Below are 141,392 nucleotides of genomic sequence, written 5' to 3'. Positions count from 1 at the left end.
CATTAGGTCAACGAGCTAAAGAGCGACATCCGACCCGGAAGGCGGGTGTTGGAACGGGTCAGAAAGTAGAACGGAATGTATTAGGCAAGTCGGAAAGCAGCCAAAATTGGAGCTATGGCATTATGATTGAGTTATGCTACGAAGCTCCTGTACAAGGAGAAATTTTCGTGGTTAATCAGTTGATTTGTGATAAAAAGATTCTGTCATTTGTTGATTACCAAACATGCCCGTATCGCAATTCCGCTATTTAATAGCCTATTTTAACCTCACAATACATACGACCTTGGCCGCTGTGGCGTGTTGCAATATTAGTTGTAGCGTCGCATCTAGTGCGAATGTTTCCTATCAAAATAGAAATCTACAGCAAACGTGTTCCAGTTTCTTTGTGCTCGCTAAACATACGTTAGTCAGCATCAGCAAGTATTGTTTCATCACTATTCCTGGTACTATCTCTTTCATTCCCCGTCGAATGTTTACTATCATCAACCCTCAACACACTGGCTTCCCTCAGCTGTTTGTGAGCGTCTGTTTAATGTGCCGTCTAAATGCAGCGATGCTATCACCAATTTACGCGATTGGCATACCATTCCCAATGACATTGAGAACATGTTACTTTCATCTTGCAACATTCGGGTGGTGTTTGCGGCCGCGGGTGGTGGAAACACCAGGAATGGTTTGGCAAGGGAACAGACGTTGATGGTACTTTGTTGTGCTGGTAGCAAAGTCGGCGGTACCATCTTGCACACATATGGTTCTCTTGGGGTTTAGAACGCCACTGCGCGAGGGCCAGTGCGCGCACACATCGCGATCGTGGTACGATCGACAAACAGTGCCATTTTGTAATTTATATCTACCGCCTTCTGTCTCTCTTTTTCTTTTTCTTACGTTCTTTCGTTGTGGGGCAATTTTTTAACCCCTTACGGTGTTGTGTAGTCGCCACGTAGATGAAGAGGCCGTTCTTCATTCCAAGGACTCACGAAACGGCCTGCTGTTTACTGCATGACTCACATTTACCATACCACGAGTTGTGCATCAAGAGTTTGTTTTTCGCTTCGTTCGCCGGTTATTGTCGCTCTATCCGTTCATCACGCCCGTACCATCAGGATGCTTTCTGCACCTAGGGAGAATGAAACAGATCATTAGCCACACATGTTTCCACTAGCAGTTCATAATTCACTATTCCGGGCTAGAGCGAGAGAAAAAGAGAGGGCGGGGGTGAACAAACCGCTCCTCATTCAGGAATGATGAAACTACCGGTCACACTGGGGCAGAGTTCGAAGTCACTCCACGCCACGCCGCGGTGACCAATAAAGTGATTCACTTCTTCACGGCAGCTTTCGGGATTACACTGTGCCTACGGTTAGGTTGCGTGTGAGCTACTACCCTCTGGGGAGAGTGCTACCTCTTTTACGCCCAGATAGTCCGATTAATAATTGCAAGGATTATTAACACTGTCGGATGACGGGTCACGCGTCTTTTCAGTATGATGTGTGCGCGCGTGGAGCTGTGTTGGGCAGCCAACCGTAGCGGAAAGCGAGCTAAGAAAATCAATGCTTTTAATCGAACGATAAGCTCCCCTCGCCCGTTGCGCACTCAAATTTACTGCCATCGTCCATCTACTACGGCTCTGTTACTTGCCTGATTTCTGCAAACGCACGATGCACGTACCACGCTTACAGGCCTGAAACAATCCGTCACGGACAATCGGCGTAAATGATGCTTTTAGTATAGCGTTTGATTGTTGGATGTATGTGTGTGTGTGTTTTTGTTTTGTTTTTTCACCAGCTACCGTCGAGTGGCTCCTTCCGGCTGTACTGTGTTCCATTTATTAGTCAAAGCATTTCATCTCGTTCCGGCATGCATGGGGTCCTCCTATGCTCGCTCTCGCTTTGTCCAATTGCTCGCTTGACGTGTGCCTTATCAGTGGAAGAATCTGTAGGCTGTATGCGTATGGTGAAGCAGGTTTCGGCTGACACCGCGGTGTGTGTACCTGGCATACATGCAGTTACGAAAACGATAAATCCTAAGAATGTGGAGGTGACCATCACACACCTTCTATCGTGTGTATAACAACTAAAATTTGAAAGTACTTGAGTCAGTATGATAAGAATTCTGATCATTTCGAATATCTCACACCAATGAAAGGTGCTAGTATTGCATAAGATTTAGCGACCAGACGTCGGTTGCAATTGTACACCACGCGTCATTTGCTTGCGTAAGCGGCCAATTTGATAACGACTGGTCTCTTCAACACGAGCATTTGTGTGTACACGCTGACCACTAGTCGTCACGATTAGCTCAAGATGGCCGCACGGATGGTTATCGCACTTGATGTACGAATTTCGTTTTGCCAATTATCAACAGAGCTGGACAGTTATTGCGCAAAGATATGCCCACAGGTACGGTGTAGAAGATGTTCGGATACAGTTTTGACGTTCCAAAAATGAGAATAATTTTTGCTTTGGGTTTTTTTTAATGTAAGCAATGTGTGGCAAATCGACATGCACGAACTGGGCATTTCGGTCGAGACTTTGAGAATTGGCGTCATGAACTCTGTTAGAAGGTCGGCCTTGTATTTTGTATTCGTTGAAAATCAACATCATATAGGACCAAACAAAGATCTGGAAATTATTTGAATGTTGCGGAGTTGGGTTTTTTTTTGGCAGATGAAGTCCCTTGAGGTCTTCAGGGGGGGTTGAGTTGAAAGATATTATATTAAAATCATCTTTGATACAGAGAGATTGAGATTAATTTATCCAGTTCGTGAATTCGTGAGTGAGTTATTAACTATACAGAATGAGTACGTGACGCAATACTTACTTCATGGTGAAAATTTATGAGCTACTGAGTATCTGGCCGGACAGATAGAATCGGCTTATATTTTCCCACCCAATTTGTTGGTACTGTGACGTTTCTTTTGCCCATCACCAATATCTGTGCGTGTGGAACGTTTGCGGGCTGTTTTTTTTGCATCGTCTGGTGGGGTTTCAGTTAAACGGATCCCCGCCTAACCTCCATGTCACCGTGGCGCGCTCGGTAAAACACAGGAAACCACGCGTGTGGTTTATGTAAAGCTGTTTATTGTCAAGCAGTGCGCCCAGTCCAAAAATATGGCGAGGAAGAAAACATGTGGTATGGAAAGATTGATAGAAGAACGACGGCGAGTGCAGCAAGAATGGCGAAAGCAAAACCTGATAGGCGAAGAAAAAGGTGTGTTTTTGGGAGTAACAGATTGTTAGACTTCGTTTCATTCGGATTTGAGAAAAACACACACATGTATGCGGTTAGGGGCGTTCCGTCAGAGTGCGTTGTTGTCGTTTGAATCTCAACTCTTACCAAAACAACCTGCTTGAGAATGATCGGTGTTTGTGTCCCCGCGGCAATGATATGGCTAAACATGTTGAGAACTTAAAGAATTCATTTCAAACATCATTAATGGAAGAGGGTGAAAGGTCAAAGCACGAGAAAAACCATGTCGCCGGTGGTATTGGCAATGCGACGGGAAGTGGTGAACCACACTTTATTAATCTTAATTGAGTCCTTGTTGTCCGTTTGTCTTTCTCCTCCATATTTCGTACAGCGCTTTGTCGGCTTTTGCAACCATATTTGTAGAAATCGGCCTTCCAACGGTAATGGGACCGGACACCCTCTCCTAGAGGGGGGAGGGGGGTGTGAGACCCAATTAATCTCTGCCCGAAATGACTCACTCGGTCGCGTCGCGGTACTCGCGGGTACGGACAACGCATCCTACAAAACTACCGGCCTCCGGCAGGTGGCCGGGGAAGGAAACAGATGGAAGAGGCAAAGAAAAAGCGAACAGACGGGCGTATGCGTCTGTGAATAATGGAACGTGTACTCCTAACGCGCGTGGTGAGGCCAACGACACGATGTACCGCTATCAGTCCGATAATGGCACTGTGTATTGCAATTGCGTTCTTTAATAGGTGCTGCCCATATGCAGGGGTCTGTACGCCGCTACCTCACCTTTTACGTGTGTGCGACGGGAAGAGATGCGATCCGTCGCGGCTCGGTCGGGTAACGATTCTGTGTGTGAACGCGGGTGCGAGAATTGCTCCGCCAAGTGGATAAATATTAGTGAACGTTTCCTTGTGCCTTGTGGTGTCTGTGATAAAGGAGAGTGAAGACGTAGACGTATTCTCCACCAAAGTTCTATGTCCGATCGTAGCCACGCGGTCTATACCGTTGTGTGCGCTATCCTCCTATCGCTATCCCATTGTGTAGATGTAGATTGAAACGTGGCTGTGCGTCTGTGTGTGGTGATGTGTGCGTATGTGTAGATGAGTTCCAGTCTAGTCATTATTGTCTCATGGTCTCATCAAACCCGTCGTATCGTAATATACGGCGACCTTCTAAACCGTTTTGTCGTGCGTGTCTTGGCAGCTGCCACACAGTGTGTCTGTGATCTCTGTACGTACGTGCAACTACATCACGTTTGTGATAAATCATTGCATGCTCACACACTCAACCACCAATTCGGCATTCGACAATCAACAGCGAAGCTCGCTCAATCGACGCTGATTGACTGTTAACGACCAGGAAATCGTTCAATAATATTGCTGTTTTTGCCCGTGTAAGGACGGTTTCCATCTCCTCGCGCCGCTCCTCACCTCTTCTCGTCTGGTGCGCCCAGCAATTGATCTGCCATCATGTCCAGCAGCCTTTCGACGATGCCATTCTCGCGGCAGTACGGTTCGTTCCGGATGTCGACGACCAGCAGCAGTAACACTGCACCGGGCAGTTGCTTGCCGGCCGGTGGGCACGGGCATCATCGGATGTCACACGGTGGGATTAGTCAAACCGCGCGCCATTCCTCCGGCGCAGACGCTGGCCAGGTAGCGCCCGCTGCACGCTTACAGATGGCCCCACTCGGCTACCGGATTGGTAACCTAGCCCGTCAGTCCAGCAATAATTGGATTAATAATAGTAGCAGCAATGGTACGTTTGCTGCTATTAGACAACAGAAGATCTCAGCACAGCAGCAGCAGGAACACCCTTCGGGACGTCCGGTAACAACGGCAGCAGTTGGCAAACAGTCCCACACTGAGCGATGTGCAGTTCACCGTACAGCGGCAGGCCCGATATCGAAGAAGATGGGCGAACCGATCGGTGACACACCACTGCTACAGTCACCCCGAATAATTGCCCGATCGGCACGGATCGTGGAGCCAAACGCATGGAACCGGCGGCTCACGACGTCCAGCTTCTGTACGATGGCAAGCACCATAGCTAGTCAACCCCACCAGGCGGGTAATCGGTTACTGCAGACATCGCTCGCTTGTCGGAAGTCACCCGGTAGCTCCGGAACATCCGTCGAATCGATCGTGCCGAAGTATACGCGACCGAATGGTGGTACAAATGGTGGTGCCGGTGGTGTTGGTGGTGCCGAAACGGCGACAGCACCCCAGAAGCGTACGTACAATGCGCACAAGCCCCAGATGCGGGTAGTATCCAGCCGGACCCTCACGAACACGACCGGCCGGGTGGGTACGGTGGCGAAGAAGGCAACTGGACCGACGACACCGCACGACGCGGAGCGTGAAGTGGGCAAGGTACTGCACCACCACAACATGCGCGTGATCGATCTGCTCAACAACAATCATCTGCAGCAAGGGACGAATCGGGTCGGGCGCGTGATTAAGGAGAACAACGAGAACCATCAGCCGGCGGTAACGCTGGCGGTGGCACCGAACGGTGGACAGAAACAGTCCGGACCGAAGAAGGGATCTGCCATACCGCAGCGTTTGCCACTCGCCGACCGAGACCAACCCACCGATCGCAACAGACGGTTGCTGCTGGGCGAATGTTTCTCCAGCAAGTTCCCGAACGGATTGCCATTCGAGCAGGAGTTCTACTGCCGACGCTCCGGTCAGGACTCGGACACTGCCCAACCACTGGACGAGGTTGAGCCAGATGTCGAACAGGAGGTGGATGAGGAGGAAGATGCCCACAACCACATCGCCGACGCATACCAACGGGTGCGAAAGTCGAAAAAACACGCACTACTGCCACGCCGACAGGCGTTGGGACAAGGTGGTGGTGTGACGTTGGCCGGACGACGCGTCGCGATGACCCAGCAAGATCTGCAACACCGAAGTCGAAGTGTGTCGTCTTCAGATGACGCTACGCCGCCCGCTACAAGCACTACCCAGGCCGAAGAGCGTCGATCCGTTTCGGCTATTGAACGCGAGCACGACGACGAGGACGCGCTGTATGTGGACTTCACGAAGATCCACGATCCCCAGTCTGGGGAGCACCGGGGGGAAGACGAACCGAACGGTACCGCGCAGACGTCCTTGGTGGAGTATCGGAACATTAATCATAGCAGCTACTACTACAAATTCGAGAGTGTCAGCCGCAAAGATGCGTCCCAGCGGAAGTTGCTGCAGCGGCGCCCGGGTGATGAGAGCAATGTTGAAGGGCGTCCGGAGGTAGTGCGCAGCCGCTACCAACGATCACGGCTCGGGTTGAATAGGGCCGGTGCGTGCAGTCCCGATGCAAATGGTAATACCGGGCGCGAATATTACGACGAGGATGAGGAACGGCTCCAATGCCATGACGACGATGCAGAGATTGAGGAGGAGGAGGAGGAGGATGAAGAGGAGGAAGGTGAGAGGTCGACAGTGTACGTGGCCGTCGCGACGTGGGTTCCGAAGTGCAACCGGTTACCGAACGAGAGCAGCGAACACAACAACAACACGATTTGTCTCACGCTGGCGACCAACGGCAACAACGAAAACATTGACCAACAGCAGCAGCAAAAGCAGCAGCCTACAAGAATTGCAGTTGCAGCCAACACCACAACGCCATCCACGAACCGCACGGGGCTACCCGTTCCCGCGCCCTCCAGCTATGGCCAGCTGTAAGTAGAACCCATGTGCACCACGTGTCTCTGTAATGGGTGACGTGTGTTCGAGCGTGTAGATTTCATTTCATTGGAGAAGATGTCGTCCAGAGAGACCTTTGGAAGATTACGAATCCTTTAGGGTTTTGTGGGATCCTGTTGGGCTATTCGAGTGTAATATACGAACTTTGTGATATCTTCAATGTGTGAGACGCACTGAACCTCAATATCTCACGAGTAGTGTGGGCTTCATGAATCTGTTGAGAAGAGTCAGTGAGGAGTCATTCAAAGAAGGATAAAAGATTCGTCAGTATGAATCAGATTCACCCAACGTTACGCATACGGTGTTATCTCAAAGCCAGAGTAACGTTCCGAATTCTGGACACTAGTAATAGACCAGAGCATGTACTAGCTATCAGACATTCGACACTGACATCTCATTGGCTATCAGACATCTCTTCCTCTCTCTCTCTCTCGCTCTCCTATTTCGTTGTCCAAACAAGGTCTCCACGGCAAAGCCCCCCAGCTCGAGGGACGCCACGATCTGTCAAGGCAGCGGCGAATCTCGTTGTAAGCAATGTCGGCAGGGTCGGGTCGTCTCACCGCGGCGGTGCGCTACACAGCGGCAACGTCAAAGTCAATGTCTCCTCGGTCTACCGTCCGCACACTATCGATTTCTCTTCCTCGCTCGCAACACCAGGTCTCGTTAGGTAGCGCGCGGTTTGGAAAACCTTTGGAAAACCCAAGCGGAGATGGTTGTGGTGGGTTTTGGGCCATGCGAAGGGCAGTCAGTCACCCAAAGTGAAATGCCTCTTGGTCTTCTTACCTATACTGGTGTGTGTGTGTGTGTATGTATGGCTCCAACATTGCGTCGAGAGTCTGCGAAACTCCCAAGCGTGCGAGCACGCTCGTCCAGGCACCCCCCCGGGGGTGTAATGGTGGTGGGGCCTCCGGGGTTGTGTGGTTGTACTGTCGGGTCGACCTGTTCCAAACCGGTCCACCACAACCCCATCGATGGGCATCGCCAGTGGCTTTCTCGCTCTTTTGCTCGTCTCATTCTTGTTTATGTGCGCTCTCTCTCTCTCTCTCTTTCGCGGTTACAACCAATTTCGCCTCCTGTGTGCAAGTGTTGTGACGCGGTGTGTGCGGTGAGCCACCAAAACGGATCGATGCCCGATTTCGCCAGGCGTCCGTGCATTGACTTCTGGGAGAAACACGATATCACCGCGGACACCTCGCTACTGGCCGAACGGTGGTCGTCCCACCGCTGCTTCTCACTCCGCGCTGCACCGTAGCATCCAACGCGCAGCCCGAGTATGGGTGAGCGACATTTTAACCCTCCGAATGATGTTTTGGGTTTGGAAAGATCCGCAGCTACTTGCAGCAGCAGTCCGCAGGTTGTTGTGCACTTCTGCTCTCGCTCCCTCTCCAGTGCTCTCCCCACCACCATGCGAGGCGGTGTAAAATATCGATTCCATTTTTAGGCCGCCACACCATTGACCGGCTGCGGCTGTGGCGGCTGCCTTGCATTCTACGGTGGTGCGTGGGAACTCTCCGCTTCACCAGATCCTCGGACAGGAGTGACCAGGTGGGACCGACGACCAGATGTCTCCCCGCCCTTGCGTGTATAAATCATTCACCTTTCATAACTCTTCGCTCAGCGAGGAAACGAGTTCCGACGGGTTTTTGCCTCTCTCTCTCTCGCTCCCTCATCCTTCCACCCCTCCCCGCGGCTGGAGTTCCTGGTGATGTGACAGGAGTAGAAATTTATCATCCAGCAAGAATTCCAAACCACCCGCGTTCAAGACGCGACACAACAACGGGGGTGGATGTCCACCTGAGTCTTGCGATACCCTCCGAATGTCTGTCTGCTGGCAACTGTGTGTAGCGCGCGATACAAATCAGCTTGCCCCCCGAAGCGGGCGTACCTTTCTCTACCTTCGCGTGTTCGGGACCGTCAGCACAAATGGGTCGTCGTGTGGTTGCTGCTACACTAGACCAAAATCTCTTTCCAGACAAGGATGCGTAGGATGGTCACGGTTGTCTCGCGATAGGCACCGATTAGTTCTGAGCAAACGGTTTCGGATGGAACGGGCTGTAGATATTCGACCGGGTGCTACTGCTTGGATGGATAGATCGGATCGGAGCTGCCATTTGCCGTGCCGTCTCATATCGCAACAGGTTGGAAATGAATTGTCCATAAAAGGGGGCCTTCCGTTCAACGTTCGGCACGTAATCCTGACGTCCGTTGCTTTTGGATGCCGATGGTTCTGTTCTTATTTAGCTCGCCTGCCGTTCGGCTTTGCTCGTGGCCAATTAAAATGCAAACTAAATTTTTAAAACAACGAATGTGCGGTGTAAAGAATTCCACCCCCCTTGCGGTGTCAGGAGTTATCCCTCCTCTCCCTTCTGTACAAAGCGGAGGAGGAAGGTAAGCAACAGTCGGGTGGATTCAATACGTCAAATTTTTATATCGCTCTACACTTCTTGCTGCTGTTCGGATTGCTCGGGCTCTTGGCTTTGCGATTTCGAGCAGAATGTTGGTGCTTGCGTCACGAGAAACAGGCGTGCAGAAGGGAGTTTGGCGAGCGCAATTAGTCATCCGGAGTTGCTTCCGTGCCAAGGTACAGACACGCACGGCCACCGGGTCGGGTGTCATTCGACGCCATAACAGGGTTCGCACAGGGCTTTCCTTTTTTATTTGGAACTTTAGGGAGTTGACACACGTTGTGCAATTGCTGTTTCGTTGAGCTGTGTTTATGGAATAAAATTCTGGTGTAAAGCAATATTTATTTAAGAATTTATCTTTTTTTATTATATTATTTGTCATACAATTGACAGTGTGAGTTGTTAATAACATCAACACAATAATGTGTTGACAATGAACCCTTTGTTAAGATGATTTTCGTAAGTTTTAATACATAACATAACCTACACGGTTGCAGGACTACACGAAAGACTTCAACGAGTCGAAAAGAGGGAAAACTTTTACCCATTTGCACAGTGCGAGCAATCAAAAAAATCAAACCAAATCGCCTCACCTGCGATTGGTGCATTGAATTCGAGTGATATAATTACTCATCGTTACCATTCTTGGTTCGGAAAAGATAGAACAGGAAAAACGAGTGGTCTTACGTGCGTCAGAATGTAAGCGGATTTATTTTAGCCTCCGCCTGTGGAGCATCCATACCAAACACGCACAGGGAAAAATGAACCAGGTACAGCGAGAATCGTACACCAACGGGGCAGAAATGAGCGCTGTCCGATGATTGGCGTCATCTGGCACAGGAGTGCATGCATCGTGGATTAAAATTGTCATTGAGCAAAACAAAATGGCATATTTATTCTTTCTCCATCCATCCTCCTGGAACGTCGAAGCCATCGGGGTGGAATGTTTGATAAATTATCATACGGTTCTGCCGGATGGAAGTAATGGTTAATGGAACGAGATATTAAAAAGACCTACCTTCTAATCCCTTGTTTTTGCTTGCCTTTGCAGCAGGTGCATTGATGCCCGTCCATCATTGTTTCGATTCGATTGCATCCATAACTCACGGTGGCTAATGGGACCAGTTCGTTAGTGGCGGTTGAGGCAGGCTCTCATGTAAGGACTCGTAACTCACTCGGTGTGATGCGATAGCGCCATAACGACAAGTGCGCCAGCTTCCGCGTTGTCCCCCAAAGCCAAGGTAAAGGTTCACGGTGGTTCGAAGCCCGCATCGCTCGGCTGTGTTCGATTGACAGGTTGAATGACGGCAAAGGTACGAGACACACTTGTGCGATGTGGTGTTCGGGATCCTTTTACGGTTCGCTAAGGATCACCGACGGGTACTCCGACCTGGTACCAGACAAAAAAAAAAACCAGCTCACCACTCATTTATGACAGCGGGTGTTAAAGCGCGCACACTCGACGACACCATATGTGGTGGTGGTTTTGAAAGAGGAGGCATGAGAAGGGTGCAGTTGTCAACCGAACCGAGTGTGCCTATGGACGACCCGAGGTCCCGGGGTCGGTTCGGGGCTTCGAACTTTGCTCACCTGTGTCCGTGACCATCTGGATCTGAGCAGTGCATGTGAGATTGTTGTCAGCGGTACGTCCACCCTGGGACGGTTGTTTCAATGGTGCAAGGGTAGTAGCACCGCACGCGCCAATTTGGGAACGGAGATCGCCAAAAAACCTGAGACAGACTGGCTCCGGTGAGTGGTTCCAGCCTTAAAAGGGAGTCATGCACGCGGGTGTTTGCCGTTTTGATTGAGCAATAATGCGAACGAACACGGGGAAAGAGAGTTCCGCAGCCTGTGACGTAAAGACACTAGTGGGATATTCACTCCCACACCTTGTCGCGATGATTATCGGGTGCGATTATCATTCGCGAGCGGTGTTGTCTTCCTTTGCTTGTGCTGTGACCTTATGATGTAGGTAAATTAAACAAGCTGTAGGAGTTGTTAATTGATAGCAGTGCGTTGTTACAATGTCAGTGCTTTCAATATCACTTCAATTTCTCTGCTCGATCGTCTTAAGACACAGCGCCCTTTATCAGCGCTGCGGTCGGTTACGCAAGCAATAACAAAAAGCTTCCCATGCAGCGCGATAACGCCCTCTATCGGCAGACAACGTTCGCTTCTCAAGTCTGCGTCATCGCTTTCCGGCGTGGCGCTTCAATAAGCAAACAAACAAAAAGATCACTCCACAGCAGAACAAACAAATACGTCCATGGACAACTCAATTGAATCAATCAATCAAAACTGCTAAACAAATGAACGTAACAGTTCGTACCACCCTCCTACCATTTTCTATGGCAGAAAGGCGTCTACACGGAAGCAGAAGATCGTGAATGAGGTTAAGCGCCTTGAAAGTATGCATTACGAACATCATGCATCGATCATGCGTCGATCGAGCGCGCTACTTCGCTCTCCGGCAGAAGCTGATGCGGTGTAGTTCAAGGTTACGTCCGTTTCATCTCGTTGGCGCTAATGAGGCAGATCATAGTTGCGAGCACGAGAGAGAGAGCTTTAGGGAAGTGATCGTGCAAATGCAGGGGTCGTCGTTCGGTTGGTGAAAAGTATTGTTTGTTTGAAAATATTATTTATTTCGTAATTGCATATTTCTTTGATTGTTTCTTTCGATCTTATCCTACAGTGACGTACACTACACTAGCTACGCCTCAACTTTTTTTATGTTCATAATAATTAATATAGAATTTTATTACAAATTATATTTTTCCACACTAAATTGCTGCGAAGAATATGCCATGAACATTTTAGAATTTTACATTTACTTACCTTTTCTGAATGCACCGCACCGATATTTCACTACTAAATTGTACGCGTCCATCTTGCACTTTAAACAAAATTTGTCGACTGAACGAGGACTGTGTGCATGTGTGTGTTCTTCGATTCTTGCATTTTTTTGGGCTCGTTTGTGGTGGATGATTGGAAATTGAGCTCGTATCGTTCGGACCGCTAATTTTACACCAACACATCAACAGAAGTACTCTTCGCGGCACCCGAACGGCCGAAATCACTCAATTAGAACGGGAAGCAACGATGAAAAATCGAGAGATCAACATGAAATCTTCGGGTTTTGTCATGTGGAAACCCAACATGTGTTGTAAAGAACATTTATTTACAAAATAGCGCCATCTATTGGTGGGGCGCTTTATTGAAATTGGATAACGAGAGCTTCTGCGAAACGATGCAAACCAACAAGGAAAGGAAAAATAGCAAAAGAAGCTTTACAATACTTTGCAATCTATGCTTAGCAGCCCGTTTCCTTGTGTGCCTCTCCTTCGTGGTGCATAAACACCCTACAGAACGCCCACTGCGAGTTGAATAGTTTTTGAGTTCTTGAGGACACTACCAAGGCGACCAAAAAAATCAGATCAACAAACCATCACTTTCGCTTTTTTGTTGTTTGGTTACACACCGCTACAACGTCATCATACCCCAACAACATTGAACATTGGCCTGAAATCTAATATGGAGTTTTTTTTGGTCTGCTTTGCCATCAGTTGTCGTCCGCTATCGCGATTTGTTCCTGCATGATCCCGCTTGGGATCGCTCTCGTGATGATATTTCGCGCATGGTTTTTTGTTTTCGGTTACGTCGCGGTAGTCACGTGCGTCCCAAGAGTCCGGCTGACCTTTCGAAAGGTGTTGCCCTCGGAAGAGGGACCTTCTTTGCATCGTACGGGGTTGGGAATGAGACGTGGGTGGAAAGACAAAAAAAAACATTGGTCATTTATGGGCGCGCACCCAACCTGAACCTTCCCGAGATGATAATTTCCGCTATTGATCGGTTGCAGTAACCTTACGGGCATTGTCGCCCGGTTCAATTGCGTACCCAGCGAAGATGGCGCGTGTTGTGGCGGGTCTTGTTAATAGTTTCCGTGTGGGGTGTTAACATTATATTGGGGGGTTTTTTTTGGTACCTTTGACCCATGCATCACCGTCAAATCTGTAATTATATAATGGATGTGGTCGTATACAGTGCAGCATCTTTAGGAGTGAAGATCAAGCGACTTGAAGATTTTGTTGTGATATTCGTAAGTTAATGCAAGATCCACAATTCTAGCTCAAATCTATTGGGTGTTGACTAATGTTCAAACAAGGGTTTGGTTACAATAATAACATTGATAAGTCGAAATCGTTGAAGCTATAGAACGTGGTTGAAGATCTCATCGTTATTTCGCATGAAGCTGTTTTTTTTTGTTGCACGTTCCATCCTTCCCAAAGATGCGCAACTGATCCTTCCCGTTCGCAGTGTGCATCGGCTACCCGCTCCATGAGTCATGCCCATTGTTGCAGACCAAACCAGTAACTCTGGAGCAAAGCGAAATCTTATTAAATTTTACGGCACTTCGCATGTCTCGCATGTGTGCGCGCACGGTCGTAAAGGGCCCTTGGCAGCAGCGTTGCGTACGATCCCCCGGGTCAAGCAGTGAGCATTTCCTTTGCTGGCGAGGATAATAAAAATTTCTTGTAAATAAGTCCCACCGTTTAAGCGACATGCACAACGCTTCTCCATGGTTGGTGAAGTGAATCTGGAAAATCTTCGCCACAATAAATTCGGCCGGGGTAGGGGGGCAGAATGTACCGGTGCGGTGTATTGTGCATTATCGGTGGGCTGATGTCATGGCAGCGAAAACAGAGGGCGAAACAAGAACTCTCACCAGGCAGGGCCCGGTAATATGACCCGGTTCCGAGCCCCGGGCCACATGTGTGTTTGGATTCCGGCCTGAAACTAATTTACTGTGGAGCCGCATTATTCATGCTTTTAACGAGTTTTTTTTTGTTTTGCTTTGCACAAACCGGGCATGACACCAGCACCATTCGGGTGAAGGTTGATAAAGAAAACTCTTCCGATCGACATCATCATGTCCTAGCATTCGGTCACGATCGCGATACCGCGCTTGGTTAGCGTGACCGCTTGGCGAGTGACGCAATAGTTGTTTTTCATTTTTCAGATATCGACCCCTGTCGCAAGAATTCCAGTGCCATTATCAACATGGTGTCTGAATGTTGTCGTTTACAAACGCCGCGTAGTCGTAGGACTCACTTTGTCGGTGCGGTATTGTTTTCCGGCCGATAATGGCTTATTTCTACCGGTCGTGTAACGCGCAACCGGTGGAAGTCTTTGGCGTCGTGTGCGCAAATTTGGTAGAATCGTACACACGGCGCGCTCAGCACATCCGCGATGTAAACTGGTGTGCGTTAGGAAGCGACGCTGCCGGCAGCCTAATGCAGGGGTCGGCATACCTTTTTTTTGCAAATAGGGCCAGACAGTAGAAACAAATTTTGAAGCTGAACGAGGTTTTAGACACATGTCCACAAAGACACATAAAGGTAGGCTTTTGAAATGTTTAACACTTTTTTACATGCTAATGTTACTTGACTCAAAATCGTTAGAATACCTAAGGAACCTTAAAAAAAAGACGTAACTCATCAGTCGGATTTAGCAATCATTGAGGCAAACCCTGCCATTCTCAAACCCTGTTGTTGTTTATTGATGTTATAGAGACTTTGAGCTGGGCAGCTTCATTCGACTCTTAAATTTTCAAACCCTGTCACATAATACCGATAATCTTTCGCAATTGTTTGTAGAAAATGGTGGACAAGTAGGAAGTGGCAAATTTTCCATCGCGTTAGGTTAACATCTTTTGGTCGGCTAGTGAGCCGTATTCTTACACCGGTCTAACTCGTCAAGAGAACAAATAGTTTGGGCACCGTGGACCTCCTAAATCCATCATCGTCTTACGGACGTTAATACTCTAATCACCAGTGGGGTGATTCCACTAATTGGAAGTTTCGTCTATAAAGTTTTATCTTGTGTCAATAGGACACCACACACCATTTATCGGTACACAACGGCATGGACCTCGTAGCATTTGCAGTCGTTAGCGGATCGTTACGGGCAGTTGTTTTTTTTAATAGTCAGCGTGCATTAGATAGCAATAATCAGGAGGTACGCTACCTCTGTTATTAACATGCGGTATGAACAGTGTTTTATGTACTCATTTACAATAATTTAAGGCTCTTAACTTGAACTAAGCAATATAAATCTGCCTTTGAACTGTATTGTCCACCCTCACAAATTGGCATCAAGCCGGTAATGTGCAGCTAGAAGGTTGTTTTTGCACGCGTCAGTAGGGGGTTGCTGGATATCAAGGGATCTTTTCTCTTCCACATAATTCCACCCAAAATTAAATGTTTTCAACAAAGCTAAGGTAAAAACACAATATAAGTAAGAAATGTAAATACATGATACACATTTTTTACACGTCACTCACTTGCGGTGGTGTCACCATCAAAAAGAGATTCCGCATGGCCGCCAAGAGCGGCAGATTGAGTGACCTAAAAGTGAGAAAAAAGCCTCAAGAGGCAACGGTTGGCTGCGAGTAAGTTTTTAATTTTTTTGATAGTTAATTTAACTCGAACTCGAACTCGATTTCCCCTTAGAAAGGGCAACCGGATGTGGACCGGGTTAGAATGAATAGACAGATCATTTTTTAGATGCAGCTAGACAAAGAGTTCAAAAGGCATGGTTCAAAAGGCGAATGGTGATACGAACAGGAAGCAACATACAAGGAGGATGTTTAGTTTTGCACGCATCGGCATCAATATTTTCGCGGATGCGTTCATGTGCGGTAGTTAAAACTCTACCACACTTCAATGGTATCACTCCAACCCACGTGCATGCGACTACAAAGAACTTTCATCTTCGGGACAGGAAATTGACATAAGTGCAGACCACGAGGTTTCGTTTCGAGACGGCAGCAGTAACAAAACGTTTGCATTCCCCCCGATTCCCCCCGTTCCTCCCCAAGCCGCTGCGGAATCCGTTCCAGCCGAAGTAGACGCAAGCTATGCACGCCCGTTTTATCTCTCGGGGGGCCCTTTGTAGTGTGCAGTTGCAACAACAATAACAATCCGGCATCTTCCGCACCGGAATCGATACGCCCAACACCGGTGCGCGATTGTTGTGCGATGGCTGCCGCTTTCAAAACATCAAAAAACCCGGATCAATCTCGGGCGCGCAAAATAGGCAGACACGCCAGCTGCACAACATTTTTAGCAGCACCTTTCGTCTGCGCTTCGGCAACATCTTGCATGAGTTTCGCACCATGTAGGAGTTTGGGGGTCAACGGCCACGGATTCCAAAGGGCGCAAAAGTAGTACATAACGGAGTAAATCATAAGACAGTCAAATCATATTCGCCTGTTCGGCCATTTCTGCCTGGTGTGCGTGTGTCGTTTGACATGCGAAAATTGGTATCCTTCTGTCTTGCATGGTCCGTCTCACGGCCATTGGAGGTAGAAAGTTTTCGAAGTACACCAGTATGCAACCCTCCCCCGCCCAACGGACACATGGGCATGGGCTCTCTGCCCTTTGGAGGCTGCACGAAAAGCACATGCTGTTTGAGTTTGAAATGAACACATTAACGATGCATATGTGTTTTTTTTTCTTTTGGGAATCCTTTTGTGGCCGTGTTTTGCACTCACCAGCGAGCATCGTCCCTGAACCGCATCGCATCCGGGGGCCCCATCGCTCAATGCCTGGTTCGGTGCAGCAATGTGCAACGGTGGGAAATAAAATTTACAGTTTCGGGGAAGCAAACAACAAAATATGCTCACCACCAATTAGTTGGTGTTATAAATCAGCCGCGCGGAATACTTTACAGCGTTTCAGGCAGCGTTCGCAGGCTCCGCATGTGCAGTGGGTAACTGGGCCAGTGGTCGACAAACTTGCCGGAGCAAAGTGGCAAGATGTGGGCGAAAACCGGGCGGATAACAAGCTGCTGATTGAGCATCAAATTAGGCTTCAAGTAGATGTCTAAGAAGTCGATGTCTGTAGACGCGTGCTAAAAACGAGCCGACGAATTTGAAAACAGATATGTGATTGCCGTCAGTTCACAGTACGCAAAATATGATCTGAAAGTGTCTCTAAACCGTTGTTTGTCGAGTAATCTGATCTTCTGATTTCAATAGATGAAGAAGCATCCCAAATTCGCAAGGAAAGTTCGACAAGGGTTCGAACCTATCAGCAGATTCTCATGAAAAAGCGATTATTTTTGGCAATACAGTTTCAATTTGGGGTTTCAATTTGCCGACCACTGAGTGGTAGAGAGCCTTAACCAATCCGTCTTCAACACCGATGCACCGATGGACACAACACGTCGAACGATGATCGGAAACCGGGGATACCGGCAAAAGCAATGTGACGGGGGAAATGCGAAGTGGGTTTTATGATACACCACGCCGACTCCAATGCTAAAATTCCGATGCCAAAAAATTTCCGATGCTCCAATGGTAAAATAAAAACAGAACGAAAAAACCGGAGCCGGCTACATTTTTTGACGCCGGTGTTTATCCCGGAGATCCGGAGTGTTCTGGAGCCAAAGCCGGAATCGATGCCGTCAACGCCCGATATGATGCCGGATTTTTTTTCCCAGCAGTGTTCCACGGGGTTCCAAACAATTTTCAAATGAGTTTTCCGCAGGTTTACGTGGTAGTTTTTAAAAGATAGTGCAGCTTTTCAAGGAGTTTTTCCACAAGTTTTCGAGTAGTTTTCCGTAGAATGTTTCGAATATAGCCTTGGAAATCTCCTCGAGGTTTCTGATAGGTTTTCCATTGTTGGTTCCGCTCTATGCTTTGGTGTTTTTTCTCAATTTTCTTGGAAATGTTTGCACACTGCCAACAGTATTTTTTATTACCAGCAGAGCCCGCACTCACACCAGATCGTTCTGCCAAGCGCCAGAAATGGTAGGGCAATATCTCCTGAGGTCGTTGCGTCGCTAATCGTGAAACCTGTGACACTGTGTCAGATTAATGCGACACTGGAAAAAATGGCATTCTATTCAACACATGTTCCGGCATGTTCTACCAACCATCGTCCGTTCGTACGGCGCGCGAACGGGAAAGGCGATTGCAATAAAAGCAATTATTGATGGCACACGGATTGTGGGTGCTGACGCCGCGTGTCGACGAGCAACCCTGCTAGAACCATCCGTCGCCCGTCCACGTTCGGCGAGCGGGAAGATAGGCCTGGTGTGACTAATCGGTGCGCCCGGCACGCGATGCACCCGGAGCGGTGTTGGCATGCACTGGACATCAATAAAATGGTGCTGGCCACCGGTGTTAAGGTGCCAATGTTCAACGTGGTGAGGGCGTTCAACGCACCCGAAAGAAGTCAAAGTACCCGAGTTACCTGCAATGGGCTTTTCACCGTGTGGCCTCATTTTTTTTTCATTTCTTTGGCGAAGGCAACAGGCGAAACCCTTAGAAAGGAGACAGCAATTTTGGAATGATACAGTGATATGATGATGCTGGGATCGTCTTCCTTGTAGTGAGCTGTAACTAGGCTTGTTCTACAGCAAATTGGAGGATGCAAATGACGGGCCGGTAATACAACAAAGTTTGCCTAAATCCTTTGTTTAATGTTTAGAAAACTAGATGACAGCTCGTCAGAACCTTCACAAAAGCCAGCCAAATTATTGGCTTTGAGCTTCACCCCTTTTGTCGCCCTGGCGATCGGCACATCGCTGACCGTTTTGGCCACAACAACGTAAGAGTTGTTCCTCCCTTTGAAGCCCCATGCAAGTTGTGTATTGTCTGCAGCTGTGCGTCTTTTGGGTGAGTTGGTCGTCTGCAATGAGACGTTTGTCTATAAATAACGCGTACCTTCGATTGACTGTCTTCTTCCGAAGGGTGATTCTAGTCTCTTTCGCACTCGCGAGGATATTCGTCAGCATCTTCGCCCTTCTCTTCTGCTTATGGTGGGTGCTTCTGTTTCTCATATCATTTCGTCGATTCGCGATCGTCATCTTCAATCTTCGCTGCAGTTTATAGTAACGTCACGTGTGCGGTAGAATTTAGAACTTCTGTTCGACGCGTTGAGTTTTCTTCAGGTGGGCAAACTCAGATGGATGTCATTCTGGCTATATCCGATGGAGTGGCGCACGATGTAAAACGATCCGATACATTTTTTGCGTAATATATGCTAATCAAAATTCCACAAGGGAAAATAATAACATTGACTGGACTGGACGGTAATCCAAATGGAAAACAGTTTCATAAATAGCAGCAAAGGCTTTTTGCATTACGCATTGGTACCAATTAATCTAGTACCGGTAAGGTGTTACCACAGAACGCAAAGCCATTCGGCAAACTCACAACCAGGTTTCCTTCCGGCGAACGATAAGTCACCACACATAAAAGCTACAGACCAGACGACGGTTAATTAGATTCGTATGCGCTGTTCAGTTTCGATTGTTTCAGGGCCACATCGATGATGATGAGAATTGTCTTTGGAAGGGCGACGGTCCAGGTCCGGTATCGTGAAGTAGCGATGTGCAGAACACGAATAAAAACGGAGTGCCAATGTAGCCATTCGTTGTGCGGCCACTGAATGTGAGTCATATTTTAACGTCCCTATTGAAAGTGTTGCATGGGGTGGGTTGGTTGGGTGGTGAGGCTTTTCTTACCTCCCTTTCCTCGAAAGGGGTTGCTTGTTCCCTTGAAGGGGGTCAGAAATTGGCAGTTAAGTTGACCTCCAGAACAGGGGGACGAGTTGTACGGGTTATAATTTCTTGGCCACATCGTCCTTGCCCAATCGGGTGTCGCGTCTGTAGGAAAGAATGCCTAATTACTGCGCCCTTCAACCAACAACACCACAAAACGGGGGCGGGGGGCGGTAGGCAGTGAATTAGGAATATGAATGAGAATGATAGTTGACAGAACGCGGCACAGCAGAAACATTTCCACGAAAATATTTGAAACGCAAATTCGCTAGCAGTAATGGTAGAAATAGCTGCACTCATCTAAAGCAATCGTCAATGCGCTTGGTATATTAGGTTGAAGAAAAAGGGGTTGCGAACCTTCCGTTGATTACCGTTTGTACAATTTAATAGAAAATTCGTCTCAGCGTCTCATTGTCATCATGGACGGGTCAAAAAGGTTGACACCAGTTCAATTTTGTTTGGAAATCTGACACCTACCTAATAAAATAGGCATTATTAGAAAGTACTAGTGAAGGTACAGTGATTGGTTAAATGACTTAATAGCGCATATCATCTTCACGTTGCAATAAGCGTTATTAACCCAAGATTTGCAGGGGTTTCAGAGCAATTTTAAAATTCATCATACCATTCATAGATGATAGCAAAAAGTTCACATAACAGCCCTACTAATGGCGTAACATCGATGTAATAATTCGTGCGGATTTATCATTAAAACTAGGCGATAATTGTTTTTAATAAATGTCAAAGTTCGTGTAAAATCCAAATAGTCAAAATGCATATTGTTGCAGCCCTTTTTAGCTTTGTGCTATCTTGTGCCACAATTGTGCTATCATTTGGTGTTCTGCTCTCTAAGCATTGTGCTTGTTTTGTTACCGTAGCTAGCGTTTTTTCTAGCGTTTGGAAAACCCCTGCCTACTGCGGCTCGAAGGTATGAATAATGCAAATCGCTTACCGGTGTGCGTTACACCGCACTGTGGACGGTTTTTGAAGAAAGGAATATCCATATATTTTTATTAGCGAAAGGAAATAGTTTCGGCTACCTTTGGGTTTTGAACACCCTTTCCTAATCCCGTTAGGTACCACCCCTCACCCCGTTGTTACAGCGCTGTCCATCTCTTCGGAGCCAAGTAGAGAGTTTCTCCCGCCACATGTGTTGTGTCCTGGTCGGCGTTCAACGGTAGATCCTCTCCGGCTAGTGCCTGGACAGGGCGGAAGCGCCTCACTACTGTTGTGTAGCGGTGGCTCGGCTGTGGAGTAGTAGGGAAAAGTATCACACCCCCCACCTATCTCCTCCCCCAGTAACCCCTTTCGTGCAATTTGTCACGGTACGGTACGCGGGTTGAGACACTCCATCCATCCCATCCATCCCAGGGATAATGGTCGGCCGTGTGCTGGACATCTCGCGGAAGATCGCCCAGTTGATAATCGTCGTTCAGCGCGTACCGGTCAGGGGTGGAAATAATTGTGTGCAAAAACCAAAAGTACATATCGGACCAGTGTTGCGCGTTGTAACGTGTGCCCAAGGTTTTGATAAGAAAGGTGGTGTATGGTGCCCCAGTGTCGAAACAGCAGTAAAAGTCTTATAATTGGTCACCAATCGGTCAAATCCTGGGGAGTGTGCAGGGCCGATGGTACCAACCTTGCCAACGATGCTGCCATAGCAGGTGCAACTGGGATGCTGGGGGAGTGGTCTATAGGCTAGTGTTCGGGTGTACAGAATGGGAATTCTTTCCGTGCAAAAATACTCAAAGCTCAATGTCTCAACGTTTGTCGAAAATCTGTGAACTTTATTTGATTTTTTCCATGAAGTACCTTCCACTGTGTGCTGATATTTGACGTTAGTTGAGGCTTTCCTGCAGCACGATCAGGCTCGTAGTATTTTCCTGGTGTAGTCATTGTGTATTGAAAATTAGGGTAATGCTCCAAAGAAGTACTCTCGCACGAAACATTCGGAAACATTCGGTCAACGTGTATAAGTGATCTTCATTGTTTAACATAAGTTGAGGTTACATAAAAATTATCAGAATTTTAAATTATCTACATTACTTTAATGCATGAAAATTTGTATGCCAATTGTTTTCTGACTGATATCCTTTTTTTTCTACAGCAATCAAGCTGGACCGAGCGGTTGGAATCCGCACAACCAGGCTCAAAATCAGCCGAAACGAGCACAACGGCCAATAACTACCCGCCCGGTCCAGCCATGCCGTCCAGTCCGTCGTACGTCCGAACTCCTCGGCACTTCGACGCGCCCAGCAGTGGTAAGTCTTTGATTTGTTGCCACCTTATTGATCTTACCCATACATACTCGATCGTACACACATGCATGCAGTGAAGTAAAGCTAAACTTCTAATGCACCTTTCACAACGTCGGTGTGGACTACCGAAACCTCTAGAAATGATCAAATCTGTCATTGTCAATTAAAATCAGCGCAGTAAGTAGGATACTACACCCTCGGCCGAAACAGATTTTCCAGCTCCTTTTTGGTTGGGTTTTCGCGCGTTCGCTGTGTTATGATTTTGTTTTTATTTCCGTGTTGCATTTCCGTCTGCTTTTCGTCGGGATTTTCCCCGTTCGGTGTCGTTCGGCCATGGGCGATGGTTGGATAAAAATAACACCACGAGGCCCATGGCCACTCTTCCCCCTTTCGGGGCCAAATGCAACAGGTCGTTGATGATCCTTTCGACGCCGGGTCGTTGGGTGGTTTTTTTTTCTGTTCCGTTCGGAAAAGTGATGCTCCCGCGTTGCCGGGTATGTGCCACAGAGTCAATCAATTTTGTTGTCACCAATCAAGTTTATCGTAACGATGGAATGTTCAATATTTCTGAGTCCGAAAGTAGTGATTAAGTTAGAGAACAGGTTATATATAACTAATTTTCAAACATATTATTATAATAAGACAATTATGTTAGGATTATTTAATATTATATACAATGTATTACAAAAAGATCCGCAAAATTTACAACAAATTACACAGAAACAAAACGTATTTCTTTAAATTATAGAATTTAGTCTATCAGGTGCATAAGTTGATGGACTATTGAAAAATTAATTCGACAAATTTAGCATACTTTGTAACATATACGTTAGCACGGTACTAGATGTAAGAAAACTTACGATACATTCAACACAAAAACGTTTTTATTTCAACTTGTATAACAAAAAAAAAACTTATTCCGCCTGTGCCTTTCAAGTGTTACCAAAATGTGATGTGTTTAAAAACTTTTCAAAAAAAGATGGCGTTAACATGCTTAGCAGAACTATTGAGCGACGGTAGAATGTTGCTGCTGATAACCCGTTCTACCTGAAAAGTCTGTAGTCTGTAGTACGTCCAATGCATGTCCAGTGTGAAGTAGAAACTTAGTGTAGTTTGCTTCTTTTTTAGGTTTTATTTGTAATTTCCTTGTAATTTCTCGTGTCTTCGATGGGATCATTTATTTTTTAGAGACATTTGAGCTGTAAAAAAAAACAAACTAGTTCGTCTCAGTCCTTTTACACCTTGGAATGTTGCTAACCTTTTGGCCATGTTCCTGTTTGCGATATAGAAGTTGGACGCTGGTCGAAGGACACGGTTGGTTTTACGATGGTTAAGGCTGCGCTTTTTTATGTTTTCCAATTTATCCCAAAAACCCAACCGTGCTTTGAGCCAGCCTCAAGAGTTTTGGCCCACAACAACCCCTTTTTCCCTCCTCCTCCAGCGCTCCGCCCGCCGGGTACCCCCACAGGGGTGGTACATGCATGCGTCTTTCTGATTTTAAATTAGCTAGCTCTTCCCGCCGGATCCACTTTTTTCGGGCCGCGCCAAAGCTTGGAAATTAAAGGAATAATAAGCACGGGCTCATAAAAATCAAACCTGAAGGTGCCGGCGCGGTTGCAAACGGCAAAACCCCTTTGCGTCTGGCTTCGCATTATCTGTGTGGTGGGTTCCGAACGATATCGAAATCGGTTTTTCGGCAGCGCGACCGCGCAACCCTGGTACCGGCCGGATCTGTTTTGGGGCTGACCAAAAGCGATCATTGTCAAATATGATTTAGTGTCGTTTACCGGGGAAGAAAGACCGCGTAAAGATGCGTTACGCTCGTCAGATTTCGACAGCGCGACACGACCAGGACGTTGATAGAAGATATAAGCATTGATAATGATGTTGTTCGTGTCAGCTTTGCGTAAGATGGAAGGGAAGGACAAAAAGAAGCTAATCGCTCTATTAGCTACATCGTCGGTATCGGCTTTGTAGTTGAATGATTGTGTTTTTGAATGACCGATGGGAGGGTAGGGGGAGGGGGGGGGGGGGTGGGGGGTGGTGTATTGCATAGAAATACCTTCACCCTCAAAGCTTATGTGTTGATTTGATCGAACTTTTGCTCGAGAGGCTTCGCATCCATTTTTAAGTTGTGTCGATTCAAGTTCAAGTTTTCAACCCAACCGTTCGCTGCAAATCGGTTTGCGCGCACGTCTGCCGTGTGTGGGGCGCGGGGGGGCACGCACACATGATGATGCGCTTGCGACATCTTTAGACGAACGAATTTTAGGGGTGACCCCAACCATGGCCCTTGCAACCGCGAGCGTACTTGTCTTTGTTCGGAAGTACGGAACTAGCTGCGCGCCCTATTTCAATCGCAATTAGGGGAGGGGTGGGTGGCGGAATGGGTTAAATATGTTGATCGACGGCACATATTACTACCGAGACTGTGCTTCAAACATTACATGGGTAGATTATTTGCTGACCTAAAAAGTATTGCAATCTTAATCCTTTTCTTGCTGCACCGCGAACCTCATGTTTTATCTCTGATTTCGGACGATTTTCGGACTTCTGCTTAGAATTCGTATCTCCATGGCTACATAAAATTACAAGTGAACCCCCTTAGCTTAACATTGGTGCAAAGTGGTGATAAAAGAGCTTTTTTCTTCATTTTAGCCTTGATCTCGATTAGGTTAAGCCCAAACGAGGTGACGAGAGTTGATGAATGTAGTTTGCCGATAATATTTTGTTTTGTCACAACATTTTCCTGCTACGCGTTTTTTTACAGTCTGGTATGGATATGTTATCTTCAAGGTTTTTTTTCATTCTTTTTCCCCCCCGAAACAACATCCACAAAAAAAACCCGAAAAGTGAGTTTAGCTTTGCGGTAGGGCGGCTTGGGTGGTAAAAAAGTTGAAAAAAAAACCTAAGTTTTCACCCTTCTGAACATCAACAGAGCCCGGGGTTAAAGTTGCTTCAACACATCACACGACATGTACGTTCTGGAAAGTTACCCTTTCAGCGACACCATCTGTCCCTTGGCAGCAAAAAAAAAAAAAAAATCGGCGCGAGATCAGCCAGCGCGCACGGTGCACCTAATTTTAGCCCACACAGACCGCCAGACTCGTTCGGTTTCTCCATGGTAACGCGCGCAGATCCGGTGAGGCTGTACCGCTGGAACGAGTTTGCCAACGCAGCAACGAAGATAAGCGGGAAGCTGTTGGTGTTGGTGTGTCTGCGTAATTCTGCGTGCGGCGTGGCTACAGCCGACGACGAATGGCTCATCTTTATCACCAGCCAAAACGCAGCGCGTCGCGTTGCCGTGGTTTTGTTTTTCGCCGGTACCACAAAATTTGCGCGCGCCGAACGCATCCAGGGAAGATGAAAATAACGCCGGACGCTTGGAAATTGGCGCAACTTGTTGCGTTTTGAACCGTTGCATTAGGAGCAAAGGGGTAGAAAGGGAAGCAGATAGGCATTGGTTGTTGGATAGGTTGGCATTAGGAACAAGAGAAAATTAGGAAAAAAGGCTTCGGTTTTACGGCATCTTTCGCGCAGCCGCTCGCGGGCTCGCAAACCTTCATCAAACCAAACTCGCGAACCTTCACCAAAACACAACCTTTTTTTGTTGTTGCTTGAAAGTAGCTTTTTATTTTGCACTTTGACCATTTCACACAGCAAACGTGTGTTGGAAACAGGTAAAAGGAGGGTTCCATGGATGATTTCCCATTTATGAGCCAATAACGTTGATTAAACATTTTACTATCGAAGACGAAGCGTCAGTAATATGTTCCCTTCATTCGCATCCCTTTCTTGGAACGGGATGTTTTTTTTTTTGATGATTGGTGTTTTGGTGCCAATTGCAGGAAATCTGTGGTCACTACACCAAAACACCGCGGCCCAAAAAAACTGTTACAAAATCGCTTGGCACTGCTCTCTGTACGTTGCGTGTCACTTGTCTCAAACACTTACCAAGTGTTTTCCACCCCCTCCCCCTCCCCTTCCCACCCCCTCCAGTCCGTCTGCTTTGGTTCGTTGTTGTCGGATTTTTCCAACGCTGCGATTTCCGCCGCGTCCGCTTTATTATTGCTTCAAGATGCGTGTTTCATTCACTAGCTCCGTCGTGCCGAACGCTTTGTTTCTGATGCTGGGACCTTTTTCTTCTCTTTCTCTCCTTTTCTCGCCTCTCGTCTACCTCTCTCACTCTTATTGTCGATCACAATGTGCTCTTTTGTTTTGGGTGGTGTGGAAAACCTTGTCAGCAAGTTTAGGATCGTTTTTGCTGTATCGATCACTTTCCCCGATGTATTTCCATGTTTTGTTTTTTTTTTGTTGTTGTTTGGTTTTGGCTTCTTGACTCATGCGTACTGGGTTCAGCGCGTGTGTTGGTGCAGTTTTGCGTTGTAACGATATTTTCGAGCTCGCACTAGCACATGGCCATGGACCGTTTTTTTTGTGCCGTCGGTTTGGTACGTCCGCATTATATTGCGTTTTGTCCGTGCGCATGCACTGGGACGATGTGGTCTGCCGGAGCCGCGGGCTGCGAAGGGGGAAAGGTTGCGAGAGAAAGGAAGTGAGGCGGGAGAGAAAAGGCGCGTATGTGCGATAGGATGAAACTACTTGAGATTTTCCTGTCACCATCTTTCTTCTTTCTTTCTTTCTTTCAACTCGACAAATCGTGATGCGCAGGCGCGCTCATATTCTACCGAACACGGGCTCTTTCTCTCTTTCTCTCTCTCACCCTCCATATGCTGTGTCCGCCACTCATGTACATCAGCCGACTCGCGGCCCTTAACACATAGGGTGAGACAATTTGTTTGTCGTATGTTTGCATGTGTAAGGGGGGTTTTGAGTGTATGAATTTCAACTCTCCCCAATGAATTCGGTCACTCATCAGATGATCGAACCTCGCACGATACGAATATCTCACCCCCGTACATGCACACATGTCCACCACCGACAAAAAAAAAGCAAAGGTTCATGGGAAAGTCCGGGGGGTGTGAAGGCAAGTGGGGGGAGTGTCGAAGGGATATCTATTATGGGAAAGCATTCACATCGGCAAATCATTATTTTTAGTTCGTTCGCATCAAACAACCCCACTTACCCACCCCCTTTTCTTTCAATCAACCCTCTTGCCATTTCATCCCCTGCCGGTGCACCCGATTCGCTGTGTGGTGATGGCCTGCGTTTGGTCATTAGCGGGTTGGCAGGGTTGGCTCTGGAGGTGGCGAAGGGCGTTAATTTTCCCGGCTTAGAATGTAGCGCCATTTGCGCGCTATGCTCGAACACGATCCTCTATCTGCACACTTACACTGACCTGTACCCTGCAGTCAAGTTGCGAGTGAGGACACGCGGAACAATTTTGTTTTTCCTCCCCCAAGGAAACGGGATAAGCAAAGATGGGAAACAACCCTTGTTTCGCACCCCTACACACACATACCCTTAAATCGATGACGCAAACAGTGATGGTTTGCAACCCCGCTGCGTGAATGCTGTGCGAGAAGAAACAAGCGTGTATATTGATCGGTTTTCCCCCAAGGAAAACGTTGATAGCGGGGTGGGCGTTGAATTGAAGAAACAGGGTTTGAAGCAGAACAGGGGGTGAAATTTTGTATTTTTATTCTAACGAAACTCAAAATCACACACTCGCTCGCTCTCTCTCTCCCTGTGCTCACTCTCACGGAGCACACATCTACTGATCATCCCTTAATTAGTGTCTGTTACCCTTCCGCCCGTGAATTTTCACAGCGGATCCAATTTTCCCTTTTGTTTTTATAGGAAAATTATCGCTCTCTCTCTCTCTCGCTCGCTTTAGCGATAAGTGCTTTGTATCGAGGGTACTATGCTTTTCTTGCTGGGATGATCTTTTCCAACCCCCCATACACCCTCCAGCCCCTCTTACCAGGCGCATCCACCCTTGTGCTTCCCTCGCGGTGTGGTGTTTTATAAACATCTCAAGGATCTTTTTGCGCGCTTGAGTTAGTGGCGGTTGCGCAAAACCTACCTACTGTCCATCCACCCTCTATTTCCATACCACCCACCCCCACCTTCACCCCCTCTTAAATCGACGAGTTTGGACAGAGTTTTTCCTTTGCTGCTATCTTTTGCAACCGGTGGCAGAAAATTCGCCCGCCAGAAGGGAAACAACAGTAACGCGTTAAACAACAAGTGGTGATTGTGGGGTTTTGGCCTTTTGATTATCGATTCTTTTATGTGTGTTTGTGTGTGTGCGCTGATTGGTATTGTGCCCAGTGGGTGGTTAATGTGAAGGTGTCGAGTGTTGTATGTGTACGTGCATAAGTCGTGTAAGTCATCAAATTGATCACAGCTCTTTAAGGGGAGAAAGATAATACAGATCAGATCGGTGCGTCCGCAAGGAGCTCTTTTTCCGAAGGCTTTCTAGGTTATGTCTTGTGCGCAGGCATATTGAATTGCTCCAGTTCACTTTGGTGCACCATTTCGGTGCAGGGTAATCCCTTTGTTGGAATGATTTTTTCCTGCGTTTGGTAATGGTTGAAAGTGCGAAGCATTTTTTCCCCATCGGAATATCCATACCTACCCAGCGGTTTCACAATCAACCGTCAACCCAACCCGTACAGCATCAAGCAGGTCGGCAGAAATTTATCGAAATCAGCATCCCATGTGTATGTTTTTATTGTTGTTGTTTTTTCAAACCTCTGCGCAAAGCGCATCAATCGTATGCGATCTCTCACAGAAAACCCTCACTTGGCACTTGGCGTATCGACGAAATCATACCCTCACCGGGTCGCGAGATTTTCTTGCAGATAGTTCCTTCTCCTTCACTTGGTTCTTTGTTTCCTTATCTCGCTCGTCGGTGGCGTGTGTTTTTCCCCCCTGCCGGCGCTCGATAGGTTGGCGTCGCGTAAGCATTCGTTAGGAATGCTTCGCAATCAAAAATCTCCAATTTACTGGCGGTACCGGCTTCGCAAACAGGAAATAAATTTTTCTGTATGCTTCATGTGCTGTGATGAACGCCAACATCCCTACGCTCGGCGACAAGGTGCATGGAGAGAGTACTTCGCGATTGTAAAACCGCCAAAAAACGGTCTGATCTTAATGCTTAATGCGGCAAACTAATTAAAAACCAAAACTAGTGACCGTACGGGGCCACCATAGCCGGTCATAAGCATCGGCACAAAATGATTTTATTATCCCTCCGCTTACCACCCCCCTTCCCCCATTTGCCTCCTTTTTTCACACGGTCCGCTTTAGCACGCTCAAAGAGACGTTGCCTGCATCGCAAAACGCATATGCAAAGCAAATCATCATAAATGCTGTGCCGACAGCATCTTTTCCAGGTCGAAGCATATAAAACCGAACCCCAAAAAAAAAAGTTAAAATTCTTTCTTTTTATTGCGGCTGGTGCTGCAGCTACACAATAAACGTCACACCAGCAAATGTATCGACACCCCGATGTAAAGAAATCCATCAGGTTCGGATCGAGTCGTCGTACAACTTTATTCCAACCAATCGATGTGATTGATGTTTTTTCTTTTCGTTCCCGCTCCCTGTACGATCACTTCATTACAGACATCTTCGCGAGATCCGAGGCTTCGAGATCGACCATAGCGGCGCCTGTGCTTTGTCGAGGGTGGATGGAAAGTTTTTTGGCAAGGGTTCGGATGTTTTGACCGCCACAATGGATGTTCTAACGCTAGATAACTAGAAATTGAAATAATGAAACGGAAAGAACGATCTGATTTTGCCACACCAGGGAAGTCTACAGATGTGTCTCTCAGCATCCTAAATCCTTCATTTGCGGCGCATAGCTGAAGTTGCATTTGTAACACGCATGTGCTATATTACGTAATGATTGTTTGCTGTATTACTTCCCACGAGGGAAGTCTATTTCCATTTCCGTTTTCCAGTCATTTTCCCAGATACCCCGACTCTTTCTTCCAATGCTTAAATCCTCGCATGTTAACCAACTTCTAAACCTAGTGTTGGTTCACATCATCCCTAAGCTTCCGGTCACAACCGAAAAACAAGAGATAAGAGCCGAATATGTGCTACACATTGGTTCAATTTTCACACATTGGTCTGCACAAGGAGCTGACTGCACTAGGTTGACCTAATGTTGAAGAGTTTCAGGCTACCGTCCGATCATCGGTGCGTTACAAATCTGCCCTGTGGTGTGTGTGGTCGTACGTACTGTGTGGTCGTACCGATAGTTCAAGACGGGTGGCTCAGTACAGAATTGTTCTGGAGCATCTTTGACTCCCCTACAACACACTCCTTTGTGCCCTTCGCATCTCCGCACATCTTCCGGGAACACGGCATCTACACGGCCTGCTACTTTCCGTAGAGAGTTGCACTTCAACCGTTCCACCCTTCCACTGTTGCTACGTCCCTTCCGATCATTCTTCTTGTGCTCCTTCGCTCGGGTTGGAAATTCGCAACGCCAAGGCCGGGGGTTTTACGACTTCAGACAAACGTTAAACCTGCACCCTGTGTGTGCGCGCGCTCACACACGGAGGATATGCAGTTCTGTGCCCAAATGTTAATCCTGCCAGCTCCGGGAAGTTTTACGATCTCCGCGCTCGTTCGACAGATCTTTCCACTGTTGCCGTTGTGGCCAAATTCCTTTTCGGAAAGGGTAGAACCTTTGGGGAGGGGGAGGGGGCGCACTGGTTGACGGTGTGCGGCGAGTGCACTCCGTCATCTTCGACGAGTCGTCTCATTCGTGGCACAGCCACACGCATACATGATATTGGAAACACGTTTACGACCGTAGCGATATTCGCCCCTCTTGCAGTTTCTCCTTGGCTTGGCTTGTTTTGGCTTGGCTGTGCTTGGCTTGCCTTCGAAGTCTTGCTTATGGGCTACGAATATGATGCAGAACGTTTTCCAAAAATGCGTGAAAAAACGCATCGGAGTGAAAATGCTTGAGCTGAGCACACATGTAAAATATTCTTCGTATTGTTGAAAACTTTTGTTTTTCCTGTGCGCGATCGATGTGATGTGATCGCCAATACGTCAAACAATCGGCGCGGCACTCTTATTTTTTTTTGCGGACGCTAAGCAAATCGAACGAGAAAACGTGAATGAATTTCGTCACGTTGACAGTAAACCCCACGCCTGGGTACGTTCATCCTGCATGAATTCATCGCGTACATAACGCTTTATATAGTAAAAAAAAAAAATATCTGCTGTTTTCTTACACGTTCCACCATATACTGCTCCTCTGTCACCCAACCAATCGGCCTTCCCTCCCTCAACCCTTATCCCTTGTTGCTGGTTCCACTGCCGGGCTGCTTCGTGGGCTGCCAGTTTTATGGCGGCATATTGCTCCAGGGTGTTTGCATGTATTTTGCTTGGTTTGCATTTTTGTATCCACACATATCTGTGTGAGTGAACGGCAGCTTTGGAACGCGCTTGCGGTTCGGGTTTGACGCTGCTGAAAGAACAACAATACGATCAACGGAAACCTTTGTTCCCAGTGGTACTCACACCCGTTCGTGAGTACCGAAGAGAACCGAACAGGACCAGTGTGCGACTGGCGTATGATTAAGTATTGAAATTAGTAGAAATTTTGAGTTGTTGAAGAATGTTGCTGATTGGTACGAAACATGTTATTCAAACAATGTTTAGAAATCCTATTTTGTTGACAAATATAATCGTAGTCCAATTCCTTCAGTGCCGATCCCACCGCAACGTAAATATTGCATGCACATTAGATTACTGGTCAGTGATAACATATCCTTGAAGCCGATAAGTAGTTTCCTGTTAAAAGAAAAACAAAAAATCAAAAATTAATTTTTCACAAAAAATTATGTCGGATCATATCATGCGTGATATGCAATCCGTACTAGAACCCAGCCTAAGCGTTCGTTTTTCCAACCACACACATTCGTCTTGAAAGGATGGATAACCCGGGGTTGGAGTTTTATGACCGTCTGTGGAGCCTTTCCAATTCCTTTTAGTGCTGATCCCACCGTAACGCAAATATTGCATGAGCATTATACTACTGGTCGGTGACAACATATCCTTGAAGCCGATAAGTAGTTTCCTGTTAAAAAAACAAAAAATCAAAAATTAATTTATCACAAAAAAATATTTCGAATTATATCGTGCGCGATTTGCAATCCGTACTAGAACCCTGCCTAAGCGACCGTTTATCCAACCACACACATTCGTCTTGAAACGATGGATAACCCGGGGTTGGAGTTTTATGACCGTCTGTGGAGCCTTTCCAATTCTATTTAGTCCTGATCCCACCGTAACGCAAATATTGCATGAACATTAGATTACTGGTCGGTGATAACATATCCTTGAAGCCGATAAGTAGTTTCCTGTTAAAAAAACAAAAAATCAAAAATTAATTTATCACAAAAAATGATTTCGGATCATATCGTGCGCGATTTGCATCCCGTACTAGAACCCTGCCTAAGCGACCGTTTATCCAACCACACACATTCGTCTTGAAACGATGGATAACCCGGGGTTGAGGTTTTATGACCGTCTGTGGAGCCTTTCCAATTCTATTTAGTCCTGATCCCACCACAATGTAAATATTGCATGCACATTAGATTACTGGTCAGTGATAACATATCCTTGAAGCCGATAAGTAGTTTCCTGTTAAAAAAACAAAAAATCAAACATTAATTTATCACAAAAAATTATTTCGGATCATATCGTGCGCGATTTGCATCCCGTACTAGAACCCTGCCTAAGCGGCCGTTTATTCAACCACACACATTCGTCTTGAAACGATGGATAACTCGAGGTTGGAGTTTTATGACCGTCTGTGGAGCCTTTCCAATTCCATTTAGTCCTGATCCCACCGTAACGCAAATATTGCATGAACATTAGATTACTGGTCGGTGATAACATATCCTTGAAGCCGATAAGTAGTTTCCTGTTAAAAAAACAAAAAATCAAAAATTAATTTATCACAAAAAATTATTTCGGATCATATCGTGCGCGATTTGCATCCCGTACTAGAACCCTGCCTAAGCGGCCGTTTATTCAACCACACACGTTCGTCTTGAAACGATGGATAACTCGGGGTTGGAGTTTTATGACCGTCTGTGGGTTCCGTTGAAGATGAAACACAAATGGCGAGAGTGTCGGGAGAGAGGGTGGGGAGGGGGAGTGAGGAAGGAATGGAGCATATTTTTACAGTGGTCTCGTACGAGGTAAGGACAACCGGCGAATAGCGAAGGGTACACAACAAAGAGTGGAAAAGAGGGGGCGGGAGATGGAGAAGGTGGGGAGGGGGGGATGTGTTTGAGTGTAAGGAACTAGAAAATGGTTTGTGGTGTGAGTAGCCATGAACGAACTCATCCCAGAAAAGAGCCCCCGTATAGCCGTTGGGCTGCCCGAGCGAGAGGGCACACACTGGTGCATGAGTGCTGCTTTGGCTATATACTTAAGCCGGTGTGTGTTGGTGTAGGTTTGGAATCGTTTGCATTCGACCGAGCTTCGGCCGGCGATGGCTGATCGTCTCAGGATCGCTGAGCGGCAGATCACTTCATTTCTCTGCTTGGTCCGAGCAAGTCGTCTCTAGTTGTTCTTCTCGCGGGAAATCTAACTTTGTGTTGTGAAGTTTTCAATTGTGAAGTTCTTCGGTTGTGACGTGAAGCTTGATGCAGAAGTGTTCTTTTGTGTGAAGTGGAAGAATTTTACCGTGTGAAAAAACTTACAAACACTCTTTGATCCATCGTTCAGTTTTGAATTGGGTCGTTCTATTGCCCATATTTCTGGAGTTCTTTTTGAACTCGGAAACGAAACTGTGAATTGTTCGTGAATATTTTGTGAACTTGTTTGATTTATAATTCAAAAACGAAAATATAACTATTAACTTTTGAAAAACATTGAGTAATAGTTGTGCGCGTCTAGCAAGCGTTTGAGTGACAGTGCGTGTGGTGAAGTAGTATGCAAACACAATCATCGGAACTTTGCAAACCAGGATATACAAAACCCGTAAATATCTTACAATCGCTGCAATGAATTTTGCCCATTTCCATCACTTTTTTTAATCCACCTTCCTTCCAATGCTTACCACACCCCATACAGCTCCAAAAAAACAAAAAACCAAACCAAAACAGATCCTGTCGCGTGTGAATTCTGCAATCATTTCGCATTCACATCCAAAACCACACATACCCATCAAACATTCAATCAAATTATACGTTTGCCGAATCAAAAGGCTTTGGTTTTCGGTCGTTGTTTGCTGCAAGCCGAACCAAAATGCATCGCAATCAACCAAACCGGCGGCGGCAATCGCTGCATCGCGGGCAGCAGCTTAACGCCGGCCACCGTACGCCAGATCAAACCATTCAACCTCAACGGCGGCGTTGCGGTCCGAACGCAACACCGGGCCGCCGGTCGCGATGGACATTAGCGTTGATGTACCCAAAGCGACGAACCCCGGGCGCCGGTTGACCATTTGCCGTGCGTTAGTGTTACGGAAGTGTTGTTTATGGGTTTAATCGAGTTCGATCATACGATTATTGTTCGGTTCTAAGAAACGCGTTGCGAGGTGTTTAGTAAATGGTAGGTTTTCCCTATAAAGCGGGCTTTTTTCAACCGAAGTGAGAATAATTTTTGGAGTGATACAAATTATAAGTGTTTTGAAATTCTCCAAACACTGTGATTAGGAAAAACGCAGTTTGTCTATCAATCCATAGTGAATGCACTAAAAAATTATACTTCTGCAATGGAATATTTCATTGGTTGATTACTGGAGTGATATCGGCAACGTTTTTCAATGCTCGAAAAGCCGACGGGAAACGGCGTTGCGGGTTATTCGACAAGTTGTGCGAATATTCAAGCGCTGTCTGTTAGACTTTTAACAAGTCTAACAAGAGTTTATTTAAAAGGGGGAAAGGGGGGGGAGGGGGGAGGGTGAATATACATTCTAGTAATGGTATATAGATATAACTATGTTGAACAATATTTCTCCATGCACCTACAGGGGTTGCGGTTTGCGCACAGCAAAATCTTCGGACTTTGTAAATAAATGATGATGATGGGACTTAGACTTAGACTTTTGCCACTTTTGTTGTATTATGAAGATCGTGTTGGATTTTATACAAACTTTACAAAAACTACAAAGCATTTCCTCCTTGCAAATTGCCGTATCCCTGGCATACTCGCTTATAAGCGGTAATATATCCGGTTTTTATTAGTTGTAGAGTTTTTATTAAGAGTTTTAGAGGGGAATAATTGCAAAATAAGTGTTTAACACAGCAACAACGCGGGATCACTATAAACGGTTTAAAAAATAGCACGCTCCCGTCTCTCCCGACGGCTTTTTATAGTTTACGGGGGCTGCTTGCGTGTCGCGTACATAAGCAGTTCAAATGGCACATTTAATGTTTCCTGCAAGAGCAGCTCGCCGGTTCATTTCAAGATAAATTACATCCCAACAAATTGGAGATCGATTTTAGCTAAGTGAGGAAGTTCAAGATAAATTTCATTACTTAATGCTAACAGTTCAAGATAAAAGTAATCAATTTGTAAAGTACGCGCAAGACCTTCGCGTACCTCATTGTGCAGCAAATGATTTTGTGTGGATTTGTTTATTTTTAAGCTAAGTCTCAGATTATTAGTTTACATTGCTTGCCTACTCTTGCATTTGAACGAATGCGTAATCAGTGAAATTATTGAACAAACACCACAGCATCATCATTAGCATTTCCAGACGAGCCAGTTTTGGAGCATTTGTTTAGGTTTTAGCAACAAACAAAGCGCACTCTCTGCGTATGAATACTTTCCATTCTGTCGTCGATGGGTTACAATTGTTTTATCTCCCCATCTGGCAGCGCGACGGGAAAACGGTGCGACGCACAATTGTGTGCAGCTAAAACTATCAAAGGAATTTGATGCGTTAGCAGTAAGTAGTGAAAATGAAACGAATCAATTGTTGCCCTTTTGTCCACCTTTTGTTTCCCTTTCGCTCCCTCGCGCTTTCTATTTGACAATCGCCGTCGACGATCTCGGAAGGAGTTCGTACAGCACAAATGTGTCGATCCTATTTGCCGTGCCCTGCATCCGGCCGAATGCTAATGTGGAAAGGTGGCCGATTGGTAGCACATCATCAATGAATGCTTTGCATTCGCGGCCATTGCAAACCCGGCGGCTACATCCAGTGCCCAGGCAGACTAACAGCATAAGGATGGGGTTCCAGTTCCATGCGACACGGCGACGCAGAACCGAACGGCTCAATACTCATTGAAAAGAAAGGAAAAAAATCCATCCGCACTTTACGACCGGCCCGGCACACACAACCGCGCCGCGTTGCGTCGCGCGCACCGTGTGTTGTGGTGAGATTTTATTGCGCGTAGACCGAACACATGTGGTTAGGCGGACACGGAGTTAACAATGCTTGCCATTGGGTATCCGCAGCATATCACTGCGTATCGAATTGGCAGAATAGTTTTCGAACGATTTGTGTTTGGGTACGAGGAATGATTCATGCGCTCATAACGCAACTGCTCACTATGGGACGATCGTAGGTCATAATGCGCTGCGTACATCCAACTTATGATCGGATAAAATGCATACGGAACAAATACATACGAAGTGTGTACTACGAAACAATTACATACAATTACAGAGCTGTTACAGTTGGCGCGGATTTCACGCGTTTTTACTTTTCATCGGCGCGGATTTTGCGGAAATGAAAAAAAAGTGTCGTTAAAAAATAGTTAGTTTTTGCCTGGTTTCATGATTTACTTGTTAACAAAACAAATAAGACCCTTGACTTTATTGCTAGATAAGCTTCCTAGATCCGTAAACTCGAATGTTTGAATCCTTGTTTTGTTGTTGGGTCCGCTCTACATCGTCTGGACTCAGTACACCTTCACCGCGGGCAGCGAAAGTCTTATCGGGAAGCTACCCGTCGTTTCCTTAACGATTCTCGGGCGGCGGTGCTCGATCGAGCAGACACTTCATTTGCCAAACTGTTTTCATCGCCATGAACATGAGCATGAACTTCCCTTCCCATGAACAATTTCATAAATACGTAGAAGCAGTAGGATGAAACTAATTTATACTCTAAAAAACCCAAGATATTTCAACTTTACCCTGGTCGACCCTGTGAAGCTTCCTCTAACTTCTAAGTAAGCACTTATTATAAACCTTTTAGATAAGTTCAATTTTTGAGCTCTTTTTGGGTAAATTATTTTTTGAACAATGAGCAACAATTTTAATTGTCAATACCCTTTATTCACTAACTTTATGAGTTGCCCACGTTTTGGCGCGGATTTCGCGGTTTTTGAGACTTCTGTAACAGCTGTGCAATTACATACGAAAAAAAAGTTCATTAAACACAGTTGGCCCCAAATGGTCGTCTGGGTTGGTCTTTTGACTTCAGATCGGCATTTGGATGGCTTTTGGACACACAACGCAGCTGTTTGTATCAAAAAGTGTCAAAGGTACCGTTCTGACTTTGGAGTTGCGCCTAGATTTACAGTAAATCTCTAAGAGTATGCGTGTTGCTAGACCAAAAGTTCGTTCGTTCGTTCGTTCGACAGAAAGAATGAACAAATCGGGCCGTTTGACAGCAAGATGGATTGCGAATTCTTTGAGTTGTATCGTCAATCGCAAGATACGCTACGTTCAGAAAGGTTATTCTTCTTCTGCTTTATTGACACAACAACCTCGTAAGGGCTGACATTTATGGCTTTCTGTGGCTTTATTTACCCGTCGCTGCACAGTCAAGTCCAATGTACGGTCCGTTCGTGTGAAGACCGGTGCCGCTACCAACACACCACAGAGCCGCCAGAAAGCACTCTTGTTTTCTCTTGGAGCTCCAAAATGTTCTTATTGTTGTGCAGATATCTATGTATTATCCCAATTCTCACTTTGCCGCTGGCCTACCCACCGGTTTTGGATTGATTGCGTCTCACCGCTCTTACTGCGTGATACTTCTAACCCCTCACACGCGCACACACCCATCCATCCACGATCTTCCTTTACCCTTCCGTTCCTCTCGCCCGATTGGAAATGGGACAAACGTGTCCTTCGATAAATGATCTATATATGTTTTTCCTTCCCCCTTTTTATTTTACGCCGCCCTCTCGGCTCGCCCAATCTTTTCGCCACCACCCACCGCAGTACAGTACCGTTCCGGCGATAGTGTCGCCGCAGCAGCGAAACCATGAAGCGGTCATCGAGCCTACCGCCACCGAACACGGCCAAACAGGCCAAACCACCGGTGTCATCGTCGCGCACGCCGGTAAAAAAGCACCTCCAGTCGATACAGTGACAGCGGCACCGATTCTCGATGCGCGCAACCAACGGTCCAAGTCACCGCCACGCTCTTGCTCCACCGGGAAGGGCCCGGAAATGGGAAACGGTGTGATCGCACCGGCGGTAAACGGTAGCGGTGTCGGTGGTGGTGGTGGTGGTGGGACCACCACCACCCCCAACACCATCCGGGGCAGTGGACCGAACGGCGAGCTCACGCTCAAGGATGTGCCGGTGTCGGGCATCTCGTTCCAGGAGATTTTTAAGCCAGACCATGAAGGTCCACCGACCACGCAGGTCATCATCTACAAGCCCAAGTCGGGGAAGGGCCAACCGACGGCAAAAGTGATCGTTACCAAGGTTTGCCGCACGCACACGCCCTCGGTGGCTGCGTTTTTTTGTGTGTGCGCGTGCTTTTGTCACTAGTGGCGACGGGGTGTGACTGCAACACCCGGAATGATGCGTTTTGAGCTTGATTTAATTGTTGGGTTGTTGTTGTTTCTGTTCTCACCAATACCCAATCCGTATCTACACCCTTTCATGTTGTTTTTTTTAAAGTCTAATCTTCATGACTCTCCCGACATGTCATGTTTATGTCGCTCAACTTTCCACCCGAGAGTAGTTTAGGTTTCCTCTCTCTTAACGTGTTACATTACAGCAATGCTTTTTGTTCGTAGATTTCCGTGTTTAGTGTTCCATCTCAAAGAGCATCTTTTGTGTTTTTATCTGTTTGTCTTATGTTTAGTTACATGTTTACTGTGTTTTTATTATGTTTTATCGTTTGTCTCTAGGGTAGTTTGCCTGTATGTAATATGTTCGCTGTTATCTGTTCTGTTAAAACAAATCCGTTTTTATTTCTGTTCTATCATACAAGTACAAGGAAGACTGTAGGCTTAGCTAGTTCTTTGTTTTGATCGTCATCATCGGTTCAGTTTGTCGCCAATTAGCATTGAAAAATCGAATTAATTAATTGCTGCGATAGAGTACGCGTCGTATCAACAAAGCTCGTAAGCATCACGTCACATTCCTCCTGCCCTTCACAGTCGGTGATCGGTGAACGGCAACAGCATGAGCTTTTCTGCTGCCGTGAAAATTGTAGCGTCTTCACACGACCTTCCCTTCATCCCAGAGTCAGGGTGAAGCAGGGAAGGTGAAACCCATTGCATGGTGGGTTTTTTTTTTGCGGTAACATTATAGCTCCAATGACTCAAACGGCAGGGACACGATTCGGAAAAAACCGATCGATGGTGCCAAAAATGATCGGGGCCGAGCTTTTTCGTATTTTGGCGCTACCGTGCGGTGTGAAAGCAAATTTTCACCTCCCAATCGCAATCGCCATCCCCTCCCTCCCCATTTCCCCTTGTTTCTCGCCTACGCCTTTAATCCATTGATCGTTTGATTCAATGAGTTTTATTTTTGGTTTTTTTTTCGCGTTGTTGTTGTTGCTCGGTGCACTTGACAACTTCCGCCCGTGATGGTTGATCTCCGTTGTTTGCCTACTTGGCGGGTGCCACACAAGGAGAGAGTGTCGGTGACGGCAATGGCTATTTTCTTCATGTGTGTGCTGTGGGCTGTTTGGGGGACAGCTACGGTGTGTCGTCTGTTTCTCCTCATCACACCGCACAGATAAGGACCTCTGGCAATTCGCCATCCGGGGCCCGGTGATATTGGGTTTGTTCACTTGAACGTCCCCCCCCCCCCCCCCCCCCCCCTCAAACACCAGACAACTGATGCGCGTCTGTGGGTGTTTGGATGTACTGCTTGATTTAGATCGGCATTGCATTTACTCTTGATGACGAAGGCATGGGTGCCAAGGAACGATTTTCTGACGCCTGCAGTATGCGCGATCTCGTACGGGTTTAATAGCCTTCTTCGCCTAACGGATGAACGGTTTAGGCAATATTGAGTTTTGAATATTGAACATTGAAATGTTGGGCATTGATATGAGCACTGGGAAAAAAAATGTTTATTCGTTACTTTTTAGATTACATACCAAAGGCATTTAGTGTATTTGTACGATTTCGATACACTCTGCCGCAGTGGTTTTGTGGGTTCTAAAATTTATTGTATGTACGGTCAATACCCGAGATACGCGGACAGAGTCATAATAATTACAGTAAAATGTTATCAGCAGTAATTTAAATTACAAAGAAATGTGCGGTGTTTTTGGGAATATTTGAAGTTTGCAAACTAGCCATTAAACTCCACAAACAAAATTTTACAAACTGCTCAAATTGATAAATTGCGCGTATCACCGCATCCAGGTAGCTCGAGAACCGCGTACCTCCGGGTATTGACTGTACATGTATTATTTTTTTCTTAATATCTGTACCATTCTGCAAATTGCAAACTCATTAGCAGGAGAATCCGGCAGAACGACCACCATCATTGCATAATTTACCGGCCAGTAGCAGCTATGCAGTGCAACCGAACAGGGCTGATAGAGCCGTTGGTAGCACTAGTGGCGGTAGTGTAGTGATGTGCATCGACATCACAGGTGACGATAACACTCCACCCCCTTTAAACGATGCGTTTCCAAATGTGGCAAACCAGCCGGGACCATCGAAACAACCACTAAACGCAACACCGAGAAAGCTAGCAAAACCCCGTAAGGTGCAGCGGAACAGAAGTACCACCAGAGCCAAACATACCATACCCCCCGATACGATGTTGAATGCGAATCAACTAATGGCGCAAAAGCGGTTTGATGAAGAGTTGCGACAGTATCGTATGGGGCAACAGGCCCAACCGCAGCATGGTTTGGGACCAGCAGTTGATCCGCAGTATTATCTGCCTCGACAGCACCAACAATCGCAACTCCATTACGCTCAGCAAATGCAGTTGCAGGAACGACAGCAGCAACAACAGCATCAGCAGCAGCAGCGGCAGGTGCAGCTGCAGCAGCACCATTCGCAGCATCAGCCGCAGCATCAGCCGCCGCATCAGCCGCCGCATCAGCCGCCGCATCAGCTGCAGCATCAGCCGCAGCATCAGCCGCAGCATCAGCCGCAGCATCAGCCGCCGCATCAGCCGCCGCATCAGCCGCAACATCAGCTGCAGCATCAGCCGCAGCATCAGCCGCCGCATCAGCCGCCGCATCAGACGCCGCATCAGCCGCAGCATCAGCCGCCGCATCAGCCGCAGCATCAGCCGCAGCATCAGCTGCAGCATCAGCCGCAGCATCAGCCGCAGCATCAGCCGCAGCATCAGCTGCAGCATCAGCCGCCGCATCAGCCGCCGCAGCCGCAGCTGCAGCATCAGCCGCCGCAGCCGCAGCTGCAGCAGCCGCCGCCGCAGCAGCTGCAGCCGCAGCAGCACCATCCGCATCAACAGCCGCAGCAGCACCATCCGCAGCAACAGCCGCAGGCGCCGCCGCCGCAGCCGCCACCGCAGCATCAGCTGCAGCATCAGCCGCAGCAGCCGCCGCCGCCGCAGCAACAGCCGCAGGCGCCGCCGCCGCAGCCGCAGCCGCCGCTGCAGCCGCAGCATCACCTGCCGCAGCAACACCTGCCGCAGCAGCAAAGAATCTCGCAAGAAAATCAACGGTATATGCACCGTGAAACAGTCCCGCAACAACACCAGTGGCCATTTCACGGTTTATCCCGGAATCCGAATCAGCAGTATCCAGAACAACAATATCAGCTGCAACGTGGTTTACCGGCTCCCGAAATGCAGCACCATATGTACGAGCAAAGCGAAGCTATTCAATTTCAACCTCAGCAAGCATCATTTCACCAGCGTGGTATGCATGATGTCGAATCGCGGGAAGATTTCCAGCAGGCTCGGGATCAGCATGACTTACAACAGCGGGAGATGCAGCGGCAGCGAGTAGCACAGCTTCATGAGTCATATCAACGTTCGATGCATGAGCAATATCTGATGCAGCAGCAACAGCGATCGTCAGTGTCATTATACGAGGAGCGTCGACTGCCGACGTCATCGATGCATCCACCGCCGACATCATCGGTGCATCCACCGCCACCGTCATCGGTGCATCCACCGCCACCGTCATCGGTGCATCCACCGCCACCGTCATCGGTGCATCCACCGCCAACGTCATCGATGCATCCTCCACCGCCAACATCATCGGTGCATCCTCCACCGCCAACATCATCGGTGCATCCACCACCAACGTCATCGGTGCATCCACCGCAAACGTCATCGATGCATCCTCCACCACCAACGTCATCGGTGTATCCACCGCAGCAGAATCCCATGCCGGAGGATGCAGAAGACGATGATTACGAAGAGGAATACGAAGAGGAAGAAGAGGAAGAGGAAGAGGAGGAAGAGGAAGAAGAAGAGGAAGAAGAAGAAGAGGAAGAAGAAGAGGAAGAGGAAGTGCTAGCGAATGTAGCAAATAATCCCCGTGCGCCAGCGCGTGGGCCAGCGAATGAGCCACAGCCGACACCAGTGTACTCCATCGCGCATCAACACGTGTGTGGGCAGCAAGGACCGCTACGGGGCTACATGTGTTACGGTTCGAACCAACCATCAGAGGACGCGATGAGTCGTAATGTGCCGATGCAGGCGATAGTGTACGACCCAGCCACGGTCAGCTGGGTGGTACGGGAAACCATTGGCCTGTATAATGCGCGTTTTTTTCCTACGCCGTTTCAACACCCTCAGATGCAGCAGCCACAACACGGGCGGATGGCGTGCGCTACGCCCTATGAGAACGTCGACCCAGACGAGCAGCGGATGCTAGATCACAGATCCGCCAGACTGTTGTATTCGAGCTCAGTGTTGGACCTGTCCAGGAATACAAGCTCCCCGGCGATGGTTGGTAGACCGTTGCCGCCACTGCCGCCGCACGATGGGCGACCGGTTACGGCACAACACAACTATCCGGCTCGCAACATGCACGAAGAGTGGAACGCGCGTGCCTCCCGGTTGGCACTTTCTTCATCGAGCCCATCGTTGGGTCCTACCGCCGGTAGCACCTTGAGCCAAGCGGCTCAGCATCCTGCTCCAGCGGTACATGCGAATCCGTCGGGCCAGCTTCCGCAGCAGGCAGTCCAACGATCGGTGTCGAACCTAAGCGAATTCTGGGCTGAATCGATTGAAAGCCGCTCTTTGGAGCATCCGCACCGCACCTGGGATTATTCGCGCATCATGGCGCCGGCACCGGCACCGACACCGACACCGACACTGACACCGACACCGACACCGACACCGACACCGACACCAGCACCCTACGGTCCTGGTGAAATGGAGGGTAGAACCGCCACCGTAACTTCAGCAACTAGCGGTCTGCAACGTAACCCATCGTCGGTGCTATCCAACAATCCAGCGGAGTGGGCACAGTATCAGTCTGCTGCCCAACCGGCTGCACGTGTGGACCAAAGCGAACGATCCCTCAATTCCTACAGCACCGCACCTGCCGGACACAACGGCAATGACGGTATTCGGGGTCGTGAGATATTCAACTTCCCGTTGGAATCGGACAGCAACCTGACAGTGACGGTATCGTTAATTTCTCCAACAGACCCCAACACACCGCAACGTAGGATCGTCACCGCTCACTCGCCGCACACTTCCGAATTACAAATGCACCAAATGCAAATTCCATGGCACTCACATGGTGTTGAACCGAATTTTACTGCAGCGCGCGAACAACTGCTGGAAGCGGAACGCAATCAGTCCTCTAATCCCATGGTTCAGCCTGCAGTAGCAGACAACAACCGTGCTGCAGTGCGTGAACAACTGCTGGAAGCCGAACGCAATCAGCCCTCTTATCCCACGGTTCAGCCTGCTGCAGTAGACAACAACCGTGCTGCAGTGCGTGAACAACTGCTGGAAGCGGAACACATTCAGTCATCTAATCCCATGGTTCAGTCTGCAGTAGTAGACAACAATCATGCTGCAGTGCGCGAGCAACTGCTGGAAGCGGAACGGACTCAGTCCTCTAATCCCATGGTTCAGTCTGCAGTAGTAGACAACAACCATGCTGCAGTGCGCGAACAACTGCTGGAAGCGGAACGCAATCAACCCTCTTATCCCACGGTTCAGCCTGCAGCAGTAGACAACAACCTTGCTGCAGTGCGTGAACAACTGCTGGAAGCGGAACGCACTCATCCCAGTGATGCCATGGTCCAACCTACAGTAGCAGACATCGACCGTATTGCATCACGCGAACAACTGCTGGAAGCGGAACGCAATCAGCCCTCTTATCCGTTGGTTCAGCCTGCTGCAGTAGACAACAACCGTGCTGCAGTGCGCGAACAACTGCTGGAAGCGGAACGCATTCAGTCTTCGTATCCGTTGGTCCAACCTGCAGTAGTAGACAACAACCGTGCTGCAGTGCGTGAACAACTGTTGGAAGCGGAACGCACTCTTCCCAGTGATGCCATGGTCCAACCTACAGTAGCAGACATCGACCGTATTGCATCACGCGAACAACTGCTAGAAGCGGAACGCATTCAGTTCGCTCTCTCCGCAAGGGTCCAGCAGATATTAGCAGGTGTCCACCGTGCTGTATCAAACATACAACTGCTGGAAGCGGAACGCAATCAGTCCTCTTATCCCATGATCCCGCCTGCAATTGAGGACATCGTCCGTACTACATCTCGCGATCAACTGTTGGAAGCGGCACTCAGTCAACCTCATCCCATGGTCAAGCATACAATAGCAGACATCATGCGTCCTGCATCACGTGATCAACTGCTGGAGGCGGAACGCAGTCAATCTGCTCATCCCATGGCCAAGCATACAGTGGCAGAAATCATGCGTACTGCATCACGCGATCAACTGCCGGAAGTGGGACTCAGTCAACCTACTCATCCCATGGTTCTAGCGCCTCCACCGATACTGCTACCAGACCCCATCGTACTGTCACCAACCGAACCGACGGAGATACGCGATCGGGTTGTCCAGCAGCGCGAAATACCTGTGCGTGCGGCAGTGCCGGCGACATCTGCCCGAACAGCGCAGAGCGACCAGGGCGAAGCAATCTGGCCACCGGAAGTGGTGGCTGCATTGGATCGGGAAATAGCGGCAGCCTGCAAGGCTAAGGAGCCATTGCCGACAACAACGGGTCAACGGCAAGCAGCGGCTTCTACATCGGGACAACCAAAGGCAGGTCCATCTACGCAAGGTGAGATATTGCATTGTTTCATCACACATCACCCCCCTGCCCATTAGCTATCCCGACCCATTCCCTCCTTTCACTAACAAAAAATGCTCAAAACATACTTTGGCGTTTGCGCCTTCTAATTCAGTCGTTGACTCCTTAAACGAACACGCATGCCTAATGCCTAATGCATGATTAGCTGATATGGAATATATTGCATATAGTGATATAAGATGAGCTAGTACAAAACACACTGAATATAAGAACACTTTGCAGCATTCACCCTAAAAACAGAACTATCAACATTACCACCATGGTGTGAGCTGGTGCCACCACCATTACTGTCCCCCTTACCAAAAACACCCGAGGCATCGCCACCAACAGCGTGCGGTAGGTCAATGCCGCAACTGCACTAACCTTACGCCCTGCCATATCATGCCTTCCTCTCCCGTAAACTGCCTAAATCAGATGTGTTACTCATCCACATTGATGGACGCGAGTCTTGATCTACTACAACCTCTACTCAAATCATAAACAGGGTATGAGCGGTGTGATGTTACAACAGTATCGTTGCATTCAGAACATTCATCGCCCGGATCCGACTCTACTGCCTCGTTCGTGTGTACTCACGGTGCTCCAGCGCAACCACACCTCGACACAGTAACCATTTCGGATCGTGCGCACAGCGTTGCCACCAGTCGGGAGCAACCGAACCGCGTCATCAAGCTGACGCAGTCGGCAACCCACATCACGTACACGCCAGCACATCCGGAAACGGACAGGCTCTCAATAACATCGTGGGACTGCTTCTACCGTATCCCCGGTCAACCCGATCTGCCGTCGAACGTTAGCAAAGCCTCCGCGGAGCAGCGCAGTACCGGCGCACAACCGCACATCGTCGAACACGTCGAGGGTTCGGCCGACGGCGCGGCCCAAGCGTTGAGCGCAGAGCCGAGGCGCAACGCCGAAGAGCCGGTGCAAGTGGCGGGCGTTGATCGAGCCGAATCGGAGGTTTCAGACATTGAAAACTTGTTGGAGGAGATGGAGGTTGAGGTGTTCGTGGAGGAGGGCGAAGGAGAGCAAGAGGAAGAGGAGGAGGAAGAAGAAGAGCAAGAGGAAGAGGAGGAGGAAGAAGGAGAGCAAGAGGAGGAGGAGGAGGAAGAAGAGTATGAGGGCGAGGAGTACAACGATGAGGAGTACAACGATGAGGAGTACAACGATGAGGAGTACAACGATGAGGAGTACAACGATGAGGAGTACAACGAGCAGGAGTACCCGGACGAGGATGTAGAGACGAAGCCGGTGGTGAAAACAGAGCCTGATGGCGAGATGGAGTTTGGAAAGCTGGAAATTATTTCGGAGACACCAGCAGAGTGTGAAGCAGGTACGTCCGGCACCCACGTATGGAAGGTGGAGAGCAAGGGTTCACAGTTAAAGATGAGCTTTCATCGCGCGGCGTTAGCAAGTGATGCGAGCTCCGCAGTGAATAGTGCCAAATTATCAGTGAAGAAAGAAGTTATGGACGTCAATGACGAGGGGCAGCGTGAACAGACACTGTGCCCGTATCAACCAACGGCACCGGAACCGGGTGCCTCGTCCGAGTTAGCTGCGAATCTAGCGCGTCCGCGCAGTGAGACGTCCAGCGATACCGGCACCGGCGGCAGCAACAGTAGCAGCAACAGCGGCAGTCGCAGATACAAGAGCTCTGCGAACGACAACCGTCCGGTAGGTCATGCGCGTGGTAACGAGTCGCCGGAGGAGCAATGTTCACCGAACGATATCGAGGTAGTAGATAGGAAAAAACAAAAGAAGCAATAAGAAAGCTTCCAATATGCGTGTGTTGCGATTTGCGTTGATCGATATTGCTTACTTACCTTGCCGTGCTACGTTTGATGCGCGCATACGCTACCGAACGACATATGGATGCATTTGCGGTACGACATTAACGTTGTTGACAGGTTCTAGGCTTTACGAGCTAACTCTCTTAGCTTTACCATCATGCAGAATTCACTTCCATACGCATATACCATCGCACACTGTAATAACAGCATTTTGCCAACCGTTTGTCTGTATGGTGTTACTACCTGCCTTTGTTGTTCTAAATCGTAGCTTACGGCATGCAACCACTATACTGCAATCGATTTGTCACACTGTCAAACATTATATAATGCCTTTTTCGATCCGGCTCCGGGCGCGTTTTTCATCTGAAGCTTTATTTTCTAAGTTTGATTTTGTGATCGGAAGTTTTCAATTATCTACAGTATCTGTACAAGTTTTCGAAGAAAAAGATAATATTTTGTAGGTTAAGTAATTGGATATAGCGTTAATCGCCAAACGAACTGAACGGAAATGTTCTGTCGAAGCATCTGCTTAAAAGCATCATTTACAATTTTCATAATCATTTGTAGATAATAATTGATAGTTTTTCCCCAACTGATATGACGTATATATATAGATATATATAGATATAGATATATCTTCCTTAATTTAGAATGCACATGAAACGAGCAGAACAAACATTCTCGCAAGGATTCTTCATTGAATATGTAATTATTGATTGGATTTATCGATGGTTTTATTTGAAAAGCGAATATATAGGTTAATTTTTTCTTTTTTTCTTAAATCATTGCAAATTTATTTGCAATATTTGTGTATAATACTGTATAATTGAATCATACGGGAACTATTCTCTTGTAGAATATGCCTCATAATAAGATAAGACTGTAAATAATCAACATAAATTCATTTGTAGGTTATATTTTATTGTCTCTTTGATTATTGATTGGAATTATCGAAGGTTTTATATGCAAAGCGAAATGATAGGTTCAATAATTTATTTTTCTCTCTTCAATCATTGTAAATTTGAATAATTAATTAATTAATTGATTAATTAATCTGTATAATTGAATCATACCGGAACTATTCTCTTGTAGAATATGTCTCATAATAAGATAAGACTGTAAATAATCAACATAAATTCATTTGTAGGTTATATATTTTTTGTATCTGCATATTTTACATCGATTGTCTGATTGCATTCATGCTAAATTTATCTTCTTTGGAAATAGAATTGTTCAATAATCAAAACAACAAAATATCATTTGTACATACGTTCGCTCGAAACATTCACAATTCATAGTAAACGTCTTATTTTATTATGATTGTCTAAGCTTAATCAACATAAAATCATTTGTAGATTTTGTAATAATATTTACATGCAATATGAAAGGTTCTGTTTCGTTAGTATTGTAAATGATTTAAACAAATCGTATTCTCGCACAGAACATGCCTATTTAGATAGTCTTCTAATTGTACAACCTGATTCCATTCGTTGGTTAAGAAGGATTGTTTTTTTTTGGTCTCTCAAAACATTAACTATTTACATTAGCAGATAACTTAATCAAACAGAAAATGCTTCGATGAAGAACGTTGCCTTATGTGCGAAACATACAACCATTAGTTAAGTAAGTTGGAACTTCCACATATATTTTGAGCTGCAACAATGCGTATGCGTTGTGCAGGTGAAAGGAATCGTGATACATCTTAAACGAACAAAGTGTACTTAGCTGTGTGACAAACGAGAAATACTATAAGTAAGCACAGCGTAAAGCGTAAAAAAAGCTGTTATTAGCACAAAGCACCATTTACTGATACAAATATGCGCAAAGGTGTTGTGCAACTGTTAAAGAACGAAGCGGAGGGCATTATTTACCAGTATTGCTCATTCGAGCGTATACCACAATTTTCCTCAAATATGTTGCATACCAAATGCATAATGTTCTAACCAGTGATTTGTCCAGTGGACAGCTTGTCTAGCCATACTACCAAAACCAAGCGCCAAACCAAAATCCTAGATGGGAACAAAAAAACAAAACGGGTGCCCGCGCAAAAAAAGATGATCGAATAGTATCGATCCCAGATGAGCAGACAACTCCAAAACAGAAATAATTGCAGGGAAATTGTGCGCGACCTTGCCTTGAGAGAGAGAGAAAAAGAGGGAGAGAGAAATCCCGTACCATAATAGAGCTAAATGTCAACGTGACAGATCCGGAACATCCTGCTCGTGCACGCACGAAAACCTTGAACTGTTTTTACTCGATACGATATTTCCCTTTCGGTGTGACACTGTTTCTGCTATTAGTGTGTGTGTGTGTGTTTTTTTTTTCGTTGGCAATCTTAATACTGAATCGAGTGTGTGGGAAATGTGACAGGTTTTTTTTTTGTTTTTTGGATAGTTTGCGTCAATATAAACATGCTAGGGGTAGGACGATTCGGGAAAATGTACTTAATTAAAGAAAGAGTGAGCACGGGAGAGAGAGAACGAGAGGGACCTTTTTTTTATTCTGATAGGTTACGCTCACCGATCTCAGCGATTGTGTATCGCTTTTCGCCCAACAGGAAGAGCGACGGTGATGACCCCATCTCTGCCACTGCCGGGTGGCTGATGCGTGTTTGATCACTGTCGACGGGCACCTTTTTGTGGTGGGAAATGGTACGTGTAGGAGGCAGTGCGATGTAGACACGATGTACAAGAGGGGGGAAAGCGGGCGGGAGTGGCAGGAAAAAGTTTATAAATAGGTGTCTTCTCGTATAAGCGCGCCAGGTTAATCGTGTTTACTCGGAGAAGGAGCTGATCCGAAGAGATGATGCAGTGAAAGAGATTAGATATAATTGAAACAAAAACAGAGCGCGAGCGAGAACGAGCGATATGGCGCAAGAGAAGATAAAAGGAAGATCTGCTAGAACAAGCGCGATCGGGTAGAGAGATGTTGGGCGAATGCCACAGCTGGTTGCCCGGCTCGGCGGTGTACTCTGATCGGTGTTTGCGAGCAATTCTTCCTTGTGCGCTGGTCCTTTGCTGGTGGTCCTTCTTGATCGTCACAGACGCGAAGAGACACCCAGTGGTGGAGAGTGAGTGCCTCTGTTTCCAAATAGTGTTATTGGTTGGTTGGTTGTTGTTTAAAACAAAAAAGAACACCCCCCAACCCCCCTGCCGCCTCCCCATTGTGAGAGAGGACAGATCTTCGCAAGGCAGACGCTCTCGGAGCGCTGTTTTGTTTTGGGAGTTAAACAGCAGCCGCAGTTTGTGGCTGTTGCGCGCGTTCTTCGCGATGTTATTTCGGTGCTTTGGTCTATCTGGCGCACCGTGTCCGAAGACCTTTTTGGATCGCGCGCGCTCCGGGCTCAAAGGGATACACCTCGCCGTTCGTTTCGGTTTTTTTTTTTTGTTGTTGTTGACTTTTTTGTTTCACCCCACACACTGCTTGCTCTGTCGGTTTTGCTTTTTCGTGTCGGGGTTTTCCTCCCGATCGGCATTAATAATATCGCACCCGGGCGGTGTGAAGGGGTTGGAGTACGTCAGCACAACGCAAAGGTGTATTACATTTCGGGGCTCCCCTCTTCGCGAAGCGCAAGTCTCTTGCCGCCGTCTCGTCGGCCCTTACCCCTTGCTGCCCACCATCCCACCACCTGTGTCGAACCGAAAGTAGAAGAAGTAGGAAAAGAAGTAAGGAGAAAAAACACCCTCCCCTCCCCCAATACCAGCTAGACACACCGAAAGCCGCGGTAGAGACCCAGAGAGCACACTAACGCCACGTAGTCTTCCTTACCGTGCCAGCGTAAGCGGGCGCGCCGTGCGTATCGCGCTTGTTTTCGGGAGGGAGAGCCCTCGACAATTATTGACTAGCGGTTCTTCGTTCGCCCACCCAGCAAGGGGTGTGTGTGTGTGTAGTACGTGCGCCCCCCCCCTCATTGTGTGTGTGTGTTTGAGTAAAAATACCGGAACTTGTGGTTGCGGCTGATAAGGTTGCAGTTTTTCCATCTATTTTAACGCGAGTTTTCCAGTGCGCTTCAATCCATCAGTTCGACTGCTCTCCAAGTCTTCGACGCGTGAAGTGATCTTTTGAAATAATCGCCACCATTAAGGTGCCACCTTCACGTAATGTGCGTGTTTGTGTATGTGTGCGTGCGTGCGCGTTTGTTTGTGCGTTATCATGGGCAGGGTTGGCCTCAAGTCTGGTGTGCATCAGAGCTAGGAACGCGGCTGGTAGTGAAGCTATTCGGACGAGGGTCCTTCAACTATTAGGCTTCTTCATTTAGCTGAATGGGGGAGGAGGGGGTGGTACCCTTTCCGGACCACCTTTTCGGCGATCAATCGATCAACACTTCAACCTTCAAACTGTCATCGTGTTACATATGCAATCAGATGGAAGCGAATCACTTTTAAGGACTCACCACTTCTTTGGGTCCACTTGGTCGAGATGCTTTCAACTATCAGCTATCAGATAAGGAGTGAAAGATAACAGCAAGGGGAAATGGTGAACATTTAGGGATAACTATCGAGGACTCGAACAAAATATGGTCGTTGGAATATGTGAAGATTTGAAGTATTCGAACGAAAGGAATATATTTTTAGAAGCTAATTACAAAAAAAAAAAACAGGTGAAATTTGGAAATGTTTTGAAATAGGATTTTAACTTTGATCCGTTCTTTTTCTGTGGCATGACGTGTACCGATCGTATATGACACATTGCGAACCATCCTTTTTTTCCCATTCAAAAAAAAGATACCAAGCTAGAAAAGGGCAAATAAGCAAAAGCAAGAAGAGGAGTAGCCTTTTCGTTGTATGTGTGTGGTGTTGTGCGTGTGTATGTGTGCCGCGCACGTCATTCACGGTGGGGTTTTGATCGGATGCGAAAAATTGTGCGCAACTCGCCGTGTGTCTCTGTGTGGCCAAGATGCCAAAACATTCGAGAACCTTTCTCAATGTGAGCCCGAACCATCCACCCCTCCCCGCCCGTACCACCCCCCGGGGAGGTTCGTTCACATAGTTGCCATCTCCCGTGTTTTGTTGCGTCGCGTTACGCGCATCCCCATCCTTATCTCGTCTCTCGCCCACGCTAAATTGACAACTTCAACCTTCTCTACCCTTTTACCATTCCTCCAACCCCTCTACCTCTCGTACATTCTCTCGCGCCTTTGGCCCACCTGTCCCAGCACACACCCGCCATTTGCGTTTTTCCATCGCGATTTTCTTCGCTTGGATTAAAAATAAAAGCACCACGACACCGTTTGTATCGACAACGATCGGTGCTTTCTCTCATTCGCTCCTTACTCTCTATCTCTTTTTCTTTCTCTGTCTCACACACGCATAATATTGATCGTTCTTTCTTTCTGAGCGCATAATATGTTTGTGACATAATGCGTCTACATATATTTGGGGCCCCACCATCCTAAGTCGACCCCGATTTTTTTTGGCTTCTTCTGTTAAACCCACACCACCCCGCTTTTGCACGTGGGGTAGTTGGGTGAGAACCCACAAAGACGAGTAGAAAAGTGATAGGAAAAAAAAAACTATCACTCAACACAGTTGACAACACGTAGTTAGAGCAGGATTTATTAGTTCTTACCCTCTCATTCTCACGCGCTAGCGTTTAGCGAAGCATACACATAACGAACGAAATTGTTGCACCTTGCCCTCCTTTCCACCTATCGTCGTCTTTCCCTCGTCACCCGGAATCAATTTAACAAATTATTTTTTTTGCGCAAGTATTTTTATAACGCGCGTGATTAAATCTTCACGCATATTGGGGCAGGCTGCTTGGAGGGGGTGTATGGATTGTATGATGGGGTTTTTGGTTTGGGTCACACGATTTACACGCATCGAGTTGCGAGGTTCGTTCCTTTTTGGCAGCCCCCTTCCCTCCCCAAGCAAAAATAAAAACAGCAACCAGGCGCCTCCATCCAATTTTTTGGTCGAAATGTATATTTTTTTTTTGGCTTCACACAGGACTTGTTGTGAGGAGAGTTAAGTTTTTACGACGATGCGGTTGACCAGCTAGCGGTCAGGAAACCGGGACGGGTGTTATTTGTTGCATTTTTTTTAACACATTGCCTTAGGCAAGCAAAGGAGACGATTAGGAAAATGAAGCAGGAAGCTGAAAAAAAATTCCTTTGATTTTCGTTCCGCGAGAATGATGCGCACATTTGCGTATTTGGGTGGCAGAAAATTCCCATCCAACATTGCGCAGGAGAAAAAAAAGGTGTGCAACGACTAGGTGCAACAGTTTCCAAACGGAGGGGTGTTTGTAAAAAGAAAACGTGTTGAGTCAGAAGAAAACACATCGTTTGAAAGTTTATTCTAGAAGGAAGTGATAGGTTTATTTAGGTTTTTCTTCTCTTTCTCTCTCTCTCTCTCTCTCTCTCGCTCTCTCCCCCCCTACTTTCGGTCTCTCCCTTTCGCTTTGGTGGAAGATTTGTTTGAATGTTACACGAGATGGAAAAGACAAACATTTGTCCCCGAATTCAGACGAAAGTTTTGAAAGCAAATAGCCTTTGCACACCTGCACGAAAAAACAAGCTCAGATAGAGAGACAGGGAGAGAAAAAAAAACGAATATTTTACTTTTCCATGCATTCATTTTCATAAGGCAAAATGTTTTTAATTCTTTCATCGCTCCCACACACACATTCAGAAATATTTTCTAATCCAGTTTGAATGATTTGAAACGGTCGAACGGCCAGGAAAAAAAACACACAAACACACTCACATTGGAAGAAAAGTACAAGCGCGTAATCGAGTAAAAAGGAGTTGAATTTTAGAAGATGTTCAAAAGTATTATGGCGAATGTATAATATAAAATGGATAAAACCACGATGAGTTGTTCAAACTAAGCGTCACGACGTAATGAAAACGAAGAAACAATTAATGATTAACCTTATCGAAGCGTAATCGTTTCGCATTATTATGATTCACCGATTGTGTGATTGACTTGTTCGATTCAATTTTTTAAATTTCCAAACTGGCACTATACTTCGTGTAGTGTCGTTTGTTTTGTGTCCTATTTTAGATATAAAATGAGATAATCCGTTTTTTTCTATTTACTCCATTTTATCTTATACATATTTTAATCCTTTAATTTATATCGTATTAAAAAGTAAAAAACCTACCCAAGCCATAATTTGATAATAATATGCTTCCAAAAAAAAATATACATTTCAGTGATTTTGATTGGCTGTTGCGACAGGGAAACCTGAATTTCCAAAAAAAAAAAAACACATAAATATTTTGAGTATTACTAGTATCAATAATAACAAAGAACACAAAGATTAGAAATGATTAAAATTGTTGACCAAATGACAAAATTATAAGCAGAAATGAATGTTAAAGGTAGAGGATTTTATAAAAAAAAATATTAAGATAAGCATTTAAGTGTACTTAGATATATCGCGCAGAGTCGCATTTTCACAAAAAAAATGATTTGCTTTATATTTTCATGCATTGATGGTTAGTGAGGTGTTAGTTTTTCCTATATTTTTTTTATGGCAAGCTTGTTTCTTAAACTTTTCGCTTTTTTCGCTTCTTACCTATTTTATTATCATAATAATCGCCATTCTTAGTGCCACTAGCAGATGGGCAAAACATTATATATTTGAATGTTTGCTATTAGGTTCATACCAATACACAATTCGATAAAAACCATAAACCTACACCTTAAATGATTCCAAAATTTTAAAATTGTTTTGATTGGCTGTTTGAAAATTGCTACTGAGCCGTTTGAAAATGTGATGCAATGATAAAATTTAAATTCAGGAACATTCAGGAACAGAAAGAAAGTTTAACAAAAGCAAACAGAAGGAAAGTTTAATGAAAACGATAGCACAAAGTAAAAGATACACACTGGAAGTTTCCTTAAAAAATACATAATTAATAGTTTGCATTCGTCATTGCCATTTTAGTTTGCATGTGTGTGTTATAGATTTAAAACATTTTATTGTATGCCTTTGTAAGTGTGCCAAAACAAAAAAAAACAAAGAAAAAAGATAAAAAAAAACAACAAACCCAGTAGCAGCATTACTTCTAGTGCGGTTATTTACATGGAAACAAAACAAAACAAACAAAAAAATTTCCCTTTTAGAGTTTTCACATCGAATATCGTTCGCATTCACCCGCCATTTTATTTTTTCCGCATTTGTGCTGCATTTATTGTGCTTTCCGTTTTGTTCTTCACCATCGTTAGAATGTTTTTAATGCATTTACGTAACACTGTACAATCCACTCGTAGCCCTCACAAAACAGCCGTTCCATCGTCTATGCTTTTGAAGAGCGAATGAAAATGTCGGTGGAGTCGCCTGGTGCTTTATGTGCTTTCGTCACACTGTGTTTCATTTGTTCGGTTTGTTTGTTTTCTCACCTTATTTCTTTTTCTTTCTCTCTTCTCCTCTTGTTTTTTTTCTCTCTCTCCCTTCAATCTTTCCGGTTTATCCGTCACACATTTTGAAACCTTTTCGCGTGGTGCAGTGTCTTGCAACGTGTTTTTGCATTCTTTAAAGGTGTTGGTGCATTTGTTGTTTGTTTGGAGGAAGATTAAATGAAACATTCACAACACATAATGCAGACACACAATTACTGATCACCAAACAAAAGCAAGCAATATCCTGTGTACATTTCCCCGTGTGTATTAGGGGGACTGTGCCAAAACAAATATCCATACGTCATGTGTAAAGCTTCCATCCAAAGACAAACAGGTATAAAGAATTGAAAGAAACAGCGAGACAGAGAGAGGTGATATTGTTTGTATTATTATATTTAACTAACACCTCAATTATCCATATTTCCATTGCGTATTACCGTTGCGTTTGTTCGCCGGATTGTGTAGTTTGTCCACTAAATAAATATCGACCCGTCAACAACAGCGTGCGGCGTCGCTCGTTGTTGTCGTGCTCCGTCGTGTCAATGGCTACGATCGGTACCCGTTAGTGAATACCATCACAAGCGATGGTTTCAATTGCATGAAATTACGTTACATTGTGGCTGGGAATGGGAAAAAAAGTTATATTTTAGGATAAATTTTACTATTCTTACCCTTTAAGGGTTAGGAAAACGTTCCGAAAAAAGGAAAACATAAGGACACAGCATAAAAATGCACTCTTTTTTATGAAGATTTCTTTGTAAAGAATCTTTTGTTTAAAGCAAAAATTGTTTGTAAAATAGAGCAATAGGAGGTAGGAGTCTGTGGCAAATCCCGTGTGTCACTAAATGTACAAAGACCAGTTACCGGAAGCAGGAAGTAACCGTTCGGATAAAGCAGAGTGCACTACCATTCGTGCAGTTCTCGCGGTCAGTGTCAGTGGGTTCATTGTGTGACAGTTGACGGTTGACGTGTCATCGTATCCTTGCCCGTTTTGCTGAACTCTGGAACGCGGCCACCCGCGAATGTATCATGGCACCACACGCGGAGAAAGGGAATGTATCATGCACCAATACAGAAACGAGGCGCGACTCGCATTCTGTCTGTGTTCGGTGCATTGTTCGAACGCATCTAATGCGCGAGGATGCGTAAAACAGTACTTGAAACACAGTAAAGTCGTAGCGGGTGTAGCTAGAGCGATGGCGCGATTTAGCCTCCAGAAGCTGGGCAGTCGACCCGAAAGTGTTTATCTTATGTTTCAAATAGCGCACTGCTGTTGAGTGAGAAAGACCGGCAAAGACGCGGCCGGTCTCAAACAAAAGCGAGAGTAGGGAAGATCGTTTGTTTCTGTTCTTGTGGTCTAGATTTCTCCAATGTCGAGACCATTCATTATCAACAATGGATCATTATCACTAGGAAGTTAAGCCACAAAAGCAATTGCAGTGCGCGCTGACGCCAGTAGCTTAGTGTTGGCTAGTTAGTGTTGGCCGCTCCCTCTAGAGTGAGACCGAACACTACAGTAGCTGCGCGCGGCTCGCCACCACAAACACAAACACGCACCAACCAACGCGGAACGGTTCAATTATCACTAAAACGCGCATTCCGCGTGCCGTGTTTGTGCTGTCTCTTACCCCGTGGTGATTTAGTGAGTGTATTGTGACCCGCATCGTGCAGATCGGTTCCTGCTCTCTTTGCTCTGCGTGTGATACAGCTGCGGCCCCAGCCACCGCAACAATCGGGGCCCGTGGCGCTTGTGTGCGTGTTAAACGAGATAAACAGTGTGTAACAGTGTGGTGCTTTGTGGCGTTTTCGCCTGCAGTGGAAAGGAACGTGTGTGAACGATCGTTCGTCCGAGCGCCGGGTGCGGGTGTGTGTGAGTGAGAGTGAGTGAGTGAGAGATAGTTCGGCATCGCAGCACAGCACACAGTGTACGGCCATGGCGGCCAGCACCACGACGGTGACTCCCTCGTCTGCGACTAGTTCGGTGGCGTCCACCACGTCGTCGACCCGGCTGTCAGCCGATCGTCTGTCCGGCCTCGGGACAACGTCGCTCGGTTCGACCACCGTGACGGCCGGTGGTGGTGGTGGTGGTGTGCGGCGCCGCTACATACGCAGCAACACCGCCAGCGTTACCCAGCTGCTGTCGGACAGTTGCAGCAGCATACTGCAGCGATTCCGCCGCAATCCGAGCGAGAAGTTGGAGCAGCAGCAGCCGCAACAGAAGCGATCACAGTTTCGGTAATGATGGGAAGCCGTACATATATTGGTTAACGTAGCTTAGGTGTGTTTTGGGTTAGCACCGGTGCGGGCTCGGTAGGTGTTTGGGCGGGCAGGATAGTGTGTGCGGAGGTGCTTCCAGTTATAAGTAGTGTGCGTGCGCGGGTATCGAAATGCGAACATCTACCGCGCTGCAGGACTCGGCGAATGAACGCCGCATTACATCATCGACAAATATTGAAGGATAATAAGAAGGTGCTCTAACGCTATCAAACTAGACCTCAGCACCGGGAAGAGATCTTCCCGCTATATCTCGAGGTCCTTTTAGTAGAGGATGTCAGCAATGGAGGCATCTATCGCATTGGAGGTAATAATCCAACAATGCAACAACCTCGCAACCGGAAGCATCTCTTCCTGCTCCTCTTGTCGGTCCGGTCTCTTTTTTCCCCTTCTCCCCCTGTGTGATGGCGGTTATCTAATCGAGCAATTTTCGGTCGTCGCCTTGTGGGAACGACGTCACCAAACTCATCACAACAACACCGCACACGATCATCGCAATACTTGATCGCGCCGCTTGCCTTGGGTTGTTCTCGGATAAGCACCAATTTGGCACCTTCCCTTCAGCGGGGGAAAAAGTATAGTATGCCGGCCTACACCAACCACGGTTTCCTTGCGCGTCTCGATCTCGATCTCTCGCGCACCCCCATCCCAAACACACACACCCCCTCCCACGGGCAAGACAAAGCTCCGCCACCCAAGTGCTGCGGGGTGAAGAAAAACCCCGCCGTTCTTGTTGTTCTGCGCACACGCATGTGGTATTTGCGCCAGCAAGGAAGTGTAATTTTGGTATTTTCATTGCGGATCTCGACCAGGGCTCGAATTTATACCTCGCCAAATGCTGCACACCGGCAATAGGTGGAGGAGTGTGTGTGTTGGTGCGAGATGAATTGCGAGCGAGCGAGGGTCACACGGTTGTAAATTGCGTGCACACACTGTGCTTGGTGTGTGAGAAGGCCGTACGTGTGTGTGTGTTTATCACCATCAGCTGTGGTTTGTGTGCGTTTTTTTTTTATGTTATAAATTTAGTTAGTTGGTTAGGTTCACACTACACACAATTCCTTCCTGATGGGCGTTTAACCTTTGCTGTTGGATTTAGACGACCTTAGGTCATTTTTGGTCATCAGCACAGAACCACTGTGCTGGGTAATAATTGGAACTCGGCCAAGAAGGCTTTAACCTCGCAGGTTTCTATCAAACAACCTTAGGCGATCTTGCGCACACCGCTCACTTCTTTCTTTCTGACGCTGTTTGTAGTTGAAAAATCAGATTCACCTACGTGAACCACGGTTGAAACTCACAGTAGAATGATGCTACAAACAACCTCAGGAGTTCTGGAGGATATCTGCAACTTGTGTGCGGATCTCCGTTTTGGGGCTGGTCCGGATGGGGCTTCAGACCCAGGTCCCGTCCGTGTGCAAAGTCCCGGCACCGCTATCAACCACCACCTATCGAGCAGCACCGTGCAGGCAGGAGTGTTGGCACCAAATATGTAAAGCCACAGGGCCACCCGCAAGGACCCGTTTCCGCATACCGTTCCGTTCGCTAAATATCTTCCTCTCTACTCTCTGCGCCCCCGGGGTTAGCGGGTTCAACGAGCTAGCGACATCTGCCTCGACCAGTTCGATCCTTTCGCATGGGAGCGGCAGCGCGACCACCACCTCCGACTATGGCAGCCTCGGATCATCCACCGATTCGGTGCACCGGTCGCCGTATCTGAGCAGCTTCAACAGTACGATGAGCTCGTACTACAAGCCACTGTTTCGCACCTTCGGCAAACGCTTCGACTCACCAACGGCGGCAACATCGTCCAACGCCGGGCTGACCACATCCACAACCGCCCGCAGCAGAGTAAGTGTCGGATGTGTGGTTTGGTGGAGTGGGGGGAGAGGGGGTGGGGGTGGGGGGCTCTGTGTTGTGAACCGTGGATGGAGGGAAGACGATTGAATTGCAATGGTGTAGACCATTGTGGATATTAAAATGTAGGCAATCAGTTGGAATGAAACGTTAGGGTGGTTATGTGTAGGTGAAGGTTAAGAAGGGGTCGGGGAATAGGGAGAGTAGAAGGCACACATACACCCACAATTGTCACTCATTGCCTTCTCTCCATTTCGCGGTGCACACGAGCGGTTTGCTGATGATAACTTTCACAAACGTCGATGCGTTCGCAATTTTCAGCGTGAAAGCACCACCGAGGATAAGGATAAGACACCGCTAGTGATCCCGAGCAAAGCGCCGGGTGGAGTCAACACCACCGGCAGCAGCAGTAGTAGTAGTAGCAATAGCAATAGCAATAGTAGCAGTGGAGTTACCGGTACCGGTGGTAGCACCATCTCGCGGCTGGAATCGAAGTACTCCGACATACTGGACCGGGTGCATCGGCGCAAAGAGCAGGAGGATAAGGAGAAAACGCTCGAACCAGCGGCGGGAGGGCTGTACCATCACCACAGCCAGCATCAGCACCAGCGTCTGCTGAACCCGCTGATGAAAAGCTCGACGACCAGCAGCATCGTGCGTGATAAATCGTACTCAAGCGCGAAGGAGCGCACTCCGTACAAGTTGCAGCTGCTGCTCGGTGGCAGCAGCAGCGGCAGCCGCTCGTCGAAGCTGTCCAGTGCCGGTGGTTCGGCGGGTGGATCCAGCGGTGCATCGATGGTCGACAGTCTGTACGATCGGAACGGCCGCACGTACGGTGCGACCGATCGTGGCTCCGGTTTGCGGACGTTCGGTACGAAGGTACGGGCGAAGGAGGAGGGTAGCGGCTACCACAACCAGCCGGTGGACGGCGCAAGCAAGGAGAACCTCTTCAAGTCGAAGTACGATCCGACCGAGCTGCTGTCCGAGGTGACCGGTGCGTCCGCGACCGGGAAGTCGCGACGCACGATTAAACCGTACAAGCGGAGCGACACCACCGACATGGGGCATCTGCTCCATACGCATCAGCACCATCACCATAACCACAGCTACCACCAGCAACATCAGCACCAGCTGTACGACGATGATGGTGGCACGGCACCGGCGGTCGACGGTGCGGTGAAGAAGGAGCGTCGGAAAAGCTGCCAAACGACTTCGGGCAGCGGTCGATACTTCGATGCGGACGGAATCTGCACCGTACCGCTGTCGAGCGATGATGACGATCGTGGCTCTTCGTCCGCCGACGGCGACAGTAAAGATCCGCGGCAGCGCGAACGCCACAACCGACGGCGGGAAATAGAGAGCCTGCTCCAGAAGTACGCACCGCTGGACGATCCGTCCAGGCAGCAGCTGCTGCAGCAACAACCACCGGCCCAGCCGAGACGCGAGCGTCGCTCGCATGCAACTGTTAACCCGACCACATCCGAACGGTCCCCGCGACCAGAAGACGAACTCGCCGTACCGTCGTCCCATCTACTTCAATCAGCCACCAGTGGGGCACTCTACCAGCGTCAGCGTACCTCCTCCTCCCACGTTCGCATGTACTATCAGCAGCAGCAGCAACAGCAACTGTACGGCACCGCAACCACCGGTGCAGCCCTCGGCGGCGGTGGTGGCGGCCTGCAGAAGTCGTACACGGTGCAGAACGTTGCGTCGCATCTGCTGAACGGTGGTGGACATCCGCTGCAGCAGCACTACGGGCAACAGTTGCCGTACGGGGCGCCGCACCATCACGGTGCACCGGTCGGTGGGTCGATCCTGCCGATCAACACCACGTCGCACGCCTACAACAGCCGTACGGCTGCTGCACTGTCCGGCAACAGCGGCGGACTCGTGCAGAACCAGCTCCGCGGTCTCCGATCGCGCATCCCCAAAGCGCTGTCCACCTTCGTAAGGATGAACACCACCCTCTACTCATCATTATTCATCCAATCACAGACATACATGACCATTATCCATTCTATCAACCGTGCCCATTTACCATGCTTGCTTTCGTGTTCTTGCCCCCGTGTGTGTGTGTTTTGTTTCCTGCCGATGAACGTCATGTGACGTGTTGAGTCTCATTCATTTGTTCATTATTCACTAACAGCTTACTCTTTTACAGCTCTCACTTGGATGACCGTGGCGTCTGACTAACAAAACAAAACAAAACAAAACGCTGTCCCGTCTGACGGTTACCAGGAGCATGCAAACCGCACGGCAAAACACTTCGGTGCATTTACCATTTATTTTAACACTTTGTGCTGTATATGAATATTCGAAAAGTAAAAACAAAAACTCCACCGAAAGATGATCCTTGTATATATTCCGTTCGTCCAACTAGTGTTCCTGTTCCGTGTGCGGAGTGAACAATTACTGTGTCCGTGTACCGCCGCATGTGTTGTGAGATGTTTCATAAAGATTTCCTAATTATCGTTGTCCTTTTTTTTTGGAGTTATTTATTCCAGTGAGTTCCGGAACGGCTATGATCATTTTTTGAGGATTTTCGCATACTAAAATGCATGCATGTGTGTACGATGTTCTGTGGTTTATTCCACGTTTGGTTTGCTTATTGCGTACTGCGATACTACTGTGTACTCATACATTTCTTTCTCTTTTTCTTGCTGTTTGGTTATCTTAACCGGATGACTTGGATTTTACTTTTCGTCCGCAATCCGTCAACGTAGAAGCAACCGAGCATTCGGGACGACGCAGATGGTCATCTGATATACCGCAACGGGGATTTGCTGCTCAACAGATGTAAGTAGAAATCAACAATAAGTTCTGATTTTCCGTTCCAAGTATCACTCACTTTGAAGTCGTTGACTTGGGACTAGGATTTAAAATAAGTTTGCTTAGAACACTTTTTGGAAATTTTTACTAGAGCGAACCGTACCACGGTGCATCAAAATTCATTACTCTTTGAATAAACACAAATGAACACATATAGCTTCTTAATTTAATTGTTTTCCGGTTGTCCTTTTACAGATGAAATTCTCTCTACCCTCGGTGAGGGCACCTTTGGACGCGTCGTCAAGGCCCGGGATAGAGAACGGTATGTATAAAAAAAACCCCCCGGCTGTGTTTTTGTGTAATATTTCTAATTCTTTGTTCCAAATTACAGCAACCATATAATGGCGATAAAGATCATCAAGAACGTAGACAAGTACCGCGATGCGGCAGAGATGGAAATCGGTGCGCTGGATAAAATTAAGCAACTCGATCCCGATCTGGACCAGTAAGTGTTATCTTTTTTTCCAATTTCCGCTTGACAGAGTATGTATTAATTTCAATTACTCATTCCACAGCCTGTGCGTGAAGATGCTGGATTGGTTTGACTATCATGGACATACGTGTATCGGTTTCGAAATGCTTGGATTAAGTGTTTTCGATTTTCTGGTAAGTGAAAGCGCCCTGTAATCGGCATGTTCTTTCCTGTAGACGATTAATTAATTTTCCCCCAACCATATGTTCCAATTTTGCAGAAAGAGAACAACTACTCACCGTATCCGATCGACCAGGTACGGCATATATCTTACCAGCTGTGCTTTGCCGTCCGGTTTTTGCATGATAGTCGCCTCACGCACACGGATTTGAAACCGGAAAATATACTCTTCGTTGACTCCGAGTACAGCACGACCACGTCCCGCATCTTCCCGGTAGATAGGCCATCGCAAACATCGCGACGCATTAACTGCACGGATATACGACTGATCGATTTTGGCAGTGCAACGTTTGACGATGAACACCACAGCACGATCGTTTCCACCCGCCATTACCGCGCACCGGAAGTCATTCTGGAGCTCGGTTGGTCGCATCCGTGCGATGTATGGTCGATTGGGTAGGTTGAAATGGGGGTTTTTGGAAATAGTTTGGAATCTCACTGAAGGAAACTACCTTGTGGTGTTAAACATATTGTCTTTTCGTTTGTTTGTTTACAGTTGTATCATGTTTGAGTTGTATCATGGTGTGACACTGTTCCCTACGCATGACAACCGGGAGCATCTGGCCATGATGGAACGCATCCTCGGTACCATCCCTTACCGCATGGCAAGGTAAGGAAACATGCGAGAGTTTGCTATCAGCTCTGCGTTAACTAAGTTGCATCGTTTTCGAAAACTATTCTTTTGTTTTGCAGACAAACTAGAACACGGTACTTCCACTACGGCAAGCTAGACTGGGACGAGAAGTCTACCAATGGCCGATATGTGAATGGTAGTTGCAAACCGCTCCATCGGTATGTGCATTCGGACAAACCCGAACACCTGCAGCTGTTTGATCTGATACGGAAGATGCTAGAATACGAACCCACCAAACGCATAACACTGGGTAAGAAGATGGTTGCACCTTCAAGTTTGCTCAATTTTATTTATTTATTCTTTCGTGTTTTTCTTTTTTTAGATAAGGCCCTACGACACCCATTCTTCGCGAAGCTCCCTGCAGAAAAACGGCTGCACGAGCAATGTAATTCTCATGCCCATGGGTCCGCCAACCCCGAACGGGAGCGTTCCCACAGTCTGTCGCGATGAAAAAATCGTCTCCAGTAGCAACTTTTACATAGATACACGAACACACATACCAGCAAAACCACCAGCCCACCATGAGCAAACCAGCATGTCCAGTCTCGTAACGCACGGGGATGGGAAGCTGGTTTCGCATCTGACATCACACCCAGAAACCCCAAAACAACACCCCCATTATATGTGTGTGTGTGTTGTTCCATCAACTTTGATTCATTTTCCATCAATAGAATAACGTCAACTTTACAATAGAACTGACAGAGAATCTGGTTGCTGTAACGTATGACAGACGAATAGGACAAAGCAGGGTACGGTTTGGAGTAACTTTCACGGAAAAGACAGCGCGTGGCATAATCTACGGTCAGACACCTTTCGAATCACAAAATTAAGAATTTCGGCCATGTGAATGTCAAGTCGGAAATGCACAACATTCAGAAAAACAGCAAATAGGCCGCTTGCGATAAGACGTATAATATTTGGCTTTGCTACCAAGCGTAGCGTTCGAAATTTTCTGTTAAGAGTTTAAAATTAAATGAAGTGAACGAAATTGAAAGCTTCCGTTACATAGCAATGTAGAATATGCGAATTCATAACGATCTGCACACGAAAGATCTTGTGCGAAATAAATGTAACTGAATCGCGGAATAAGCTTATGTTGCGTAGGCTAAATTAATTTAGCTGAGCAATCGCGATATTTGCTGCATACTTACCACATGTACAAGAACAGCATGCAACAACCTCCGCTTGTTTTGTAATGCCGGAAATGCCGTCTTTGCTCAGATGCTTTCAATTTTTCCCTTTGTCAGTCCTGCGTACGGGGGATAGGCCCCGATGATATTTTGGACCGGTTCTATCCTATCCAGACCTGTCACCGCTAACTAAACACCACCGGGTCGCCCGGTACAATCAATTGCCATCATTTAAAATGAACAATTCAACGAAAAACGTCCGGCTGTTAACTAACGAAAGGAATTAGATAATTCATTATTAAATTAAAATCGGTAACGTTTTCCTAAGCCACAACAGGTGGGAATCATATTCGGGACGGATGGGGATGCGGGCTTTAGATAATTCATCAAATTTCGGGCAAATTTATCCCGCGCAATAGAAAAAGCGCGGTGATCTCTACCGAACCACTACAAAGCGAAATAGTTTAGAGCGTTAGTTTTAATGTTACTTTTCTTTGCCTATTTTTCGATATTGCCCGCCCATTTTTCATTCGGGTTGTGTGTAGCCTGTAATAACGGAGCGCAACTGTTTTAGTTTGAGCAAACACCGAACCCCGTTTGTTGCTCGTTTGCGCACTGAGAGTCCATCAATGCAGTGCAAAATGTTTAAGGGAAGATATTCAGCCAGCTTGTACGCAAAAATAGATTTTTTTTGTTCATTTTCGTTTGAATCTGCGTACTATCCAACAGTAACACTGCCTATCCAATATATGTGGTATTATTTTTTTCATTAAAAAAAATACTAAAATGCCAGTTTTTCAAGTTTCTGAGTGTATATCCCCCTTAAGCAAATGTTAATAACAATGGTTCGTAAATTAAGGGCGTACTGAGATAGGTAGGAAGACAATCATAGCAATGCGAAACTAATGACCTTTTATACCATTCGTCAAATGACCAACAAACGTTGCACATTTGTCAAAAGGAAACGCACAATCGGGGGTAAAACAGATTTACCTCCCATTAAGAATGATGTGACTCTCGTTTATACGCATTTTTGTTTTTTTCTTTCACCCTGACACCCAGTTGCGTCAAATATCATTCAAACGTTTCGTGTGTATTTAACTACCTAACAATTTTTTACTGCACACACCACATAAGCGGTCGTTTTTTTCATTTTTTTTTTGTGCTAACAACACAAATCTTGAAAAAGTGTCGTAAAAGGTTTTGTTTTACATTATCGTTTAATAATTTGATGATTGATTACTTTGAATTTGCTTCTTTTTAATTTTTTTTGCCTTAAAATTCTCACAATTTTTATTTTCGTTTCTTTTATCAAATATTCCTCCCGACACGGCATTGTTTCGAGTAGATATCGTAAAGGCGACAGATCCGCGGCGCCCGGAACCGGGAAGCAAACCGCGTGCCCCGTTGCCACTGTCACTGTCACTGTTGCCGATAATGGCACGCTGGCAAAAGCTTGGCTCGAAAGCTTAAGAATGCAGCAAGAGCACACACCCCTTTACACAACATACAAACAACGGTGGGGATGGCAAAATGGTGGAAGAAGGGAGCAAACAATGCGTTCGCTCGCCCTGGTGGTGAAGCAAAGGCACACAAACAGAACGGTCTGGGCAATGTGGTACACGAATGGAGCGCGGTTACGACTGGAGCGGTTTGCTACACAAAACAAGACGAGAAGCAAACAACACTGAACAGTATATGTTACCGTTACAAACATCTGCCTACACATGCGCACAGAGTGATCTAAAAACTATGTCAATTTCGCTGCAACACCTTAAATTAACTCGACGGTTTGTTAGTGTGTGGGAACGTTCCGTTTGGCGTAGCATTATTAAACAAGGAAGGGAAACGACACACACGATTAAAGGTCAAAGAAAATGGTCCAGAAGGATGATCGTGACCGACTATGATAAAGTTAGTTTATGTATCCTGTGTCTTCCAGTGCGTGTAGAAAGCGAGATTGATTGAAATGTGCAAGGTGCGCTAGTGGCTAACTGCAAACAGGGTATTTCGTTTGTTAATGCGTTTTTGTTAGACGTTTGTTGTTGTGCAGAGCGAAAAGCAAAGGGTATTGCAAGACCAAACGCCTCCAAGACAGTGACTTCTAAGGAGCGCTCGTGAAACGAAACCACTGGCATACATGTAGCACTCGAATGTGTTCGTTTTTCTTTTCGGGTGGGCATTAATTAGTTAGTAAATAGAAAACCAGTAAACAATGAGCTCTCCATAAAAAGAAAATGGTATAGAGAAAGCGTCACGCCATAAGACACACAAGAGTACACATGAGGAGAAAACGGAAACGCGAAGGTACGAACGTGTACCGTCTGGAGAAGAAAAAAAAAACACGTGATATGGATATTATTACCGTCGGATTGGAACCGTAGATCATACAGAGTAATGGAGGCAAAGATCAATATTGATAGTAGTACACACAAAATCCTACTGTCAAGAGTTCATGTCGTAATGAGATACCTAGCGCCTTGATGAACGAGCTTCAAAAAATGAAATACTTCAAAGCGTGAAATGTGAAACCAAGATGAAATGAACGCTGGGCACATTAGAACAAGACCGCATCGCAAACCGTTTGGAATTTCATGAAACGTAGAGTTGTATCGTCCTAAGATACGAACACGTAGAGTTGTATCGTCCTAAGATACGAACGGTATTCCATGAATTCCACAATTGCTCTATCAGTAGCTCAATCGCGAGTGCAGCACGAACGGTGCGTTAATTAAAATACCTTATTTTTTTCCTTCTCTCTTTTTTATAAATTCAAATACCTTACTTTATCTATTCTATGTTCGATTATTGCTATTACTATTATTATTTTTATGCAAAACTCTCGGTTTAAACCAAGTGAGCCTGGTACGGGAAAGGAGAAATGTAGACGCTGAAGATAATAAAAACAAAGAAAGAATTCGCTCCGCTGCTGTAAAGGGATAGGGACAAAATAGGCCAAACAGAACTGTAAAGAACGCAAAGGAATACAATCGCCCGATTGTTGGTCAGTGAGCGTAATCTATTTTCCATCGAATAGCAATTGATGTTAGAAAATTGGTTTCACCGGCAGGGTGCGTGAGTGCAAAGGAGGGAGCGAAGAAGATGGATGAACAGAGGAAAAGAAAACGTTAAAGCCGAGTGTGATCAACCTAACAATGTATAGAGTTTTTTTCTAGCGAAGAAGCGCGGCGTCAGGCTTTTTTTTATTAATTTGTTTGTTTGTTTTTTCATCGTAAAACTTTCATCGCCTGATACAGGTAAAGATATTAAAGAAAAAAGAAACTGATGTATAACAAAAAACGAGGAACTGTTTTTTTGGTTGTAAATGAATTGTCGACGAGTCTCTTATGTTATTATCATTAGAACGATGCCAATGCGTGAGTTTATAACACGGTATGGAATGTATAATAGATGAAGAGTGTGAGATAAAGGGAAAGAAATATAAATAAATAAAGAAATAAGGAGAAAAGCGGTAAATAGCATCCCCTACCCTAATACCCACCAGTGCTAGCGTTGGCTTGCTAGTTAAGGGATGAACAAAATGTTACAAGTGGAAATACAAACAAGAAAGCACACACTAGCGAGGCTCCAGTTTCGAATAAACTCATATTAGACACCGGGACAACGCCGTGAATGGACACGGAATATAAAGGCAAGCAGAGGAGTAAAGAGTTGAGTTGAAAGAGTGAGCAAAAAGGGTGATGTAAATAAACAAAACAACCAATAAAACGAAACAAGTCCACACCTAGTGATTATAATAGAAATGTAGCGGGCTACACAGCAGAGGTAAAAACATGTGTACCGCTCGGCGTGATTTTTGAACTTGTTAGTTAGTCAAGACTTATTTAATAAAAAAATGGAAGAACAAAAAAAAACATGCAAACACAATAACTTAGTCGAGTTTGTATTCGTATTTTGGTTTTTTGTCATTTTATTAGTTGTTCATCTTCTGCGCTATTCGATTTTGTGTGTTTTTTGTTTTGTTTTTTTTTTACCAACCGGGAAATGTTTCCTTAAGTATAACAAAAGAGAAAAGGGAAGTTTCAAAAAATGGTGGATATTGTTTTCTTTCTCCTTTATCTATCGCTTTGTTGTGTTTTTTTTTGTGTCTCCTTTACACTTCGCTTTGCGTCTTGTTTTTGTTTAGCTTGACGCTTGTTTAAAATCTATCGCACAATCAACACACATTCACAAACGCTCCCATCCACACACCCACACACACCCATACACACGCACTGCTCTTTATTTAAAAGCTTCATCGTTTTTCCTCTTCTTAAAGCGGCGTGCTATGTTTGTTTTGCAATACAGCGTTTCATGTTGCGACACCAGATCCTTTTCCTGAAACGATTCACAGAGAACTAGCATGGGCTTACATAGGCCCTGAATCATACGCACTTCATCTTGGCAAGCGTTTCACGATGGTTTTGCACGCTGTCCAGAAACGCTTGCCATGAAGCGTTTCAACGGTCTCAGCTATCCTTTACGGGAACAGAGTCAGCTTCTATTTGAGCTGGTTCCAAATGTTACGAAATAGTTCAGTGTCTATGTGAGCCCTTTGCTAGCTCTGTTGGAAACCGATTTAGGAATAAAACCTCCGACGTCACCAAATAAAACCGTCAACCCTATATTGTGCGCCCCTGAAGGTATGCAAACCCGTTCACTCAAAATGGCCAGCTTTTCTTGGAAGCTTTATCGGTGTCGCTTTTAAAATGGTGTCCATTAAAAAGACGTTGAAGATCGACCGCGAGGCGTCGCTGTAGTAATTGCATACATTCAGGCGTTCGATTCGATGGTTCTGTCACCTGTCAGGGGCCCAACTGTTCCTATGCCTATGGCCAGTGTCTATGATACTAAGTGTACTCTTTGGGGCCCTTCCAGTGCAGGTGAACTTAATACATTGGCAAATGTGTACGCGGGTCATCTAACATTCATCACATACAGTACACACAGCTTGTTCTACCATAAACGACACATCTATGCCACAGAATACATTTGCACTGCTGTTTGTATGGGTTTCTTCAAAAAATAACAAATCAACAATCACCATCCAGTTAAAAATAGATACAAAATGCTACACCTTTTCTTTAACAATTCGCTTCGATTGCTAGATCATTCTGTTTGATATTTGGTAATATAGCCTCAAAGTCCCCTTCGGAATTTCGTATGGGACAATGAAAGTGATCTTTCACATCGGAAGTTGGAAGAGATCATCCATAGCGGACATTGGAAGAGATCTTTCATATCGGAAATTGGAGGAGGTTGCTCCCAACAACTATTGGATTACGCCCTCGGGTTCTTGTTCGCTTTCCTCCTATACACGTACATGTGCATGCGTGTGTGTGTGCGTGTATGCAACTCGTCTGTTTATTGTTTAATGTTTTTTTTCCATTTAGTGATTTTTTTTGTTGCTGCTTTTGTTCGTACATCCACGTTATATGTATCATTTGTTTGCTTCTTCCTTGCGCCCCTTTTCTAAACTTCAAAATGTTTGCTTTGCTCTCGTTTATATTTTTCTTCTTTTAATTATGTTTCTTTTCTTTTTATCTTTAAATTATCATTACTCTATCATTAATCAAACGTGTTTGGGTTGATTTCCTTCTTTTTTTGTTTGTTTGTTTGTTTTATTTTGGTTTGTTGTTGTTGTTTGTTGCGTTGTTGCTCACGGTTCGGTTGCCTGCCGCTGGAAGAACTACGTTTTAGACAGGAAGAATGCTGACGTCCAGTCCTGATTATCGTTGCCGAAGTTCTCCTCAATGTACGTTTCGATCGTGTGGAACAGATGCTCGGACACACTCCGATACTCGTGATCCTCGTCGACGTACATCTGTTGGCGAACGAATGTATGCTAAGACCTGTATCTGGCGTTGATGCACGAGCGTGCTAGGCTTACCTGATGCCGGAAGATGATACCCCGATTGACGAGCGAACGGGTGAGCAGGGCCGCGTGCTGCTCGTGCACCACGCAGTCGGCCGTGCTGTGGATGAGCAGAAAGTTCTTCGACGCCAGGCTGGCGACCTTGGTCGACAGATCCGACTCGATCAGCGACCGCTCGGTGTCATCCTGCTGCAGCACATACCGCTCGGTAAAGAAGGAATCTGGGGGAAGATGGCCAAGGTGTGTTTCAGAACGAACCTACGGTTCTGCTGCGGTGGGCGGTACTTACTGTAATAGCGGAAGGATACGATCGGCGAAATAGCGGCCACACACTTCAGCACCTGGTTCGCGTCAGTAGCAAGCATCTGCATTGCAATGTATCCACCGTAGCCCTTGCCTGCAAAGTGTTATCAAGTAGGCGAGTTGAAAGTTAGCTTGAAAAGTCATTCCATTTATTCCTTAACCCAGCGCGCGGTTGGACGACATTCGTGCGAACCGCAGCGAAACATTCGCGAAGGAGGCATCTGATAGTCGATACGTACCGTAAACACAGATGCGATTCGGATCTACCAGCTTCAAGTTGTCCCGCAAATACCTGTCCAAAGCAAAGGGGTGTTTAGCGTTAGTGGGCGCAATGTTAACCGTGGTGAGGTGCAAACCTACATCAGCACGGCCAGCTGATCTTCGACCTCGATGCCGACGCGTCCGCGAATTTGGGTCTTGAGCGATTCGCCCTGGAATCCGGACCCCCTGGCATCGATCTGCGCGATGATGTACGACTGATGGCTGCTGAGGTACCAGTTCCAGTCAACGCTGTACTCCTCCGACACGAGCTGCCGTTCCGGGCCGGCCTCACTGCTCAAGGTTGCGGGGGGGGGGCGAGAAAAAAAAAGGGCAACAAGTCGCCGGTCGATTTAGTCAATTCCCCCTTCAAAGCGATGATCGCAATGGTCCACCCAACTCACATGTGCAGTATGAGCGGCAGCTGCAAGTCGTCGTCCTCCTTCACGCCGGGCGGCAGGAACAGTTTGACCTGCGCGTTAAAGTCGTACTTGATCTGCACGCTGAACGTCATTATCTGCGGCTTGGCAAGCTGGACCAGCTGTTCGCGCAGTTCGTTGCCATCGTTCAGCACGCGCACCTTGCGCTCCGAACCGGCCTCCACCAGGTAGGTGGAGGGCGATTCCGGTCCGAGGCACTCCTGCACGAAGTACGTGTAGTCGTCGTTAAACGCGACGCGGTTGAACAGACAGTTGTTGGGGCGCTTGGGCGGTGCGTCGGCACCGTCGTCACCGTCGCTGCCGTCCGACGGGCCACGGCCGCACGTCACGCAGTACGGCACGGCGGACCCGAACGGGCGCAACAGCAGCACATCGCTCGCATTAGCCCCGGGACGGCCGGTGTCCGGGTGGGTGTCGAAGGGCGTACCCGGCCCGCCGGAAGCGGACGAGCCACCCCCACCGCTGCCCACCATCGATGCCATCTGTTCGAGTCCGAGCGGTATTTTGTACAGATGCCGTTGGCCCGGTTTGTGGTACGGTGCCGCCATGAAGTAGACGAGCCCGCGGCGCTCATCGTACCCGACAATTTCCGTCACCTCGAACTGGCCCATCGTCAGCGTGATGGTGCGCTTGGTACCGAGCAGCACCAGCACCAGATGGCGGTAGTACCCGTGCGAACCGTCACGCACATTTAGGCGCTTCAGCATGTACAGATGGCGCGGCATCGTGGGTACGGGCGGCGTCGTTGGTGGTGGTGCTGTTGTCGTAGACGTCGTCACCGGTGCTGGGGCAGGTGCGGGCTGCGGTGCATCGGCAGCGAAACTGTCCAGCGATGCCGGTCGGCGAATGAACAGTGGCGTCTCACCGATCAATACCCACGAGTTGGCGACCGCCTTCTCTTGGAAGATCTGCAAATCGTGGAGAAAGCAAAGAAGCAACCAGGTTCAGGCACGTTCTTAGCATTTCATTCCGAGTTATACATATAGAATGACCCTTCGTGTATAACAAATGACAGTGTATAACAGTGGGATCAACTTGCATTCCTTGGAAACACCTCATGGGAGACTAAATTAATGTTGCTATAAAATTAGTTTGTTATAAAATGAAAAAAAAAACCACGGTGGAGTTACCCAATACGCTAAGCCATCACACGCATTACAGCAAAACAATTATTTCAAAACATTAATTGAACAAAAATATTTAACAAAGTACGGGGCGTCTCCATCAAGGTGTGGTGCGACATTTGCACTATCGTTTGCAGGTGGTAATCAGTTTAATGAATGAGGTATTAAGTTTAAGTATTCAGTAATGAGGTATTATCAGTTTAATGAGGTACCTCTTTGCAGTCATGTCGTTTATGACAAAATCTCTGAACAGACAGGAATCTCTGATGATTCAGGAATCATTGAGGATTCATTAATCTTGAGGAATCTTGAGGATTAAAGAATCTTGATGATTCTTAACTATTCTTCAAGATTAATGAATCTTGAGCTTTGAGGATTCATCAGGATTGAAGAATCTTGAGGTTTCTTGAGGATTGAAGAATCTTGAGAATACTTGAGGATTCTTGAGGATTAATGAGTCTTGAGAATACTTGAGGATTCTTGAGGATTAATGAGTTTTGAGGTTTCTTGAGGATTGAAGAATCTTGAAAATTCTTAAAGATTAATGAGTCTTGAGGATTCTTGAGGATTCTTGAGGATTGAAGAACCTTGAGAATACTTGAGGATTCGTCAGAATAAATGAATCTTGAGGATTCCTGAATCTTTAGAATGGAGATTCAGATTCATTCAATCAGTTGAACGATTCATTCCGCTTCATGAATCCGAATCAGATACATCCAACACTACTTAGCACCCTTACCTCCACACATGTAAACGATGGTGCTCGGCAGAGCAGCACGTGTGCTACGCTCTGATTCCGGCTGGCATACGTGACGGACAGCTCGGTCGACGACAGCCAGCTGAGACCACCGACGTAACTGTCGGTGGCACGGATATACGCCGGCACGTTGACCGGTTTCGGGAAGATGTACTTCAGCACGCCCAGATGTACGACGTACACCGTCACGTTCGGGTTCGCCGAATGTACCTTCGGGTAGCGCAGGCTGTGTATCTTCGGATACTGCTGTCCATCACCGTACCAAAGATACCTGCCGGGGGGAGGGGGTTATTCCAGACGTGGATTTCAACACGACAGTCACTGTTACGTGCTCTACCGACTACTTACTGATACTCCTGCACGCTCGATAGATTGAAGGAGAGAAAGGATAGATACTGGCCGTCGGGCGAGAAGAGTAAGGACGGTCCCTTCAGCTCGTGCACGTTCGAGTAGAGCCAATCGGGCACGCCATTCAGTACCGGTCCGTCCCGACCTGCAGTAGGAAGAGTGTGTCAGAAATAGACAGCATTGGTATTGACAGGACGTCGACGTAGATAGCGCACGTTGCCATCCCACTAGGCAGCCTCTACCTACCGCTGGTGGTGATGCGACAGATAAGATCGTACTGTACGCGCGGCTTGTAGTAAATGTCGCCCTGGTGCACGTACGCAATGCCCTGGGAGGAGGTGCCGGTGGATGCGGTCGAACCGGATGACGAGGGTGAGGATGCGGACGATGGCGAATGGAAGGATTGTCCGGACGACTTCTCCCCACCGACACTGCCGGAACCGTTCGAGGCCACCGGTGCCCACAGGACGTGCTGTAGCTGTGGTGCGGTCGTGTCCAACTCCTTCGCCGACAGCGAGAACACGTTCGACGAGGCTAAATCGTACACGTAGTAGCTGGCAAACCGGAGATGGAGAGAGAAGGATGGTCAACAATCGCAACGACTAGACGGGTGGGGGTCGTAGCGAAGAGGCGAAACAGGAAATCGACTGGAAAGGTCACCTACCTGCGGTTGTACCGCTGCGTGTTACCGTTGGACGCGTACAGCAGCACAAAGTTCCGATCCGGTGACACATCGTAACTGTCCACGTTGAGCTGCCTCTGTGGGTAAGGATATACGCAAGGTGCGGTGTGGGGAACAAGGGTTTAGTGAGGCGGGGTCGTGAAAAACATTTCCGCCAAACGCGGGCGGATGGACACTTACAAAGGTGGCATTGTTCATGAGAACCTCGAACCGGAAACCACCGTCACGGGTGATTTGCAGCGCTGTTAGGCCACCTTCCGAGTTGATGAACACATACTCGTACCCTGCCGCACGGGTTGTTGTGTGAAAGAAGAAAATGGCTCGTAAGATTTTGAGTGGAAACGGGAAGCGGGAGGGGCGGGGGAGTCGATGAGGAGGGTGTGGTTCCCACTTACGATTAATCCAGGAACCGTTCTGCGTGTTCCATTCATACCGGCCCGACTTAATATCGTACAGCGATATGCGACGCCCGTGCAGCTTCGAGCTTTCGATCTCTACGGAAAATGGTGGATTGGGTTAGAAGTAGAGATGAGAAACGCAACGGTAGAAGCAGTAGAAAAGAGAAAACCAAAACAACAAACAACACGCTTTGAAAGCTGAAAACCAAAACCACACCAAGATACAAACAAAACTATACACACACACACCCAAGATAAGAAAAAGCAAAATGAGAGACTAAACCAGTGTGTGATCGAACTCAAAAGGATACAGCGACGGTGTAACGGAAAGATCGATAGTGCGTTGGCGAGAGAGAAAGAGAGAGAGAGAGAGAGAAAGAAAGAGAAAGAGAGAGAGAACATCGACACACATACTTTAAAGTACCATTAGCGATAGTTTGTGTTTAAAGGCGATTGGCTTTTGTTTCCCTCCAATTTGCGCAACGTCTAACCGTTTTGGTTGGCATTTCATTTACTTCACACACAAGACCTGATCTACTAATCGACACGAGTGCAACAAACAGTGGCAATGACAAGTGGAAAAACACGATGAAAAACATTCACACGCACACACATTACAAAAAAAAATGTCAACAAATGCGAGTCAAAACGCGATCCACAGCAATGCAGGAAGAAAGACACAGCAATGTCAAGAAGTAATTGATTTCGTGGCGTATTTGTGTGGGTTTTTTTTCTTATAGTTCACACATTGGCAGTTACGATTTGTAATCCAAGCATCAAATATATGTCTTTACGGGTAGGTCACAGCTCTGGGTAAATAGTAAAGATGGTAACTGCATGGCTCTAGCCAACGGACCCAATCAGGGTTCAAATCTCGATTGTAGCGTGTACCACCCACAAACGTTGTTTGAGTCAGATAAGCAGTAGGATAAAAGAAGAAAAATATGAAGGTAAAGTTTCACCCCATAGCAGCAATGGTACCTTTTATTACCATATAGTATGGAAAAAAATATTTTACTCCAAATGGTGGGATCAGTTAAAAATCTTTCATTATGAGCCGTGCTGTCGCTGAAGTCAAATTTTACCATCTTCTACAAATATTGTTCTCTGTTTTCTAGTACATACAAAAAGTATAGCACTAGTCGCATTTCAAATGAATCCAAAAATTTTCCAATAGAAAAATACGTATTAAATAGTAAAACAATGACAAAAAAGGGCTAGCTTTTATTTTATCGCCACGAATTAAGTTCAAGCTGGAATTAATCATGCTTTTCATTACCGGACCTGGACGATGTGAGTGTGTGTGCGTGTGTGTATGTATTGAGTGTAGAGATTGAGGTAGATAGTGAATATTAAAATGTAAACAATCACAATAATTGGGATGCCTAAGGGTGGAACCTAGGGACGAAACCGACCGTGCAACCAGATGGAAGGTTTTTTGTTGTATTTCGTTGCTAAAAATGTACATACACAGGGTAAACACAAAGGGAGGGGCAGAGCGGAGGTTAGGTCCGGCTTATTGATACAGATGGGAGTTCCAAAACCGCAATGCCATCTCGTGAGTATAAATGTGGACGAAAGGACCTTTAAAGTGCTCACGTTCAGAGGTGTGCTTGCGCTAATCTGCTTACGGTTCACTTTAGCCACCCAAGCCTACATTCCGCATTTAGCATCACGCTGGCGATGGTAGCGTAGATAATGATAATGACGTTGGTAACCGAGACCGAGGTGATATGAAAGTGGAATTTAATTTGCTCTCTGGCGCACCCGACAAACGACCAACTTAATTAACATTTACACGGTCAAATGTGAACATTTAATAAAAATGAAATAAAAAAAAACGCACACAAAGCTCACACTACCACGAAGCGAAAGGTGATGGCGATTGTTTGGAGCAACTCCGTAGCAGAATACAGGCGAAACGCACAAGAGGTTCCTTTAGGGAGGATTATTTTGCCCAGCAGCGAGACACTCGAAAATGGTCACGAGACAGATGTGGACAGAGGCAACGGAACGCCACTAAAAACACTAAATAAATATACAATTACACACAAACATGCATTTATTGCAACCAGTGTCGATTGCGTTCGAGTGGATACGCAGCTCTGAATGAAACTCTTTCTCATGCTCAGATCAGCTCAGCTTGACTTCTGATTCGAATGACTCTCTATCGAAGCTTCACATAAATCATTCTTCACAAAAGTTTCATCAAGCACCTCAATGATTGACGAATCGGAAGTCTATTTTTTTATTTCAGAACATATCAGTGCTTAATTTAATTATTTTTTGGTGATACTTTCTTTGAGAATTCTTATCCAATTCATTGAGGATTTATGAACCGATGTAGTATTGTTGCTTAATGAATCTTTTGCGAAGAGTCATTTGCGAAGACTCCGTAGCACCTTGAACATGCCTTCTTTGGTGGTCATTAATCTTGGATGATTCATGGTTCTTAGAGGATTCATGAATCTTTCCGCATTCAGAATCAAATTGATTCACTCAGATTAATGAATCGCAACACTAAACCAATGTAGCGCCACGAATCTATTCATGAAATTTTAGCAATTGGTGAGTCTTCAAGGAATGGCCAAACATTCATTAATCTTTAGAATAGTGATTCCGAGCCATTCATGCTGTACTGTAATCTGATTCAAAGTTACCCAAATCTGCTAAGTTGCACTCTTTCCTACTTGCCATCGGAAAAGCCACACCAAAATCATTACTACCGAAAGGGGGTTCTGGAGAACGGAGGGATAAACGGTGGATGTGTGTATCTGCATGTAGGTGAAATGGTGGGAGGTTGAAGGGGGGAGCGAGTTAAAATTTAGTGAAAACCCCCAGAACCCTTACCGGGCGAACAATGGAAGAAACAATTGCACAAAACAACGTGTAATTAACAGCGAAACAGACGCACAAATAGTGACAGGAAGGGTAAAGATAAAGCCAAAAACAAAACGAGAAAGTGAGCAAGATATCGAGCGAGAGAAATAGAGAGAGAGAGAGAGAGGAAAGAGCCTGGGTATGTTTTTGATCTGTTTCATAGTGTTTAGCAGTATCGTTGTTGATGGCTTTTAAAAAAATGTTTTTGAAAAGAAAACAAAACCAAAACAATGAAAACACGGTTTTTTTTTAAATAAACAATGCACCTGGTGATAGAAGTAGAATGGAAAACACAATTAGCCCCAATACGGCAGCAATCACTAAAAGCGCAATAAAAATTCCTCTCCAATTTCTTTTTTCCGAGGAAGAGACAGTTAATTCCTATGCAGAAGAATAAAAGCGAAAAGAGAGAAAGAGAGAAAGAAAGAGATAGATAGAAAAAGAGAAAGAAAGAGAAATAGAGAGAGAGAGAGAGAGAGAGAGAGAGAGAGAGAGATAGGAGTTTGGTTGAGAGAAGAAGAAAGATGTTAGTATACAGATAGAAAAGGCACGAGAGAGAGAGAGAGAGAGAATGAGAGAGAAAGAGAGAGAGAGAGAGAGAGAAAAGAGCGATCAGTTTTCCAGCGTTATTTTCTTCTGCTTCTTAGTTGTGTGGAACATGTTTTGTTGTCTTTTTGTTATTAGTTTTTGGAGTTTGGAAGGGTTTTTTTTTTCTTCGGCTTGTTTGTTCTGTTTGTTGCTAGTAGTGGATTTACTATTGTTACTATTGAAGTATGTGTGTGTGTGTTTCATGTATAGAATTAGCACGTGGGGTTTTTGGGTTGCGGAGGGATGGAAGAACGGGATGGGTGGTTAAATGAGGTTAGGAGAGCACAAGCACGCGCACAACCACGCGCGCTTTTCTATTGCTTTTAGGTTAATGTGCCATACGTATTGTGATGTGTGTGTGTGTGTGTGTGAAAGAGCTTTTTTTGTTATCATATTGCTCCTTCTTGCTACATCTCGTCAAACGCTTCTGATCCCTTTTAGAAAAAGCGTACTCATCACACACACACACTCACAAAGGTCAACATTTTGGTGTGTATTGTGCCGTCACACTAATAGGAACGTTTTGAGGTTAGGAGCGGAGAGATTTCTATTGTGTTTTCGGGATAATAAGATCCTGGGCGGATGGGCTTTTAAGGCACTGTTCGTGTGGTTGGTTCTCATATCGTTTGGATTGTTATTGTACTGTGAGAAAGGCGACAGAAGAAGCACTTCTAAAGAGCCACTATAGCAGCCACGAAACGCTCTAGAGAGAGAAAAAAAGTAGGGTTAGGAATCGTTTGGAGTTTTTTTTGGGAGGTTTGAGGTTAAGCTAGGTCGTTATAGGCGGCACTATGAAAGTTAGACACAGGTGAAGCAGGACAGATAGCGGGGGACATAGAGCAGTAGAGCAAGTTCAGTAAATGGTCTGCCGTTCGTCCTCCACGCACCGGAGTGTGGAAAACAGCAGAAACAGTGCAGAAAGCGGGAGGGGGAATTGATTGGATCTCGGGCTATTCGGAGATGTTGGATCTCGGAGCACTACAACCAGAGCAACCCGGATGCTGGTATGGGGTTGGGTTATTAAGTTTGTTTGTTCTTTACGATGCCCACTGCTCGGGAAGATTGAAACATGGAATGGAGTGGTATATCAGATGGGAGCTCTGGGTAATTGAGGTGAACGGATCTCGTTTGTGTTTGTACTTCACCTCGAACTGCGAATCCTTCTTGTTCCGAACGGTCGCATGGCCCGTACTCTGGACGGTGTTCATCTTCACTGTCCTTGGATGGTCACTCCGGCGGTTTCCTCGAAGGTCCTAGCACCCGCACCCAAGGACACCCGTGGTGAGCTTGGTCGCACCACGGCACAACCGTATCTGGCGACGTTGATTGGCGCTGTTGTGCTGTTTTTGCGCAACTGGCGGATGCTTGCTACGCCCGTTCTTCGTACCCCGTGGCCTAGGATGTTTGATTGATGGGACACGCTGCGGAAGTGCTTCTTCGCATCCACACACCCGCACACACTAACACACAGCACCACGTCTACTAAGCGTTCCCTCTGCTACCACCGTACCGCAGTTGCAGCACACTTTACACCGTGGCAGTGGCACACTCCACTTACATCGGCTACAACGTGGCGAGTGGTACCGATCGGAGGTATCGAAAATCTGTGCTTTGCCCTTCGTTCGCGCTTCAATCGTCCCTTGTTAGCTGCATCCTTGGAAGCAACACTTGGAGCGCAACCCCTTTTGCTGCGGGCGACACACGGTCAGGGGTCAGTGTGCAGTGGCGGGCTGGTAGGGCCAGGAAACGCACAGTGGTGAGCAAGCGTGTAACGAGAGCCACCCATGCAGAGGGAACCACATACACACACACACACACACACGATAGGGAGCGGGCGCGCGCACACGCATACACACACTCGCACACACGCTCTCACTGGCACTCTTGCATACCGACGCACGCAGACGTAATGGCACACACAGCAGGCCCCAAGCGCAGCAGATACCGAATACCACTGTACCGAGCGGAGCACATTACTGCAGTAACACACACGGCTATATCCGTTACAGTACTATCACCTTAATCCACCTCCTGCTCGTCAATTCCTAGTCAGCCCCACCAGAAACCCCTGTTCCTTCCACCAACTCTCGTCTGGCGCAGCGATGGACACAGGGACAGCGGACACCCGTGTACGAACGGCGTGTGCATGAATGAATGAATCTGCTTGGGCCGACAACCCGCAAGTGTGGCCACCAGGATACGCTTCTGCTGGTGTTGTGCTACATCCGTGAGCGCCATCCGCATGCCAGCAATGCTCTTGCTCTCCCAATATGGCGAGATTCCAAGATCTTTGCTCTCCAACAATATTTACATCCCCCGCTCGTTGTATAAGGACATTGAGCCTTTGGACATATGTTTATCCTTTTGCTCGGTTTCACCCGTTGTTTTGAAAATATTTGCCCTCTTTGTTCCTCTTGCGGTTTGGTTCCTCATTGAAACTGCTCTATAAATGGGAGCTGTGCCACAAGGACATGTAATGTGCAGTTTTCATCAACATCGTGGCAAACGCAATTCCTTTAGTTGTTGAGAGTAAAAATCAACAAAAACTCCTCGGACATGGGGCGCTCATGCGTACTGGCATCGTGGGTGTTATTTTACATCGTTCTTTATCTTAGTACCAACTCTTTCTCCCTTACTTACTCTGTGCTTTCACTTCAACCGGTTGCCACGAAGAATTCTTCACTGGTCTACATAAGCATATCTACTTCTTATGCATATCGCCATGAAACCTACTTTTTTGCGTCTTCTAAAACAAACAATGGATGAATGATTTGTGGTGCCAAATTTAAAATGAAAAGGTGAGATATTGAGCTGACCCTGATGGGAAAAAGTTAACTATGCTTTACAGATTGTTCCAGCATCTTGAAGAGATCGAGGGCATTCCGTTTCCACCTACTTGTACCTATGTTTCAGCAATATCAACTTCAATAAGGCAGCTACTCTTTGTACATAATTGCACTCAACAGGAGTTCTTAATCCTAAACATAATAAACACAAAAATAATCGTTAAGGGTTTACATCATTGTATTTCGATTTCGCTCTAAAGAGCAGGCTTCTATGGCCGCCTAAATGTTCTTTTGCTGCGTCCTTCTTCTATGCCCCTCTGCACTACGGCCACGTTGGCTTCTCGCCCTCCTTCAGCGTGCGCCCGTACAGTGCACTCTTGTCCCGGAACATCGTCATACGTTCTGTTTCCTTGCAGTCCAGAAACCAGCCAATGCCGAACCCGAACATCGGCACCACACTCCACAGATACTGACGCGTGATTCCGAACATTGTCCGGTTAGTTTGCCGATTGATAGTGGGATTGTGGTTGATACGAAAGACCGCTTACGCGTGCTGAACCAGCTGTTTGTTATGCTCCAACCGAGCCTTCTTCCACTGCCGGGTGTAGTTGTAGTCTGCCGCAATCGAGCCGAACGCAAGCGCTGGAAAGATGATCACGACCCTGTAGCGTTTCCAAAAGCTGCGAATCATTGGCTGGCAGGATTATTAGATCGGATAACAAAGAGAACAAAATGAATAAGCGTACAAATTTCGCAATGAATGGTTTTTAGTGCGAATGAAGGATTTTCCCTTACCGCTTTCCAATGGTTGCACCAAATTATGTAAGTGTCAAAATTGCGTATCTCGAAAACGTCAGGGTTTGTTGTGGTTTTGTTTGACAGCTCCATTCAGGAAGGAACATAAATAAGAAGAAAACTTTTTCTAGTTAAAATGTGCTATTTATAGGATGCATTTGCATGTTCATAGTTTGGAAAATTGTTCGATGTTAAATGAGTAGTGCAGAAATCGTTTATTTTCTTCAAAACGGCAGAAGCAAGAAATGTGACCAAGACTCTCGTTCGGCTGTATGCTTCAACAACGTTGGAGCGAGTTGTCAAAATCAGATCAGCTGTCAAACAGCATAACGTCAGCTCGAATATCGATCGCAAAGAAAACAAACAGAAAATAGATGCAAAATAATAGTGAATGGAAGGAAAAATTATTAAATAGTGGAAAATTTAGCGTTCTCCTCATCATGTCCCACCGAAATTTGACCGAACTATTTCACATGCTGCGAAACAATGCTGTGCACAACCGGAACGTTGGCTATGAAAATGTAAGCATTCGCCTTGGAATTAAAGCATATGTGGGATTTTCTTTTTATGTTAGTTGTTTTCCAATATCCCAGCATTCGGACAACGAAAATCTACTCGAGCCAGCCGGGAAATCTGGCGAGCAACCGCGATGGATCGGAAAATACGATGAAGCGAACTATTTGCTGTTCAAGTAAGAGATTTGGGTTAAGCAAAGGGAAAAGACGCTTTAAATGATAGTATGCTACGTTTTGTTGCAGGATTCAGGAACGTATTAACGAGGTAAAAAAGCTTCAAACGGCTGAAGTTCGTTCGGTACTGAGTGATGAAAACTCCACGAGTAGTAGCACGGTAAAACATATGACTCAGTTTTTTCAACAGCCAACCAATATAGTAATAAATCCTTTTGATTTTGTTTTGGCAGACTGAAAGCTACATGATGGAAATAAAGCAGCTGATTTGCAGGTGTCACGATAACATCAACTCTTTACGCCGATTGGATAATGGTACAGCTGCAGAGGATGTCTTTATAAATTTGTCTGTCACTTACTTTTGTCTGCTTCTCTCCCGCAACAGGACTGGAAGAAATCCTGTTAAGAAACATACAGAAGCACTGTTTGATTATGTTGCAGGGCTTAACGGAGCAGTACCGACAACTGCAGGCACACAAAACTGCCCGTACGCTTAAAGCCAATGAGTCGAGTTTGTCGGGAGTTGGTCCAAGTGGCATGGGTGGCAGCAATAGCAGTAGTAACAGCAACAGCACCATCCTTCGCAACACCTCCTCCAATCCGGTCGACACGTTCGATAACTTTCTGCAGATGGAATCGGATGGGCGCGGTGCCGGGTACGACGATGACGGTGACGATCAGCAGCTGTTGGATGATTTCTTTCAGCTGCCCGCGACTGGGCTCACCATCAACCAGAAGCAAATAATGCTGATACAGGCGGATAACACAAAGCAGCTGAAAAGCCGGGAGGACGAGGTGCTGCGCATGACGAACTCGATTACCGACCTGAACGTCATCTTTAAGGACATTTCGAAGCTGATACAGGAGCAGGGCACGATACTGGACCGCATCGACTACAATATCGAATCGGCCCAGGTGCGCGTTAGCGATGGGTTGCGCCAGCTGCAAAAATCCGAATCGTACCAGCGCAAGAATCGGAAAATGCATTGCATAATGCTGCTCGCGTTTGCAATTATGTTTATGATAATATTGATCATTTTTACCAAACTATAAGCGTAGGCCTCTACATTCCATTGTAATTGTGTTATTTATTGATTTGAGTGAGTGTTGGTTCTATCCTAATAGCCTGCAGAGCATTATTTATGTTTATTACTGTATGGTGTAATTATAAAATATTTCTTCTAAAAAGACACAAGACACTTGGGAACGTTCTTTTCGGTGATGTTTTGCTATTGCTAAGAGCGAAAGTTATTATGTAATTTATATCCTTCTAAAAGGTTCCATGTTTATAACAAGCCATATCCATATGTCCATATTCGGCGTTTCTTCTTTGGACCCCGTTGCATCCCTCCGCATGTTAACAACTTATCTCAGTGAATGAAATCAGCTATTCTTTAATTATTGAATCATACTCGATAGCAGAATTTATTTAAACAACACTATTTGCCGGCTGGGAAACGGTTCCTCGCTTTGCCGCTTGTTGAACTCCCCGGATGTTTGGGGCCAATAAAGGGAAAGAAGAACGCGCCTTCTGTCTCAACGTGTCTCATCCCTCTAATGCTCGTAACCGTCTGGCAGTGCGTTGGTGTGCGGGTTGTGGAACAGACTCTTGTTGCCCTCGCCCCACGGGAAACGCTTGTTCCGGATGCGCAGATGCTCGTACTTGACGAACTCCGGTTGCGGATGTCCGTGCTCCTCCTGGTGCTTCAGGTAAGCGTTCAGCATGCACAGGCCGACAGCGGGCATGGCCACAAAGAACGACAGCTTCTTCCACACTTTGTAGCCACCGGCTGGAAAATGTGGGTGGAATGTTGTGAGTAACGCCAATCGACAGAGCTCGTTAGCTGTTATTATGTAAGCCACACGGTATGGTACGGGCAACAACAGCAACAAAAAAATGTTCCCTTACCTTCATGGCCGGCCACGGCAGACGGTCCACCGACCTGAGCATTACGAGCAATTGATTGCGAGATGGAACGGCGCAGAATGTGCGAAACCAGCGACATGATTGTAGAATTCTTTTCACTGCTCCGTGATACGGAAATGGAATCTCACTGCTTCTTCGGTACACCAAAACTGCAAATTTGCCCTGCCAGCCGTTCAATTGACAGTTCGCTTTGACAGCATATTATCAGAGGGAAGAAAACGGAACAGCAAGAGATTCGCACCCGTTTCCCAGCAGATGACGCTACGAGCGATGACGTATATTGCTTTGCACAAATGTTTGTACGAACGGATGGAAAACCAAAACAACATATTTTCCCCCCTACTTATCTCTTCCTAAATGGAAGGAATTGGAAATGGCGCTATGTAACGAATGCTGATGTTTCAAATAAATGTATGCATTGACTATGCTGAACCAGTCAAACAGTTTAGTCGGTAAAGGATAAGGGCCGAGCCTCTTCCCGAAACAAATCATAACCTGCTGCAGGGATTGCTTTATGATTAAACCAAGTCGCAATCTTCATTGTTTTCTTGTTTAATTGTCAAAATATGTAACACCACCGGAATCGCCAACATATTTCATATAAATAACATGCATATTTCATATAAATAATTTCTTTTTCACAAGTATAATGCTATTTCAGTTCACTCAACGTCTAACCTTCCAGCCAAAGATAGTAACTATCAACGAACTTCTATAAATCGAAATGACGACCCTTCTGGAACTGGTTTTCTACAATTCTGATGTCTTAGCGAAGTAAAACTCATTCATTCCGTATTTTACAAATTCAGTTGCTTTTATTTTCCAAGTAACATCGTTCTTGTTGAATTCAGATCAATCAGTTGAATAAATGCAAGGTTTCCTAATCGCTCAGGCTCCGTACAGCCTTATATATACGCTCAAACTGATGTTACAAAATTACAATACAACTGCTCTGATATTACTTTTGTTGTCAGTATTACCAAACGTAGGTTTGGTTTAGCCCGGGGTGGGGGATAAGTTATCAATATAAATTAGTTTCCTACGCTGCACGGTCGACCAAGCCGCGGAAATGAACAAAATTAAGATTTATGAGCAATGCGCTGAAATATCCGCTTGTTAAAAGTAAAAAAAAGACTTAAAACTAGTAACGCGCTCTCCTACTGTCAGGACATTACATTTTAAGCCGTGCCTCCGGTCTGTTGCTGGTAGACTTCGATTGTGTCACCTTCCTCCATGTCCAGTGTTGTCGGGGTATCATTTTCGTTGATTGGTTGCCCGTCGAATCGGAAGCGCACTACCTGCATCGAAAGACCCTGTCCGGAGCGAGACACACAAATAGAAAATTGTGATGTATGATGTGATCGGAAAAACAACTTACCGCACGGTCGCAGTACGCGTTCATAAGCTTGCGAAGTGGTGTGTGTTTTTTAATTTTGAACTGTACCACCGCATTGTCCTGTCCCAGGACCTTCAGGTTGATGTGTTCAGTCTCCGAGCCCTTCGCAACCTGCCGTGTGTTTGAAATAAAAGAGATAAAACAAAAACATGATGACTGATGAATAATACAAAGAAACAGCTAGTCAAGCGTGAACAATCTACTCTGCTGTCTATGTAGTTATGAAGAAATGCTTCTTTGCGATGCACAAAACATACTGAAACACAACGCGTTCCTGGTTCCTGGAACCAAAACATCGAATAAGAGCGTCGACCGTAGAGAAGTGTGAACAAGGGGTAATGGAATGGGAAGCTAGGACAAGCGTTCACAAACGTTCGGTTCAGATGAACAAACCGAAAAGTTACACACACGTACAGGCAAAAGAACAGCTTTAACCACTTCTAGAGACAAGCGGACTTACCGCGCGTTCGCGACCAATGCCAGGCATTTTTGCAGAAATCATCGTCGCGGGAAGGGGGGAGGAAGGGACGGTGTTGACCGTGTGTCTCCAAAAGCCGACACCATCATGGTCACACACGCAATCAATGACGCCGGCAGAAGACCGCACACAACAACCAAGATTTAACAATTTCCCATTGTCACAATGTTTAACAACTCACTGCCAAATCCTATTGCCACCTTTCGTACGTACCTTCTTTTCGTCAGCCATCTTTTTTCGTACACACAACTGAGCTTAACAACGAATACAGATTTCTTGCTGAAACAATGATTTTCAGATCGTGCGACCCGCCGCTGCCTCCAAATGCACAAGTTGAAATGAAGTTAGGGTGGTGACATATTTGACAGCACAGCGTTGTATGTGTTTATACTACTGGTCAACTAGTTCACTGGCTTCAAGCTTGTTTTCACTGCATTTTAATAGGAAATTCACCCAAGAAAACATATTTAGAACTGATGTCCCAATTTTATACGTAAGTTTAATTGACAATAATGCAGGAGATAAATTTTGCCTAAGCAAATCTACATTTCTCTACATGACGGAACAATTCCAAGGGCATTGCAAATATTGGTGAAGGCGAAAGGATTGGTGGTCCAGTGATTCTCACACTCATTCTAAGTTCTAAACTATTGCTTCCTAACTTCAAATAATGTCGTCGTGTTATACGCATCTTTATAAGCATGGAATGATAAATCAAGACAAGAAACTTCCATTTCGGAGCTGGAAAACCAGTTTCCACTTTCGGAAAACGTATTTTATAAATTGGAGACAATAGTTTGAAACTGTTACCCGGCTTGAGAAATACGGTACTTCTAGCGCTCTATCGGCTTTCAGCGGCCGTACTGATAATCCGGAGGTGACAATATTAACACATTCAACAACGCTCGCGATATATACACCTTGGCCATCACCTTGGTAACGAAAACGAAATTTTTGATCTAGTAACGGTGGACTTGAAAGTAGAAATTAATTCTTCAGCCTTCTACAGCCTTCTTCAGCCAAAACTCTGTGCAATTTGTGTTTCGCGAAAAAAGATGTTGTCCTTCGAAGAGGTAAGTTAGATAGAGGGAAAATGGGCTTGGCGAATAATTGTTAAACATTGTGGCATAGAAAATTCACACGTTTAGATAGTTATGGCGCGGTTTTCTTCCGGCGACACGGTAGTGCCGGTATTCCATCATTTTCTCCGTCGATGAATTCTGCAAAATGCCGGACTTTGAGCGTGCGCACGATAAGTCCGCTTGGTTCTTTTGAGTCGGTTTTTTTTCTTTAAGCTTGTTGATATGCAGCATGTTGGCGAATGCTTTTTTGGGTGCCGATAATGCATGAAAACTTTTCCTAACCTAACTGCTATTACTTTCCCTACTCCTACTCCTCCTTCTTCTCCTCTTCCTTCTACTCTTCCACCTTTTCCTGGCCCTTTTTTAGTAGGGAACATGTTTGTTGTCTGGAATAGTGTTGAATTGTAAGGTACGTTAGGTATTCAACGTCTGCAGCCAAATACGTAACCAAATAACCAATTTGGATGAGTTTTCTTGCTTGCTAGTACAATAGTGGTGTGTCTGTTGTGCTCATCGGTATAAGGTTGTTTTTACCTCTTTTATTTCATTAACAGGTTACTGGCACTATCACCGTGACTGTCAAGGGAATGGCTACATTCAAGAAACAAATTGTGAAATGCCATATGAAAAGACATTATACGCTTGCCTTTCTTATGGAACAGTACTGCCTACTTTCGGTAAGTTGTCATCCGACTACAATTGTGTGACGCATGCGACTACTGGTGCTCTAACCGTGTTTCTCTCCCGATAGGATTTGCCCCAGCATAACATGTACTTTTTTTACAAAGGGGAACGTGTGTTCGAAACCGATACACCGGAGAGCATCGGGATGAGGATTAGCGATACAATTGACGCATTTCTGTTTCATTTTTAGTTTTAAACACACACCTGATGTATATGCATGCACATAACTAAGCTAATGCGACGATTATAATAATAACCTTGTGTGATACTGCTTCAGTGCAACTAACTACCTCGAGAGTTTATCTTCGAAATCGACATGTGCCAAATTTACTATCGTAGAGTACTTAGTGCGTAGGCCTACCTGATGTATTAATAGGGGCCCTCATGTAAACCAGCTTAAATCACGGGTCATTTGTCCACTTTCCACCTGCTAAATGTATGAGGTGATTGTGAAATTGTGAGGGGAAAATGAGCATATGAACGTTACAGCTGAAGCTAAATTTAAGCATGCTTACGCGATAGCCCCTATTTTACTATAGTTTCCAACACCGGTTTCAAGAAAGATTCATCCTGATGAAGAGTGCATCCACCATTCACCAATCTCTTGTTTCATGGTCGGATCGCTTTCTGTAAATAATGTTCCTTCCCTTGCAGCGATTCGTCCGCTAGTATTCCGATCTTTTCCGTCCTTTAGCTCATGTCTACTGGTTGTCCATCGTCCTGCTACCACTGGTTGGTCTGTCTTCGTTCGTTCCTTTGCTTCACTAAATCGTAGCTACATTACAACTGCGAGCACTCGAGTGAAAACGTACTGGCGTAGGAGTTGCGCTCAATGCGTCACGGGTCTGTTCTAACGACGGATTATGTTTTATTCACTCATGCGGTAGATAAGCAATTCTATTTAATACGTTCCACGACGACGCCTAAAGCGAGAATGCTTCCGTGGGATGCGGGTTGAACGTATTAAAGACCAGCATCAAGAAGAGTAGTAGTAGAAAAGGGCTTAAAACCGAACCGAATTTAAGGAATAAATAAATAAATGTTTTACTTGATTGAATGTGTATTGTTGTCTTTGTTTTTCCCACGTGCATCTTTCGTTCATATTTAATGGCAGCCTTTCATATGTATGAGGTATTTAATATCATTTCATGAAGAACATTTTTCGTAATTGCGAACGCGATCTGTAGAAGAGTTGTTACACCTGAACCATCTCCTGTAAGAGGCACCAGGTGTCGCCTTTTGCAGTACCGGGGCAATGCCTTGAGGCATTGTTGTTGATGTCTGCGACCAATTCCTCATGAAGCGTGAGAGGAGCTCCTTGGCTGGGATCAAGCAGAGCTAAACCTATCGAAGATTGGATGCTGCCGGTGTTGGAGAAGACATCTCCAGACTAAATTCTCTGGAAACGGATTGGTGACTTGGGAGTTGGTGTTTTATTATTGCAAATTGTCTTCGGGTTTAAAGTTAATATATCAACTCGCTTTTGTGATTGTTGTCTTTGTCGAATTTACTATTTCCTCACCAATTTTTAATTATACCTAACTGCATATTAAAGACATTATTTATCTAGCACCAAGAGATAGACACTGAGCTGGTCTTTCTTTTCTTTGAGAATAAAGTTTTTCGTTCGTTGAATCCTTTGGCTATTTTATAAAGTAACGAATGCTTATAACCCGTTATGTTATGTCTAGTATTACAGCGTTGCTAAGGCTAGCTCGCAACGAGTGCGATGTCTTTCTTTTGCGATGTTCGCAACGAGTGCGATGGCTAACCTAGAGCTTCTCGACTTGGTATTGCATTGTTTCGACTTTTCACAGCAATCGATAACAAGAGGTTTGGAGAAAAGAGAGAAGTTCTTCAGTATCCGGCCACGTCACCACCTTTACGGTAGTCAGCATTCGCATACACCCCCGAAGCATTCTGGGCGATTGCACAAATAATCGAGCCACGCTCTCGGTAGCGTGTCGTTCGATGTCCTTTGCTCTGCAATCCCTTAACGACGAGCTGCAAAGTGGGAAACACGTCAAGAACGTATTCAAAGAAAATGTGGTCCTAACGTAGCGCTTACATCCAGATTGCCGTACTCGTACTGTATTGCCATTGGGATGAGTTGATGATGAAATCGTGGTGCATCGATCGCTTACTTGATGTCATACCCAAAGCACGCGCATTATGGTCTGCAAGGTGGAATCGAACCCGGATAAATGTACAACAGGTCGAGGTTGGTTACTACTTACAACAAACCAGTGCGACGGCCGTGGTAATTTTAGTCCCACCGGCTGCTCCAATTACCAGCTTAACGTTGTGTGCCGGATCCGTCACAATCGTGGGTGACATAGACGAAAGTGCTCGCTTGTGAGGTCGTATGAAGTTTGCCTTTGAGCCAGGTAGTCCGAAGTAGTTACGCAAACCGGGCGACGAAAAGTCATCCATGCCACTGTTCACGATGATGCCGGTACGCTGCCCCATCAGGCCTGCCCCGAAGCTACAAAATGAAGACGTGTTTAGAAGGCGCCAAGGTACGCGTACATGCTAATCCTGCAAAAAGCTTACTAAAAGTTCACCGAACTGGTCACCGAAGCTGCATCTCCGGATGGTGCTAATGGTGTTGGTTGAACAAGACATTGGAAGTTATTTCTGATACACTTCTGATGTTAGACATGTTAGACACATGTCCCGATGACTTTTGCGTACTCCACTAAGGTGACATTAGCCGTAAGCCACCCACGGGTAAAAAGGGAATATCTGAATATAAGCCCTTTCAATATCAGACATCCATTCCGTATTTTACAAATTCAGTTGCTTTTATTTTCCAAGTAACATCGGTCTTGTTGAATTCAGATCAATCAGTTGAATAAATGCAAGGTTTACTAATCGCTCAGGCTCCCTACAGCTTTAAATATACGCTCAAAACTGATGTTACAAAATTACAATACAACTGCTCTGATATTGTTATTATTTTTGTTGTTAGTATTACCAAACGTAGGTTTGGTTCAGCCCAGGGTGGGCGAAATGTTATCAATATAAATTGGTTTCCTCCGCTGCACGGTCGACTAAGCCGCGGAAATGGAAAAAGAAATGAATAATTATTAGTAACGCCCTGAAATATCCGCTTGTTAAAAGTAAAAGAAGACTTAAAACTAGTAACGCGCTCTCCTACTGTCAGGACGTTACATTTTAAACCGTGCCTCCGGTCTGTTGCTGGTAGACTTCGATTGTGTCACCTTCCTCCATGTGCAGTGTTGTCGGGGTATCATTTTCCCCGATTGGGAATCCGTCGAATCGAAAGCGCAATTCCTGCTTCGGAAGACCCTGTCCGGAGCGAGACACACGAACAGAAAATTGTGATGTATGAGTCACATAGCAAAGATGTTGCTTAATCGGAAAAAACAACTTACCGCATGGTCGCAGTACGCGTTCATAAGCTTGCGAAGTGGTGTGTGTTTTTTAATTTTGAACTGTACCACCGCATTGTCCTGTCCCAGGACTCTCAGGTTGATGCGGTCGGTCTCCGAGCCCTTCGCAACTGGCGCAACCGCAATCTGAAATAAGAGATAAAACAAAAACATGATGACTGATGAATAATACAAAGAAACAGCTAGTCAAGCGTGAACAATCTACTCTGCTGTCTATGCAGTTATGAAGAAATGCTTCTTTGCGATGCACAAAACATACTGAAACACAACGCGTTCCTGGTTCCTGGAACCAATACATCGAATAAGAGCGTCGACCGTAGAGAAGTGTGAACAAGGGGTAATGGAATGGGAAGCTAGGACAAGCGTTCACAAACGTTCGGTTCAGATGAACAAACCGAAAAGTTACACACACGTACAGGCAAAAGAACAGCTTTAACCACTTCTAGAGACAAGCGGACTTACCGCGCGTTCGCGACCAATGCCAGGCATTTTTGCAGAAATCATCGTCGCGGGAAGGGGGGAGGAAGGGACGGTGTTGACCGTGTGTCTCCAAAAGCCGACACCATCATGGTCACACACGCAATCAATGACGCCGACAGAAGACCGCACACAACAACCAAGATTTAACAATTTTCCATTGTCACAATGTTTAACAACTCACTGCCAAATCCTATTGCCACCTTTCGTACGTACCTTCTTTTCGTCAGCCATTTTTTTTCGTACACACAACTGAGCTTAACAACGAATACAGATTTCTTGCTGAAACAATGATTTTCAGATCGTGCGACCCGCCGCTGCCTCCAAATGCACAAGTTGAAATGAAGTTAGGGTGGTGACATATTTGACAGCACAGCGTTGTATGTGTTTATACTACTGGTCAACTAGTTCACTGGCTTCAAGCTTGTTTTCACTGCATTTTAATAGGAAATTCACCCAAGAAAACATATTTAGAACTGATGTCCCAATTTTATACGTAAGTTTAATTGACAATAATGCAGGAGATAAATTTTGCCTAAGCAAATCTACATTTCTCTACATGACGGAACAATTCCAAGGGCATTGCAAATATTGGTGAAGGCGAAAGGATTGGTGGTCCAGTGATTCTCACACTCATTCTAAGTTCTAAACTATTGCTTCCTAACTTCAAATAATGTCGTCGTGTTATACGCATCTTTATAAGCATGGAATGATAAATCAAGACAAGAAACTTCCATTTCGGAGCTGGAAAACCAGTTTCCACTTTCGGAAAACGTATTTTATAAATTGGAGACAATAGTTTGAAACTGTTACCCGGCTTGAGAAATACGGTACTTCTAGCGCTCTATCGGCTTTCAGCGGCCGTACTGATAATCCGGAGGTGACAATATTAACACATTCAACAACGCTCGCGATATATACACCTTGGCCATCACCTTGGTAACGAAAACGAAATTTTTGATCTAGTAACGGTGGACTTGAAAGTAGAAATTAATTCTTCAGCCTTCTACAGCCTTCTTCAGCCAAAACTCTGTGCAATTTGTGTTTCGCGAAAAAAGATGTTGTCCTTCGAAGAGGTAAGTTAGATAGAGGGAAAATGGGCTTGGCGAATAATTGTTAAACATTGTGGCATAGAAAATTCACACGTTTAGATAGTTATGGCGCGGTTTTCTTCCGGCGACACGGTAGTGCCGGTATTCCATCATTTTCTCCGTCGATGAATTCTGCAAAATGCCGGACTTTGAGCGTGCGCACGATAAGTCCGCTTGGTTCTTTTGAGTCGGTTTTTTTTCTTTAAGCTTGTTGATATGCAGCATGTTGGCGAATGCTTTTTTGGGTGCCGATAATGCATGAAAACTTTTCCTAACCTAACTGCTATTACTTTCCCTACTCCTACTCCTCCTTCTTCTCCTCTTCCTTCTACTCTTCCACCTTTTCCTGGCCCTTTTTTAGTAGGGAACATGTTTGTTGTCTGGAATAGTGTTGAATTGTAAGGTACGTTAGGTATTCAACGTCTGCAGCCAAATACGTAACCAAATAACCAATTTGGATGAGTTTTCTTGCTTGCTAGTACAATAGTGGTGTGTCTGTTGTGCTCATCGGTATAAGGTTGTTTTTACCTCTTTTATTTCATTAACAGGTTACTGGCACTATCACCGTGACTGTCAAGGGAATGGCTACATTCAAGAAACAAATTGTGAAATGCCATATGAAAAGACATTATACGCTTGCCTTTCTTATGGAACAGTACTGCCTACTTTCGGTAAGTTGTCATCCGACTACAATTGTGTGACGCATGCGACTACTGGTGCTCTAACCGTGTTTCTCTCCCGATAGGATTTGCCCCAGCATAACATGTACTTTTTTTACAAAGGGGAACGTGTGTTCGAAACCGATACACCGGAGAGCATCGGGATGAGGATTAGCGATACAATTGACGCATTTCTGTTTCATTTTTAGTTTTAAACACACACCTGATGTATATGCATGCACATAACTAAGCTAATGCGACGATTATAATAATAACCTTGTATGATACTGTTTCAGTGCAACTAACTACCTCGAGAGTATATCTTCGAAATCGACATGTGCCAAATTTACTATCGTAGAGTACTTAGTGCGTAGGCCTACCTGATGTATTAATAGGGGCCCTCATGTAAACCAGCTTAAATCACGGGTCATTTGTCCACTTTCCACCTGCTAAATGTATGAGGTGATTGTGAAATTGTGAGGGGAAAATGAGCATATGAACGTTACAGCTGAAGCTAAATTTAAGCATGCTTACGCGATAGCCCCTATTTTACTATAGTTTCCAACACCGGTTTCAAGAAAGATTCATCCTGATGAAGAGTGCATCCACCATTCACCAATCTCTTGTTTCATGGTCGGATCGCTTTCTGTAAATAATGTTCCTTCCCTTGCAGCGATTCGTCCGCTAGTATTCCGATCTTTTCCGTCCTTTAGCTCATGTCTACTGGTTGTCCATCGTCCTGCTACCACTGGTTGGTCTGTCTTCGTTCGTTCCTTTGCTTCACTAAATCGTAGCTACATTACAACTGCGAGCACTCGAGTGAAAACGTACTGGCGTAGGAGTTGCGCTCAATGCGTCACGGGTCTGTTCTAACGACGCCTTATGTTTTATTCACTCATGCGGTAGATAAGCAATTCTATTTAATACGTTCCACGACGACGCCTAAAGCGAGAATGCTTCCGTGGGATGCGGGTTGAACGTATTAAAGACCAGCATCAAGAAGAGTAGTAGTAGAAAAGGGCTTAAAACCGAACCGAATTTAAGGAATAAATAAATAAATGTTTTACTTGATTGAATGTGTATTGTTGTCTTTGTTTTTCCCACGTGCATCTTTCGTTCATATTTAATGGCAGCCTTTCATATGTATGAGGTATTTAATATCATTTCATGAAGAACATTTTTCGTAATTGCGAACGCGATCTGTAGAAGAGTTGTTACACCTGAACCATCTCCTGTAAGAGGCACCAGGTGTCGCCTTTTGCAGTACCGGGGCAATGCCTTGAGGCATTGTTGTTGATGTCTGCGACCAATTCCTCATGAAGCGTGAGAGGAGCTCCTTGGCTGGGATCAAGCAGAGCTAAACCTATCGAAGATTGGATGCTGCCGGTGTTGGAGAAGACATCTCCAGACTAAATTCTCTGGAAACGGATTGGTGACTTGGGAGTTGGTGTTTTATTATTGCAAATTGTCTTCGGGTTTAAAGTTAATATATCAACTCGCTTTTGTGATTGTTGTCTTTGTCGAATTTACTATTTCCTCACCAATTTTTAATTATACCTAACTGCATATTAAAGACATTATTTATCTAGCACCAAGAGATAGACACTGAGCTGGTCTTTCTTTTCTTTGAGAATAAAGTTTTTCGTTCGTTGAATCCTTTGGCTATTTTATAAAGTAACGAATGCTTATAACCCGTTATGTTATGTCTAGTATTACAGCGTTGCTAAGGCTAGCTCGCAACGAGTGCGATGTCTTTCTTTTGCGATGTTCGCAACGAGTGCGATGGCTAACCTAGAGCTTCTCGACTTGGTATTGCATTGTTTCGACTTTTCACAGCAATCGATAACAAGAGGTTTGGAGAAAAGAGAGACGTTCTTCAGTATCCGGCCACGTCACCACCTTTACGGTAGTCAGCATTCGCATACACCCCCGAAGCATTCTGGGCGATTGCACAAATAATCGAGCCACGCTCTCGGTAGCGTGTCGTTCGATGTCCTTTGCTCTGCAATCCCTTAACGATGAGCTGCAAAGTGAGAAACACGTCAAGAACGTATTCAAAGAAAATGTGGTCCTAACGTAGCGCTTACATCCAGATTGCCGTACTCGTACTGTATTGCCATTGGGATGAGTTGATGATGAAATCGTGGTGCATCGATCGCTTCCTTGATGTCATATCCAAACCAAAGCACGCGCATTATGGTCTGCAAGGTGGAATCGAACCCGGATAAATGTACAACAAACAGGTGGAGGTTGGTTACTACCTACAACATACCAGTGCGACGGCCGTGGTAATTTTAGTCCCACCGGCTGCTCCAATTACCAGCTTAACGTTGTGTGCCAGATCCGTCACAATCGTGGGTGACATAGACGAAAGTGCTCGCTTGTGAGGTCGTATAAAGTTTGCCTTTGAGCCAGGTAGTCCGAAGTAGTTACGCAAACCGGGCGACGAAAAGTCATCCATGCCACTGTTCACGATGATGCCGGTACGCTGCCCCATCAGGCCTGCCCCGAAGCTACAAAATGAAGACGTGTTTAGAGGGCGCCAAGGTACGCGTACATGCTAGTGCTGCAAAAAGCTTACTAAAAGTTCACCGAACTGGTCACCGACACTGCATCTCCAGATGGTGCTAAAGGTGTTGGTTGAACAAGACATTGGAAGTTATTTCTGATACACTTCTGATGTAAGTGGAATCATATTTACCTAGCACTGAAATGTGTGCGGTACCGTCATTGTTCGGCGTAAAGAAGAAACCATCATAGTCTGCTGGTTCCGTTCGCGTTAGTGCGTCTTCTATACGTGTCCTGATGACTTCTGCGTACGCCACTGAGGTAAGATTAGACGTAAGCTACGGGTAGAAGAGGGAATTTCTGTGTATAAAACCTTTCAATATTGGACTTCCCGGCGAATACCTACCTCGGCAACATCTACAAACCGAGGGTCTCCGATTTCCGTTCGTTTGCCGTATGCAAACTTGAATGCCTCCACGATACGATGCACCGTACGGATAGTATCCTCGATGCTGCGTGCATCGTCCGGCTGGAAGTGATAACCTTTGAGGATGTTCATGATGAATGCTAGCAAGACACCGCTTGCCGGTGGTGGCACCACGTACATCGTGTCCCCGTCCAGATCGATTGGTATGGAATCATTCCACCGAACACTGGAGAGTAAAATTTCGTTCTGTGAAGATACTGGATATGATTGACATGCGTCTATAAAAGAGCTCAAACCCCTATGACGAGATACCTCCGGCATCTTTGGTCATGGGGACTATCAGTGAGAACTAGTAGTTGAATGGAGTAGTAACAGAACCCTTTGAGAACTCTTCAAGATAGGTCTAGAATACAAATCCAAGATACAAGAGATAAAAACAAATGGAAGAGTCAAAACCATGGTTCGAGCTATTAAAATCCAAAGAGCTGGATCTAGTCCCAAATACACTACAGCTGTTTCCTTTGTTGCTGCCAGAGACAGAGTTGTTTTGTTTGGAGGATATTCCATCCCCGACCAGAGCACATACATCATTAATGCCGCACATCACACCTGAAGCTTATTCTGTTCCGCAGACGTAGAGTGAACATTATTGGGCCTACCTATAGTTCCGTAAGTCATCCACCGTGATGATGCTGCCCATATCGTGAAGATCCGCGGCAAATTCGTTCGCTAGTTTACCCAGATATAGCGTGTCACCACCCTCTACTGCGATTTGATCGAGTGTGTCGCACAGCTTTGTTGGTCGTATGAAATCCCCCTGTAGCTTTCGCCTTCCGGTTGTTGGATCTGTAAAAAGTTCCCTGTTTTGGTGGATAAACATGTTGCTATCACCATCGGACGGTGGAATAAAAAAAAAAGATTTTATCTCGCCCGTACCTGATCTGCCCGTCGGTGAGCGCTTTGGAATTGAACGATAGTGAATCCTGCATGTGTTTGGAGATTGGTATACCGCGCCGGCAGAGTTCCTGCGTGGGACGTAACACTTCGCTCCAGGGCAGATGGCCAAATCGCTGATGTGCTTCCCAGTAACCCTTCAGCTCACCGGGTACAGCCACCGACAGTGGACCTTCGTTTGTGGTGCTGGGATCGTGCAGATGCATATCTTCCACTGCCTGGCCCGCTGCAATTTCACGAGCATCCAGCGTGTAGGCACGACGTTCCCGGCGTCGATAAATGTTCATCACGAATCCACCGCCCAAGCCCATCGACTGCAGGTTGGTAAGCCCGGCACAGAACATGGTACCGATAGTGGCGTCAACTGCGGATCCATTCCGTTTCAACAGGTCTCTAGAGGATAGAACAATGGAGATGTAAACAAATCGCTCGAATGCAGCAGGTGTTGGCACTGTAGTGGGTGATGACCTTACCGACCGATGTTACTGCAGATGTCCGAATCTGAGCAGATGGCCGCCGTTTCGTACATATGAAGCGTTGAGTAGGACAGCTTTACCGAGAGATCCGTGTGACCGGGATCCGGCGGTGAAAGTGCATCGGATGTTCCATGATGTGGTGGCGTCTGTTTCAAGCCGATGCCTGCTTGGTACAGATACGGTCGCCACCAGTACAGTAGAACCGCAACGAGCGGCGCATGGAAGAATACTACTATTGTACGGCTGTGGAGAAAGGTACGAAGCACGCATATTAGTATTACGCACAACAACGTCGGTGAGGTTCAATTAACATATGCACCATCGATTGTCCAAGTGGAGATTCGGCATTGTGCGCTACCGTTTGTTGAACCGGAACATCTTCAGCACTAGACTAGAAGGCACTGTTGCGGTTCACCCACGGACAGCGAACTCCCTACATGTCCGGCGTTCACACACCACACACTCACAGCACATTTTGCTACACTCCAGAGCAGACAATCGGACATCTATCGTTGCCTCATCGTGCTCAATCACCTGCACGACACGCGCTCGTTCGTGCGCATGCTCTTCGCGTCGAGCGGCACGCAGGAGTATTGACACATTTTTACCCACCCGACAATGGCACCAGCCGGTCGATTTTCCTGGATGCTATAGGAACCGAAACCACACGCATACACATGCACGGAGATGGTAAACATAACCGCCACACACGTGAGCGACGAGGTGGAAAGAATAAGCGTAGTGGAAAGCAGTGACTCGAGATGTCACCGAAAAGTTGATGATTGGAGAGTACGCGAGAACGAGAGAAACAAAAAAAAGGGCTAGTAAGGTAGGTTTTCGGCAGTGGAGTAATCGGATGGCACAAGTTACGGAACAGGCCCCGATTAACATGGTACCCTGATTGTACGTACCACCGGATGCGGGGACGAGAGCTCTGGAAAATCAGAATCAGAGCCAAAAGCAGGGACTGGATGGCAGGGGCTTAAGCTTATTGATCCTGATGGCGGTGTGATGATGCCCTGTGGCGTAAAGCTTTAACGTATATCGCCGGATGTGGTCGGAGCTTTACTTCCCTGGACTGGTGCGAACATTGATTGGGCACGTGATGATGTTGAAGGGAAGGGGTTTCGCTTTGATTGCGGTTTCTCGCTTTGTTCGAACAGGCACATTGACAGTTAGATGAGGCTAATACATTACCGGTTGATCATCTCTTTCGTGGCACAATTCTCGGTTGACACGTTTTGCAGCGCACGGGACGGGGAGTGGTGAAGCGGACGCACTAGCAGCAGTGCGTTACCATGATGTTGGATAACTTCAACTTAGCGCCAGGCTACTCTACTCTAATAGTGAAGACGTTTGAGATACCGGGATGTACAGGACGGTAGTACTATACCAGTGCACTCCAACTGCAACTACAATAATCCACAATATCTAGATACACCGAACTGGATCACTCCTCCACACGTGGTGCGCGCGCGTTCGAAGGTATTACCGAGGGCACTGGTGCCGCGGAACTGCTAGTAACTCAACTGCGCGGTCACTCCGTTTGCCGTGGCTGTGCATCAGGCTCTAAACGATGACGATCTGCGGCTTCATGCGCCCGTTTTGGCAAAAAGGTTCCGTGCGTTGCGATCGCTAATCAGTGATCACTCGTCTATCGTCTTCTCCCGCATCCACGTGCTCGACCGGACCTAGCGATGTGGAGTGGCGGAGTCCGGTCCGCCGTCCGCGTGCCGCTCTATCGCTGTCCGGCCGAGACGTTTTTTTTTTTTCGTAGGGGGGTTATGGTATTTTTACCGCCTGTTTGTTGATTTTGGTTTTGCTCCTCTTCAGGTTTAGTACGTTTCTGGGGTTATTTTCGGTCGTGCGGCGTTCGCGTGTGTTCGGAGGGTGGTTGTGTAATATAATGCTGTCGTCGGGTGTCGCATCATGGTGAATGCCGTTCTGCGCGCTATGTCCAGACCAATTCTGCCGTTGCTGTTTTCGGCTGTTGCGTGGTTGCTGTCTTGCACAATGCCCGCCCTCGCATGAGTGTTTTTCCGTCAGCTTTTCATGACCTAATTCTTGTGGTTCTTTTCGGGAACGGAGGTTTAGAGGTTGGGGTTTTGGTGTTTGAGAGAGTTTTTTTTCTTCTTCGGTATAGCTGGTCACACCTCGGACGCTTGTTTAGAAGATGAGAGACCGAACACGATCGTGACGGTGTATATACCAGAAGGTTGTGCGTTGGGTTACGGTCGAGGTCGCTGAAAGTATAAGTCTTACTGAAACGAACACATGCCATGATAAGAAGTTGTCCATTGAGATTTCGGGAGTTTTGTCTACGTACGAACGGATGAGTACAGGAGGAATGGGAGAGATAATGCAAAAGAAAGAGCACTATTGCGACTAGTGCCGTAAAGCGATAAGCGTTTCTGGAAGTTCCCGACTGCACAAACTCCTCTCAAGGATGTCTAGTGCTGTAGACAGACAGTAATAATTTTTGTTTGTATTTGTATGTTATTTATAATTGTCTACCCGGAGGGTTTAACAATAAAAAAAATTAAATATCTCTGCCCCTGTTCGCGTTTCGTAGTCCAGACTATAGCTACAGAATTCCGTAGAACCTGAGCGTATGCTAAAGGAGTAAGGACTTGGCAACAAAAAAAGCACTTTCATTCAAGCGGGATTTCTGTTATAAGTCTACGAATATGACCTGGATGTTTTCGAAGTGATTGATAAAAGTTACTGTACAATCGAGGGTCCTGCCCAGATAACGAATTACACGAACACGACATAACTGGACAGAGCAAAGGTTATCATTATAGAGGCGGGCACGAGATAACTAAATGATCGAATATTTACTAGGATATAAGTTTGGGAATTTAACGGAACACCAACGATAGAAGGAATCTAAGTGGGATTGACGAGACAAATAGACATCGCGACCAGAGGTTTGGGCTAAAGATCTTAATATTGTCTGCATAGAGCAGGTGTCCGGAGGTAGTGAGGACACAGGAAATATCGTTTATATACAATAGGAACAGACAAGGACTGGAAACACTCCCTTGGGGAACTTTCGAAGTACTCGCGAGTAGTAGACGTAGTAGACGCACTGTTGGAAAACTTTTTCCTTGGTCAGGAGATCGGCCAGGCTCGACTGCTGCTGCTGTAAACGTGGCACCAACGCCTGCAGAGAGCAAATCTGCGAGACGGTAGCCCAGTGGAGGATGTAAAATGAACGACTTTAGACGACAACCACAGTCACCATACCACATCACGCCCGAGCGTGCCACCATTATTGAATGGGTAAATATGATCTTCAAACCGCGTGGTCAAGGTGAAAAATCGCGCCCATGATCAATTCCAAGTTGTCTTTAGCACTTAACAGACGTAATGAAGCGTAACCAGCCAGCGTCCACAAATTCCATTACGTTCGCTTCCGGTACACCGTTTGCAATTAGCATACAGCCGGCAAATGTGTGCCGGGCAGGGTTCGTGTGCATTTGTTTGTTCGTCGGTCTATTTGCGCCTATCGATACCCTTTTCCGGTGCGTGCATAATTGACCTTACGTGGCTGGGTACGGGTTGCCTTTTGTTCCACATCCGCTCCATACTGCGGTTTGAGATATTTATAAATGTGCTCTAGAAATGAACGCCAGCCATTATCATTTTATTGCATATCCTTTTCCGGGAAAAGCCGACGTACGACGCGGTGTGCAACATCAAAAGGCATGCAACGTTGGACGAGAACAGAAAAAACAGCAACCAGAGCTGGACGGTTTTGCTGGTTCTTTACATTAGTGGATCGTCGAACAATTTTGATTACCTTCGACCGGCACCGGTTAGCGGTGTGCATCAGTTGTGTGGTGCAAAAGTTGATTAGACCACCGCTACATGGTGCTTGGTGGTGCTATTCTATCTCTCTTTCGTTCGTCTGCACTCTTCCGGTGATAAGTAAAGCACGAAAATAAAAAAATGTAATGAAACCCAACCTTCATCCCGGCAAACTGTGGTGCAAAACGGGATGCGAGGAAGTGCATCGGGTGAACACTTCCGGCGGCGACGATGAATGTGATGAGTGTGCGGCTAAGCTAAAAATAGACACTTCCTGTGGTAGTGTGGTCTTTTCACCGCGCGCACTATGGCTAGATTGACACAAGCCACCGTGGCGGTGGAATGCAGATGCGGAAAAAGTCTGGCTCGTAACGCTTCCGATTAAATTTCTAACCCATTCTCCATAGGTTTCTCTTCGCCCACCGGGGGCGTGTGGCGCTGTACGTTGAACGAACGGAAGGCAATGCGGAAAAAAAGTAAATTGCTTTACAACTTTCTCCAGCCCAGCAATGCTCATTACGGCGTATTACATTGCTGCACACGGAAACGGAGTGCAGGAATCAACTGCATCATGGACGAAAGTAACCCTCCCGAAGTAACCGAGTAACCCTGCCCAAGGTATTGTTTTTTGCTGTTCTCCATCAAACTAGAGCGTATGTTCACCACTTGCCAGACATGAAAAGGCACACCACCAGAGCAGCACGGGGTACGGACCTGTTGACATCGTTCTTTGTGTTTTTTTTCCACTCACAAAGTGTGAGTGTTTGAAGAGTTCTTGATGATCTTTTTTAATGTCCGCTCCCCACACACATGAACGCAATCGTGGTTCGAGTAATGTGCGAAATGGTTCGTAAATAGCTGATGCCACGGTATCACTGCATCGGCAAGGGAAGATGGAGGTTTCAAAAGCGGCCGCTTCACCCGGTGCGACAATCGAGCGTAATGAAGTGTTGAGTGGGGTATTTGTTTCCTGCAGAGGGCGCTTTTTTGTGTGCCGTAATTCAGGCGACCTTCAACCTGTGGCGGGTGTGGTGCTCCACATGGACAAACAATGTTTACTACCCATGAGGGGAAGGGTATTCGGGAGGTAGGATAAGTTTCGGTTGGGGGGATGAAACTAATCGACTAAAGCTTTAAACTTCTTGGCTTGCTAAAGGTTGCCCAGAGGAGTCTCTGCTGGAGCGGTACGAGTGAAGGAGAACGATTACTTATTTATATCCGATGGTTTTCAAACATTTAACTTCTCTGCATGTTTCTCCTTCTCGCTTTCTCTTTCGCTCGATCGATTGAGTATCCACACGTTGGACACGTGCATTCTACCCATTCCCGCCATCAGCTTTATCAACTCGATCTGTTTCTGAAGGATTCGCTATGTTTTTGTTTTCACTTTCTTGTTTCAAATGTTGTTGGACGAAAAATTCATCGTTCGTGGACCGTGTGAGTAATAATTGATATCGGTGCAGTCCGTATCCTTGTGCCCAATGTTTGCTTTGCTCCAACGTTTAACTCCTATCGCCGCGCTGAGTTGGGGCTCCTATGTGACTGCTGGGTTGGAATTCTCAATATCTTATTTGAGAGGCGCACGTACACTCTGGATCCCCATAACAAATACACGCAGCCAAGACGGCTAGGAGCGCGGAAGGATCGCAAACTTGGACTTAAAACAATTATACGGGCTTCCGGAATGCCCTTTTCGACGGTTTGACCGTGGCTGGTCGAGTTGGAAACATGAATAATTAACGCTAATTTCAAGCAGCGAAGCTGTACAACGGCAGTATCCACACATCCACCGTCTTGCGCCTCGTGTGTGCGGTCCACCATGGAAAGATATACATACATACAGGCGTTCACGGGCCATCCACAATCAACGGAGGTATACAACTTCCAACAGAAAATTGGGTCTTGCCGTGGACTCGTACGTAAAGCACGAAGTAAAAGCAAAATGGTTCGGAAATAAAGCAAGCGCTACGCATATGCATTCCATTAGAGGTAGTATCTCTATTAGGAATATCAATAAATACGTAGCGTTTTTAAACAGGCAACAATGTTATTCTGAGGCGTTCTTTTCCCCATTATTAAGGTTAAAAAATGGCATCTTTTGTACTGAACAATGCGTTTCCACGGAAAGGTCAGTTTCATTATTGCAATTGGAAGAATACTGGCTATCGGATTTTAGTTGAAGTTTATGCAAACCTCTGTTAGAGAGGGGTAGTCTTGCTGTGGAAGCCAAAGAACATGGCGGACCCATGCTAACACCTGATTAAAGAACTCATAAATAGTTTGATACAAAGATGCCCTTTGGCTTGGCAAGCCGAAGAAATGGTTCTATTACATAATAAGGGACACTGCACGTCAACTTATCAACTTAATTCCCATTATCGGGGGGAATTAATCCTTCTGTTGGAATCCTTCTTGAACGGGGCTAATAGATCACACTTTGGTGGGCCCACCCATATGTGATCTATTATGGCACAAAAGAACGCAGGGGGGAAGATTTTTGATAAATCTTCATTTTTTTCAATTCTCCAAAATGCGATAAAGAACGCTATGAACTTTTTGGTACTCCTTATTTTAGCGCATGACGCGTACGGATGAGGGAGAAACAGATGGGGATGGTCGTCTCGTGTGTGCGTTCGCAGCCTGTATGGATCATTCGCTTCGTGTTTTGTGGACGCATACACGGCAAGATCCAATTTCTAAAAAAAAGGAATAGTATACCTTCGCGAGCTGTGGACGGCCGGTGGGCGGCTGTGTGTGTCACGCCTTCCGTATACATTCGACCGAGCGCTCACCACGGCACACCTGCGGGCATCAACGGATTCGCAACACGAACGTCACAGTGAAAGCATATGCATGTCGTAACGACGCTGTCATCGAAACCATTTTTTTTTTTGGCCAGAATCGAATAACGCCGACACCAAACGCTGAGCTAACACAAAAAACATTTCCGTTTTAGTTTATTCCATGCCTCTTAATAAACCCCCGGCTCAGGGGCAGGGATTTTGCTACATCATATGGAGCAATTACCATCCAGTGGGCATCTTTCTAGCCTTTCGAAGTTATACAGGAAAGGGTTTCATTTGTTCGGCCCTGCCTGTACTCCTTTTGCATCGATATACTGACGGCGATGCGCTAATCAACCGACTTTCCTTCCTATGCTGTTGACGTTTCCTTGCCCTTGTTTACGCATTTACATACCTCGCTTACGTTTGGTTCGGTTGTCTATTGTACTTTTCGTCCATTTTTGTTTCAGTTTTCGATTTTTGTTCTGTTCTTCCTTTTTGCTTCTTGCTGGGTAAAAGGTGCTCTCGCTTCTACGGTGTTGTTTTTTCTTCTTCTGGTTTTCATTTTGCACTACAGTCTCAAAACATGATTTGTACGTGCAGATGTAATTACGCTTACCTAAGAGATTGTTTCGTTACCACGCGCGCGTATGTGTGGGTGGGTGGGTGATTTCATTTTGTTTAAATTCCTTCGATTGCATCACTTACTTAACATTTGTTTTTGTTTTATTTGGTGTAAGGGCTGTGATTACGCTGATGTGCGGTTTGAAATTATCTTCCAATTTTTCTAAATAGATTTTGTTCTAATTTGTTTTACATCGTATTTTCTTCTCCTTTTCTTTGCTTTTTTCTACGATGTTCTTGTTTTTTTTGTTTAGGTGGCGAACGTGCTGCTATTTAATGTTTTTTCCCATTTTTTCCATTTTCTTCTTGTCAGTTTTGGGATTAAACATTTCCTTCACACAAAACTAAATTCGCTTCACGTCCATTTTTCTACTGCGCTCCTCCGTACCCCCGTCCAAAACCATCCCGTCCCATTATCGGGAAAACATTAAAGACGGGCGGGGATGGGAGTGGTTTGGAATGACGAATGGAGGGGAGGAAGAGGAGAGCAAGCATGAGTTTGCTTAGCAGTGTAAATCTTTGCTTCACATCTAATAGTCAGTTAAATATATATATATATTTATGTATTTAAATATATGTATATATGTCTAAGTATATAAGTATATAACCGCTTTTTAGTCAGTCCCGTTGCCTAAAATTTCCTGCAGCGAGGAAAACTTCCTAAACGATATCTTCGGCTCGAGGCAGATGGGGCCGGCCGAAAGGGGTGCGGCGGGGTGCAACTTGGCACCTGATTGTCCAGCGACGCTGAGATTGTCTGTGATGCAGATCGGTGGTATCGTGGCGACGAGTGCCGCCGGCAGCCGCCCACCGTCGACGGCGGCCGCCGCTATATCAAACCCTTGATGCTCGAACACCGAAGCGGTTGGCGAGAGGGGCGATGAAGGGGGCGGTGGCGGTGACCGGATGCATCCCGGTGTCTCGTCATCGGTGAGTATCTTCGTGATGGTGATCTTTGGCCGCGGTCCGGCACCGTGATGCGGATGATGGGAATGTTGCTGTTGGTGCATATTTGGTGTCGGATTGCATACAAACAGGGGCCCGCTCAGTGCCGAGCAGCTGCCGAACTTGATGCGCCCGAGTGGCGACTGCAGGGACGCATCGTGCGACGATCCGTCCGGTTCCAGACCGATCTCGGAGCGTGTGTCCGGTGCGGTCGCACCACTGGCCGAACCGGGCCGGCTCGTGTCGGCGGAGAACGCAAGCAGCAGCGGTTGCTGCTGCTGCTGTAGTTGCTGCTGCTGGAACTGGGTGCCGCTGAGCGATGGCCGACGGGAGCCGCAGGTCGACGGTGTTCGCGCCTGTATCTCATAATGGATCTCGATCTTTTGCTTCTGCTTGCGCCAGATGTTGCGAAACGAACGGCGCACGATTTTGCTCCGCACGCCGTACAGAATCGCATTGATCGTCGGCGATAGCAGCAGCAGAAAGGAGGCGACATTGAGCAACAGGGCCGGTGTGCGCCAACCGTTCGCCACGAACGGTAGCATGCTGTTCCAGAGGATGACGAAATAGTACGGACAGTGGAACAGTATCGCCGACCCGACCAACTGTATCACGTTCGCTGCCGGATTGTTCTGGTTGGAGGCTTGCGTGTACGGTTTGCAGTCGGCCGCCGGTCCGGTACCGCCCGGACCCGTACCGGCATTCGGCACAAAGAACGGATTCCGCTGATGTGTGATGGTCAGCTGGGCGGACAGTGTCACCTCCAGGATGGCGGAAGCGATCCGGTTGCGCTGGTAGCGTGCGATCATCAGCACCTGGAGACAAAAGGTAGAAGACGTATGGTAAGGAGAAGTCATGCTAGCCCCGCCTCACTATACAGGGTGCAGTCAGTCAGTCGTCTATGAGCTCTCAGGTTGATAGGTGAAAGAAACGAGGCAATGTAGGTGCCCAGCAACACCTAATCTATATTGGTCGCGGCGTGGTCCCACAGCATGGCTACAGAGGTAACGAATGTCCATACTTCTGCTTTATCGGCACAGCAACCTCAAGAGGTCTAAGGCCTGCCAATTCTTGAGTTGAGTGAGTGAGTTGCGGGATTAGTGGGTTGTAGTTAGTATCTACACTAGCCTTCATGATCTTTGATGAAGATGATAGGAATTTTATATTACAATTCCGGTCCTCACAAACCCTTGCTGGGGTTTGAGAAAAAAACCATCGTAATTTTCTAATTTGCTCCAAAGAAAATTCCAATAGGGGCCTATGAAGACGTCTTCACGACTTGGAAGTCCCGAATATATATTGTCGTCGAAAAGATATTGATGGATAAGTCTTGGATGGCTATTTTGAAGATTGACTGATCAATCTTCAAATGTACCGATCTGATCAATAAAACAATTTCCATTCCAAAAAGGTTCATTACATTTCAGAAGGACGCTGCACGTTATACGTGCATAGCTAAAATAGGGTGGCAGCCGGCAAAAGGAGGAGGGCGAATGTTCCAACCAAACACGAACAGAGCAAGGACGCGTACGGGGTGAAGGTTACTGCCATTTAGCGTTGTCGACATGCAGCCTGGGACCGGCCTTGAAGAAGGTTCACGACTCGAACCCAGGTACGGATATAATCCGTTCCCACTTTCTTTAACCTCCGAAGATGGGGTTTTGTCGGCGACAACTCCATTTCGTTCACGATTGCCACCAGACCTGGCTAGGAAACCCGTGCACAATGGCATGATTGCTCAACGATTGGGAAGTTGATTAAAATATATCGTTCGCAATCGATTTATCGATTCCCTTTTTCTCTGCACACCTCAGGAAGTTCAGATTCGTCGACCTGCTCGCACATTTCCCCAGTCGTGACCAAAATAAGGGAACAAAACATTCCCTGCTTCTCCACACAGTCCCGCCATTCTTCGTGCTACCCCCCTCAAGCCGTGTTTTGCTGCGAGCGCAAAATTGGAAAACCGCGTCAGAGCACACAGGGCAATGATGCACGAGCATCCAGGCGCGCGCGACCAGGTCATAATGCAAATGGTAAGCGTGTTCGATGTTGATGATGATGATGAGCCCCATCCTACCGTTAAACTCCGGGGTTTTAGCCGTACCGATCACGCCTCGTATCGAAATCCGCCGCTACACTATACACACCCGCACAAGATTTACTTAGTAACGTGCTGTACCGCTTGCCTACCATTCGGGCGCAATTACACCGAGGCTGGATTCATTCCCGGTACTCTACCAACGTAGCTGCCGGCGGCGTGCACCGAGGGGACGCTTTTGAAGTTTATCGCACATCCATATTCATGAGCAAAGGTAAAGCTTTTTTCTGCTGTACCAATGTGCAAGCGTATGTGGGCTTTTTTATACCCTGTGTGTGTGTACGTTGGAGTGTGGTGTGTGTGTAATTTGGTTTTGTTTTTAGCGATTAAGGAAGGATACAGTCGGGTTTGGAGAACTAGTGATGTGCGGGTCGTCCAGGAAATTTCCAGGCTGTGACCATCCGTAAGCAATTCAAAGCGATCCAAAAGGTCTTGTAGGATCAGTAGGATCAGTAGCAATAGGTTCAGGAGGTTCGACCCGAACTCGTTGCGAAAATGGGTAGGAATCCTTTATATTTTGTACCGCACCTACCGGAGTCTTTGGATCTACTGGTATTCTTGCAAAGCTACTCCCAACTCTGGGTCGATTCGTTATATGAACCTTATGACCCATCACCAGTTACATCAAAAACATCAACGACAAAAAAAAAACACTTTTTTGTTTAGAAGTCACTATACCATCGTGAGTGTTATAGCTTTGATACACTCCGCAGCGGGCAGCAGATGGAATGGGAGTCACATAATTAAATACGATATTATTCGGAAGCGCTAAATATAGTATACCCTGCTAGAAGGGGTGGTAACAGGCGCCACTTTATGCCGAAAGCTAATCTCAACCGGTATCTTCGACCGGTGAAGGGTCGTAAAATTACGTGAGTTTAGTAAGGTGTGGAAGCGGGAAGCTGGGAGACTAGGGTAGGGCACGATGATGATGATGATTGACTTACTGATTGCTGTCACTGTTGTGCCTGCCGGAGCACAACTTGACATTTAGCCATGTAGGAGGAGCACTGGCAGTGTAATTACGCGCGAGACCGGTAAGGTGCGTTACACCACGTGGGACAATGCGAGCGAGAATGACGTAACGGTGGACGCCGGGACGTATTTTCGGGCAGGGAGGGGAAAAAAAAGAATGCCTACCTTCATGTTGCAGCCCAGGATCAGCACAATCGGTAGCAGGATGGTGAACAGTACGAAGCTGATGCTGTAGATGAGCGATTCCGTCGTCTGAAGGTTTGGCAGGCAGAGTTCGTAATCGCTGTCGAACTTATAGGCCGATATTCGTACCGCCTGCGGTAAGCTGAAAAGCGTCGACACGATCCAACCGGCACCGAGTGTTATCAGGACCTGCTGTTATGGGCAGAGTGTGTCGCCAGGTGTCAGAAATGGTATGAAGCCGTACCAGATAGAATAGAAATAGGTAGGAGTAGGAGTAGGAGATAGATAGATAGAGGGTAGATAGAGAGGGAGAGCGAGAGAAAGATAAAGAGAGAGAGAGAGAGAGAGAGAGAGAGAGAGAGACAGCTAGATCAAGTAACATGCGACAGTGTGCTAGACAGTGCAATACAGTATGATTGGTGTAGCGTGCCTAATATTGTGCCATTTATTGGAGGCATTTAATTTAAATTCCATATGGAAATATTAAAATGTGCATAAATTTATCAGCATTATGCAAGATCTATCGTTTTTAGAATATATGTTCGCTTGTAAAGTTTCATCACTAATTTTAATTAAATGCGCCTAAATGTATGCAATCTACATCACATGGGATAGCTAATAAAGAGTTTTGGTGACGATTATTTTTGGAGGCTGTTATTAACAGGCTGGATGGTTTGAAACGAGAGTAAAACATTAGAAAGTGTCCACCGTGTCATTCATTTTCATTCGTTTGTTTGGTTTATGTCATAATTTGATACGGGTGTAAACACAGATAACATTTACTCGGTGCCGGGCATAACATTTATCCTTAACGTGGTAACGATGACAGGCGTGTTGTGGTTGACTCAAATTAGCGCTTTTATAGCATGCAATCACTTGCATGTCCACGTACTGCGCACTTTCTTATGTTTTACCCGTAAGGTGCCTTTCTTACTACGTACGATGCTCACTATACAAAACAAAAAAACGTACCTTTTTCGTGTTGATGAACGTGCCATAGTGTAGCGGCGTGGCGATAGCAAAGTACCGATCGAAGTTGAGTGCACACAGCGTCCATAGCGCGATCGAGTGGAGCGTGTTGAAACAGAGCCCGAACATTAGACAGGCGACGTCCATTGCGTCCAGCGCCACGGGTAGCAGCCGGAACAAGCTCGCGGTGTAGTAGACCAGATAGAACAGACATAGTACGGCGTTTACAACGCCCAGATGGAGCAGCAGTATCTTGCTGGCGAATGTGATCTGTGAAGGTAGAGAATGGTGCTCCGATTTAATGCACCGCCACAATGACACGCTCCGGGCGCTGTTAAAGGGGGTATAGGGAAGCTTATTAAAAGGATAACTTCAATTAGGTGCACTATTTTATTATGGCCTTTGTCAAGCTGCCAGCTTTAGAGAAGCCGATTTGAAGGCTGCTTACGTCGCGGCACAACCGTATCGGTTTCCCTTAGCAACTTCCGCACCAAGAATCCCTAGCCAGCGATGGGTGGTTGCACCGCGAACAACGCGCGTCCTGTACAAACACACGAAACAAACAAAGCCCCAGTCATCGTGGCTGGGTGGGTTCCTGCGGCAACCGACATACCAATTAAAAGTTGTTGACGGTTGGAAAATAAGAAATGCGATAGCAAGCGCCCGTGCCAATGTCACGCAGGCCGCTAGAGCCCAAGATATCCCAATCCATCCACCGTGCCGGATCGGGTGCATCGAAAACGCTGGCTACATCGGGGCGAGTCATAAGCATCTGGAATTCATCTCCGCGTCTGCGACGAGAACGAAAAACAGTACTCACTTGGCAACGGTTCCCCTGGGGGGGTCGCTTTGCCGGGGTACTGGTTCCACCAGGTACGGGAAGCGCAATAAACTTGTACAAATTAATCGCTTCAGCGCACAGGTAATGGCCGCACAGGGCGGGAATAAATAGAAAAAATATATATAACAAGCATAATATATATACGCATACATTTATGTACACGTTCCGATCCCGGTACCGGTGTGCAATGCCATTGTGAAGCATTGTAGCTGGATGAAAGCTATCGTGGAAGGGGGAAGGAAAGTAGGTTAGCAAATAAATCGTACCGCTGCCCGTTAACTGGCCAATCGTCGCATTGGTCACAACCGTAGTCCGATAATTGGCCTCCCCACCCCACACCCCACCCCCACCCACACAGGCAGTTAGGCATCGGAATGGAAGACATCAGGGTTAGAAATCCAATATAGGCAGCAATGGCGATAAATAATCGGACATCCCTTTGTCGTGGTCACCGATCCGGACCGGCAGTGCTGTGAAATTGCAGCCCTGCCAGGCGCAAAAAAAATAAAAGCCCAAACGGCATGTCCGCCGTGTACGGTGAAATAGTAGCAATTCAGGCGTACAATTTTCATTTTCATCAGCATTGAAAGTGCGCTAAAACACGTTCGAGGGAAGGAATTAAAAGAAAAAAAAAAGCCTCGGGAAAATGGACAACGAAGCACAAAGCGATGTTTCAAAATGGTTACAACGGAAACAAAGAACGGCGAGAATGGAAACAAAACCAAAAGTAAAAATAAAAACCAAAGTCCAGTCACGGCGTAAAATATCTACACCGTGCTCACTTTTCTTATCGGGTTCGGCAATATTCCCGTTTTGGTTTCTTCTTCGGCCGCCGCTTCAAGACACCAGACGTGCGGTGCGGTGCAGGCGTGTTATGCTCCCACACCCGCCCGCCACCTTGCTCCCGCTGGTGAGTATCGTGAAAATCCCGCCCGGTGCGACCGAGGCACGAGGCGAACCAATTTTCAGCGCCAATGGATGCAGTTGTTTGCCAGGCGAGCGTAATCCGCAATGCAAACAAAATCGCACTAACTACTGCGGACTGGGAGCACCGGGTATTATGATTTGCGCTTCGACATGCTAGCGTGTGGTGGACGAACATGCGGGATGGGACGGACCGGCAAAATGGGAACGTGCTGGAGTGGTGAAACCCCTATCCCTCCCCGGAATCGAGCTTCCACCGCCACCGATCGATGTGCGAACGGTGACTTCTTTTCGCTGTGTGTGAGCTGCCTATCGCTCACCGTTGTTAGTTCGCAATTATAGCTCAAATCATTTGCCCCATCATGGCTTTGATTTGCTCTTTACGGTCACTGGATATACTGCTGGGTTAAAGAGTGGGTGTGCAAACTGTTACACATCAGTGTCGGCAAAGCTGTTTGACCGATAATTAATTAGACTCGATTTGTTTTCCTACCGTTAAGCGATTGCAAACAGTCAGGTCAAAGGTTTCGTGGGGTCTGTTGCAACGGGAATTCGTAGAACAATCTCTAACGCTTCGAATGGTAAATAGTGCACGATCGTATCGTTAAAATTTAGCGGAACTATTACTCAATGGAGCTTTAATGGGATTTTGCAAAACATTATCATCTCTCAACCAGACTCCACTGTCCCATTGTGGATCCTTCTCAAATATGCAACACGTAGGACAAAGCCATCTGTTTGTTACCCCGTATGGTGTTACTGTCATTGGTTTTGGGGTGTTACAACGCCTAACAGTATGCAATTATTAGCTTCGGGATTACTTTTAGTGTAGAATGTTGGGGTATATTTTCCACACGCAAATTCAACGATCTATAGAGTAATTAAGTCTCGTAATAGGCAATGTACACTGGGAAAATCCCCGTATTACGAGATCTTGATATTCAATATATCTAACCCAAACCCTAATTCACAATGACAAACATCCCTTATTATTTATAAAATGCTTATTGCATAGCTGTAGGCGTCTAGTACTAATGAAAGACTAGGCGTCTAGACGTCTATTGGAATCGAACGTCCATTTGAGTATCTTCCTCAACATTTCTGTCCTTCGCATCTAAGCATCTTCGCGTATAAGGTTTAATGAAAGGATTTGATAGTATTCTGAGAATTTTTAATCATTCTAAAGTTGCTATCTACGGGTTATAGCATGTTCTAGAATTCTTTGAAATAGCAATATTTCGTAGAACTTTTATAGCTTCGTAACGGTCCAATGCATCGTCCTGGAAGCATCTGTACATCGTTTCCCGTACATGGCGACGGTATCGCTTCTAGGAATAAAGCATCACAAACAAAAAATCCATCTGTCTGTTTCACGCGCACGGTGCCGAGTGTTTTGTGATGGACAATCTCGCTCGTCCAACAAAAGGTTCGTGGAATGGAATTACCATTTAATGTCAAAATCAGCTCGTTTTGCAGATCAGAACCAATAATTTTGCTTTATTGCTCTACCGTTAACATGCTTCCTTTCTGGCAGTCTCTCTCATAAGCCCGTTTGATGGACATCTCCTCCCTGGAGCAACCTCTCACCGCATTAGACAACCGATTAGGTGCGGATAGAGGCGAGATTGGACGGAGAAAGCAAAAAAAAGTAGCGGGAGAAAATATTATAAAAAAACGCAGCTACCCAAAGCTCTAACCACGAGACACAATGGCATATACTGGCGTCAGTAGACGCGCGAAAACGGGAAGCGAAAAGTCATAAGCGATCGACGATAAAAGCCAATCAAGCGTACTGACAGGATCCGGTGCATCCTTCGGCCGGGCTCTGCAAAACCTACCGCAGGTTCTTCGCCGCGCCGTTTCCCGTGCAAGTGGGAACTCGCTGATGAGGAAGTCGAACACCAGCGAGGACAAATGTAATTACACCCTGAGCCTTGATGGATGGATGGATGACGGTGTGCTACTGTCAGGGTGCTAGTTACCCGGGGAACTTCAGGCTACAGCCGCGAGAAACACCGGGCACATTAAGTAGCACATCTGGAATCTGGGCCGACATTTCCTGAGTGAGTGTACTCTAATGTATTTTGAGTTACCGAGGGCCAAAGCACCCGGACACCGGCAGTGCGATGCACATCCTACTTAATCCTTGTGTGTGAGTGTGTGTGTTTTTTATATTTCTTTTGCTTAAATTGGAAATTGGTCCAGTGATAGTGCTGTTCGGTTTGCTCCATCGAAACATACGCTGGAAGAGTAAAACTTTATTTGACAAATCTCATTGTGATTAAGCGAACCTTCAGCTGATGTAGAGGGAACGGCCCATCCTATCCCTCCATCAACTAGCCAGCGACAAAAGTGTCCTTCGGAAAATGCAAAAAACACACATAATAAAGCTACCTTCAATCAATTTAGATTGATTTTTCCATTTAGATGATTGGCTCTCGGTTCTAGGGATCTGGTGTCTGAAACTACGAGACCCACGGTACTGGCGGTAGAGAGAGTGTACAAGTAATGCAATAAAATAAGGCGAAAAATAGCTTTACAATGGTCGACCCGCTCCCAGAATTCCGATTCCCCCTGCGTGACGGTCGGATACAGTTTGTTTTTCGGTTGTTACCTTTTCATTCCGAGTTCTCAGTTTCCCAGGTTTGCCGTGCATAGGTAATGATCGAACCGATCCATTTTCTGTCGCACGCAGGACACATTACCCATACCCTAGGGACCCTTGTGCGTTAGGTTAGTGGAGTGTTTTTGTGAATATCTGTTTTATTTTTGTGTGTCGGTTTCGCTCCAGCTCCTATCTACACCCCGGGCAAGTCAATCACAGCGCTACTTATTCATTGTGATGAGTTTGTGTTTTCGTGTTTGACGAACCTGCCCTGCAATAACCTTTTTTGGATTCATATCTTCGCAACTTGTCCAAAGTTTCCCGGCAAAAGCCCCAAACAAGCACGCACACAAACCCACCGACCAGTGTAAGCGGGACGGTATCCCGGTGGAAGAACGGGACAGCGCCCGGGTGTACGTGAACCCCGGGTAACGTCCAATTGAAATTGATCTCACTTCTGTGTTCATCTTTTTTGTTTCGCTTTTTTCAGTTCGTTGCATTCGAATCGACAGTTTATGGCGGTATATGTTTGTGACTGCGAATAAACAGAGCAAGATGTGCCAGCACACCGGTGGTGGTGGGTGTAAGGATCGGTGCGGGATCGATTTGCTTGTCAAAAAATCAAACACGCACTAACACATAACGACACCCGAGGGCCGGTGCTGCCGGTGGGATTGTCACGCTCGCGTACAGATTTAGTCGCTTATTTACTTGCGCCGTTGACAATTTGATTACGGGCAAGCTTTAGGCGGTCGTGTTATGTAGCTAGGTTTAGTAACCAAAAATCCAAATGTACTGACGGTGATGGAAATTGTAACTGACGGTATTCCGACAATCGCGAGTGGGGTCCTTTTTTTTTTGCTTCTTTCCACCTGTCGCTTGGCATTTCATCTTTCCGGTGCAGGCAAAAAGGTGGTAAGGAAAGTGAGAAAAAAGTGTCGGAAAAAAGAAGGTGGAGATGGCATGAATAAACTACGTCCAGAATACGAGAGTTTGAATGTGTGCGCGAGTGAATGCTTGCAAAATATCAAATTCAATCAACTTGAAAACTTCTTTCAACTTGCCGGTGTGAGTAGAGGCAAATCTTCCGTGTAGTGCGTTATACTACCGTGATATGTTTGCATGGTATGCGCGGGACCATACTTCTTTCGGTTCTTCTTTCTCTTAACCGTTTATTCGCGGCGAAAACCGAAGCCCAGAAAAAGTACCCGGGTCGTACTTGCACGTAAAAGCCTAAATTGGCCATTATGAGCGATTTGATGAGCCTTTACCATCCGACCGCAAGGCAAGGTGTACACACACCGTTCTGGTTGAGGTTACCATCGGTTTGGAAAAAAACCCGAGCCGAACTTTTTGGGTGCACAGTACATTCCGACATTGATTGATTTATTTAATTTTCGGTTCGGGCATTCGTTACAGCATCCGAGTACGGCGTAACTCGTAACTGGCACGTGAAACCGGGGCATTCCTACACCCGGAGTGTGCAAATTGTGAAACGGCGAAGCACTGGTAGAACAAAAACCGCAACCAAACCGGTACACCGCTGTCCAGCCGTAAATGGTGTGGATATGTTGACCGGGAGCGGATGGAAATAAAATCCGGAGCATTATTTTACGGGGAGTTTAATTTTTTTGGTGCTTGCTCTTACGTGTTTTGTTCCTTTACCGGAACCACAAAACGAGACAGCAACAGGTACGCACAAGGTACCTGCACAAGGATACAGAGCTCTTATGTTTTCCCCGCCATATTCACCCATCCCCATGCTGAGGCAAAAACCTATGGGCTGATGTTGGTGATATTTGGTTTCAAATTGACCAACGGCTTGTTTCTGGCTGGATGGAAAACGGTTCACCATACGCCGTGTAAAAAGCAACTTTCCTCTCGGTAGCTTCTGACCGGACACACACACACCTTGGTAAATATAAGCAGCATAGGGAAAAGTGACGCTTGGTAAGGTGGTAGAAACTGAAGGAAATGGACACGAAACACACGGAATGAATTTACAAGGATTCCCGTGTGGTTTCGGTGTGGTTTAGCAGAAGTTGTTTTTCTCGTTCTGCTAATGCGCATCCCACCCCATCGTGGTGCTTTTATCTCATTTTGTACATCATGTCTCTTCACCACTACCACCATCCGCTTCTGCTATCGTACCCACGCTCTAACTGGTACCGGGTCGTCCGTGTTCTTATGAGAAAGTCGATTGAAATCGTGCCGCTGGGAATCGAATTCGTATCGGCGATTTTCCACCGCATGTGCTACCTAACCCTTCGGCAGCAAATGAACCTGTTTCGGGTGGGAAAACACCCGCTTGATTGGGTGCGTATGCGAGAAAATAAAACGATGCAAAAGGCAGATGTGAGGGGCAACCAGTGCAGGGGATTTCGGTGTACCAACGATCGTTATGAAGAGCAGAGTTTTAACGCGTTAAAAATAGGCCGTATCGTGTCGTTTCGATTGCGATCCAGCTCAAAATTTTCGGTATAGAAAATATGGAGAAAACAAAGACGTTATTGCACACAAACAAATGGCAAACCAATAGCGGATCCTTCAAGGGTTTGTGGCAACAAGACGCACGCCACTGCTCAACGGGCCTTTCGTGTGGTGTACCGATCCATTCTCACAGTGACATCGAACAAACAAAGCAAACCAAAAGAAAGAAAAAAGGATGAAGCATTTTCGGGCTCGGGATGGTACCGGTCGTCAAAAAGCTGGATCGGGGCGTGAAGAAGGCATCCACAAACAAAAAAAAAACAGTAGATAACAGTGATCACAGAGAAAAGAATATAGCGAAACACGTACAGAGACACACACCGAAACTTTCGCTGGAAGATTCGCAAGGACACGAGGCATCATTAAATTTTCACCATCGGTTGCGCTTGATGGTTTTGGTGGGTGGTTTTCCCTCCCCAATCGACCTCTCCGTTTTCCTGCCGCACCCATTAGGTGTGGGTGGTGGTATTGTAATCGGTAAAGGCGAGCTGCTTCGGGCGCTCTACAAATGGGGCGCTTTAGGGCAAACTTTGGGTTGTCGGGTGGTGAAGAATCGAAAAAGGGATCACATTGAAAATAATGAAGCGAAAAAGTGGCTAAACAGCAGAGAGCATAGCCGGCGAACGTGGAATGAAAACAGCAACAATAACAAAAAAATGTCGAAATTACGAACGAAAAGTACGTAAGTAACGGTAGGTGCCTTAAAATAGACACACCGAAACCGGCGGAAAACACGATAACCGGTCAATAAGAGCAATGATCAAAATATAATAACAATTTCCATTCGTTACCCGTTGGTCACAAGGGTGGGGAGAGAGAGAGGGAGAGACACCCGGTTTCAGACAGCAGGGTGATAAAATTAACCATTTTCACCGTGCTTCATGAAAAACATACACACACACTTCAACGCCATAAAAGTGGGGGATTGGAACCAACAAAAAAAAGCAGCTTATGATGGAAGAATATAAAAAAGACCTGGCACCCGAAGTGATGGATATTGAAATGCAACACTTTTCTAGTGGTTGCTGCGTCATCAAGCGTCAGTAACATGTATATTTATATAGCAGGAAACATGTAGGGAGCGGGGGGAAGGGGGCTTTGTCCACATCGTTTCATGAAGGAAAACAAGAGAAAAAAACAAGGATCAAGAGATGTGTAGTGTGCAGTAACGCATCAGGATCCAGGTTGGTTTGGATCTAATCCGGAATTCACGTTGGATATTTTCTTTTCCTCAGTTTTTCTTAGCCCAAACACCCGAAAAAAAAAACACGAGACAAACAACAGCGACACGCTGGAGAAACGGTGCCAGCATTTAGTAACAGTAAGCGAGCAAAGTTTCTACAACCCAGAAGGTAAGATTTCCTCACTGTTCCTCATGCATTTTCTATGCTCTTTTTAACGGAGGGGGGACGGTGTTGCTGCTTTAATAATTCCACGTTTGGCAGACCGGACGGAAGGTGTTCCGGTTTCAGTTGCGTCCCGGGGTCAGTGCAGGGTAGTCGACGCATGGCGGTGGTATCATGAAGCGGAGGGTTTGGAATGTTATTGATAAATTTTCGTTCGTCCGTGGGGTTTTCCCGAAAACCTGGGGACGGATTGCCTGTGCTTGCCTTGTTCGTGAAGCACTCTTCCTTTCATCCATTGAAACCGGTGTCGGTGTGTCTATCGGTGCCTGCGATGTGCTTGTGCAAACGCGAATGGCGACGGGTTGAGAGGAAGGGTGTACGGTGGGGTGTACGGTTGAGAACTTTTACCGACTCCCGTGAAGTGAACCATCTGTTCCGTAGCTCTCGATAGAGCTTCAGCGGGGAGAAGGGACAACAGGGAGAGTCCTCCGATAAAAGCGCGTTAAACCCAAAATGATCGCGCGTGCAGAATGATAGCTGCTGGAAGGGACGAAAATAACGAAACCACCCTGCTGCCCAGTCCCCAAACCGGGGCCACCTCCGTAAACGCTATCAACCATTTCAAATAAGTAGTGTTGAAAATTTTGACTTTTAAATATTTAATTGATACACCCGTGCAGCACCAGGCGCCTCCATTGGGGTTGAAGCACGCGCCCTTTGTCATCACACGCTTCATTACAAAACATTCACCCCTCTTCCATTTCCTACGGTGTATACCAAGTCGGTTTAACTACATGCTTTATGGGGTTCTAGTGTATGTTGATTTACTGAAAGACCTCCGAGAAAAAAAAACTGCATTGACGGAACGCGACCGGAAAATTGAACGAGGTTAGACACGACGTTTGTTCGTCACATTCCCCCGTTAACGGGATTATAAAGAAAGCTTCACGGAAAAGTGACTGTCGGTGTACATACAATGCCACCTTCTGGGAAATGAAATTTAGATGACAACAAAACAAAATTAAAAAAAAAACGCTCACACGCCCCAAACACTGTTACACCACCACCAAAGCCAAAACCGCCGTGGCGGAATACAACAGGCCCACTCGAGCGGTTCCCCGGAATCACCGATGGAACAAACAATGGCCACCACCGGCAGTACATTGGCACCCACGACAATCCCATTGTTCCGCTTATCATCGTCGCACTCATCGCGGTTCGGGGTTTTGCGCTGTTGGCCCACTCGACGAGCAGTCGGGACCGGTTCGGAGCACTTCAAATGCAACCACGGTGAAGGATCTTCGCATCTTGATGACTTTTGAATTCGTGCGCATATAGATAGGGACACGGCCGTCGTGACAGGTGAGCGTTTCGACAGAACTTTGTTTTCCGCAACTTAAAAAACAAAAAAACAAACAAAACCCCTCACTAGTTTTCCCGTTTTTTTTTGCATGTCAGTGCGGACGGCACGGTGCTGGGTCGAAGTGGGTTTTTGTGAGGCTCTCGCACCAAATCTACGATATAATTCGGTGGGGCCTTTCTTTTTTCCTTTCGTTTTGGAAAAAGCTCGTACTGGAACTTACGAAGGGACTTACTGTGGGACGTACGAAGAATTATATACTTCCATACAAATACAGGCGAAGAGAAAGGTATTAACATACCTAACTTATGCCTTTGCGTGATATGATGGGATTGTTGCGGTTACATTGGCAGTATTAAAAACGAAATAAAGATGTAAAAACCCACGTCCTTTCGTTGTATTTGGATTGATTTCTTCAGAACGCACCGTCCTATGCGAGTCAAACCTTTTAGACGATGGCATTATTACGGTGCGAAATATCCGCAGGACGTGATTCGTTTGGAGAGAAAAAAAGGCTCCACAACAGTAAGCTTCCTCTCGCTCCTTCTATCTCAGCCGGGATCTGCATTAAAATCGGGCTGGAAAGATTCATCTGAATACACCGCACGCACGGTATCGATGCAAGATTATTCACCTGCAAGCCTTCAAAAGAACTCGCCCCTTCCCACATCCTTCCGCCACTTAAAAAGATTGCATTGTGTGCCGCCCAGGGACGTTGGCAACCTCCCGGGGTGCGATGCACTCCCGCACACAGTGGAACACAATTTCTTCGATCGATTGACTGATCGATTCGCAACGAGGCGTGGTGCTGCATTGCATTGATGGTGGGGTTTAGCGAACTTACCTGTTTCGTGAGGATAACGATAACGACAATGTAGGAGTTGACGACGATACCGATTAGCACGGCAACGAGGGCAAGTATTTCCAGCTGGTACGGTACCATTGCGAACGGTTCTCGGTGCCGGTGGCGGTGTCACGATGGTGATGATGCTGATGGCGGTCGGTATCGTCCTGGTGCAGCCGTGCCGGACAGTAGACGCGACTGTTCATCTCCTATAGCTGTTGGTGTCCTGGTGTTTCGGTGCCCCTGCTGCAACGTACCTGACAAACGGGGGAGGTCTATTCTTTTCCCTCCCTTTTGCTCTCTCTCTCTCTCTCTGCCCCAAATTGAAACTCCGCACAGTGGTTTGACACAGCGGAAGCCCCTGGCACTTCAAACGGCAAGTTGGGGTTTAAATGCTAATAAGAGAAATGACGTAAAAGGGAATAGCACAAATTTCAATCAGCAAAGTAAGCAACTGGGAAAAAACCACAGTAATAAGAGGTGACAGAGGTGTTCAATGCCTGGATTGGAATAAAGCTCGTTTATTTGATTCGCGGTCGTTTATCCAACATAAACAAGTTTTTTACTTGGCTTCGAATTCTCTAGAGGAAATAGATTATTCTTTTTTTAGATGTTTCAAACATTTAAAGTCTCAAAATAGGGTTATCAAGGAAGTTAATACTCGAAGATACCTTCACGCACACGATATGTCTGATTGGTCGTTAGAGTCATACTGACCTATCGAACACTGCAATGTATTCAAATATCGCAAATCTATATTGCTTATGTATTCGTTGAATTCTGTTCAAAATAAATTCTCATGCCTTATTGCGAATTGTGTATGTAGTGTATTTAGATGCGTGGATGAGCGAGACAATATAGTTAGATTATTATCTATTTGGACTACAGGAATTGTACTCTAATACTATTGCCCCTCTATTTATAACATCGAATGCAGGTATTCAAGTGAACGAACTAGAAACATGTGTCCCTACCAGGTATGGTTGTACTCAGCAAGAAGTAGTACTCCGATTCTGTTGCTTATCACACCCACACACCTTATAAAGGGTCTTTCAGCTCGCACATGAACATTTCGAACACAAGCAAAGTGTCGCATCTTCTTCAATTAGACAGGAATTGTGTGCGGACAGCCGGTATGCCGCAGTCTCTTCATTTTACCTACCTGCCTTCGCTATTGTCTCCTCTCACCAAGTGCTGCAGATTAGTGGTTGCTCCCCGTACTGAGGATTAGATTGACAGATTGCTTCGGCTGCTTGATGATTGCTGGTAATCTGCACGTCCACACCATTTCCCACGCCGCATCACGAATTTCAAAACTTGTCCTCTTAGGATTTGGCGTCTGTGTGTGTGTGTGCGTGTGTGTATGTTTTGTATGTGTGATCGATGAATACGATGCGTTTGATTGGAGGTACTTTGCGTTATAATTTACCGTTATACCATGCGGTGTACGTGCAGGTGTGTGCGGTTGCTATTCGTTTTCGTTAAATACTGCTGGGAAAAGTTGTGCTTGTGGGTGTGGGTGCCGGTCGACGCTTCGGGTACAGCAGGTCAGAATCTTCCAAAGTTGCTATGATATGTGGTGTGAAAGGTGTTTATGCACGCACGGGTGCGCCTATATGTATGTGCGGCTCTCTCGGTATTATATTTCGATTTCCAAGATGTGGGCTGTTTCTTTGCAAACGTTCGTTTCACGCACGTCCAACAGGCAGTAGTAGCCACACACTTAACCCTAAGCCTTTTTGCGGAGGATACGCACGCAGATGGGTGATATCAGTAGGCGGCGTACGAAAGCGGTTCGAAAGAGTTGTGAGGAAGGAAACATTTTATACCAAACCGCGTTTGGACACACTCGGTGTATTATAATATCTTACCACCTGCTCTGGTTCCACAAATGGTGGATCGTCCTGATACACCTGTGCGTCACTTACGGGGCAGATCAAACTGTCGATCTGGTACTAATTCGTGAAGATTCTACTAGATGCTTACTATATCCTACCCATTCGTTGCAGGCACACGCGTTCTCGACTGTCGTAATTAGTTCGAGTTTGTTTGCCGCCCGACGTGACCAGTTTGGTGGCTCAGATATGATATTATCGTAGCGTGTAAACAAGCTCTCAGGACTGGCATATGGAATAGCCACATTTGGCCACCAGGTTGCGTAGCGTGATGCTACAGAACTTTTACCCTTTTAACACCATCTGTTGAGCTGCTGCTGCAAGTTCCACGCAACGGACAGTTCTGTTCCCTGCATGTACGCAGTGCGTCTTGCGGAGCATTTATACCCAATAGGACACAAACCACTGTCCTGGAATGGTACCGGTAAAGGGGTTAAGGGTAGGGTAAAGGTCCTTTACTTTCACTTTCACACCCGGCGACCCTACATACAGGCACTGTCGAGGGCTGGCGGGAAATAACACGACAGACCAACTTTTACATTCACTCACCTCGCGACAAGGTGACACAAAACTCTCTCGGGATGATATACCGGATTTCGACGACTTATATGCTGGAGGTCTGCTTGCTACTCTATACACCCGCTGTGGCTGTGACACTGATCACCTGCAGCACTTTAATGCGACAATTTTTGTTTGTACTTCTTCACGGTGTATGCGGGGGTTGATGGACGAGTTTGGAGGAGTTAGCTGGATCTGACTATGGAGGTTTCACCTGAATGGGTAGAGAGTACGTGTGTTTCTCGACCCCTTCGGCAAGGAACTAAACTGCCTACAGGTGTACGCACCTCACGTGGTAAGCCGGTACCAGGGTCCGTAAAACGTATCGCGAACCACGACGGCTTGTTTTGATTTTGCTTTCGTTACGGGCCGTAGTACGAACAACGCGCTTCTTTTTTTTTCAAACATTCGAACCGTATCGATAGGCTTGGTCTCGGCAGGTGAAACCGTGCGATGTACAACTGGTTTGGCTATGCGTAGTATTGTTAGATTAAATCGCCCTGTACGGCCCGCACGTAACAGCACATGACGGGTGTCCGGTTCGGCGCTGCGTGTGTGCGGTGGATTGATTGGTTGCGGCAGGAGTTGGATGAAGTTGTTCGCAACAGTTCACCGCCAAGACTGACGTCCGCGAGCGACACAGCCAGCGCTGGAACTCGTCACTGCTAGTACCGGGGGAAGCCATCCCATCGCACGGATTCCACCACCGTAGGCCAACGACGCGGGCTGCACGAAGCTCGGCCCGGTTTCGGTCGGTATCCTGCGTGCCGCCTTCGAGTCACGCATGCGCATTCACCAACTTGCTTGTTGCTCCTTGCACGATCCGAACCCCCAAACTACGCACGACAATCCGACCTACCGTCCATATCCAGTCCCTAGACGGGAAAACCCTTCCCAACTCGTCCTCTTCCCTCTCCCTCCCATGAAAGCAACATACGAGCACGAACGAATTTTTGCTGACGTTCAGTTGACCTCCGCAGGATATCAGGATGAACGTGGAATGGAGGTAAGAGTGCAAAGCACGGAAGGAAGGGAGGGGGGCGATAAATGCAACAGGTAACATAATAATAATTACCATCATCGAATTGTGTGCTGTCGATGCTGCGTGTACATGCACAGGCACGGACGGTTGGTATGTAAGATATGGGTTTAATCAGCAAAAGAAAAAGACCCACCCCGACGGGGAAAACAAACGATACCGTCCCGGATGGGGTGTCGGGTCGTAAACTGTAACACCCATTAGCCCGCACAGTTTTGCCAATGGGATGCATCATTTTTCTCGCTTGTTTGAAGCAAAGGAGCAGTATAGCACTCGGGTTTACGTAATACCTAGTTCCTTAGCAAACCATGCAGTTCCCTGGGCGAGAGCGATATTAACTTTTAAGGCGAGTAATTACGAAACCCCAAAACCGAACCTTAACGGAGTAGAGCATGAAACGGATGCTACCAAAAGAGAAAAATTTAATCAGAGGATTGGAGGTTTTCTTCTATTATGTCTAACAAATACGTTTTGTTTTTATTATAGCAATACAGTTACTTTTTTTTGCTCTCCGTGCTGGTAAAAGAAGGGACAATGATCGGGACATACACCAATGGCCCAGCAGTGTAATGTAAAAAAAATTGACCTTTCAATTTCCTTTTGTTTTGGGTTTGTTTAGTGTTTCTTTTTTGTTTTGTCTATCTTTTAGACATCTTCCGGGAGTGTTTTTTGTGAGTCTTTCCCGCTGCCAGAGGGCCACAACGCATCACTCATCTCGCCATAACAGTGTTTCTGTTCCGGATTTCTGTACTTGTTCTCATTCTGAACCGATTGCGAGTTGGTGCGACACTTGGTGAGGCACAGTTCGAACTGATCGGTTACTTCGGCATACAGTGCCACCTGTCTACCGTTCGCTTTGGCTAATACTTCCTCCAGGATTGGTCGCTACAAAAGAAATAAAGTTTAAGAAATCGTAACACATTCCAATTAATTATTTGATTGGATGCAATAGTTACCTTGTCCGGGTTTAAGCAGCACGACACACAGTACTCATACACAGCGCAGCAACGATTCGGTAGGCAGGTACGACACGGAAACAGTTTCTTTGCATCAATATTCCCTTCAATGTCAGACTCGCTACAGCAACCGTTCTTTAGCAGGTCTACCCGAGAGCAAACATACCCCCGGTCGTCTACGATAAGCGATTTGCCCTGGATCGAATTCCGGCAGGTAAGCGGTTCCGGCAGTTCGTCGGTTTCGTTTGCAACCGCCGCCGAAATCGCGGCCGGATCTGCACCAGCACGCCTTGGTGTGTGTCTTGCTTTGGTCCAGATAATGTTTTTACGCAGCAACAGCTGCGTCTGTAGATAATCTCCATTTAAGCTTAGGTTGTTGTTCTGTGCAGGGTTTAGGGAGCAAAGGAAAGGAAAACATTACACCAAACACCAGTAAATGTAGGACATTAAGTGTCCTTATAAGTTATTACCCTTCGAATCAGGTGCACCATACAGTAGGACAGAGAAAGAAGAAAAATAATCGCTAACACCAAACGCCGACGAATGAACTTAGCGATCACGACATAACACATCCTAGCGGCTCATGCTACGCTGTTTGTTTTCCTTTGTGCACACTTGCCCTAAAGGTGCGCTCATAATCACGTCCAGCAATTGTAGAACTCCGGCCGTAAACAATAACACCCCCGTTAGTATGCGATGTTGGTTGATTTTGGTGGACCTAGTAGAGTTGTAACTTTGGGAATTTAACCACAATGCGATAAATTCTGTAGCGTAGAATATTTGCACGCATAAAAAATGTAAACAAACGGATTTTTGACAATCTATTTGGAATAGTGAAACGTCAAAAGCTTCATAGACCCGGTGCGCATGAAAGCGGTACATCACCATACGGAGCGATGTTTGTTTGGTAGTGTGTGTGGTATTTTCTTTTTTTTTTACTTCGTGGTGGATTGTTCCATGCCGAAGCTGGACGGGATGGTCTTGAGATACGCTATTTCGTGAAAAAAAAGAAATAATGAGGAAATGAATTGTTAAATGATTTAAATTCTTATCGTACATTATTATAATTATAATAAATAAAAACGTGCACAGTATAATAACGACAGGATTTTTTTTCGACAACGTGGTTTTGACATTTCTTCGATTGGTCTGTTTTGGCAATAGTGTGGCGGGTTCGTGCGTATTGGAATCCGTATTGCCTGCGTTTTATGCTGCTAATTTTTATGCCGCATGTCCACGTGAATAATGAATAGAACTCCGATATTTTAAGGACAAGTAACATGAAATCATCTATCGATTATGGAAATAAGTTTATCTTGGCGCCGATGGTTCGTGTCGGAACACTGCCGATGCGGCTCCTGGCTCTGGAGTACGGTGCTGATTTAGTTTACACCGAGGAAATCATCGACTGGAAGTTGCTCCGAGCGGAAAGACACGAAAATGGCAAGTTTTCACGGGTTATAGGCCTTCAGTTTTATTAACCGGAATTTCATTAACATTTCAGAGGTGCTCGGTACGATTGACTACATCGATAAGACCGATGGCACGGTTGTGTTCCGGACCTGCCCAGCCGAACGAGGGAAAGTGATCCTCCAGATCGGTACGGCGTCCGTTGATCGAGCAGTTGCCGTGGGACGCATGGTAGGTAGGGTGTTTTTCTTAGTGATTCAGCCTATTTTTGATATCATTATTTATATGTTATTTTAGATGCAGAATGATGTAGCAGCGATCGACGTGAATATGGGCTGTCCAAAAGATTTCTCCATCAAAGGTGGTATGGGGGTAGCATTGCTGTACGATCGACCCCGTGCCAAAGCCATCCTCGAGGCTTTGGTTGAGAGCGTAAGCATTCCGGTAACTTGCAAGATACGTGTCATGCCCGATCCGGACGATACGGTACAGCTCGCGAAAGAACTACAGTCCACTGGGATCAGTGCAATAGGTGTGCATGGACGCACGAAAACGGAACGTCCTCGAGATCCAGTTAATGAAGGTAATGTTGGGGGTGCTTTTTTGTTGTTTTTTTTATCTTTCACGATTCCTTCTGATTTTTGCTTTTAGATGCTATTTTACGTGTGGCAACGGCCTTGAATATTCCCGTAATAGCTAACGGTGGCTCACAGAGTATAACACGCCGTCATGATATAGTGAAGTTTGCTCAACGCTGTTCCACCACGAGCGTCATGGTGGCTCGTGCCGCTGAGTGGAATTGTTCCATCTTTCGACCGGATGGTCCCCTGCCGCTGGACGACGTTATTCGTCGGTATTTGGAACTCTCCGTGCGATACGATAATTCACCCTCCAACACAAAGTACTGCGTGCAGATGATGTTGCGCAGCTTGCAGGAGAGTCCGATTGGAAGACGTTTACTCGACAGTCAAACAATGCAACAGATATGGTACGGTGAGATTTGAATTTTATAGCTATAACCTACACAATATTACTGATCTAACTTAACCACTAATAACAAGATAAGGAAGGCCGACAACTAGTTTCAGAGAAGTTGAAAAGCTCTGCGTAGTAACTGTAAACTATGAATAACACGAATTAGCGGGCCGTGTCGTAATAGCGTGCGATGAGCGAGGACGAAGATAGCGGGAAGAAAGATATTAATTAATTGAGGAAAGGAAAGGACCAACGAATTTGATTGATTGAAAGAGGATCCATAGTTACAGAGAAGGGAATAGCATAAAAGACCATATGCTCCACTAACGTGCGAGGATTATTTTTATTCCTACCTTCCAGCGATATCTGGGACCTGGGAGACTATTGTCGGGAAACTCAGTTGCGTTACCATTTCGCTGGCATCAAAGGAAGACGGGCATGCCGGCCACGTACGCAGTCCGCAAACGGTGATACGGATGAAACAGAACCTGCTTCGAGCAAAAAGCAGTGCCTTGAGGAGTCACAGCAAACGGATATGGAACCATTGAACGAAGAGAACGTTTGCTTCATACGGTCCAACTTTACTGATGGTTAGACATCATGCTGGCACCCTAGTTGTTTTAGTAAATCTAATTGTTTTTTTCACCATTCTAGACAATACGTTACCTAAATCCAAGCTCTATCTACACGCTGTCCGCAATGGGTTAGCACGGGCACAGTACGAAGTGCAGCAGAAGGATAAACTATTCCGGGCAGTCATCCGGTTCGATGGGCAGCGGTACACTAGCTCGTTCTGGGAGAAGAACAAGCGGTACGCAGAACAGGCAGCCGCCCTTGTCTGTCTGCTTAAACGTGGCGTAGAATCGCGCGACGAGCTGATACGCAACGGTGCCATGTTGCCAGCCAAAAACACAACCAACTGTAACGATGGTGAACAGAATGGTGTTTGCGAGACGAACGGTGTACGTTCGGTTGGAGTAATTGTAAGTGATGTTATTCCAGCAGTTGCTGAAAGTTGTTAACGTGAAGCGTGCGTGTGGTAAATGCCAAGTGTACAGTGAAAATAGAATGAATGAATAATGGATGCAACAACAACGTGCATTAAATTACTTTTTGCTGAAAGAAAGCTTACCAACCAGTTTTTAAGATAAACAAACTTCTTTTGAAATTTAACACTCACAAAGAGCATAGTAGGTGATTTAATGTTTCTTTAACCATTATTCTAAAGGCGGCTAGAAGCGCAATCCTTCAGTTAGACAAATTCTATTCATTGCCTGTACTGTACGTGATTGACAGCTTGCGGAAATCGTGCAGCTCATCCAGCCAAACGTCACCGCTGTTTGCCGGCATGGGTTCGAGCGCAGTCGGGAACGGTGGTGTACCGGCTGGTCCACCTTTCGAACCGTGCTGCCGCAACGGAAGTATTGTATCGTAGATGTACACGATCCCATTCGTATTGCCTGCAATGTTGCTGCCCATCACCCACATCACGTTGTACTGCGGGTTGATGCGTAGAATTCGCAGACCGCGCAACACGCGCCACCTGTTCCCCATATGCCCTGGCAGACGTGTACCAGGCCACACACGTGCCTTATTACCACCAGCGCCGATGTTACCCGGCCGCCGATGCGTCTTGGTGACACCGTGCGACTTTGGCATACCCTTGAATCCGTGGCGTTTCACCACACCCTGGAATCCCCGGTCCACGGTATGACCCCGTACGTCCACATAGTCTCCGACGCGGAAATGATTCACGGTCAGCGCGGTACCGGTCGGCAGCTGAGCTTCCGGTGAGATGATAAACCGGCACAAATGCTTCTTCGGCAGTACGCCTGACTTTAGGAACAGGCCGGCGTACTCTTTGGTGAAGAGCGATGGATCACCGTGTTCCGCGCCGACCAACAGACAACCGTACGGTTTGCGCCAGTTGCGGCTTTGGCGTGGTTCCTGTGCCGGTCGGTACTCTTCCGGCGGAATATACTTCACCACCTCGTTTTCGATTATCTGGAAAATTGAAGATGCGCGTTAGTCTAATAGATCTAATAGGGTCTAAGCTTTGTCAACAGACCTGCAGCAATGTGGTACGTATTTTCTGTCCATCTTTCGTCCACATCGGGTACTGTCCAATCTTTTTCGCAATCACACCGGTACGCTTCAACCCCGGACTCCACTGGGCCAGCTGCCCGCTTTGTTCACCGTGCGTTATGTTTAGCAATGTTGCCTGACTACGCTGAGAAGCTGTCAGTATGATTTCCCGCTTTACTTCATTCAGGAAGGCTGTATTGTCTGCGGTAAATTGTTCATTGTGTAGCTGGAAGAGTGAACAAGTTCGCATCAGACAAGAATTCTATTTAGGATATTTGTACGTTCCGATAGTGGGACTTACCGTGCGTGTCTTTTTCGCGAACCACACGGGATTACGAAGCCGGGGACGATTGAGATAGTTTTTCGAACGCACCTGTATGATGGTGCTGCTCCTGTTGGAATGTTGGAAAAGCAGAACAGTGTTGAATACATGCATGGCGTTTGTGTTTATCGTCTGCTTACCAATGGAGGCTCTCCGTGAAGGCCATAAAGGCTGTACGGCTAGACGGAAACATTCTATTCCACACGCGCTTCTCTAGGCTAAATCAAAACAGCTGGGATGTTAGAGACAAACTTCATTTACTTCTAACGCGTGGAAATCACCAGCGGCAACACTAGTAATGCAACATTTATTTTAAGCCCTTAACAATACTTGAATCACGAATCCGGCATCTATCGTAACCAAACATGCCCGTGATTAAATAACTGGCCAAGATCTATCGAGTAAAGACCGCATTGAAAGATGTAAATATTGGCTACTACCTCATTACACAATACACCTTGGTAATGGTTTTGCCAAGCTGTCAAATATTTCACCACGCTTTTGAAAGTTTATTTACAGTCGAGTCACAATGACAGGTTGTGGTGGGTACGCAAAATAACTGCTTATTGTTGTTATTATTTTCTACGCACTTTTTCAAAAATAAGCGTTAGACAATGTTTCAAATACGTTTCGCTTCAATGCACCATGTTACTTTTAACAAAATTAGTCCATGTTCTCGTCCAGGAGGGTCTGAGCCAAGGAGATGGTATAGCTTGTCTACTCTTCAATCTAGCTCTAGAGAGGGGCATTCTTGACCTGGAGGAGAAAACTACAGGGACCATTTTCTATAAGTCAATCCAGATCTCGACATGCGCATAGACATCATTGGTTTCAGCTCTTCTATGTTGCAGAGGCTTACCAAAAGCGGAAAACATCGGGTTGGAGATTAAACCAAGTTGATGATGACACCACCAACGGAAGAAAAGCCGAGTAGATCGAGCATTCCACCATATGTAGTAGTGTTTATTCGACAATGACTAATTCCAGTCACAGATAACTTATGGATATTGGATATGGCAGGTCATCACCGGCAACCTATATATATATACAAAAAATACAGAAGAAGAGGAAAAATCCATTCATATCCTATTTTATGTAGTTTTGTGTCACGAGTGGGCGCATATTTCATTCGCAAAAGTTAAGGTACATCTGGCGCGTCGAGACACCAAAACTAATAACAGGTCGATGGCGCTACACCGTATAAAAGTGCTGACACACGCTTGCCGATCCCACGGCGGTGCTCTCTGTAGGTCAGTGGTATCGTCCGTAGGCGAAACCGCTGATCGTGTGTGGTATGCCACCGTGGAAAATTGTCCAAGTAACGCCTATTATTTGCATTTACTGTGACCACCAATACAGTAGGGGGTTCTATTTTCATACATAATCAACCACTGCATGTGCTTGTCAACAGACGGTCTAATTGCTTCATCATTTGTGCCGCTTTATGTTGCCGTTTTCGCAATATAACGCGTTAATCAAGCAATATTATAACGTTAATAATTTTGTAATTTGCTTTCCGCTTCACACTCGCCTGTTTTAACACCCGCGATTTATTAAACCGTTAACGACCATCCAACACGCTCCAGATTTATGATCTCCGAACGCCCATAGGCTAGGTGAAAGGAGAAAATACTAGCGATCGAAACCGAACATAAAATGCTTCACCTCGCCAAACATTCAACTGCGGACGAACCCTGCACACACAGAGCGTGCCGGACGTCGGTTACACCTGCGGCCGAAAATGAATCCATTTCCACTGGGTAAAGATAACTGCCTCCAAACACACCACCCCCAAAGCATAATTCATACCGGGCGTGTTCAATTGCATGCACCGGGTGTTTTAGCGTCGGCAAAAAACACACACACACACACCCACCCACAACAAAACCACACTGTGCACCGAAATTTATTCTGAATGGTAACGCGCGCCACGATGCGTTGCGACGGTGTGCGTGCGTGCGTGCACCAAAAGACTGTTGCACGAAATGCAAACGATGCACAATTAATAGATGAATACGCGGTAAGGCGCACCAACACGCGTCGCAAATGGCGTGCCGGATGTGGGATATGCCGCCGTCCGGAACACGCTATTCACGTACGATGGTATCGTTTTCTGCGCAATATCAGTGGCGAGTGGAGCTGCAAGATATAACAGCAAGAAAAGAAAAAAACACAGTCCGCACACTTCCACCCCGGCGCAAGTGTGAAATACTTTATTTGCGTGGGAGAGATGAAACGAGACGAATTCTGCGCGCCCGATTGCCGAAGAAAGGTTCTTTTAACCGGCACTGTGCAGGAAAGTTAGAAGAAAACGGTTTAACACAGATTGGGGGCGTAGATTGACACAAACTCAGACTGGGCAAAGCGTGTGGTGTTTCGCAAAGCGAAAGAGAGTCGACGGTCGTCAAGCAGATTTGATCTCCCGTCGCTCGCAATGAGAGATTATCAACCTGCCCGTTCGGCTACGGCGCGCACCGCAGATGCACACGCGTTACATGAACAGGTTGGTGCACAAATCCTTATCATCATTATCTCTTTGCTTTCCTTTTACCATCTACTCACTTTCGCCCACCATAGCAGTGATACCTTTTGACGTCGGAACAATCTCTTTCCCGGCGCGATCATGCCCGGTTCGACTATCGTGGCCGCCGATTGTTACATTTTATGATTCATCGGGATCGTTCACGCCACTCCACGCTATCTCGATGGGTACACTGGCTTTCGCTTGCCCTCTCGACTCCACCCTGCCGTGCGTTACTTATTTTGCGCAAACGTTTCTTTATTGGATGTGTTTTAGGTTCGTTACCATTTTTGGGTAGTCACCTAGAGCTCTGGAGACCATTTAGTAGAAGAACGATATAGATTTATATAAATGAAGCGAGTGAGAGAGGGAGAGAATCAAGAAGTAGAACGAGAAGAGAATATATCTATAGGTAGAAAGGCACATAAAACACCTCGTCTAAACACACCTCAGGAAACATTGTTCTCCAAAGTTTTTACCAACTGCCGGGGGGTTTTGCATCATTACCACCCCCTACCGCACACGCATACAACCCCCTCCTTAATCTTGCTTCAATACTCGGTGTGTGCGAGTGTGCCTGTGTGTGTATGAGGGTTTTTCTTACCTCCATCTTGGGGGTTTTTCTTCCCGGTTGCTCGGGCGCGTTGGGATTGGCAGTGATGAAGATGATCTGGCCGCAAAACAGCAACGGCATCCGGGCCGCAATTGTTGCAGCAATTACCATTGACCTAATAAATCGCCTTCCGCTATCTTTGTTCGGCCATCTTGCCCGTCTTGGTTTCGAGCACGAACATATACAGCCCCCGAGATTTGGGGTGGCTTTCGGGGCCGGTTTGATCCGTTCGCTGGTGCTGGGATTACTGTGAGCTTTTCGGTTGATGAGTTTTCACTTTATGGGCGCCATTGCTCCGGACTTACCGATCAAACCGATCACGTCCAGAAAGTTTGGGGATTTCTTTTTGCTCTCTCTCTCTCTCTTGTCATCTTGCTGATGTCTTTGTAATCTCTTAACATCTTGCATTTTTACTTGATTTTGGAAGAATGGATGGGAAAAAGAAGACCTCTAACAAGTTTAGTTTTTCCACCCCACACCCTCAGTCTCCACCATGCCCCTGCGGGTATTGTGTGTGACCGCTCCAGAGCCTGTTCAAAAAGTGTCTATTTTGATGTCCAAATAAAAAAAAAATAAGCTGAAGACTTTGCCCGTACAGGTCTTCCCCATTTCGAGGGGCTGGTCAGCTAGAAGACAGACAGCAAACACGGAACAACGCCGGTCATCTCTATTAATTTATCCCCCATCGTACCATGACGGCCTGCTTCACGTTTCAATCCACCTGCACATGCACCCCACCCCCCCCCACCTGCACATGCAAGTCTACATTCACCTTCAGGCAGGTGGGTACCATGCCAACGATCGGTTGTTTTTTTCGGGGCTTAGTTTACGGTGAAGGTGATATATATTTATCAACTTCTCGGCTCAGCCCCATTTCGCCGCTGGCCAGTCCTGACCATGCCGGTGTTTGCGGTGATTGGAAGTGAAATTTTTACGAAACACCTCGACTAGTAACAGCAAGAAAACTAGATGATTAATTTATACCTACCCCCGAGCTGATAGAGGCGCTCGTCTTCTCGTGCTTATCGGTACGGTTTTTATGCGATCGATCGACCAACCAACACCGCGGAGTGGGAGAGGAAGCTCGGTGGAAAGAAAGCAACGCGTCGGTTCATTTGCCACTAACGGAGATGATAAAAGCAACGCTTCTCTAGTTGCTAATGAAGGGAAAATGTGGAAATCGAAAACCTACAAATTGGACAGAAATGGTGTTGCCCAACGTTGAGCTTATGTGCTGGTGTTGGGAAAATTTGGAGACCCTGATTTGGAGTTTGTGGTGGGGCATGAGCATGACAGTTGCGCAGTATACCTACAAAAGACAACTGGAATTATACAACGGCAGTACTCTAATTCTAATTCCAAACTATTATAACTATATAGCAAGTTTTTTCGACCAGTTTGTTGGAATTCTTGTAACTGCTTCAACTCCAATATTTCTACAACATCTCCACAAACAGCTGGACGGTAGCGCACCAACGCAACCAACTAGCCGGCCGAGCACGGTTCACGAATTAATTCAATTTTACGACCACAAAATGGAACGTCTCCACACCATTGCTGGACGGTAGAGTTGCGGAGGTAGAGGAGTTGCACCGATCGCTACCCAATAAACACGCCCGTGTTTGTCTATTTTTGTTGTTGTTCCCCTCCACGCACGGTGGCAGGCGTTTTGGTTGCGCTTGCCTGCACCTCAATTCCTGCATTATATTTTTTCATCTCTCACTGCCGTTAACCCTCTCTTGTTTTAGTGTGTGTGTTTTTTTCCCTCATATCTTCTTTTTGCCAGGTTCTAATCAAGCCACTTTATAAATATTTAGATAAAGCACCGGTGCAGCACGCGCACTATCTAGCTTTAAACGTCTGCTTCGTGGCTTGCAAGTACCGATCGTGACCTGTTTGCAGTTCTTCGGATCTTCTCCAGCTTCAGCTCCAATCCAGCTGCTAGGGTCTTACTGAGGTACTCCGCAGAGTTGAACACCAAATGATCAACTACCTCCATTTACCATGCCAGTTCTGCAGAGACCTCATGACGTAAAGAGTTTGAAGTTCGTCTATATTCTTCAACATACAGTTCGTCAACAACTACACTAAGACCAAACTATTCAAATACATTACTAGTTGCTAACTGTTTGTAGTTCTTCTTTTCGTCTTTCTCGTAATTACTACTCCGAAGATGTCCACATTTCAAAATCAGTAGTGACCATATCTCCAAAACTCTTTGAAATTCGTCATCAGTACATTTAGACTAAACTATTCAAATACATGTCCTGAAGCTTGATGTGTGAAGTTCTTCCTTTCTTCTTTACTGCGAGCTTAAGAAAACCTGCTGTTTGGGTCTTCCAGAGATACTCCGTAGATTTGAACCCCAAGCGATCAACTACCTCTATTTACTATACCGCATCTTTAGTAACCCCAAGTCTTAAATAGCTTGAAGTTCGTCATCAAGGACATCCACATGATAGTACTCGAGGACGAGTACCAGAACTCGTTCTCTGTCTGCTTACCGAAAGGGTTCTGATGATCTTACTAGATGTGACGTAACAGCTGGGAGGCAACACCTCATTACCGAACATGCACATGTACTCCCCTCACGGAATCATCTCATTAAACTGATTTGCGCATGAGAATAAAGCCACGTGATACGCGTCTCCCCTTTGCACCAATTTGGAGGAAGTGAGCAGCTGTCCACTCCCGACACACTAAATAGCGTACGAGTGTTGAGGGTTGCGAGACAATTTATTCCAATTCATCACGAGAACAGAACCGCGCGTTACAGCGAACATAGCCCACGTACGCTGGGACGCTAGCAGACGTGCCGGTTGGAAACGATGCATTTGTTGACGTTGCGCGAAAACACCATCCCGTCCGGGCAGGTAAGATGCACCGACACGAACGTGCCGGAAGGTTGCTGCAGCTTGCACAGGAAGTACGACCGGCAGTCGACGGAGTTGATGTCGGCAAAGCGGCCCGTCGCGGTGCAGGGATACTCCGGTGCGGGTCCGGAATAGCTGAAGCTACCTCCACCACCATCACTCGCACCGTCCCGCGGCGCTATCCGTTCGGTGATGTACGGTGCGTTTGTTGATGTCTGTTTGCCGGTGCTGGTGGTGATGGTTGTTGATGGATCCGTTGTGGTTGGTCCGGGCCGGATGATCGCTGGTACGGTTGATGATGACGACCAGGAATGGTCGAAGGGATCTCCTGAGCCCTCCTCAGGTTCGCCGCAAAATGTCGAGTAAGCTCCAGACGATCCGTCATCCTGCATGTCGTCCGTAACGGTGTGCACTAGCTCAACTCGCGAGCTGGCATTCACACATCGGGCTGCACCGGTGGAAAACACCGATCCCTGAGGACACTGTAGCAGGTGCAACCGTAAGCGTCGGGCGGTGGGTTCTGCACGCTCTGTTGCATCATCCCACCGGCAACCGAAGTACGTTCGACAGGTGCGATCTGTCGGGTTTGGGAGCGATCGGTCAGGTTCATTACATTCCAACTCCTCGTCGCTACCAGTAAAGCCCTCATCAGGGTCTCCAACCTCTTCATCAATTACCGGTGGCACCGTGGACGGTACGCTCACCGGGCAAAGCGACTGAGCCGAGGTTTCGCTTCCGACGCACCGTAAAGCCGTGCGGGAAAACAAAGTGCCGGCGGGACATCGCACCAATACTCTCGCCCAAGCACCTCTCGCATCACGCGTGCAGATGAAGTACGTCCGGCAGTGGGCGTCTGCATCGTTCGCAAACCGGCCCGAGCTCGAGCAACGGTTGCGGTGTGATCTGCCCCGGCCATTCGTCGACTCCCCGTCACCCTTCTGGTCTGGGTGCTTCAGTGCGGGTAGTACCACCGCGACCGTTTCACCCGCAATCCCAAGATCCATCCCGATCGCTGCAACGGGACACACGTACTCCGCACTCGGGACGCAACGAGTCGTCAGCCAGGAGAACACTGTCCCCGTAGGACACTGGGCTAGCGTGGCCTTCAGCGTACCGGTAGCGGTTTGCTGACAGTGAAAGTAACGCTCACACCCGGTGGCACTCCGATCGGGAAACCGTCCAACCGCCACACACCGGAACCGATCCGCACTGACATCATCGTCCGGACATTGGTAACTTCCGGTCGGTACGCATCGTTTCTCCACCTCCGAAAACACCTGCCCCGGCTCGCAGAGAAAGTTGCGCGACACGAGCCGTCCACCGAGGTCAGCAGTGTGTTCAGCCGTACACCAACGATACCCGCGACAGTGCGGGACCGATTCGTCCGGGAATCGTCCCGGGCCGAGACACACAAAGTCGGACAGATGCCCTCCACTAAACGATGCGTCCGCCACCTGTGCCGACGGCAGCGGGGACGCATCCAGTGCCGTCTTTGGCGTAGTGGTCGGTTTGGTTGCACCGCACTCGAACTCTTCCTCCGGCAGGCAACCGTGAGCATCGTCGGAAAACAGCTTACCCGCGGGACAACTCTGTCGGATCGGCACGAACACACCCGGATCCTTCGTCTTGAGACAGTTGACAAACTGCCGACAGTCGGTGGAACCGGGCAGGAGGAACTTACCACACTCGTAGCACTCGTACTCGATCGCATAAAAGTCCTCGAGCGTGGCACAGTCACTGCCGGTAATGCAGCGCTGATAGCGCCCACTGAACAGCGCATTCACACCGCATTCGTCCTGGCGTAGTTGGAACGGACCCCGGTCGGGGTCGCTATCCGGGATGCAGGTCAGGTACGTCCGGCAGGTCGGATCGTCCGGATTCGTAAAGCGACCGGGCCGCACACACTGAAACCCATCGCCCGGTGCTGGTGACGATGCCGAATCGAACACTTCCGCAGGGTCTCCTTCGGTTTGGGCTATCCAAACCACGGAAGAGAGGATATAAACGAGCGGTAAGATGTAGTACATTCTTCAAACGTCTGTAACTCCCGATGAGCACACCTAATCCGCGGCAGACTACGTTAGTCCTGTTCCAGATATTAATTCCAAGGTTGATGGGAGCATGCACAAACTTCCTTGCACTTTCTAATAGTCCGCTAGGGTTCGCGCTACCATCACCAGGTGTAAGGTGTCCGATGAAGCGTGACGAATCGTACTAAATCTGCTCACCGTAATCTAACGCTGCTTTATAGCGCCCGTAGTTCCCTATCAGTGGAAGTTGATGGGATAACTATTCGGGGTCGTGTGTGCGCTATGCGTGTGTACATCGTTATGTGGTAGTGTATCTAGCCGTGTGGGATTTGGAGATCTCGTTCGTTCTCGGTGCATAGAAGAGGGGATCTTCTACTGGTGATGTCTATATCTCTATATAGTTTCGGGAGCAGCTTATGGACATTTAAGCACAATTGCAACTGTCACGATTTCTCAATTCGGCCCAATAAATGCGTTGATTAAATTCTTGGAGTTTTGGTGATAGAATATTCCAATTGGAACATTTTGGGGCTCCATCAGTAAAACCTCCCTAGTCGAGCAGCGGGTCTAGAACAAACCGATCCAACGAAAAGGGGAACGAAGAAAAAACACACATACACATAATTATGAGCACCATTTTTCAACGCCATGCCCTTCCGGACCCGGCGGATTATGGCGAATCGGTAGCACATGCAACGTCCTCAAGTCTTCCTGCGGCGAGTCGCCATCCAGACGGTTTGAGATGCAAATTTTTGCCCCGATCCGGTAGCGCACTGCCTTGTGTAGGAAGGCCAACCGAACGGCAAGAAGAGATGCGCAAACGTCGCTGGGTGACTCCATGCCCCGCGTGTGAATGTCGTCCCGGGTTGTGTGCGGCCGAGCCGAGGAAATTGCTAATTGATGCGAGAAGCGTGCGCGTCTGCCTGGTTGAGGCGGGCTGTGCAAGCAGTGCTCGGGGAAGGAAAATCGAGCAAGAACACGAAACGCACAGCGTAAACCGAAAGGGCAACACATGGTGTCTAACGAGTGCGATTTATGTAAGTGACCTCGGTTAAATGGCCATCGCGACGGGGTGGTGGCGGTAACAGGGACTGCTCGACACCTACGCCTGGTGAGGCTCGTTTATGATCGCGTACGAAGAAATGTAGCGTGGTTCAGAAATTGATTCGGATTGCTTCCGCCCCGGAGTTGAATTACGGTTCCAGAACGTGTTTGCTGTGTAAACCTTGGCCAGATGCGTATCTGAAGATGTGAAATTGGAGAAGAGACGGGGCGGACTCCCCTCCGTTCTGACATTGTACTACGCTCCAAGGCAACGCTGATAACAATCATCAAACGGAATAAATGATGAAAATCACCCACAACTTGCGCGAGCTGTTAATCAAACGTTTGTCAAAGCATACACTTTCAGTAATGGCTGTAAATGACATTTTAGCCAAACACACTGCGCAGATTTATAGCCACAGCTATCTTAACGGTTCAGAAGTGCTAATTAAACATTCGGTTGTTTCAATTCCTGCCATTCCCCACATCTAGGATGTGGTGGTATTATAAAGATGTTGTATGCAATTAAACGCTCATTAGGTGACGTTTCTCGCTTGTTGGATTTTTCAAGTCCTTCAGAACGCTGTGCTGATATGATGAATGTACCATCATTGCACCTGTGTGCATGTGTTCGGTAGTACACAGTCCCTGAGTGACGTGACCGGTAGTAAAGGGGTTCTATGACACTTTTTATTTTGTTGCTTTCGACATATAGGCGGATGAGAGTTGGAGGTAAAAATAATTCATTTCTGTTACGCTTAATGAATACTTTGAGAAGTGTCATTCAATTGAATCTTTAGTGAGAAGTCATTCAAATCAGGAGTCGACTTTCAAAAGATTCATGAAGCGTCAAAAATAATGCATCCTGAAAGATTCAAAATAGTTAGCTCGAGCGGATTGCCTCAGAATTCTTTGGAACCTTGGAATCCTTGAGGAATCATGAAGCTTTTAATTAGAAATTCAGATTTATTCAAAATTATAATGCTGAATCAGATTCACCTGTTACTATTAATATCCTCTCCCTCTCTCTTTCGCTCCCTTTATCTATCTCTCTCTTTCATTATCTCATTCTCTAATACATAAAAAAAAAACAGATGCATAGATAAATACCGTAGTGTGAAAAAAAAGATCAACCATCATTAATGCCCGATCTGTAAACAAATGAAGGGAAAATTGGGTGAAAGATAGCGTCATTGTGATTGGAAAAGCCGGAAATTAGAGAAAAAATAGCAACAATAAGCTAAAAGATGTATCAACAGTGCCATCCGAGTGCAGTAAAAGAGGAACAAAAGCACCATATACACACCGACGGACAAATCGTGCAAACAGACTGATTAGAGCCTAAATCAAATCGACACTCCGGGCGCGTGCGAAGCCTGCAATAATAATGGTAATAAAAAAGAAACGAAGTAAAATTAGCAACTCGGCTCAAATGGGGGCTGCGCGCGGTTTTATCGGTTTGGGGGTTTTTTTTTTCCTATAAAGGTGCCTGTCAAACAATCAAAACAATGCACGATAGAGAAAGCAAACAGCCACAGCTGCAAAAGTTCATCATAACTGTCTGTCGGATGCTAATGGGTGCTGTGCAGTTTTGAATGGGCGCGTAGCAGATTGACGTTAACGGTAAAAGGATCTCACGCAGGAAAAAAAAAAGGGCAACAAAAGTATGTGTACATCCGGGGTTAGGAAACCCGGTACCGGTGAACTTCCCACATCACCCCCAGGGCATCTTTCGCGGCGCTCGCCTACCCAGACCAGACAGATCCGCTCGCGACGTGTGCTTCATATTGCACCTGTGT

At 46.5% G+C, this 141,392-nt stretch overlaps 13 protein-coding genes across 13 annotated transcripts; 2 read left to right on the top strand and 11 right to left on the bottom strand.

The window, feature by feature from the left end:
• Positions 1–70,635: 70,635 nt before the first annotated feature.
• Positions 70,636–79,835, bottom strand: LOC128714066 (inactive dipeptidyl peptidase 10). Its single transcript, XM_053808947.1, has 14 exons — positions 79,773–79,835; positions 78,306–78,420; positions 75,157–75,255; positions 74,942–75,045; positions 74,744–74,838; positions 74,326–74,633; positions 74,080–74,224; positions 73,714–74,002; positions 71,815–72,758; positions 71,513–71,704; positions 71,392–71,444; positions 71,139–71,246; positions 70,865–71,070; positions 70,636–70,798 (listed from the first exon to the last, which is right to left on the bottom strand). The coding sequence occupies exons 1-14, from the start codon at positions 79,833–79,835 to the stop codon at positions 70,664–70,666; spliced, it is 2,856 nt and encodes a 951-aa protein (XP_053664922.1). The 3' UTR covers positions 70,636–70,663.
• Positions 79,836–81,735: 1,900 nt separating this feature from the next.
• LOC128707663 (NADH dehydrogenase [ubiquinone] 1 beta subcomplex subunit 1) lies at positions 81,736–81,903 on the bottom strand. The gene has a single exon (XM_053802624.1). The coding sequence runs from the start codon at positions 81,901–81,903 to the stop codon at positions 81,736–81,738; it is 168 nt and encodes a 55-aa protein (XP_053658599.1).
• A 54-nt stretch (positions 81,904–81,957) lies between these two features.
• LOC128710751 (uncharacterized) lies at positions 81,958–82,301 on the bottom strand. Its single transcript, XM_053805639.1, has 2 exons — positions 82,209–82,301; positions 81,958–82,107 (listed from the first exon to the last, which is right to left on the bottom strand). The coding sequence occupies exons 1-2, from the start codon at positions 82,299–82,301 to the stop codon at positions 81,958–81,960; spliced, it is 243 nt and encodes an 80-aa protein (XP_053661614.1).
• A 347-nt stretch (positions 82,302–82,648) lies between these two features.
• Positions 82,649–83,950, top strand: LOC128709611 (syntaxin-16). The gene is made up of 5 exons (XM_053804620.1): positions 82,649–82,729; positions 82,802–82,899; positions 82,967–83,057; positions 83,131–83,212; positions 83,283–83,950. The coding sequence occupies exons 1-5, from the start codon at positions 82,649–82,651 to the stop codon at positions 83,948–83,950; spliced, it is 1,020 nt and encodes a 339-aa protein (XP_053660595.1).
• A 501-nt stretch (positions 83,951–84,451) lies between these two features.
• LOC128706877 (cytochrome c oxidase subunit 6A, mitochondrial) lies at positions 84,452–84,903 on the bottom strand. The gene is made up of 2 exons (XM_053801823.1): positions 84,807–84,903; positions 84,452–84,687 (listed from the first exon to the last, which is right to left on the bottom strand). The coding sequence occupies exons 1-2, from the start codon at positions 84,901–84,903 to the stop codon at positions 84,452–84,454; spliced, it is 333 nt and encodes a 110-aa protein (XP_053657798.1).
• A 1,099-nt stretch (positions 84,904–86,002) lies between these two features.
• On the bottom strand, positions 86,003–86,929 carry LOC128717921 (small ubiquitin-related modifier 3-like). The gene is made up of 3 exons (XM_053811634.1): positions 86,912–86,929; positions 86,203–86,322; positions 86,003–86,137 (listed from the first exon to the last, which is right to left on the bottom strand). The coding sequence occupies exons 1-3, from the start codon at positions 86,927–86,929 to the stop codon at positions 86,003–86,005; spliced, it is 273 nt and encodes a 90-aa protein (XP_053667609.1).
• Positions 86,930–90,321: 3,392 nt separating this feature from the next.
• Positions 90,322–90,933, bottom strand: LOC128710464 (scoloptoxin SSD20-like). Its single transcript, XM_053805556.1, has 4 exons — positions 90,709–90,933; positions 90,621–90,641; positions 90,533–90,553; positions 90,322–90,468 (listed from the first exon to the last, which is right to left on the bottom strand). Exons 1-4 carry the CDS (start codon positions 90,931–90,933, stop codon positions 90,322–90,324), a joined length of 414 nt encoding a protein of 137 aa, XP_053661531.1.
• Positions 90,934–91,641: 708 nt separating this feature from the next.
• On the bottom strand, positions 91,642–92,591 carry LOC128709724 (small ubiquitin-related modifier 3-like). The gene is made up of 3 exons (XM_053804772.1): positions 92,570–92,591; positions 91,863–91,990; positions 91,642–91,776 (listed from the first exon to the last, which is right to left on the bottom strand). The coding sequence occupies exons 1-3, from the start codon at positions 92,589–92,591 to the stop codon at positions 91,642–91,644; spliced, it is 285 nt and encodes a 94-aa protein (XP_053660747.1).
• Positions 92,592–95,983: 3,392 nt separating this feature from the next.
• Positions 95,984–98,711, bottom strand: LOC128714511 (glutathione hydrolase 1 proenzyme-like). Its single transcript, XM_053809389.1, has 9 exons — positions 98,470–98,711; positions 97,979–98,389; positions 97,702–97,902; positions 97,022–97,268; positions 96,809–96,953; positions 96,689–96,734; positions 96,380–96,620; positions 96,195–96,308; positions 95,984–96,130 (listed from the first exon to the last, which is right to left on the bottom strand). Exons 1-9 carry the CDS (start codon positions 98,523–98,525, stop codon positions 95,984–95,986), a joined length of 1,608 nt encoding a protein of 535 aa, XP_053665364.1. The 5' UTR covers positions 98,526–98,711.
• A 7,595-nt stretch (positions 98,712–106,306) lies between these two features.
• LOC128712786 (alpha-1B adrenergic receptor-like) lies at positions 106,307–121,377 on the bottom strand. The gene is made up of 4 exons (XM_053807662.1): positions 121,273–121,377; positions 110,866–111,132; positions 109,876–110,085; positions 106,307–107,452 (listed from the first exon to the last, which is right to left on the bottom strand). The coding sequence occupies exons 1-4, from the start codon at positions 121,369–121,371 to the stop codon at positions 106,307–106,309; spliced, it is 1,722 nt and encodes a 573-aa protein (XP_053663637.1). The 5' UTR covers positions 121,372–121,377.
• Positions 121,378–125,409: 4,032 nt separating this feature from the next.
• Positions 125,410–126,292, bottom strand: LOC128711679 (SREBP regulating gene protein). Its single transcript, XM_053806565.1, has 3 exons — positions 126,191–126,292; positions 125,721–126,101; positions 125,410–125,649 (listed from the first exon to the last, which is right to left on the bottom strand). Exons 1-3 carry the CDS (start codon positions 126,290–126,292, stop codon positions 125,410–125,412), a joined length of 723 nt encoding a protein of 240 aa, XP_053662540.1.
• A 708-nt stretch (positions 126,293–127,000) lies between these two features.
• Positions 127,001–129,127, top strand: LOC128709616 (tRNA-dihydrouridine(20) synthase [NAD(P)+]-like). Its single transcript, XM_053804658.1, has 6 exons — positions 127,001–127,163; positions 127,225–127,361; positions 127,428–127,713; positions 127,782–128,118; positions 128,466–128,695; positions 128,760–129,127. The coding sequence occupies exons 1-6, from the start codon at positions 127,001–127,003 to the stop codon at positions 129,125–129,127; spliced, it is 1,521 nt and encodes a 506-aa protein (XP_053660633.1).
• A 241-nt stretch (positions 129,128–129,368) lies between these two features.
• Positions 129,369–130,678, bottom strand: LOC128709401 (39S ribosomal protein L3, mitochondrial). Its single transcript, XM_053804433.1, has 4 exons — positions 130,653–130,678; positions 130,492–130,582; positions 130,174–130,416; positions 129,369–130,109 (listed from the first exon to the last, which is right to left on the bottom strand). The coding sequence occupies exons 1-4, from the start codon at positions 130,676–130,678 to the stop codon at positions 129,369–129,371; spliced, it is 1,101 nt and encodes a 366-aa protein (XP_053660408.1).
• Positions 130,679–141,392: the final 10,714 nt, after the last annotated feature.

The sequence above is a fragment of the Anopheles marshallii genome, chromosome X (assembly GCF_943734725.1).
Source record: "Anopheles marshallii chromosome X, idAnoMarsDA_429_01, whole genome shotgun sequence".
Taxonomy (NCBI): Eukaryota; Metazoa; Arthropoda; class Insecta; order Diptera; family Culicidae; genus Anopheles; species Anopheles marshallii.
This window is presented reverse-complemented; position numbering and strand designations above follow the sequence as displayed.

Coding starts and splice junctions, on each gene's coding strand:
- LOC128714066 (XM_053808947.1), bottom strand. CDS start 79,835: ATGAACACCGTCCAGAGTACGGGCCATGCGACCGTTCGGAACAAGAAG. Junction 71,445..71,512: donor GATCAGCTGGCCGTGCTGAT/GTAGGTTTGCAC, acceptor TGCTTTGGACAG/GTATTTGCGGGACAACTTGA. Junction 71,247..71,391: donor GAATCGCATCTGTGTTTACG/GTACGTATCGAC, acceptor AACACTTTGCAG/GCAAGGGCTACGGTGGATAC.
- LOC128707663 (XM_053802624.1), bottom strand. CDS start 81,903: ATGTTCGGAATCACGCGTCAGTATCTGTGGAGTGTGGTGCCGATGTTC.
- LOC128710751 (XM_053805639.1), bottom strand. CDS start 82,301: ATGGAGCTGTCAAACAAAACCACAACAAACCCTGACGTTTTCGAGATA. Junction 82,108..82,208: donor GGTGCAACCATTGGAAAGCG/GTAAGGGAAAAT, acceptor TAATCCTGCCAG/CCAATGATTCGCAGCTTTTG.
- LOC128709611 (XM_053804620.1), top strand. CDS start 82,649: ATGTCCCACCGAAATTTGACCGAACTATTTCACATGCTGCGAAACAAT. Junction 82,730..82,801: donor GGAACGTTGGCTATGAAAAT/GTAAGCATTCGC, acceptor CCAATATCCCAG/CATTCGGACAACGAAAATCT. Junction 83,213..83,282: donor TTTACGCCGATTGGATAATG/GTACAGCTGCAG, acceptor CTCCCGCAACAG/GACTGGAAGAAATCCTGTTA.
- LOC128706877 (XM_053801823.1), bottom strand. CDS start 84,903: ATGTCGCTGGTTTCGCACATTCTGCGCCGTTCCATCTCGCAATCAATT. Junction 84,688..84,806: donor TGCCGTGGCCGGCCATGAAG/GTAAGGGAACAT, acceptor CACATTTTCCAG/CCGGTGGCTACAAAGTGTGG.
- LOC128717921 (XM_053811634.1), bottom strand. Junction 86,138..86,202: donor ACGCGTACTGCGACCGTGCG/GTAAGTTGTTTT, acceptor CGCTCCGGACAG/GGTCTTTCGATGCAGGTAGT.
- LOC128710464 (XM_053805556.1), bottom strand. CDS start 90,933: ATGGGGCAGCGTACCGGCATCATCGTGAACAGTGGCATGGATGACTTT. Junction 90,642..90,708: donor TTACCACGGCCGTCGCACTG/GTTTGTTGTAAG, acceptor TCCACCTTGCAG/ACCATAATGCGCGTGCTTTG. Junction 90,554..90,620: donor CCATAATGCGCGTGCTTTGG/GTATGACATCAA, acceptor ATGGCAATACAG/TACGAGTACGGCAATCTGGA.
- LOC128709724 (XM_053804772.1), bottom strand. CDS start 92,591: ATGGCTGACGAAAAGAAGGTAC. Junction 91,991..92,569: donor GGCTGACGAAAAGAAGGTAC/GTACGAAAGGTG, acceptor CGGTTGCGCCAG/TTGCGAAGGGCTCGGAGACC. Junction 91,777..91,862: donor ACGCGTACTGCGACCATGCG/GTAAGTTGTTTT, acceptor CGCTCCGGACAG/GGTCTTCCGAAGCAGGAATT.
- LOC128714511 (XM_053809389.1), bottom strand. CDS start 98,525: ATGTACGAAACGGCGGCCATCTGCTCAGATTCGGACATCTGCAGTAAC. Junction 96,954..97,021: donor GGTTTGTAGATGTTGCCGAG/GTAGGTATTCGC, acceptor TTCTACCCGTAG/CTTACGTCTAATCTTACCTC. Junction 96,131..96,194: donor ACGAGTACGGCAATCTGGAT/GTAAGCGCTACG, acceptor CTCACTTTGCAG/CTCATCGTTAAGGGATTGCA.
- LOC128712786 (XM_053807662.1), bottom strand. CDS start 121,371: ATGGTACCGTACCAGCTGGAAATACTTGCCCTCGTTGCCGTGCTAATC. Junction 111,133..121,272: donor TCGTTATCCTCACGAAACAG/GTAAGTTCGCTA, acceptor CTACCTTCACAG/ATCACATTCGCCAGCAAGAT. Junction 110,086..110,865: donor CGTTCATCAACACGAAAAAG/GTACGTTTTTTT, acceptor TGCCCATAACAG/CAGGTCCTGATAACACTCGG.
- LOC128711679 (XM_053806565.1), bottom strand. CDS start 126,292: ATGTGTTATGTCGTGATCGCTAAGTTCATTCGTCGGCGTTTGGTGTTA. Junction 126,102..126,190: donor TGGTGCACCTGATTCGAAGG/GTAATAACTTAT, acceptor AACCCTGCACAG/AACAACAACCTAAGCTTAAA. Junction 125,650..125,720: donor GCTGCTTAAACCCGGACAAG/GTAACTATTGCA, acceptor TTTCTTTTGTAG/CGACCAATCCTGGAGGAAGT.
- LOC128709616 (XM_053804658.1), top strand. CDS start 127,001: ATGAAATCATCTATCGATTATGGAAATAAGTTTATCTTGGCGCCGATG. Junction 127,362..127,427: donor CAGTTGCCGTGGGACGCATG/GTAGGTAGGGTG, acceptor ATGTTATTTTAG/ATGCAGAATGATGTAGCAGC. Junction 128,696..128,759: donor ACGGTCCAACTTTACTGATG/GTTAGACATCAT, acceptor TCACCATTCTAG/ACAATACGTTACCTAAATCC.
- LOC128709401 (XM_053804433.1), bottom strand. CDS start 130,678: ATGGCCTTCACGGAGAGCCTCCATTG. Junction 130,583..130,652: donor TTCACGGAGAGCCTCCATTG/GTAAGCAGACGA, acceptor ACATTCCAACAG/GAGCAGCACCATCATACAGG. Junction 130,417..130,491: donor TCGCGAAAAAGACACGCACG/GTAAGTCCCACT, acceptor TCACTCTTCCAG/CTACACAATGAACAATTTAC.